This window comes from Phodopus roborovskii, unplaced genomic scaffold, assembly GCF_943737965.1.
Source record: "Phodopus roborovskii unplaced genomic scaffold, PHOROB, whole genome shotgun sequence".
Taxonomy (NCBI): Eukaryota; Metazoa; Chordata; class Mammalia; order Rodentia; family Cricetidae; genus Phodopus; species Phodopus roborovskii.
In genome coordinates this window covers 13963117-14085012 of record NW_026125052.1, presented here as the reverse complement: position 1 = coordinate 14085012, position 121896 = coordinate 13963117, and the positions used below count along the sequence as shown (strand labels likewise).

Sequence of the window (121896 nt, the reverse complement as noted above, 5' to 3'; positions counted from 1 at the left end):
AATTTCGAAAGTCCTGTGGGTACTGGAGAGATGGCTCAGTCGTTAAGAGCACTGGCCATCCTTCCAGAGCACCTGGGTTTGATTCCCAGCATCCACATGAGGATTTGCAACCTTCTGTACTCCAGTTCTAGGGGATCTAATGCCTTATTTTGATCTCTGAAGGTACCAAGAACATATGTGGTGCATGGATATACATGCTGGCAAAAAAAAAAAAACTATACACATTAAATAAGTTTAAAAACCATTTTCTTTTGTTTTCGAACTAGGGTCTCTCTGTGTAGCCCTGGCCATCCTGGAACCTGAGCTATAGATCAGGCTGGGCTCGAATTCACATATCTGCCTGCCTCTGGTTCCTGAGTGCCACCACTGCCTGACATTCAAAAACAAAATTAAAAAGTGTATTACATATGTCTTGATAAAAGTAATTTCAAACAAATGTGTGGAAAATAGAAATTTATTATATTATACTTTGCTACTCTTTTTTTACCTTAATATAATATCAGGTACAAAGCATATTTTAATTTATAGATAATAGAACATATTTCATTTAAAGCATCCACTAACACTTAATTTCCCCTCGTACACTGGAGGTACTGAAGGAAACTCCTTCTTAGAAAAGCCATGTCAACTCTTTTCTGTTGCTGTTTCTAAAACACACATTCCCAGAGATTTGCTCTTACTGATCTTATTTTCTGGAGGCATCTATGATGCTCTCAGATATGAACAAATCTTTGTCCCCACCTTCAGGGGCAAGTAACCATGCTTTCATCACTGGTCTTGAAGTTTATGGACAAGATTTAGCTCCATATACATGGACAGAAACACAGATCTGACAGGTGACATCAACATCGGGACTGAATGTTCCAGGACTGCAGACCACTGCAAGGGAAAATGCAGGCCGTCCATCAGTCAGTGTAGTTCAGAGATAGTTCATATCAACAATACAAAAGCATCTTCAGTATTACACCTTTCTTACAAAGGATGCTCACACCTGTTTAGCCAATTAAGTTGTGAAGATTACATCAAACTTTTTAATGTGATAATCTTAAAAACAGGGAAGTTTTGTGGAAGATTACTTTAACTATGGAAAGGTGTGTTACATTTGTTTATGCTGCAATTGTTTAACAATGTAAAGATGTGTTGCTTTGCCTGCCTAAGGCACCTGGCTGATCTAATGAAAAGCTGAATGACTAATAGCTAGGTAGTAGAGGGATAGGCAGGGCTGGCAGGAAAAGAGAATTTATAGGAGGAGGAATCTAGGCTTAGGAGAGAAGGGGGGAGGAGAGAGGAAGAGAGGGAGAGAGAGAGAGGGAGGGAGAGAGAGAGAAAGAGAGAGAGGAGAGAAAGAGGAGAGATGCCTAGGGCCAGCCAGTACGAAAAGTAAAAAGCCCTGGAGCAAAACATAGATGGAGGGAAAACAGGTTGACATAAGTTATAAGAGCTAGTGGGACAAGCCTAAACTAAGGTTGAGTATTCATAACTAATAGTAAATCTCCATGCCATGACTTGGGGGCTGGCAGTCCAAGAAAGGGAAAGTATTTCCCCCTCTATTAGTAGTCACAAGACCTCCTCAGTGCTTCATTTATAAGCGCCTGTCTGCAGTTTCAACCTCCCGTCCTAGCTCTGTGCTTCCCAGGCAGGACCATTCTGCTGTCCTGCATAGAACAGTATTATGTGTCAGAACGCTATGGAAATGCTTTGTAATATACGAGATATAAGTCCAAATAATATACATTAGGATGATTTGGGCTATCAAGTCTTTGACTTCTCTTTTCTATAAAAGACCAATGAAAAGAATCCTAGATGAGTTACTCATCTTTTCTCTGGAATATACAGACATTTAGGTATTTATATTTTATAATTACCGCAACAGCTAGCACAATTGCTGTGTAGACCTTCATTTTTCCCAAAGCCTGGTCGACAGTTATCTATACGTACTACTTGAAAACTGTGGTCCACAAAATGCATAGCCGGTATAGTTTTATTAAAGTGATGGTTCAAAATGTATGCTTGCCTCCCAAAAAATTCTTCTATCCGATCTCTTGCCTAAGATTTAGACATACCAGAGAAAATTACAATCATTAATTAAAAAACCGAACTCCTCATGAATCACAGGCCATAAAATATAGCAGAAATATTTCTTGCTCATGAATTAGATGAAGTCCTGAAAAATCTATGTTAAAACCTAAAATTAGTCTAGCTTTGACTAATCATTGTTAATTTATACACAAAGTGGATAAGGAAAACAGTTATAAAACTTGCTTTAGGGATGGCTCAGTTGGCCATCCTTGTTTGTAACCCCAGTGTTGAGGAGGTAGAGACAGGATTCCTGGGGCATGCTGGACAGAGAGTCTAGCCTAATCAGGAAGAGACCCTATCTCAAAGGAGACAGGGTTCCTGAGATTGACACCTAAAGTGGTGCCACAGCATACACAGGCATACATGCACACTTTCTATGATCATAAAAACAATAAACAAACAAACAAAAAACCGACATGCCAAAGTGCTGGAGGGATGGCTGAGGAGTTAAAGAGCACTGGCTATTCTTCCAGAGGATCTAAGTTCAATTCCCAGTACCCAAATGACAGCTCACTACTGCTTGTAATTCCAGTTCCAGATGATCTTGTGCCCTTTTCTGGCCTCCTCAGGTATTAGGTATACATATGGCACAAGCCATAGATGCAGGCAAAAACTAATATGCATTAAACACATAAGTAAAAATTTAAAAAGAGCAAAGTAAAATAGAAATCAAGGATTTAATCAGCATTTCAAACAAATCATATGAATCTGGCTTTGGGACAAACTATATAATAACTAAGCCTAAATGAGTACTTACTACATCAAATTATAGGCATGCATGGTCTAGGGAACAAGACAGGAGAGTGAAAACACTTTTTTTTTTTTGTTGCTGCTGTCTTTCCAAGGCAAGGTTTCTCTGTGTAGCCCTGGCTGTCCAGGAACTCAACTCTAGACTTCACTGCCTCAAACTCAGAGATCTACCCACCTCTGCCTCCTGAGTGCTAGGAATAAAGGCATGTGCCACCAAGCCTGAGTGAAGGACATTTTTTCTGACTATTCCTTCAGCCTCTGAAGCCAGCTGTGGGGTGAACAACTACCACATTTCTTATAAATATGACCGGAAGTACAATGGATTTAACCTAAGGGAACTTGATTATGAGGTTTTCCTTCAGGCTGATGCTTAACCATTTAGAAAATGAAGATCAGGAATCCACCTTTCTGGTGTAAAAAATATAATAATGTAAATATATAAATAAGTATATATATTTACATATATATACACAGACACACACACATATATATATATCTTGGGGGGGCTATCCATCTAATATTAAAGAGCTACTGTCTTGGTTAGGGTTTTTAATGCTGTGAAGAGACACTATGATCACACGAACTCTTATAGAGGAAAATATTTAACTGGGATGGCTTGCTTACAGTTTTAGAGATTAAGTCCATTATCATTATAGTGGGACATGGCAGCATACAGGCAGACCTGGTGCTGGAGAAGTAGCTGAGAGTCCTACATATTTCAGACAACAGGAAGTAGACTATGACACTGAGAGTAGCTTGAGCATAGGAGACCTTAAAGCCCACCCCCACAGTGATGCACTTCCTCTAACAAGGCCACACCTCCTAACAGTGCCACTCTCTTTGGGGGCCATTTTCTTTCAACCACCTCAGCTACTATTACCAATAGTAATAATAGTATTTGTATTAGTAAATACATAGTCAGTAAATACATACTGACACAGCAATAATCTCTGTTTAAAAAACCAAAGCAGACTGGTAAGATGGCTCAGTGGGTGAAGGGGCTTGCCATCAAGCCTGATGACCTGAGTTTCATCCTGAGACCCACACATTGAGGGAGAGGACTGATTCCAGCAGTTTATCAAGGGACTTATCTCTCTGTGTTGTAACTATTTCTCCTTAATAAAAACATTTGCGGGGCTGTAGAGATGGCTTAGTGGTAAAGGTGCATGCCAAGAAACCAGATGACCTGATCTGATTCCTGGGACCCACACATATGACAGAAAGTTATCCTCTGACCTTCACATGTGTGCTACAGGTATGTGTGTGTGTGTGTGTGTGTGTGTGTGTGTGTGTGTGTGTGTGTATTTTGTTGTTGTTTTTGTTTTTTTTTTTTTTTTTGAGATAGGGTTTCTTTTTTTTTTTTTAGCCCTGGCCATTCTTGAACTCACTCTGTAGATAAGTCTGGCCTTGAACTCACAGAGATCTGCCTGGCTCTGCACAGGTGCACCACCACAAACATAATTTTAAAAATTTAGAAGGAATAAGCTTATTCTTTAAAAAAACTAGAGACGTATTGTTGTGTTTCATGTGTGTGCATGCACGCACGCACACACGTGGGCAAGTATGCTTGTATGTAGGTATACATTATGTAGACATTATACCATGGCATGTGGAAGTCAGAGGACAACCTGAGATGGATTCTTAAAGAATTGTTTTTCTTTTGAGATAGGTTTTCATGTAGCCCAGGCTGGCATTGAACTGACTGTGTAGTTGAAGATGACCTTAAACTTCTATTAATAAGACAAAGTATGTACCCTTAGCTTTCTAGATCACTCAAGTGCTTTTTCTCAGGATGAGAGCTCACCTGGAGGATGTTATGATTAGTGGCATCTTCACAGTCTGAAGAGTTGATGCACACACTTTTCCAGCCTGGTGCAAAAGGATTCACTGGAGAGGAAAACATGACAGGTACACACCAGCTTCTAAAAAGTGTCAAACACTTCAGTAAAGCCCTACATACATGCTTTGGTTGGTATGCAGGCATATATATATGTTAGGCATACAGTTGGAATAACACATGCACTGTGACATTACTCCATCTGGGGGCTAATGGAAGTAACTACAAGACTTGAACATGGAAACAGATTGGGTTTGGTCATTCCCTTGTAAGTCCTCAAAAACAAACAAACAAACAAACAAAACAAACCAATAAAACATCATTCCTAAAATTGCATAGTTGGAGGTTATGCTAATAAAATGATACTGACTTTAAATGATAAATAATATATTATTTTAAGGCAAACAACTAGTCTGCTGTCTTTTAAACCACAACCAGTCAACAGAGTATATATATTAGTGCTTAGCAAACACTTCAAACTTATTTATGAGATCTCTCATATTTACATGGCACTTAATTTTATAATTTATCATGGTTTTCGATTAAAGTTATAAAGTTAATGTTGTAAAATTGTTTCACCTTGAAAGGCTATGAATAGCTCATACACGAAGTCACGTTCTGGAATTTTAACAGAATGGCACTTATATGATGGTTCTATGACATGGCACAACAAATCAGAGATTAAATTGTCCAAGATTTTCTTCAGCATTCTAAAGAGCACGTCATTATATCTTCCTACACAAGACTTGGTGGTAAAACGCACAGCCATGTGATAAGAATAATCAGGTTCCCGATAGGCTTTGGAAAAAGGTGATAATAAAAACAATTGTGCCTTACATTAATTTCTGCTATTCAAAAATTTCAAAAACATGCAATAATAAATACCATTATTCTTGCAAACCAGTTTAGAAATTTTACTTATCTACTACAATACTCCATAAGTCTTAACAAAATACATATAGCTAATAATTTTAATGGAAAAAGTCAATGTCATTTGATGTCTGTCTACTTAGGAGAAATGGCTTCGGGGGGGGATGGCAACACAAGTAAGTTAATAGTATCAAGAAGACATTGGAGCTGGAGGCATAGCTCAATAGTTAAAAGCTGTGGTGCCTACCATCCACATCAGGTGGCTATAATTCCATCCCCAGGTCACCAAATGCCCTGTTCTGAATTCTGCTGGTACCTGCACTCATAAGCACATACCCACACACATATATATATTAAGTCTTAAAATGTAAGAACGTTTTGGGGAGACTGGAGAGATGGCTCATGTGCTTCTATAATTATTACATTATAATTATATAAACATATTGTTACCAAAGATCATAAAGTTATATTTCTTCTTTATTGTTGTTTCTTCTTGGGTTTCTGCTTTGATAGTCTTATAGGAAAGAGTACATGTGTAAAGTCCAGATAATGATTCCATAAAATCTTTCACTACCAGTTTTCCTGTGTTTGTTATGTTTATTCGGCTATTCCCTAATCAGAAAGAGGAAATTGCTTGGTTACTTAACAGGTAACTTAAACATTATTCAGCAAACCCAGAGCTATAAACACACATGCCAAAGAAAATCAAAGTTAATAAACTATTTCATCCTCAAGAAAGCAATAAAAATTTTTTAAAGACAGGGTCTCACTGTGTAGCACTGGCTGTCCTGGAACTCACAGATATCTACCTGCCCCTGCCTTCTGTGTGCTGGAATTAAAGGACTGTAGCACCATGCCCACTAGCCCAGAAAAAAAATCCTAATTGTCATATTACTCTATGGAAAAGATGTAAGCCAGGTACTCTTTTTTTTTTTAAGATTTATTTATTATGTATACAGTGTTCTGCCTGCAGTCCAGAAGAGGTTTATCAGATTGCATTATGGATGATTGTGAGCCTCCATGTGGTTGCTGGGAATTGAACTCAGGAACTCTGGAAGAGCAGCCAGTGATCTTAACCTCTGAGCCATCTCTCCAGCCAAGCTGGGTATTCTTGTGTAAACTATGTTATTTCGTGGTTCTAGTTTTGACTGATTTATACCAGCAATTCAGTAAGACACAAATTAATAATGCTGATATCTCATTGACTATCTCATTCACTGGCGTTTCATGGGTAAACACTAGTAGTTATGCGAACTTTTGAATAGCTTTGGAATGTAGGGCACAGAAAAAGCTGCCTGAGGGTGGTAGGACAGCCCAGTGGGAGAGTGCTTGAGAGGGAGACTCTGGATACAGTTCCAAGCACTGGGAAAAAATAACAAAAAACTACCTCTTTGGTTAGCTCAGGCTATCTTCAAACTTGTAATCCTCCTGTCTCAACCTCTTGAGTGTTTCACTCACAGGACTGTACCATCCTTTAGCTCTGCTTTAGTTTTTGCATAGGAAGAATTTAAGTCATAGAGACAAGAAAAATTACAATTTGTCAATTTGATTGCAGTTTAAATTTATTGGGGATGGAGAGAGTGCCCAGTGGCACATGTGCTAGCAGAGGGCCTGGATTCTATTTCCAGCACCCAAATGATAGTTCACCACCATTAGTAACTCTAGTTCCATGGGATCCAATACCCTCTTCTGATCTCCGAGGACATCAGACATGCATGCAGTGCACATACATGCATACAGGCAAAAATTAAATAAATATAAAAATAAATTTAATAAATGTTTTCAATTAAATTTGTTTTTTTCAACAATGACAACACTTAAAAGACAATATTTACATCATTAAAGTATATATAAAATAATTTACCTGTTAATGTATTTTCATTTGGCCCAATCCATGAGTAGGTGGGGTCCACTGTTTCTTTACTAGCACGATTAATATCCATACAAATAAGGACAGGGCTATTCTGATGTAACTTTACATATATTTTCACTGTGACAAAATAAATTTTCGTATAACTACATTATACCACAAAACAAAGAGACACACTCCTATTGATTTGTCCCAATGATACCAATTAGTTCTTTCTGAGTTTCAGTACGTAAAAAGTGGTCATAACATGCTGGATGCTAGTTGTTACTTAGAAGGAAGTCATTTTTGCGTCTCATAGTAAGCCTTTAACTGCAACTCGTCAGTCATTTTATATACATATAAACATATACATATATGTATAAACATACATATGTATAAAAAATGTGACAGCCCACTAAAATCTAAGTTCCTTACAATGTACACATTCATAAATAGCTCCAGTGAATCTATAATTTGGTGGGGTAGTTGTGGCGCTGGGAAGGAAAAGGCCTTAAATGTGGAGATGTTCTAAAAAACAACACAGTGAAGTGTGGCTCAAAGTTATCTCAAAATAGTTGTGTCACTAGGAAAGTTAAGCTACAGAGAGTAACACTGGAGCTGGGGCTTGAAGAATGAGGAGAGCGGACCCTTCCAGAGGGACGTCCACCCCGCTAAGCGGCTTCACTCTTTACAAAGCAGAAGTGTTTGGAAGAGAGCACTAGATCTGCGATGGACACTGGGACCTAAGACTAGCATTGCCTTGAGGACAAAATGATGCAAACTTCCCGAACTGCAGAGCAGATGCTGCACCGCTCGCTCCCTTTCCCCTCCAGGGAAGAACCTAAGCAGGTGCACGGCATCCCGAGCTCTGGGGACAGGCCTTGCGTGGGAAGAGGCACTTATTACCTGGGTGTCCCACCGTGCCGTAAACAAAGCCTTTCTTACTGAATAAGGAAGAACGTTGCCATCCAACTGCGGAGGGAAGAAAACCTCTGACTTATTAGTGTTTAGAGGACCCAGGGTTCATCAGGGAGCAAGGCAAGGGGTGGCGAGGGCGGGGGCGGGGGCGGGGGAAGAGGGGGACGGGGAACCTCAGGCGGAGGGGAGGAGCCTGCGGGCCGAGCCCCACCTCCTACGAGAGACCAGAGCACCGCGGAGAGTAGGGCCCACGGGCGCATCACGGCTCAGGCACTAGCAGCGACAGCTGGGCTCCCTCCTACCTCAGGCCAGGCCCAACGCCTCCCCATCGCTCGTCTACAGAGCGAAGCAAACCGCCGAGGGCATTTCCCCTACCGGTCCGTGGCTACCACGGGGGCGGCTGCGCCCGAGAGCGCCTGCGTGCTCCGGCCTGGCACGAGGGGCGGGGCGAGCGCGCGGAGGGCGAGCCCCGCCTCCTGGCGCACGCGCAGTTACAGAGCGCTGCACCCGCCCGGCCTTTCGCACCTCGCGTCGGGTGCCATGTTCCCGCGCGCTAGCTCTAGGGCCTGGTCGCTGCGTGAAGAGAGAGTAAAGGAAACGAGCCCAAAACTTCCGGGGACTTCCTCAGACTAGAGCTAAAGGAACTGACATGAGAACACAGTGGGTCCCTAGGCCCGTGGTGGCGCCGAGCTGCCCAAGGATGCCATGGTTTCGGGGTTTGAAGAAGGGAGATGTTTGTAAAAATTTCCTAAAAGCGAGGGTGCAGCCCAGGATCTCCCTAGTCTAACATAAAGCTAGCATTGTCAGATCTGTCAAAGCGTTACACATTGCCATCTGGCACACAAAACCAAGATCTCAAAGATCCTTCAGTGCACCTGGAGGTGGTGCCAGACCTTCCCACGTGGAGCAAAGTAGAACCTTTATTTTTCAGCTTAGGGTGTGAGATGATGTAGAGGGACACCCCCTTATGCAAATTTATTCGGAAGTAACTTTGCTTTAGAAAATGGGCCCCATCGAAAGGCAAGAGCCTATGATCTTTCCCTCAGCTCATGTGAGATAACTAAATCAATATCAGGGAGGTCCGGAACAGTCTTTCAAACTTTTTCTCCCCAACCCCATGATGGCACCAAACCCAGGACCTTCCCTGAGCTGAGGTGTCAGTCACATCGTGTGTGGTCCCATCTTGACTACTATTTAGGTGACCTGAAAGACCCTGTGTGTTATTTATTTCTTAGCAATAGGACACCATCCTCAGTAGTGGTTTTGAGTAGGTTGGTAGGTAGAGAGCCCAAGGTTCAGATAGGGTGCAGAATGGTTATTTGGGGTGAGATCAAGGGTTTTCAGTTTTATTTCCTTTGAGCCGAGTCAGTATTTGGACTGTTTCAGATGGTCCAGGATCAACCTTTGTCAGGAATTTCATTTTTACTCACTGTTAATTTTATCTGTATAGCACACGCATGAAAAATGTGATTCAATGAGTCAGATCCACCCATCGTCAGTTACTATGTCTAGACTCATGGTTTAGTTTCAACTGTTAAAACTGTGTATGGGTGTTTTGCTTGCATGTCTGTCTGTGCACTACACGCATGCAGTGCTCACCGAGGCCAGAAGAGGACGTTGGATCTGGAACTGGAATTAGAGATGGTTGTGAGCCAGCATCTGGATCCTGGGTCTCAAGCATGGGTCCTCTAGAAGAGCAGACAGTGCTCTTCACTGCTGAGGTACTTCTCAGTTCAGATTTAATCAGAGCATTGTCCAAATGTACAATGCGTTATTAGCTTCCCACTTAATGCAACTGATTCTTACAAACTTTATGTGTTAAATTTCCACTGCTGTGAGAAGAGTCTTAAAAACAGAATAGTGGAGCATGAGAGATAGCTCAGCGGTTAAGAGTTTATCTGCTTTTCCAGAGGGCCCTAGTTCCAGTACCCAGTTGGGCAACCAACATCAGCCTATATAACTCCAGCTCCAGGGGATCCAATGACATCTTCTGGACTCTGTAGACACTTGCATTCACCTATACATACCCCACCCCTCCCATATATACACAATTAAAAAAAAAGACAACCTTTAAAAATAGAGTAATGGTTTGTGTATTGAAAGTACCCATGTACTCTTTTAAAGTAAGCTTTGTACTTTATAAGTTTTATTCATTTGCTTATTTTTGAGACAGAGTCTCTCTGTGTATCCTTGGCTGGCCTCACAGAGATCTGCCCACCTCTGCCTTCTGAGTGCTGGAATTAAAGGTGTGTAGTACCATACTCAGCAAGCCTAGAAAAAAAAAACTTAATTGTTATATTACTCTATGGGAAAGTTACATGAGGTGGGTACACTTGTGAAACCTATGTTGATTTTCTTTGCTCTTTACATTTAGTTTTGACTGATTTATGTCAGTAATTCAGGAAATGAGAGAGACATACTTTTATACAAGACAAATCAATAATGCTGGTATCCCAAGTTACTATTCTAACATGAAAAATTACATATTCCTACTTGGGACAGATGTACACTTGAGAAGTTCTTTTTCCTTTTTTTTTTTTTTTTTCTTTCTTCCTACCTTTTCTTTCTTTCTTTCTTTTTTTTTGAGACAGGGTTTCTCTGTGTAACAACCCTGGCTGTCCAGAAACTTGCTTTGTAGACTAGGCTGGCCTTGAACTCTGAGAGATCCACCTGCCTCTACCTCCCAAGTATGGGGATTAAAGGCCTGAACCTCTAAGCCTGGCATATTACAGTGCTATTAATTAAAATTCATACTTGATCCATATTTTCTTAGTTTTTAACCTTAGTTTATCTAGGCCAGAGTTACATTCAGGTTTCCATATTACATTTAATTGTTGTCTCTTCAGGTTCCTCTGGGTTATTGACAGACTTTGCTTGCTTTTTTTTTTCTTTCCTGTCTTTCTTTCCTTCTCTCTCTCTCTCTTGTTGTTGTTGTTGACTTTGACAGTTATCAACTGCTTTGATGACCCTGACTTAGCCTTAAGTGATAAGTATCTTATAGAAAGCCTCTCTATTGGACTTTGCTTGATGTTTCTTTTTATTATTGTATAGTATTATGGATTTTTGTGAGGACAGCAGCTATAAATGACATTCCCAATATGTCATATCAGTGGTACATACTACATCATCCTTTATCACTTTTGATGTTAAATGTGTTCAACTGGAGGAAGGAGTGTCAGGTTCCCCCCCCCTTCATACTTTACTATTTGGAAGGATGTCACTGTGTGTTCCCTACACTTCATGCTCCACCTACTTGAGGGTGGAGTAGTTACATAAATGATTGTATGCATCTGCTTTTTTTTTTTTATCCCTTTAAGTATCTGTAGTCTGGAATAAGCATATACATCCAGATAACAGCTTACTGTTACATATAAAAAACATTGTAACACAAAATGTTAACAATGTAACACAAAAGTTTCTAACTTTTAAACAACCTATTAGTTATTCATCCTTATCATCCCTGTGAAAGTTTACAGTTCCTCTTCTGCTACTTTTGATGTGCTATTTTTGCTTTTAGAAACTAACAAACAACAAATTTCCCCTTTCAGTACTAAAATTAAACATTAGTGTTTAGAGTATTTCTCTGAACTCCATATCTTCCTGCAGAACTCTAACTCATATGTCTGTGGAGATGCTGCTGTGGAGATGTTTCTGTGATCATAAAGCTGGTGTGAGACACTCATGTTATATATGTTATATATGCATATGCACATAAACATAGTATATATATTATGCAGACTGCCTGAACTAAGACACCAGTTAACACAGGTTCATAAAATATCAGCATGCTTGCCTAACTCCTAAGTGTGATTTTTTTTTCAGAAATAGGTGTTTGATGTACATGTTCTCAACCTTAAATTGTGTGTGTGTGTGTGTGTGTGTGTGTGTGTGTTTGTGTGTGTGAGTGAGTGTTATGCAGCCCTGGCTGTCCTGGAACTCAATCTATAGACCAGGCTAGGTTCAAACTCACAGAGTGCTGAGTGCTGGGATTAAAGGTGTTTGCCATCACACTCTGCTTCAGCCATATTTGTATAATTACAATATAATCTTCTAGCAAGAAGGACAGTGGGAAGTGGGACCATTCCTTCAACACCATTGGGCATCCTTAGAAGTACCCATCTGAGAACTGTCTCTTAAGACTTCAGTGTGATGGTGATGAAACACTTGGCTTTGAAAAACTATTTTGTTGTCATCCCTCCTCCTCCCCCCCACAGTCAAATGTTTTCCTCTATAAAGTGTAGATGATGGGAAAGGATGTCTCTGTGAACCAACACCTTCCCCTGATTTGCTTCATCTACCCCACATAGCTCTACTCTTTACTTGTCTGACACATCATATGTGTATTTTTGTAAAGTGTCCTATTTAGGAGAAAGAAGATTCTTAGGAAATGAACACACATACGTAGAGTTTTCTTTTTTTGAGCAGTGGTAAATCAACCAGTTCTCAGAAAGGACAGCCAAATGAGAGAAGTGTTCCCTCAAGTTAAAAAGTTGGAGTGATGCAAATGCCAAGGTACTTTTGAATTATCTGTATAAATCTGGGCCAAGGATTTTTAAAGTTTATTTTCTGAGAAAATGGCCCATATTGTATTCCCAGCTGGTCTGGACTTCATGGCAATCCTCCTGCCTTAGCCTCTCAAGTGCTGGAATTACAGTGGTGACTTCTCCAACTGGAATGAAAAACCCAAGGATTGGAAAAACCTCCATAAATAACTCAGTGAAGTGAATTCTCATTGACCGTCTTCATGACTCTCATGCCCAAATCTAGATAAAAAGTTTCAGATCGGTCCGCGTCAGGCGAATCTGGAAGTTGGGCTTGCGCACACCCTTCTCCCTGCGACAGCGCCCTCATCCCCGGTGTGTCTGAAGTAGACATCCCGAGACCATCACTGAGGCACTGTTTCCACGCGATCAGGGTTCCTCAGGCTTGACATTCAAAAGTGGGTTGAAGGTGCGGAACCCGTGTTCCGAGGGTGCTTTAAAGCGGCCGCCAGCCAGCGCCGCTGTAACCCCGCGCACCGGCTGCTGGCCGGCTCCCGAACTGCATCTGCGCCGACGCGACCGAGCGATCCCGGGGCCTCCCCGCGCCAGGAATCTCCCGCCAGCCGCGCGGGTCCCCACGGCAGGAGCACGTGGAGCGGGCGCGGAGCCTGAGCGACAGCTGTAGCCCGAGCGGCCCGCGGCGACATGGAAGGTGAGCTCCGCGCGGCTGCGCCGGGGTCTTTGAGTAACCCGAGCGGTGCACGCAGCAGCTCCGCTTCCTTCTGAATCTCGGTTTTGCTTCTATTTATTTCTTTTTGTTAATTTAAATGCGTGTCGGTTCTCAGACATCCCCTCCCCCAGCTTGGGAAAGTGCTAAATTCTCTTCAGTTTTATTTCTTAGGGGTTGTGAGACCATGGGTGTATATGGGTCGCCTGACATTTTCAAAGGAAGAACATTTTTGGGGCGTCCCTGAATTTGGCATCAAGCCTGAGATGTGATAATCTTTTTTGGGGTTCACGGCTGCAGTGTCCATAGGAATTAAGTTCATCTGCATTACTTGTGGCTACTTATCTGTAATGGGGCTTTTCTGTGAATTCTGTCTTAAGAGGCAAAGGGCTCATTTTAAAGTGATTGGCACTTGTATGTAGTTAGTTAGCTTGGCACTCAATCTTCTATATGAACTTTTTTTTTTTTTAAAGCCCCAAAACAAAAATAAGACTCAGATTAAGGATTTCATGTGAATTCATTTCGGAAGTATAGCTTTGCTTCTCGGAAGCCCCGCTGTATGAACTTCCCTAAGATAAGTGCAATTTCACATTTTCAACAAGTGTTTCTAAAACTCTGAAGATGGAAGATGTGGCTCAACTCTGGGTGGGGGGGAGGATAGGCAGCGTTTAGACAATCAGAAGTTGAGCAGTAATTCGTTTTTAAAAAGAGATGCTGACACTTAACTAATCAAAGTGTTGATCTGATAAATACCGTGACTATTTTCTTTATAATGGTTGAAGAATTTCTTTTTAAAATAGGAGCCTTGATCTTCAGCATCTTTATTTAGTTCTAGGGCGTGTGAAGCTATGAAATATGACTGAATAGTTTGGAAGACAGTTTCACACGGTAAAGCTTTTGTTTCACAAGGTGCTGGAGTGCAACACAGCCCTCAGTTCTCAGTTTGTGCATGAGTACGCTGGGTATGCCTCCAGCTCCTTCTCCTCATTCTCTTTCTCCTTCTTCTTCTCCCCCTCCTCCTTCCCCTCATTCTCCTTCCCCTCCTTCTCCTCCTCCTTCCCCTCATTCTCCTTCTTCTCATTCTCCTCCTCCTTCCCCTCATTCTCCTTCTCCTCCTCCCTCTCTTCCTCCTTCCCCTCCTTCTCCTCCTCCTTCCCCTTCTCTTTCTCCTTTTTCTTCACCATCTTCTTCTTGCTTCTACTCATGTAAACTATTTTTTCCCCCTCAATAAAATGGCAAATGGTAATGCAGTCAACAGAAACGTCTAAATCTCCACTGTTGGGTGATGCTTCAAACATTTTCTCTGGTTAAAAAAAAAAATCTATATTGCTTCTGATGTTTTTAATTGTCAAGGTTTAAAAAAATAACTTCATAGTTTTTTGACATTTAAATCATGATCTATGAAGTGTGATTGTTTTACATCCTCATTCCTCATCCAAGAACAGAGAAAAAACTTGGTATTGTGTACACTATGGGAAATTTTATTTTTAAAGCAAGCTCTCATGCCTTAATTATTACAAATAATCTCTTTTCCTGAAGTCACGAGTCAGTTCTCCAACACTATTTTCCTAGTCCTAAACATATCATTCATTAAGAATAGTGTAAACATACAACTGGAATATTTCTGTGCAAATGTTATTTTCTCATTAATTATTCAAAATGAAATACAGACACTGAGCTAAATAATGTATTTTAGGACATGGGTGTCCTACCAGTCTTTATAATAAGACAGATGAAGACTTTCTGAAGAAGAAAGTAATGTAAACTTGAATAATTCAACATTTGTAAGCTAACGTGGGAAAAGAATGCATAGAATATAGGTTAGTGATTTAAAGGAGTTACAAATGTGGATGACTAGATTAAAATTAATAGATAATTGAGATAGATGTCATATAGTATATTTAATACACAACTTAAGCCTTTAAATCAAAATGAGATTAAAGAGGTTAATAGTGTGAGCATGGGCATTCTTTTTTTTTGTTTTGTTTTGTTTTGTTTTTGAGACAGGGTTTCTCTGTGTAGCTCTGTAGACCAGGCTGGCCTTGAATTCACAGAGATCCACTTGCCTCTGCCTCCCTAGTGCTGGGATTAAAGGCGTGAGCCACCACTGTCCAGCTGAGTTTGGCCATTTTAAGGTTAGCTTCTTGAGGATAGAATAGTTGATATAGTATTTTAACCAAAAATAATCTCTACTAATTAGATTAATTTGTTTATTGAGACAATGCAGGGTTAGCCTTGAACTCACTATATAGCCTATGCTGGCCTCCAACTCATGACAATCCTCCTGCTTTAGCCTCCTGAGTGATAAGATTACAGGGCATGCAGCACCACATTGGCTCATGATTTTGAGATTTTAAAATAAAAAACTTTGTTCTATTTTGATATTTGGTGTTACAGAGATTTGACCTGCATTACCCTCTCTCTTACTAATGTAAGAAGTGAAATGCCTTATGAAATACCCTTGTTTCTGCCTAATTTGTTGGTCAAAGTAATATACTACAGTTATTGTGAAATGCAAGACTACACTATCCTTCAGTAGATAAAGTCATTTTCATTAGTTTATCTTTGCATTCATCAATGCATATTTTTGGGAAGTTTTCTCTGTGTGAAGATGCCAGATGAAATAAGTCTTTGAAATAGAAATCTTGAGCTGTATCACCTTTTCATAAAAAAGAAATCTGCCTTGTAAATATGAAGAGTTAGTCTAACAAATCAACAGTTATAACAATTATTTCCTCACAGTCAGTGACTTTGATATTTCTCACCCCAAGGTTAGGTATCACCAATGTTACATGTCTATTAGTGACTAATACAGCAATACCATCTCTTTCATCTGGAGTGGTTTATGAAATAGGTGACTGACAGGGGTGACTTTCAGAAGTAATGGTGGATTTCTCACTTATTATAAAGTTTTCCCTTTAACCATACAGAAAAGCCTTTGTGTGTTTTTTAGATGTATTTATTTTAATTTATGTGTAAGTTTGTTTTGTCTGCATGTGTGTACATGTACCACATGCATGTCTGGTGCCCATGGTGCTCATGGAGGTCAGACGAGGGTACTGGGTGCCCTGGAATTAGAGTTACAGGTGGTTGTACACCACCAACGGGGTGCTTAAAACAGAACCAGGGTCCTCTGAGGGAGCAGCTTGTGTTCTTGACTCCAGGCCCAAGTGTGTGTGTTCTTTACACAGCTTCCTGCTTTATAAACATGGTGCATAACAAAGAACTATCCCAGTGCCTCTGGGCATCCCATAAACTACCAGGCTTTTGTTCTATATCGTGCTCTTATTGGAGATTTTATACTGCATAGAACTAAATGCCCCTGCACTAAATAGACCCCTATTATGCAATCTTCTTACTGCTGGCTTCTGTTGCTTAGTTCAGTCCATGGATTTTGTGGTAGCCATTCCAAAGTCATTCTCAAAAGTCTTTTTCTATGTTCCAGATGGTAGAGGTTAACAGAGACTTAGCTTCTAGGCGATGTTTCCTTGCTCTGTATTATGAGTGTATAGAGGTTAAAATATCGAAGTTGTAAGCAACCACAGCCATCGAAATGTCATGGGCTTCTGGTAGAGCGTAATTTTCAAAATTCTGTTTACACTTTCTATAATCTAACACTCACCTCACACTTCCACGTCTTTCCTAACGCCTCACCCCCACCCTCACCGACAGGTCCCAGTGCTCTATGTAAGCACCATCACCATGAAAACTCCACTCCGCTGCTCACCTCCTTCCCCCTACTCCCATCTGGTTCTCACCCCTCACCAGCACCTTGCTTCGCTCGTGTGAAAATCCTCTCCTTTCTGTAGATACTTCTACGAGGGTGTGTGAAAATTATGGATTGCTTTATCCTTCCTGTGGGCTTTAAGGTTTTTTTTGTTGTTGAAGGAAGGTCTCACTGTGTAACATAAGGTAGCCTCAAATACATAATCCTCCTGCATCAGCCTCTTGAGTTCTGGGACTTCGGGTGGCTACCACACTCAGTGAGAGGCTGTTTTTACTTACTTATTTGTTTAATTTTGTGCACGTGTGTGAAACTGCATGTGCGTGTACGTGGAGGCCAGAGCTGGTGGCCAATGTCTTCCTCTGTGACTCTCCATGTTATTATTATTGTTAGTATTTCATCCTTTGTGTATCCCTGTCTGTCCTGGAATTTACTGTATAGACTAGGCTGGCCTTGAACTCAGAGAGATCTGCCTGCTTCTGCCTCCTGAGACCTGGATTTAAGGTGTGTGCCACCACTGCCTAGCTCTCCATTTATTTTTGAAACAGTGTTTCTCACTGGGCCTGTAGCTCAGTCATTCAGTTGGAGTGGCTGGCGGAACGCCCTGGGGTCCTCTTGTCTGTGCTTCCCACTGCTGGGGCTACTGTCACACACTGCCCCTCCTGGCCTTTTATGTGGGTGCTGTGGTTCCAAACTCAGGTCCTCTTGCCATCTTCCCGTCCCTTTATGCTTTACTTTTGTATGCCCGTTGCCTGGTTTGTAGAAGGCTATCTCTATTGTTGCATTCAATATAGAAAGCAGTACTGAAAATAGTTTTTTATGATGTCTGTTTAGAGTTTTTATTACATTTATTTGTTTGTGGGGGGAGGGGGCACATACATGTCCAGCACACGAGTGGAGGTCAAAGGGCAACTTGTGGGAGTTGGTGTTGTCCTTCCACTATGTGTCAGTGAGTTCTGTGGCAATTACAGCTGTCTGATATTAGGCCCCTGGTCCCCAGAGCTACATAACTTCCTTTGTTACACACAACTTCCTAACTCCATCTTGGTACTGTGGGCGTTATGCTCTAGCAGTCAGACTTTGAGAAGTACATGGACCAATAATTTGCAACAATCATTTGCCCAAATCAGTTATGTACAGTCGAGTCAAGGGAGACAGGAGGGAGAAACTATTCATAGCCAGAGGAAAGCAGTGTTTCTCAAGCTTGCCTCAGTCAAAACCCCCTTTCACCTGAGAATCTTCTGTGTATATAGATAATTCTATAAAATAAGTGCACAAATCAGATGCAAGATCAGCATAAACCAGAAATAAATTCATTTCAAAATAATTGTTTAGTAGTCATATAATTTTATCATTTATTAAGACAATGTTAAAATTTTCATATTAGTTAAATGGATGTGATTATTTTTATAAAAGAATTAACTCTTGGTCAAATATTTAATATGGCAGAACAGAATATTGTCAATGTTTTTTGGACTTGATTGATATGATTATTATTATTATTATTATTATTATTTGTTTTTTTGAGACAGGGTTTCTCTGCATTATTTTGGAATCTGTCCTGGAACTAGCTTTGTAGACCAGGTTGGCCTAGAACTCACAGAGATCGGCCTGCCTCTGCCTCCCGGGTGCTAGGACTAAAGGTGTGGGCCACCAACACCTGGCTGATATTTTTATTTTATAGTCATCAATTTTATAGTCATCAATACTGAGCACTCTACTTCATAGAAACATGTAGAACAAAATGGCCAATGTGTGTTTAGGGCCATTTCAGAATCTATTATCTAATCCCAAGTAAAAATTCACTCAATGGTTTAATTCAGCAACTCAAACAGCAATTTTACAAATTATTTTTATTATATGTGCGTGTGTGTATATGTGTGTGTGAGTGCAATATGTGTGGAGGCCAGAAGAGGGCGTGAGATCCCTGGAGCTGGAGCTACAGGAGGGCATAAATCACCTGATGTTGGTGCTGGGAGCCAAAGAACTGTGCTCTCTGTAGGAGCAGCAAGTACTCTTAATTGCTGAGCCACCCAGCCCTCAAACAGCAAATTAAAAATAAAAAACCTTCTAACCCAATCCAACCCAAAGATATACTAACTTACCACTTACATGCTGAGGGATGATGGTAGGCAAATATTAAAAGTCTTATTTTCCATAATTAAACTACTATATTTCCATAAAAGGAGAAGAAATTGTTTGTATTAAAAAAAAAAAAAAAGCTGGTGGTGGCACACACCCTTAATCCCAGCACTCAGGAGTTAGAGGCAGGTGGATCTCTAGGCGTGTGAGGCCAGCCTGGTCTACAGAGCTAGTTCCAGGACAGCCAGGGCTACACAAAGAAGCCCTGTCTCAAAACAATAACAAACAAACAAACCAAGCTGACTTAATTTGTGGTCATTACACATTCAAAACTGTTTTGCTATTGCCAAGGTCCTAGGGACCCAACACTGAGTTTTGTGACCCACAGTTTGTGGAGGGGCTCTTGCTTTGTGAATCTTCAGGGCAGAGGTGTTTTGGACTGCCCTAACAAACACACCTGCATGCTACTATTTATTTTATTTTATGTGTATGGATGTTTTGCCTGCATGTTTGTCTGTACCACATGTGTGACTGGTATTTGAAGAGGCCGGAAGAGAGCATCGGATGGATGCCCTGGAACTGAACTTGTAGATGGGTGTGAGCCCCCATGCTGGTGCTGGGAATTGAACCCAGGTACTCTGGAAGAACAGCCAGGGCTCTTGACCTCTTTGTCATCACTCTAGCCCTTTTCTTCCCTTGTTTGTTCATTCCTTTCTTTGAGATAGGATCACATGTATACTACACTGGCCTTGAACTGTCTATGTAACTGAAGATAATCTTGAGCGTCTGATCCTACTGCCTCTACCTCCCCAGGGTTACAAGTGGGCAACACCATGCCAGGTTTATTGGGTTCTGGGATGGAGCCCAGGGCTTCATGCATCCTAGGCAGACAACTGTGCCAATTAGACTGTTTGCTATTATTAAAATGAAATTTCTCTGAATAAATGAGAATGTATCTGTGAGTAGATAAGAGGATTAGGATAACACTTTTAGCATTTTCATGCAGTCTAGAAATGAAGTTAGGAAGCTGATAAGCAAGAATGAAATATAAAAATCAATCCTTGAGGCTGGAGAGATGGCACTTTGGTTAAGAATGTTTTTAATTCTTGAGGTGACCAGAGTTAGATTCCCAGCACCCAGGTTGGGTGACTCACAACCATCTGTAGCCCCAGCTCCAGGGAATCCAACATCCACATTTTTTGGCTTCCATTCTATGTGCTCTCAAGTGTATGTGCAGACATACAAACAAAAAGAAAATAAATCTTTCTTTAAAAAAAAAAACAACCCTTGCATTTAAGAATGTAACCAGTTGCTTTGACTCTGTAAATTATAATACATATAAAACATAAGCCATGATTATTTGCATGTGTTATGATTTATAGATGTGAAGATTTAAGTGGAGTAAATCTTACTTCTTGAATTTGAATTAGTGGGGCTAGGCGACCAGAATATACAATCAAGTACACAGCTTCTGAGCACGCCAAGCCAGTAATATGGCGAGGACAGCTCACTGAAGAGAACTTGTGTTTCTCAAAGGACTTCACAAATAGCTGTTGCAAACATCAGTGACCTAATATGATCCTGGTTGCCTCTAAATTGAACAGCTAAAAAAATTAACATGTGGTGGACATGTAAGGACAATTACAGGACAAAGAATAAGTGGTATAAAGGTGATAGAGTTCTTATAGATTTCTCTTTCTTTCTCTGTCTCGTGTGTGTGTGTGTGTGTGTGTGTGTGTGTGTGTGTGTGTGTGTGTGTGTGTGTTTGTCTTGCCTTGAGACAAAGTAATATAATGTGCAGGCTGGCTTCAAACTTTCTATGTGGGTGGTTGGCCTTAAACCCCCGATCCTCTGCTTCTGCTCCCAACCCCTTAGAATTACAGGGTTTGCTGCCATACATGGCCTTAGATTTTATTATTACTTCTTAGACTTCTTTTTTATTATTTTAAGTGTGTGTGTGTGTGTGTGTGTGTGTGATAATGTGCATGCAGGTCCCCTCAGAGGACAGAGGTCTCAGATCCCCTCAGGCTGGAATTATAGATGTGGGTGCTGAGAACCAAAGTCAGGTCCTCTGGAAGAGCAGCAAATGCTCTTAACTTTGAGCCATCTCCCCAGCCTGTAGATTTCATTTTTTGACAAGAGTCTTATTCTGTAATGCAGGCTTGCTTGAACTTGATCTCTCTGCCACAGCTCCCAAGTGCTGGGATTACAGACATGTATTCGAGGACCTGTGGACTACATACCACTTTTAGAACCACTCTCGGTGTCACAGTTCAACAAGAATTTTCCTTAGATGTAAAAATGAGACATAACTTGTATTTAGCAATGGAATGCTTTTGTTTGTTTGTTTTGGGTTTTCATGACAGGGTTTTCTCTGTGTATCCATGACTGTCCTGGAACTTGCTCTGTAGAGCAGGCTAGCCTTGCCTTGAACTCACAGAGATCTACATGCTTCTGCCTCCCTAGTGCTGGGGTTAAAGGAATGTGCCACCACACTGTTAGGCCTACTTTTTCTCTGCCCAAGGTCAACACCTGTGGTGCTCAGCCCCCAGAACTTGAGCTCCATTTTGAAAAGAACTGATTTAGAATGTCATGTGCCTTCCCACCCTCACCCTCATTGGTAACCTTGTATCTAGACTTACTACTGTAAACATATTTTGAGGATTGCTGCCTCAATGACCTACCCACATTAAAAAGTTAATCTTGTACAGACACTTGACAATGTAGCTTGAGTCTTCCCAGTGATAGTTCTGTCTTCTAATATTGCCATTCTAGACAGCTAGACACCCATTTTATTTCCCAACTGCCTGTTTTTCTAATGCTTGTCTTCCAACTCAGCAAGTCCAAAATTGAACTCATCCCCCAGCTTCTCACACCCAGACCAGCTTTCCCAACACTGTTAATAGCACCCCAGTCACGCCAGTGGGGTCCTTGTCCAGGATGCTTTCTGGGAAGAAGCCACTGCTCATTCCAGGATTCTCTTCCTTAGTTCAAAGTCTAACTACTTGTGGACACTCACCCCGTTTTCTGTTTAAGTATAAAGTGTTTTTTGCACAGTTTGAGTACACTCTGGTTTGGCTAGGGTTGTAACTACCATGTTCACTGGTAGAGGATGCCTTATTTGTTCAGCTCACAACCGTTATCAGTGCACCTGTTTCCTTCTGTATGGAAGTGTCCCTTTTCCAAAGCAATCTACAGATTCATTGGTTGCCTTATCATACTGGTTTCTAGAATAAATGTTGGTGCATTTACATTTTGAAATACAGATTGTTTTTTGTCATTAGCTTATTTTACATTATAATTGGGGCTTAACACTTTTTAAAAGAAAATTTATCTGTCAGGATGCAATATTTAACCACACAAATTAAAAAGAAATTATAAAAATATTTCTTCTGAAGGAGAGCTCTAGGTCTTGGTAGGATAGGAGTTTATTAAATCATGAGAGACCATCTAGCCACAGTGTAAATAAGATAATGTATATGAAATCAGCTTAATAATAGACACAAGCCAGGCAGTGGTGGCACACACCTTCAATCCTAGGACTTGGGAGGCAGAGGCAGGCAGATCTCTGAGTTCAAGGCCAGTCTGGTCTGTAGACCAGTACAGCTAAGGCTACACAGAGAAATCCTGTCTCAAAAAGACAAACAAACCAAAAACCCAAAAAGACACAGACTCAGAGCCCAGCTGAGCATTTTGGGTTAGATCTCAGGGACTTGCTAAAAATCTTGGTTGTTGGCTGCCTTTAGTTACTATTCTATTGTAACTAAGGCAACTTATAAAAGAAACCATTTTATAGTTTCTATGATGGCTGAGCAAAGGGACAGCTGTGACATCTTGGTCCACAACCACAAGGCAGAAAGGAAGAGTGCTAACAATGGTCAGAGTCTTTGGAAACCTCAAAGCCCACCTCAGCGACAAGCCTTTCCAACAGGCCACACCTCCCAATCCTCCCCAAACAGTTCCACCAACTGCAGACCAAGTATTCAAACATATGACCCTATGGAGGCCATCCTCCTTCGAACCAGCATGTAGACCAAGAGCGTCCTCATGAATTGTATTGTCGGGAATTGTTGCAAGAGCAGGAACTTGGGCTAGACATACTGAATCCGGACTTTCACCAAGATCCCTGGGAAATCCTTGTGTGCATTGCTCTAGGCTGGGCCGGTGTCAGCAAAACCTATCACTACTCCCCTAGCACGTGTTGTAGCAATGGAGGGTTTATTGCTATACATAGATTTGAGATATCATTTGTTTAAATACTGATTTTATCCTATTTTTGGTTTTTTCGAGACAGGATGTCTCTGTGTTGCTCTGGGTATTCTGGAACTCTATCTATAGTCCAGGGATCCGCCTGCCTCTGCCTCTTGAGTGCTGGGATTAAAGGCATGTACCACCACTACTGGCTGCCCAGCTAGATTTTTTAAATTCTGTATAGAATGCCCTCTCATCTTTCATATATGCAAAGCATGTCTTATACTGCAGAGGGAAGATGGTACTTTGGTTCTAGACAGGCAAGGAAAAGAGATTTTTAAGAAGAGGGACTAACAGCTGGGCAGTGGTGATGCACATCTTTAATCCCAACACTCAAGAGGCAGAGGCAGGCAGATCTCTGTGAGTCTGAGGCCAGCCTGGTCTACAGAGCAATTTCCAGGACAGCCAGGTCTACACAGTGAAATCTGTCTCAAAAAACAAACAAACAAACAGGAGTAACAATGGAATAAATGATAATTATGATAATTGATGTGTAGGAAATAAAATGAATGAGTCATGTGGAAAACAGTGGCAGAGAGCAGGGCAGGTGGGGAAGCAGCCTAGTTAGCCAGGGATTTGGCCATCTCCAGCACATCAATAGCGTTCAAAGCCAGGAGGATGAGCAGGGCCACATGCAGAAAGAGTTCTGAGCGAGTGGGGCTTAGATAAAGCCCCAAGAAAGAGCTCATGTGGCCAGCAGTGGAGGTAAAACGGGAAAGAGAAAGCAGAGTGGAGAAAGGAAGCTTGTGTGGCTTTGCTGGCTGGAAATATAGGGAATGCGAGTACCTGCTATAATGAATCCGTAAGGCAGGGTACATATGTAAAGGGGAGGCTTATTTAACTCATAGTTTCTTGTGTTTCGTGTTCAAGATTGGCAGCACCATTGGTTTAGCCACAGTTGAAGGAGGTAGATGATGTTACATTGTGATAGGCTATATGTAGGAAGAAGAGGGCACACCTCAAACCCTGGGAGCAGAGATGGAAGATGGACAAGTCTTGTTTCTCTTATAACCCTCGCTCAATTCATTGTAGACAATGTTGTGGGAGAAAAAACTCTCTGAAGAGCTGCCAAGGGAGCAGTTTCTGGGGGATAGGTAGGATAAGTCGTTACTCAGATGCCACCCCTCAGTTCCCTGACCACAGTGAGTGTTTTCTTATAAAAACTTTGTTTGTTTGTTTGTTTTTCAAGACGGGATTTCCCTGTGAAACTCTGGCTGACATATCTCTGACTCCATAAGAAAATTCATTTATGACTTACAAAATAGCTTGATAAAGCTTCTGCTTCAAGTACAGACAAAAGTCCCTCAAAGAAGTGGCTCCAGATGGGAGGTAGAGGGGACACACACTTTTAATCCCAGCACTCAGGAAGCAGAGGCAGGTGGACCTCTGTGAGTTCGAGGACAGCCTGGTCTACAAATTGAGTTTCAGGACAGCCAGGGCTGTTACACAGAGAAACCCTGTCTTGAAAACCACCCACCCACCCACCCATCCAACCAACCAACCAGACAAACACAAGAAAGCAAACAAAAAACTGCTAAGGGGTGTGGCTTCAGAGATTACTCAGCAGTTAAGAGCACTTGCTGCTATTGCAGAAGACCCAGGTTCAATTCTCAGCATGACAGCTAACAACCATCTGTAACTCCAGTTCCAGAGATCCAATACCCTCTTCTGACCTCTGAGGGCACTGCATGTGCATGGGGCACAAACATACATGCAAGAAACACTCAGACACCTTAAAAAAAGAGAGAAGGAAAGAAAAGAACTCTCAAGGGGTCCCGGGAAAGTTACCTTCATCCCTTTTCTGGGGCAGTACTCTCAGTGACCCAAGCACCTTCCACCAAACTGCAACGTTTGAATACCAACACCACCATCCTGAGGACCAGACTTTTACACACAGACCCTTGGGAGACTCTCAGGCTGGATCACTCTGTCACACTGTATGTGTGCCTGGTGCTCGCAGAGGCCAGAAGAGGGTGAGAGGGTGCTGGATCCACTGGAATTAGAGTTACGGGTGGTTGTGAGCAGCCACCTGGGTGCTGGGAACTGAATCTGAGTCTTCCGCAAGAGCATCAACTACTGTTTAACACTGAGTCATCTCTCCAGCCCTGAAATTCTATGTTCTGTTCTAAGTGGGGAATTTCTTCTGTAATTGCATTCCTGAGGTTTAAAATTTGGGGCTGTTTTGGTTCAATAGATTTAACATTTTAAAAATTTGCATTTTATGTGTGGGTGCATGAGTGTGGAGGTCTGACAACTTGTCAGAGTTGGTTCTCTTATTACACCAAGTGATCAAACTCAGGTCACCAGGCTTGGCAGTAAGACACCTTTACCTGCACAGCCATCTTGCTGCCCCCTCAATAATTTTTTAAATAAGTATACAATAAAACACACACACACACACATACGCACGCACGCAGGCAAGCACATATACACCCTTTAGGTCAAAGTATGGACCATTTATCTCACCCCAAAATGTTTCCCTGTACCTACTGTTAGTCAGGCTCTCCCTTTATGCTCAGTTAAACATCATCCAGTTCTCTGCCATATAGATTAGGGTTGCTTGTTTTTGAATTCCATTTGGATAGACAGTCTTGTGCAGGATGTGATATCTTTGTTCCTTGCTTCTTTTTCTTGATGTGTTTTTTAGATCCATATGTATTATGTTTATAGTACTTCAACAGCTTTTATTGTTGAATAATAAAAATAAAAACATGCAATATCTTAGTTAGGGTTTTATATATATTGCCGTGAAGAGGTACCATGACCAGGCAACCTTTTTTTTTTTTTTTCCAGACAGTGTTTCTCTGTATTGTTTTGGAGCCTTTCCTGGATCTCACTCTGTAGATCAGGCTGGCCTCGAACTCACAGAAATCTGCCTGTCTATGCCTCCCAAGTGCTGGGACCAAAGGCGTGCTTCTCCAACTCCCAGCTTCCAGGGCAACTCTTATAAAAGAAAGCATTTAACTGGGGCTGGCTTACAGCTCAGAGGTTTAGTCTGTTATCAGCAAGTCACACAGGCAACACACAGGCAGACATGGTGCTGGAGAGGATCTGAGAGTTCTACATCTGGATCCACAGGCAGCAGAAAGAGACTGTAACACTGGGCCTGGCTTGAGCATCTGAAACCTCAAGTCGCCCTTCTTCCCCCCATGACATCTCCAACAAGGCCATAATCTACTACAAAAGGGCTACATTTACTTCAAGATCACATCTCCAATAATTCCACTCCTTTGAACCTATATGGGCAATTTTTATTCAAACTACCACAGATAACAATTTATTCTTTTTCTGTTGATAGATATTTGATTGTTTCTAGTGTTTGATCATGGACATTTATGTATTCATTCATATATATGCAAATATGTCTTGTTTTAGAAATATAAATTCATGCCTCTTAAATATATATGCAGACCTAGCATTTCTGGGTAATAAGGCGGGTGCTTAGCTTTGACACATGCCTCTAAATGTTTGCAAAGATGTTGGAACAATTCACCCTCACACTGCCAGTGCCTCAGGGTCCCACTTGTCCCTCATGTTATTGACACTTGGTATAGTCAGTCATCCTTTAAAACTTTAGACATTCTGGTGTGTGAATTAGTTGTTCCTTGTGGTTTTCGTTTGCATTTTACCTATGTGTTAGGGTTTTGGGTATTTTCCATTTATTGGTCACTCAGATATCTTCTCTCTCAAAATAGATTTGTTTCTGGCTTTACTCTATTTTAAATTATATTTATTTATTCATTCATTTACTTATTATGTGTGGGGAGAGGGAATGCATGCCACAGCATTTGTGTGGAGGTCAGGGGATAACTTTCAGGAGTCAGTCCTCTCCTTCCACTGTGTGTGTCCTTAGACTTGGTGGCAAGTGCCTTTACCCACCGAGCCATCTCACTGGCCCTCTGGATCTGTATTTCAATGAGATGGTGAGCTTTGTTTTTGCTTGTTTGTTTGTTTGTTTGTTTTTGATAAGGTCTTACATATCTTAGACTGACTTCAAATTGCTTGTATAGCTGAAGACAGCCTTGAACGTTTGATCCTTCTTCTTCCACCTCCAAATGCTTGGGTTATAGGCCTGTGCCACTACATCCAATTTAAGAGGTGCTGGAGACAGAACCCATGGCCTTGGTAGATCACTCTACCAAGTGATCTATATCTGTAGACCTAGCCTGTAAGCATTTTTTTAACATTTGGAAATGTGAAATTCATTAGAGGAACATAGCAAATATTTTCTTCTCTTCTGTAACTAACTTAGTCACTTATTTGCTAAGTAGAATTCTTATTTCATTTAGTTTTTATAGTTATATGTTTAATGACAATATATAACAAAACAAAATTAAGGTGTTTAAAAAGCCACATTTTTATCATAACTTATAACATAATTCATATCTAACAACTCTTATTTTTATTAGCTAGAGTCTTTTTTTAGATTTTTTTTAAAATTTATTTTATATAACAAAGTCCAATTAAATGAAAACAAACATTTATACACAATATTTGGGAATCTGGGCATTGTTCTTTCCAAACTACTTCCTGCTGGTAAGGGGCGCTGTCATGGAGAATTCAAAGAAGATTCAGAAATCCTGGCTGTAGTCTGTAAGGCTGCTTTGTCCAGCTGTTTTGAATGTAGGATCATCTCGTACTCTGTTTCAGGCGGTCTGGCGTGATCAAACCACATTAGTCTGGAAGGAATCCACATCTTTTCATTTTCTGTGGAAATTAGCTAGAGTCTTAACATGTAGCCCTGCATGGCCTGGAACTCTCCATGTAGACTAGGCTGTTCTCGAACTTATAGAGATCCACCTGTCTTTGCTTCCGAGGGCTGGGATTACAGGCACCACCATCACATCCAGCCTACATCTCAAGTATTTGTACAGTAAAAGTTTGAACATGCCTGAACCTTAGCGTTCTGGTGGCATCCAATAGGCTAAAGATATACTCGTCATTTCCCGCACAAATATTTAATGTAAAGTAGTAGTGTGAAATGGAGTCTTAAAGACAGGATAACTTTTTGTTAAGTTTTGTTTTGTTTGTTTGTTTATTTTTTTGAGACTAGATCTTACTATGTCTCCTAGGCTGACCCTGAACTGGCAATATTGTTCTTCTGACTCTACCTCCCAAATGCTAAGATTACAGGCATGTGCCACCATGCCCAGCTAGTACACTTTAGAGTATGCTGTTACAATGGAACCAGGCATTTTGCAGTTACAAATCAGAAGTCTCAGTTTGAATACAAAGGGCACAGTCATTTAAGCATGGACATTTTCATTTAAGTGGCATTGACATGAAATGCCCATTTTTCCATTTTTTTCATATATACTCCTTTAGTGGCATGTGACACCCAAGGAAAATAGTAAGAGCTATAGTGAAATAGAAATACATACGTGCTTATGTATTACAACTTTAGGGTGACTAACTTCACAAGAAAAGCTAGACTAGACATTAGGTTTGTTGTCTTAGTGGTAATTGTCAGCAATTCTTCTTGGCCCGTAGTGTATAGTTCCCTCATTAGACACTTAATCTAGGTGAAAATTGAATACTTTATATAAAAGGGCAGGAAAAGCAGCTATACTGGCTGCGTTCGATCTGTTTTTCTTAAACATGAAGACTGGACATTTCTTATCCTTTTACCTTAGTCCTGGGAATCAGAAGAGAAGAATTTCATGATGGGAAGGATTACTCTATCTTTAAGGCATGGCCTTTTCCTTTTCTCCTCTGTGCAATTATGCACAGCTAGTCAACTGAGGTGTTTGAAAATTAACAGGACCTGAAAATCTCTGCTCGCAGTGGATTATAATCCACAGGGGAGACCTTCAAAGGCATGGATTAAGTCCCCAAAACAACAGTGGCGCTCACTGTGTGGACTAGGTTGGCCTGGATCTCAGAGATCCACATGTCCACGGGAGGTAGGGATTAGAGGTGAGCTCCACCACGCCTGGCTACTGTGTCTGAAGCTTGTTGGTACAATGGGGACAGTTGTAAATGCCATTGTACCCATGCCTCAGCAGTGCCATACAATAAAAAGAAACCTCAATGCCAGACTGGGCTCAGTGTTTGATGCCACCTTTCTTGTAGGATCAGGTGCCAACAAAAATGGTTTCATATTGCCGGTGGTGGCACACGCTTGGGAGGCAGAGACAGGCAAATCTTCAAGTTCAAGGCCAGCCTGGTCTACAAAGTGAGTTCTCAGTCAGCCAGAGTTTTATAGAGAAATTCTGTCTTGAAAAACAAACAAACAAACAAACAAACAAAAAAAGGTTTCATAAGAAAACATTCATTGTGGCCAGGGAACTGAGGAGTGGCATCTGAGTAATGACTTATCCTTCATATCACCCAAAACTGAACCAGGATCTGAAATGAGCATTTCAGGAAACCTGTTTAGATGTGTTAAAGAAGAACACTAAAAACAAACAACTACGAAAACCTCAATATTGCTGGAAAGGTCTAAGCAGAGACTGTACTGTTAGAGAATGCTCAAGGACATGTAAGCATCAGGTGACTGTGTTTGCCTGTGTGTGTGTGTGTGTGTGTGTGTGTGTGTGTGTGTGTGTGTGTAGGGGGTGGGGTCAAGGGGTCACAAGGACTGGGACTGATGAGCTACTGAAGACAGACATCCTGTTCTAACCTCTTCATGTTTTTGGCTCTGGGGGTCACTTTTCATCTTAAGGTGACATTCCAGAAATGCTGGTGTTGATAAGGACAGTTGGCAGAGGGCTATACACAGAGCTGCCACAATTACAGTCCTAAGTACTAATTTAATTTCCAAAGACTTATTTAAAAAGCCAAAGTGGACATTTTAAATGAGAGAAAGTGGTATTTTGAAAAGAGACTCTTTGATAGAGTATTGGCTTGCAGTTACAAGGATAAAAGAAACACCTGCATTGAGATGGCCTTCTGGGACCTTTGGGGTTGAGCGCAGCTGGCATTTGCACCAGGGTTTAGCCTGCAGCTATGTCGGGGTGATGATATTGGATCCTCTGGAGTTACAGACAGTTGTGAGTAGTCATGTGGGTGCTGGGAATTGAACTTGGGTCCTTTGGTAGAGCAGCCAGTGCTCTTTACCATTGAGACATCTCTCCAGCCCCTGCAAGTGTTCTTTGTTGAGTGATAATCATTTAATACTATCAGGCATAAAGGTGAGTTTTATAACCATCTGAGTAAACTATGCTCATAAATTTTGTTGCAAATGTGGGTTTTTGGTTTTGGTTATAGTAACTTGGGTAAAGATGCTCAGATGTAAATTTTGATATCTCAGCCAGACTCCTATCATTTCTAGGTTTAAATTTTATTTGTAACCTGTCGCCTTCATTTTGTAACTCATAAAATACAGAAACTAAGGTATCTTAAAAATTCTTCAAGCCGAGAAGTGGTACCACACGCTTTTAATTTCAGCACTTGGGAAGCAGAGGCAGGCGGATCTCTGTGAGTTTGAGACCAGGCTGGTCTACAAGAGCTAATTCCAGGACAGCCTCCAAAGCTACATAGAGAAGGCCTGTCTTGAAAAAAATTTTTTTTTCAAACATGAACAATTTTTGTGTGTCATCTTTGGCAGTGAAAAGGTAATCAAAAGGCACAAAAAAGTTGAAATTGTCACCTTTTGGACTGGGTATATAGCTCAGCAGTGGACTATTGGCCTAGCATGTATGAGACATTAGGTAAAATCCCCAGTATTTCAAAAAAATGAAGTAAAATGGGGGACGTGCTATGCAATTATCATCTCTCAGAATGTGATGGTGGCCTGTCTTCAATACTCAGAAGGAAACCTTGAAATTGCTAATGTAGCCATGAATCGCTAGCAAGAGTAAACTGTTATGGAAAACAACAAAAGGAGCATCCTTCAATGCCACTACCTAGTGTGTTCATCAACTGCCTCAGTAATAGACTAGTGCTCACCTAAGAGAAAATACTGATCAGGGCTAGAGAGATGGCTTAGTGGCTGAGTTCATACGGCTCTGTCAGAGGGCCAGAGCTTGGTTCCCAGCACCCACACAGAATGACTCGCAACCTCCTATAACTGCAACCCACAAAGAATGGCTCACAGCCTCCATATCTCCAAATCCAGGGACTCCAACGCTCTATTCTCAACCCTTGGGCCACCCCTGCTTCCTTACACCTGTGTGCATGGGCACTCTTGAGTGCATGCCAGCTTGCATATTTGCATGCTCGCTCTCACGCATGTGCACACACACACACACACACACACACACACACACACACACACACACCACCACCACCACCACCACCACACCCATACCCTTTTTCTGTCTCTCCACAACACAATCTACTTTCTGAATATAGAGACCCTTTTTGGTTAGCTTTCCATCTAAACATTTTAAAGCACTATTGGCTGCCTACACATTTAAAACACCATAGTAGGTCCCAACAAAGGGAAACTTTTCACGGAGCTCTATTTTCACTAAAATGTAGAGAAATTACAAAACGATTATTAAAACCCATAAAGTTTTCACTGAATTTCGAAATACCCAAAAAGTTTCTGACCTTCAGCTGAAAATTCCTTTGTCACCTACTGTATTTTAATATACTTCATGGTCTTTTGAAACCTTTAAATTTATGGCGGGAATGTGCATCAGTGTATCGTGTCTTTATTTTTTCTATACATATTTGCTTATTTACTACCCGTACATGTATGTGCATAAGTCAGAAGACAACTTGCAGGGGTGAACGTTCACTCCTACTATATGTGTTTCAGGGATTGAACTTAGATAGTGAGGCTTGGTAACAAGTTCTTTTACCTTCTGCGCCATCTCAATATGGGGGAAAACATCTCTGTGGACTGGGTTAGGCTGTTCAATGCCTCTGTGAAGTTACTAATGCTAAGGTAGTTGAAGCTCTCCTCTTTCTCTTCGGAGCTGTACTCGGTTACCCCGATGCTGTTTACAACGCACACGCTGCATCTGAAAAAGTGTTGAAACGAATTTAAACGTCATTGGCAGAGAGTTTAAAAGGTTCTGGGACAGGACTCTCTCTGCCTTTAGACCACCAAACCCAAACGACTTTGTTGTATGTAACTAAAAGATGTTGCCACAAGACGGTTGCTCGGCTGAGCTTTGAACTGGCTTTTCCTTCTTTGTTTCCTTTAAGAATCCTCCCAGTGTGCAGTTGAAACTTTCACAGCTAGCATTTTTTTTTAACAATTAAAGAAAAAACAACATCAAACTCACAGAAAAGTTGCAGTATAGTGCAAAAAAAAACTTTTTTTTTTTTTCCGGAAAATTTGAGCATAAGTTGCTGACTTGATCCCTATCAATTTGAACACTTTAAAGTTTATGCCCTATCTCCAGCATAACCACAATACAGCCATCGAAACCAGGAAATGTGAGCACTGATAAATTACTACCAATTTATCCTCTGTCCCATCAGTGTTCTGATTGTGTCTGTAACACTCTTTCCCACAAGAGGATTCACTCCAGAGCACAGGGTGTTTCTTGTCACGTCTCTTCGATCACAACTCCAGAACAACTAGTTCCTCAAGCTGTCAACACTTTGACACTTCCGAGGAGCACAAGCCAGTTCCTTTGTAAATTCTCTGTCAAGTTAGGTTGATTCCCCTATGGCGTGATTCATGTTCTGTAGTTTGACAGGGCTATCACAAAAGTCAGGCTGTGTCCTGTTCATTATTGGGGGGCGCACATAGGCGATGATAGCATGTGACTTCAGTTATATTCCTGTGGACCAGGCTTTGCCACTGTGTATCTAGCCTCTCACCTTTATAATTCGTAAGTATTGAAAAGGAGAACTTGACGGGCTGGAGAGATGGCTCAGCAGTTAGGAGCACCTGCTGTTCTTCCAGAGGTCCTGAGTTCAGTTCCCAGAACACGGCAGGTGGCTTCTAACCACCTGTAGCTCCAGCTCAGAGGGATCAGACACCATCTTCTGGGCCCCTCGGGCCTCCACACACACAGGGAATCCATTAACACAGACACATACACATGAATAAAACTAAATTGTAAGTACTTTGAAACTATACAAGTAGTCCATTTACCATCAGATTTACTTTAACTTTTTAAAAAGATGTATTTATGTCATTTTACATGTGTGTGTGTTGTGCCTGCATAAATATATGTGCACCACCTGCATGCCTGGTCCTCGGGGGGGGGGGGGGTCAGAAGAAGGCATTGGACCTAACTGAACTGGAGTTAGAGATGGTTGTGAGCTGCTCGTGGGTGCTTGGAATGGAAACTGAGCTGTCTGTATGAACAAGTGCTCTCAGTCATGGAACCATCTCTCCAACCCCTTTGTCAGATTTTCAGCAGGTTATAATCCAACACTGTTTATTTCAATGCTTACTCATCCAGATTTAACACGTGAAAACTCTTTAATGATGACTTCTCTGTCTGAATATATCCTCTTTGTTGCCTTCGGGCACGAACAATGTTCCCAGCTCACCTTGTTTGGTATCAGCCAATTCTCTGAGCAGCCTGGTTTCTTCAAAAGGACAATGCTATTCAGAAGTTTCTGTCTGGAGGCTGGGAACTGTTTGTGCTTCAGGTCTCAGAGGATATTGGCCGAGGGGGCCATACTTACTTAAAGGTACTCACGTGCAGTCAGTTCTATGTGTGTTCTGTATCTCTTCAGATGCAGCAGGAGCCAAGGGTTCATGCCTATGCCTTCAGCTCCAACACAATTGGTTTACACGATCCGTATCAATGCATTCCTTTTGAGGCTAGACCCCAGGGCCTTGCATATGTGAGGCAAGCCCTTTACCACTGAGTTTATCCCAGTCATGGATAATTTCTGTTAAATATTATGAGAGGCCTCTTTAAAGGGGTTTTAAAGGCTCAAGGGAAACAGGTTTTTGTTTGTTTGTTTGCATTTTGATCACCAAATCAAAGGCTACCTTGCTGTATTTAACTAAAAGATGTTCATTCTATATGACAGTTGCTAATGAAGCCTTTGAACTAGCTCTGTGCCCCCCCAAGAATCCTCAGTGTGCAGGTGAACACTTCACAGCTGTCTGAGAATGATTGTGAACTCTTGACCACCACCACCCCCCCACCCCCCTCCCCCCGCCTCTACCACGTGCCAAACTGCCATTTTTTAATCTTTCAAATTCATGTGTTTCTTACGCCTTAAATTTTGTTACTATCATCTAATGGCTGATATATTGAACTTTCTCAATTAGGATAGAATGCAAATAGAGTGATTATAGTTTTCAAACCAAAAACTGGAACATGCTATGGACTATAAAATCAGCACTGCCCTAAAAGTTTTGTGTAAACTATTACCATGAACATAAAAGCAAATTTAAAATTTCCAGTTATAAGGGAGGTAATGAACCATTATACCCAGAGGAAACAAATTACAGATTCTGGACAAAATGTAATTTTAAAAAAACCTACCACTTCTCCAGGCTGTGGTGGCACCTTTAATCTCAGCACTGGGGAGGCAGAGGCAGGGGGATCTCTGTGAGTTTGAGGGCAGCCTGGTCTACAGATCAAGTTCCAGGACAGCCAGGCTACACAGAGAAACCCTGTTGCGAAAACCAAAACCAAAGCAAACCAAAAGAAAAGACATTAGAACAACCTGTTTTATGGTGTTTGTTTTGTTTTGTCTTAAAGTCTGGCTCCATTTTAAACATCAGAATTACTAGAGTTTGAACACAAAATCTACATTATTAGTTAAAGGAAAAACGCAATAACAACAATGAAACAAACAAAACCATAAGCAACCAGAAATAATGTTGAGAACCCTGGGATGGAAAAAGCCAGAAGGGACGTATGAATTCTCTGGTTGATTCTCTCTCTCTCTCTCTGTGTGTGTGTGTGTGGTATGTGTGTGTGTGTATGCGTGTGTGTGTGTGTGTGTGTGTGTGTGTGTGTGTGTGTGTGTGTGTGTGTGTTACAGTCTACCCGATCTGAAGTTTAAATGTGAGAATTGTGTTTCTTTGGGATGACTGGCTCACGCAGGCATCCTTGGAATGATAAAATGTCTGTGGTACCTCTGGTCTCTCTGGCTGCTGTTTATCACAGGTCAGACAGAATGTATGCTTTAACCCAACCACAATTAACACCCCAATTCCAGTAAATTCAGAGAAATGGAAGAGAATTTAGAATTTCTGCAGTGTACCATTCATAGTGTCCAGAACACAATCTAAAAGGGTTGTAGTCCTACAAAGCAGCAAGAAAATGTGGTACTCCCTTCAGGGGAAGGAAGCCAATGATGATTGGCCCCAAATGAGATAGATGTTGGAACTAGAGCAAGAATCTAGTACAGCTGTAAATCTGCTCAAAGGTGTAAAAGAAAACACACACACAGTGAATTAACAAGTGAGAAATGTCAGCAAAGAAACTAGCAAAAAATGAAAATTCTAGAATTAAAAATTTCTATATCTAAAACTCAAGGGACTCTTTGGATGGGTTTGACAGCAAATTAAGATGATGAAAAGTTAGTAAACGGGATGAGGTGGTGTGTGCGTGTCTGAAATCCCAGCGCTAGGAAGGTGGGGGCAGGAGGATGATGAATTCAAGGCTAGCCTAAAGTACACAACAAGTTTCCAGCTAACCTGGGCTACACAATCACAGCCTGCACTATTTCACTGTGAATGTTAGCGGTAAAGACACTAGAATGAGAAAGACCAGTCTCTGGGGAGATGTGGGAACTAGGAAGATGTCTAATACTCTTGGAACTGAAGTCATAGAAGAAAAACAGAATGAGCAGGAAAGGGATAGGGAACTACCAGCTGAGAATGTTCCAAGTTTCTTACGAGCCCTCCCTTTGTAGAGGAGTTTATGTAGGAAAATGCAAATAAAATCACACCTAGTCTTGCCATGATCAACCGCTGAAAGCCAAAGTAAAGAGGGAATGTTCACGAAAATGCTGAAAAAAGAACACACAATAAGTAGAGCAAGAATACACCTCTTATTTCTCATCAGAAACTCGGATCTAGAATTCAGTGCAGTACTTAAGGGGACAGAAGAAAACAACACTGTCAACCTAAGAATCTTTTGGTTTTGTTTTAGGTCCAGGCTGGTCTGGAACTCACTATACAGCCCAAGATTCAAACTCATAGCAATCCTCCTGCTTTGTCCTCCAAAGTACTAAGATAATGGTATGAGCCACTGTGCCTGGCTCAACCTGGAAATATATATTTGAGACAGGGTCTCACTATGTTGGCTTGGATGGCCTGAAACTCATTATATAGGCCATGTTGTTCTTGAACTCAGATCTTTGTACCACTGCCTCCCAAGTGCTAGAATTAAAGGCGGCATCTCCAGAATCAGAATTCTGTGTCTAAGATTTCTTTTAAAAATATTTTAATTGTTTTTTATTTTATGTACATGGATGTTTTGCCTACATGTATGTCTGTGAGCCACTTGTATGCCTGGTAGCTAGGGAGGCCAAGAGAGGTTGTTGAATGTCCTAGAACTGGAGTTACAGATGATTGTGAGCTGCCGTGTGGGTGCTGGGAATTGAACCCAGGTCCTCTGAAAGAGCAGCTTGTGCTCTTAACCACTGAGCCATCTCTCCAACCTCTTAATAAAATATCTTATAAGCTTGAAAGAAAAGACATCCAAATAAGTGAAAGAGAAATTGCCCCCATATAGTTACATAAGTGTTAGCTTAAGTTCTTTAGGCTATAGGCAGTTGACATTAGACAAGAATCAGAATTGATGAAAATAAAAAGAAAAGCACCAAAAATGCAAACTAGCTGGCTAAAGCAAAAGTGAAATTTCCTCTTAACTTCTGTAAAGTAAAACATGACTATCCACAGTAAAAATTAAGAATGTTGTCTCATGAACTCTGTGATGTATTTAGATGTGACACATTACAACTAGAATGTAAAGGTTGCAGAGTAGTGGAAAAAAGGTTTATATGGCTGTAAGCCGCTGTGACCTGGTGTAATCGAAATGGAGCAGACTTGGAAAACTGACAGCAGGTGGTGTAGCCTCAGGGACAGGCAGAAACAGACAGATGAATAACAACAGTACTTGGGGAATGTAAGAGTCTTCTTTCTGCAACTGGACAGCCAGCCAGACATAACTGAATTCATGGAAGATGCAGATGAGACTCAGTTACCTTGATCTTGTTGGCATTCATCAGACAGTACCCACAGCCACTGCTGTGTACGTTTTCCAGCTACATATAGCATGTTCTCCCCCCACCAAAAACAAACACGTCTTAATGGCTTCAACAGCATTGAAAATGGAGGTGGTTGATCCCAGCACTTGGGAGACAGAAGCAGGCAGATTTCTGTGAGTTCAAGGCCATCCTGGTCTACAAGGCAAGGTCCAAGCCAGCCAATTATAGTGAGACCCTGTCCCCTGTCTCAAGATCAAAGCCAAAACCTATCCTGAAATAAATAAATAAGTAAATAAATAAATGGACTGAAATCATATACCTTTCTTTCTTTCTTTCTTTCTTTTTTAACTGTAGTAGGGTAGAATTACAAATCAGTGAAATCCTTGTACCTTTTGTTTTGCATTTCACTTTTTTGCAAAGAAGGAATTGTACTCTGGACTATGCACATGCTGGCTTTTCACTGAGATACATCTCTTGCCCAAAAATCAGTAACATTGAAAAAACAGAGAACTCACTAATTCTGATAAATATCTATAAATTAAATGAGTATAAATAAAATGACCAGTGGACTAAAGGAGTCCCAAGAACATTATAACCAAACTACAGTAAGAATAAAACCTCAAATTCATAGGATGTAGCAAGGGTAGTCCTTAGGGAAGAATGTGTAGTGTAAGTGTTTGCAATGAGCATGCAGGTATGAAAACAATTTACTATGGTTTCACCTTAACAGGTTAAAAAAAGGATGAAACTAAACCCAGAGTAAGCAGAAGGGAGGAGTAAGGAAGAGCCCAGAAGAGTTCAGGGGTGAAAACTGGCAGAGAAAATTAGCCAAGTCGAAAGTTGGCTATTGGAGGTTAGTTTCCCTAATGGAAAGGGAGAGAAGAAAGAGATGGCAAGGAGAGGCCGCAGGGATCTTATCCCAACAAGTTCGACAATTAGAAAAATTAAGCAAAATCCTTGAAAAGTAAAACTTGCCAAAACAAATGGTATACAAATTTGAATTGTCCCATATCTGTTTAGAAGATGAAGTTCAGATCTATAGTGCTACTTTAGATGTTACATTAAAGAGGAAATAAAGGGTCACATGACTCTTTAAAAAATAAGAGGGAATGCTACAAAAATGACAATAAAACCTAATGAAGAAATTAAAGAAAAAGCAATAGGCCTAAACCAACCACAAACATAAATGTACAAATCCTTAATGAACTATTTAGTGGTTGGGCCCTTGAGCCACACCACAGTAGTTATGTCATAATCAGGCAGGGTTTGTCCAAGGAGGCAAGGAATGTAATCTCAGGAATTGATCTTACTGTGAAATTGATGTAATTCATCCAATTGCTGGAACAGATACAGGAAAACCATAAAATTTCAACAGGTGCCTTTAAAATGTAACAAATATCTACCTGCAATCCCAGCACTTGGGAATGAGCCGGACACGGGAGAATCACAAATTCAAGGCTAGCCTGGGCTACATAGTGAGACAGTGAGGGGCAGGCCAGCTTTGGCCTCAGAGTGAGACCCAACCTCAAAAAACAAAAAAACAAAAAAGAGAGGGAGAGAGAAGGAGGAAGAGGAGGAAGAAGAAGAAGAGGAAGAGGAAGAGGAAGAGGAAGAAGAAGAAGAAGAAGAAGAAGAAGAAGAAGAAGAAGAAGAAGAAGAAGAAGAAGAAGAAGAAGAAGAAACCAGGAATAGAAGGAAACTTCTTGGGCTCACTGGAAAACCAATTGTTAAATTAAATAGTGAAATATGAATCCCTCACCCCCATCAAACATAGGAACAGGACATAGACACCCTTTTTTATCCTTTTGTTCAATAGTTCTAGCAATTCTAGCCCATGCAATACAGCAGAGAAGGCATAAAAGTTGGAAAGGGGGCTGGAGAGATGGCTCAGCAGTTAGGAGCATTGGCTGCTCTTCCAGATGACCCAGGTTCAATTCCCAGCACCCACATGGCAGCTTACAACAGCCTGTAACTCCAGTTCCAGGGGACCTGATACCCTCAATACAGACATACATTCAGATGAGACACAAATGCACATAAAATAAAAATAAAATAAATACAAAGATTGGAAAGGAAGACCAAAAATACTTTCAGTTTGCCAGTGGTGATTAATTACATCAAAAATCCTAAGGAAGATGCTGAACCACTAAAGCTAAAGCTAAGTAAGTTACTATAGTAAGATCTCAGTAAACAAGGTCATCACAAAAACTGGATACATATACATACTTTAAGGTTCTTTTACATTTTACAGTATATTTGTGTGAGAGAGCATGCATGTATGTGTGTGTGTCACACCATACATGTGGAAGTCAGGAGGAATATTCTAAAAGCAGAATCTCTCTTTCCACCATGGACTCTAGGAATCAATCTCAGGATTGATAGCATACCTACTGAGCCACCTTGCCAATCCCTAATTATATCACTAAAAACACACACACCAAAAAAAAAAAAAAAAAAAAAAAAAAATGTGGAAAGAGATACTATCATCAGCTTTTCGGGGAAATATAAATTCAAACCAGAATGAAATTCTAATACACATCTCTCAGGGTGGCTCTCATTTACCATTCTGATGACAGGGCTGGAGAAATGGCTCAGAAGTCAGAGCACTTGTTGCTCTTGTGGAGGAGGAACCCGGTGTGGATTGTCAGGACTCACTTCTGTTCTAGGGGAGCTGATGCCCTCTTCTGACCAGTGCTGGCACCAGGCATGATCACAGTACACCCACCCCTCCCCTCCACACACACAGGGAAAACACATAAAATGAATAAACCTGACAAAAAATTTTAAATGGCAACCTGTGGGTTGTCTCAGTTTTAAAACAAAAATCACCATGATAGGCTCAATGTGGTGTTGCAAGCATGTATATAACACTGGGGAAACTGAGGCAGAAGACTGAGGCAGCTTGGACTACATGGCAAGTCCCTGTCTCATAAAGCAAAGCCAACCAAAATTCCAGCAATATTAAATTATGGGCGAGGATGCAGGGCAACAGGAAGAACGCATATTTTGCTGGTGGCACAACCACTTTTGAACAAGTTCTGGCAGTTTCTGTTAAAACTAAACATATACCTACTCCATGACCCAGTAATTCAACACCTGGATATTTACTCAAGAGATATGAATGCATATGGCCACTGAAAGGCTTTTTACAAGGACCGTCATACCTCATGAGAAAAACAAACACATCGAAGCTGAGGGACAGTCTCTAAAATACCTGCCCGTCTCATGAAACCATCAAGGTCACCCAAACAAGGAAAGTCTGAGACACTAACCAACCAAGAAGAGCCTAAGGGGACATGGTGACTAAATTAATACAGGCATTGGGTGGAAACAATGGAAATCTGAAAACTTAATATAATTAACAGATATCTGTATATGAGTTACAATAGATAATCTCACACTAACAATAAGATGTTAATAAAAGAGGCTCAATATGGAGTGTGTGGGAGCCCTCTGTACTTACCTTCATAATTTTCCTGTAAGTTTAAAACTATCTTAAAATTTAAGTTTACTATTTAAAATGTTTAAAGGTCTATTTTAAACTATCTTATGCGTATGCGTGTTTTGTCTGTATGTGTGTGTTTTCACCATACACATGCCTATTGTCCTCAGAGTTCAGAAGAGGGACATCGTATTCCCTCGAACTGGAGTTACAGACAGTTGTGAACTGCCATGTGGGTGCTGGGGTTTGAACCCAGGTCCTCTGCAAGAGCAATGAGTGCTCTTAACTGCTGAGCCATCTCTCCTGCCTCAAGTCTACTCTTTACGGAGAATAATAGCATAGTAGTTTTGTTTAAGGCACACACCTTTATTCCCAGCAGGCAGAAGCAGATGGCTCTCAATGAGTTCAAGCTTAGCCTGGTCTATGTAGTGAGTTCCAAGCCAGTCAGGGCTACCTAGCAAGGCTCAAACAACCAAAAACAAGGAAACTAGAATCAGTTTAAATGTTTCTCAAGAGGAGAGTAGGTGAGTGGTGGGCTCTTATAGTGGGATACTGCCTAATCAAAACAATGAACTACTAAGAAGCACCACTGAATGTGTGGGTCCCAAAATATTATGAGGTTAAAAGAAGCCTTGGACAAAAGAATCTGCATCATATGATTGTAAGGTTTCATTTTCACAAAGCTCTAGAATAAGCTAAACTGGCTACAATGGAAGCAGGGTCTGGAGTGAGTGTGTGAGGGCTGCCTAGGAAGAGGCTCCCAGGGAAACCCTTCCGGGGTGGTGGAGACACTCCATCATTTATTCCTCTCTTCTCACTCTCCTCCCCTCCCCTCTCCTCTTCTCCCTTGTTCCCTTCTTCCTTCCCATCCCTTCCCCATGGCGTCTCATTATGTAGCCCAGACTGGCCTCAAACCCACAGACCTCCTTAACTCCTGGCTCCTGGGTTTTACATACATGAACACCTACATCTGGATATTGATGGGAATTTGCATTACACAGGCATATATGCTTTTGAAAATCATTAAAGGCACATTTAAAATATAAGCAATTTCCTGCATATAAATTTTATCTTAAAATCTTATAAATATAGAATTTTAGTATTGTTTTGTGATATTAAAGGGATGAAATATACTGACGTCTCTAACTTATTTTGGAAATTTATCTGAATTAATGAATGAATAGACCAACTAACTAATGGGGGAGTGGTATGTGATGGAGTAAAAATAGTATCTAGTTGTAACAAATCTTTCTTTGTCCCGCCAGCTCCCAAATAATGACATGGAGACTTCTTATTAATTATGAAAGCTCTGCCTTATCTTAGGCTTGTTTCTAACTAGCTCTTATAACTTAAACTAACCCACTTCTATTAGTCTAGGTGCTGTCACATGTGACATGGCTCGTGGCTTTTCCTTCTCCTCCTGCATGTCCTGCTTCCCCTCCATCTCCTCCGGTGTCTCTCCCACACCTACAATCATCCCCTCTTCCCCTCTCTCTGCCCAGAAGTTCAACCTAACCTCTTCCTGCCTAGCTATTGGCCATCCAGCTCTTTATTAAACCAATCAGAAGGCGTCTTGGCAAAAACACATCTTCACAGTTTACAAAAAATTGTTCCACAACACCTACTATCACAAAACCGCAGAATCCAGTTGGCGATTAATGAGAGCTCATTGTACGTGTGTCTCTGCTTTCTCCTTTCCCTCTCTACTCCCCCACTTTTTAAGCCTTTTATCTTTACCCATGTGTAAGTGTGTGTCTGTGTGTGGTTATATACGTGTGAGTTCTGATACCCTCAGAGGCCAGAAGAGGGTGTTGAATCCCCCGAAGCTGGAGTTCCAAATGGCTGTGAGCCACCTGATGTGGGTGCTGGGAACTGAACTCAGGTCCTCTGCAAGAGCAGTATGTGCCCTTAATCACTGAGCCGTTTCTCTAGCCCCACTGTTAGTTTTGTAGCCCTTTCCAGGCTAGAGCTCATTATGTAGGCCATACTGGGCTTGCACTTAACAGAAGTCTGCTGCATCAGCCTCCTAGGTGCTGAGGTCACAGCTGTGCACCACTCTGCCCTGGTTCATTTTCTACTCAAAAATGTTCTGAATAAAATGCTTGGAGGAAGCTAGCCAGGAGGGCATAGGTTTATAATCTAGCTAGCCAGGATGCTGAGGCAAGAGAATAATATTGAGCTTGGGGCCAGCCTGACCAACAAAGCAAGAGACTATCTCTTGTCTGTTCCAGAGAGGCCATACAGATTGCATAGACGCCAAAGTGGATCACGGGGGGGGGGGGCTTGGTTGACCTTAAAACTGACCTGTTTTGATGAAAGCAAATAAAGAATGGTCTGAAGACCATTGCTTCGTCCTACAGCAGTGATCAGCACGATTATGGAGAATATATGGAAAAGAGTTAAGGATATGCCTGCGTGGTGGTGGCACTTACCTTTAATCCAAGCGCTTGGGGGGGGGGCAGAGATAGGTGAATCTCTGTGAGTTCGAGGGCAACCTGGTCTACAGAGTAAGTCCCAGAGCTACACAGAGAAACCCTGTCTCAAAAAACCAATAATAATAATAATAATAATAATAATAATAATAATAATAATGGATATCTAAAATTCTTTCCGTAATAACCCATTTTTAAATTTTATTTAACTTAACTTTTTGAGTAGGATCTCATCATGTAGCTGTGGCTGGTCTGGAACTCCCTCTCACAGAGATCCACTTGCCTGTGCTTCCTGAGTGCTGGGATTAAAGGTGTGCACCATCTGCCCTGAGTGACCCGCTTTTTCTCACTTCCTTTCTTTCTTTCTTTCTTTCTTTCTTTCTTTCTTTCTTTCTTTTTCTTATTTTACATATCAATCCCAGTCCTCTCCTCCCATCCTTTCATACCTCCCAGAGACTCCCCATCCCATCCGCCATCCACTCCCCCGGGAGGGTGAGGCCTTCAATGAGGGATCATCAAAGTCAGTGAAATCCTTTGGGGTAGGGCCTAGACCCTCCCCCGTGTCTCTAGGCTGGGGAATGGGCTCCTGAAGTCTGTTCCTGCACTAGGGACACATCCTGGTTCCATTGTCAGAGGTAGCACACACTTCCCAGGCCTCCTAACTGAGACCCATGTTCAGGGGGTCTGGGTCGGTCTTATGCTGGTTTCCCAAAGCAGATGTCTAAAGAATGAATGGTCTCAGCATGTCTATGCAGCCTGGATAATTCTCCCCTTCCAGAGCCGTTAGGGGGAGCATGGAGGAAATGTAGCTCAGCCCTGGAAGAGGAATTCTGCCCCTAGGCTTTACAGAGCTGCATCCTCATTCAACTCAGAGCACTCAGATCCGGCTGAACTGTGTCCTGCGTAGCTAATACCTATGTCCCTTTCTTTTTAGATACACAGCCAAATTCGGAGCTGAAAGGCGCCGAGGAGCAACCTCTGCCCACAGGTAATGCCAGGGCTTTGCCGTAGAAGCACACTTTTAACCAAAAGCACCAAAGAAAGAGAGGTGCTCTCATTCTGGGCACAGAATGAAATGGGAAATCGATACCTCTTCCACTAACACCACAAAAATGTGATATGGGGTGGGGACAGCTCAGTGAAATAACTCATGAGGGCCTGAATTTGGACCCCCAACACTATATAAAAGCTAGGTATGGTAGCATGTACATGTAACCCTAACACTGATGGACAGAGACAAGTGGATCCCAGTGAGCTCTAGATTCAATGAGAGAGCCTGTCTCAAAAAGTGGAGACAATAAAGAAAAGATCCTGAAATGGCCTCTGGCCTACACACACACACACACACACACACACTTTAGCACTAGAATCAGATTACATTCCAGCTAATGTTGATCAATGGAGTTTTGTTCAATTGTTTGATTTTTTTTTTTTTTTTTTTTAGCTAAATGATTTTTGGTAAAGATAATAGCTTGAATTTGCATGGTTTAAACTTCACTTTAGATCAGTGGTCAGCAATTGTTTCTGGAAAGGGGCCAGAAATTCATCATATAATCTCTTCCCTGGATCCTTTGTTGTTGTTTTTAATAATCCTTGAAAATGTTGAAACCATCCTTACCCCTGGACCTATACAGAGCAGGTATGATCAGGCCATAGTTTGCTAACTGGGGGAGCTTGATTGAATTCAGGTCAGCATAAACTAAATAGTAAGTTTGGAGCTAGCCTGGGCTACAGAGAGATCCCAGTTTTTTTGTTTGTTTGTTTGGTTGGTTGGTTGGTTTTGCTTTTCAAGACAGGGTTTCTCTGTAGCTTTGGAGTCTGTCCTGGAACTCGCTCTGTAGATCAGAATGGCCTTGAACTCACAGAGATCCACCTGCCTCTGTCTCCTGAGTGTTGGGATTAAAGATGGGCACTACCACTTCCCTGCTGATACCCCCATTTTTTAAAGCATCAAGAAATGAAATGAACAAAGGAACTGGGCTCCATCATGTTTTGCACAGAATCACAGTTACAATACAAACAGGAAGAGAAAACAGGTTTGGCATGCAGACGTTTCTAGGTCTCCTTTTAGGAAAGCATTTCTCTCATAGTGGGTTACATCAATGTGTTCAGGCTGAACACATTAATACTTGTTGGGCACGAACAGCAATAGCATCCTACTGAATATTGTGAGATACACCAATGAACAAAGAATTGCTGTCTAGATGGAGCATGAGTTTGTTATAGCACAGGTGAAAGCAATATTTACAAGAATTGTAGACGGCAGAAGGATACTGAGTATCATTCACAATTCTAAACTTTGAGAGTTTCCACATCCACTCTCTTGGGATGAGGGAAGTGAGTACTGTTTATCAGTACTGGATTGTTGAGCCTGAGCATTGGTGGGGAATACTGGCTATCACAGATGATGACCGTGGTGTGGATCTTGCTGCGTCTCAGTTTCACAAATCTCTTCAAGTAGACATCATCCTTAAAACTCCCTTTGTCTTTTAGAAAGCCCGGAAGCCTTGAGTGACTACAGTTTAAGCAAACCTCATGAAGCAGAAAATGTGGACAGTACAGAAGCCCCTACCAATGAAGAGGAAGATACAGGAGGTAAACCGTGCTGTGAAGTAAAAACTCCACAGTTACAGATATAGTTAAGGTTGAGTGTGAGGAAGACCTTGCCAGCGGAAATGTGCATCTGTGGGTTTAGTGAAAAGTCAGCTCAGATTCCTTCATTTAACAGAGATTTGCATTCAATAGTTTGTTGCAAGATGAAACTAATATTGGGGTAGGGGAGATGACTCAGCAGTTAAATAGTCCTGTTGCTCTTCTAGAAGATTCTAGGTTGGTTCCCCACAACCATGTCAGGTGGCTCTGTCACCAATAACTTCAGGGGACCTTCTGGCCTCCATGGGCACTTGCACATACATATCATACACACACACACACACACACACACACACACACACACACATTACACCAATATGTTGACACTATATTAACCAAGACTAGTTATTTGCCAGGTTTGGTGGAACATGTCTATGATTGTAGCTGAGGCAGGAGGATCATGAATTTAGGGTCATTCTGAGCTACATAGCCAAAAACAAAATATTCAGGCCCTGTCACAACAGAAAATGAAAGATGTTTGTTTTACCACTTTCCATTATAAAAATGGAAAGCACACTTTCATAGTTTGGAGTATTTTCCAACAGCCCATTCTCTAAAAAAAAAAAAAAAAAAAAAAAAAAAAAAAAAAACCATAACTGGGTAGCTAATACTTCAATTCTTTTTGAAATTATTGTTTATTACTATTATTGGGGGCAGAGGTGTATGTGGAGGTCAGAAGACAGCCTGTAGGAATCCTTTCTCCCACCATCAAACTCAGGGTACCAGGCTTAGTCTCAGTCACCTTTATCTTTTGAGCCAGCTTGCTGGCCCCTATTTCTTTTTCCTTCTTCTCTTTTTCTTTGAATGGCCCTGAATGTACTGGAACTCTCTCTGTAGGTCAGGCTGGCCTCCAACTCAGAGATCCACCTGCCTCTGCCTCAAAGTGCTGGGGTTAAAGGCGTGCTCCACCACCACTGGGCTATGTCCTGATTCTTGATGCCCTGGCATTAGGGGTCTTACAGATCCAGGGGGAGACTGCCCTTCTCAGAATTAGGCAATTCTGGGAGAGTGTAATGGTCTTGACTGGGAGGTGTATCTGGAATGCTCCCCCTTGGTATTTCTAAGGCGAGTTACATAGACTGCTTCGAGGCCTTAGAGTGGTTCCTATCCAATGTTCCACGCTGGTAGTTCCTCAAGAATAATCAGTGAATGCTCCATAGTGAGCTGTGGGTCCTGCCCACACCTGTCTGATCACTGTGCAACATCTGGAAAGTAAAGTGCTACAGGGGTTTGCTCGGGGTAGAGTGTGTGTACTTAACACATGCAAGGCCCTGGGTTAGATCCCCAACCCTAGAAAGAAAAATAGAGTCAAAATACTTCCCCTAAATAAGCCCATGATTCATTCTACTAATGGTTCATCAGCAAGCTGATGACACTGACTTATAAAATAAGGCCACTCCATCTGCACTCTACCCCCTGGTTTCATTTCTTGGTCTTGCCCCCCACCCCCCTACACATACCTGGACTCCTTTCTTGAAATACCAAGTATGCATGCATGTTTGCATCTGTGTCGGAAGGCTGTGTGTGCAGAAGGACCTGGGTGAATGGAGACCAAGTCGAATTTTGAGTGTCGTTATTGATTGCTCTCCTCCATATATATTGAGGCAGGTTCTCCCACTGAACTCAGAGCTTGCAAATTTGCTAGTCTGGCTTATCAGTTTTCTGGAGAGATCCCCTGTCTCTGCCTCCTGGTGCAGGGATTACAGATGTGCTCCCACACACCTGCCTGTCATTTACGTGGGTGCTGGGTGTTTGAACTTGGGGCCCTATGCTTGTGTAACAGATGCTTTGGCCTTTGCTCCGACTCCCCAGCCCATGTCCTGATATATCCTAGGTGGTATTTTGTTCCCATGTAATTTTTTTCCCTTTAGGGACATCTTGGAATCTAATATCTAAAGCTCAGGCCAGATGCAATCTGAGCTTGGTCTGGTTTCAAGACCTGGTCCAGTACATTCTTCTGCCTACAATTTAACCATTACAGTAGCAGCCAAAGAGCTATACTCCTTGTCTTCCTAGTTTCATTTCCTTGGGCACCGTGAATCGGCTCCTTGGGAGTTGGGCCCATTGGTAAATTTACCTTTAGAAGCTCATCAGGACACCACTGCTGTGGCTCCCTACCACGATAACAATATGGCCATTTAGGAACTAAAGTTCCATATTCGCTCCTTCTCTTTCATTTTTTTTTCCCAAGCCACACACTTCTAGGAGCTTCTGAAGTATCAGACAAACTGACAACTAAAGATAGCAGTTTAGTTGATGGATGTCTATTCTGCTCACAAGAGTGTGGACCATGGGTAAGGGTTCCATCTTGTCAGGATAACCCTACTTCAGACATCAGCCACAATACAGAGACATGTACAGCCTGGACAGATGTACAGACATCATCTTTCTTACTGTTAATGGTTTATTATAAATTATTTGACTCAGAAGCAGTCAAATGGAAGAGGGCATTAGAGGGAGCAGGTTTTCATGCTTTCTCCAGGCATGACTCCTGCCCAGGGCCTTCCGGTGTGCCCAGCCCGGAAGCTCTCAAGCTCCATGTCCAAGGTTTTATTTGGATCTGCAGCTCTTCATCAACTTTCCCACAGGTCAGTAAGTGAGGCTAAAAGTTCTCACTGGTTTCTCTGCAGTCTGAGGTACCTCTGGTCCCAACCTAAGTCACCTTATTAGCATAAATTCATGAATATTGAAAGGGTTTGTCGTGAACCTCCACATACAGTTATCACTAAGGAAACACGGAGTTTCAGGAGTTGTGTGTCTAGAAGAATGAACAGGAACCAAAGACCAAATACAGCTTTGCACTGAGCTACAGTCTGTAAGGTTTGTGGAAGTAGAAAGCAAGAAGAAAAAACATTTCAAAACAATGCGGGTGGTGGTGGTGCACGCCCTTAATCCCAGCACTCAGGAGACAGAGACAGGTGGATCTACAAGAGCTAGTTCCAGGACAGGCTCCAAAGCTGAGCCTGAGAAACCCTGTCTCAAAAAGCAAAATTAATTATTTAATTAATTAATTTTTAAAAAAGACAAAAACGCAAGAAGAAAAACAAATCTGTAACATTAGGGAATATGCGCTTTTAGGCTTTGGATGTGTGCACTAAATCTTAGCATTATATGCTTGTTTGAAATCTCACATGTTATGATGATAATTATGATGACAAATCTCATCCACTGTCGCTTTATAAACTTCACTCAGATCTCATCCAAAATGTCTTTCTTTAGAGAAAGTGTTGCATTTTATCCTGTTATGACTCTCACCTTTTATTAGTTAATTGTCTTTCCCCTTCCACTCTTTATTGTCTAGCATTTAGGACATCTTTTTCACTACTAGGTACCTCACCCATAGCAGATGTGCAATAAACGTTTGTTGAAAGACTAAATGAAAGTCCTGGGTTAATTCTGCCTGCACATGTGTACGTATTTCTCCGAAGGGGGGGGGGGGAAATGTATTATCTTCTCAGGCTCTTTTTCTGTTGTCTGAATGTTCAAGAACAGAACTTGAGTTTCTCGTCTAATAATTCTGAGATTCAAATCACAGCCTTAGCGCATATTCCTGATCTGCCGAGCTATACATTAATTTGTGCCAGTTTTTAACCACAGAGTCAGAAAACACTGCTATGCAGGATGTGGTCATAAGTGCTGAGGGAAGGCACACGATGTCTCTGATTCGGCAGCTTCTCGATGGTGAAATCCATCGAGTCACATTTAGGAGGAGATGAAACAATGGTAGCCGTGCCCACATTTCTAGGTTAGGTCTCCTGAGCTCTGGTAGTCACCACGTTAAATCTGTGTTTGGGGTAACAGCAACCTCTCTCTATACAGCAACTATCTTGGGACAGCAACCTCTCTCTATACAGCAACTATCTTGGGAATTGATAGTCATGTTAGAATTTCCTCTGGATTCAGAAGAAGCTCCAAGTTAATTCTCCAACAGAATCATGAAAACAGTTAATATCCATGCAACAGTAAGAAATTAATACATGATAACATATGCCTGTAATCCTAGTACTCATAAGGCAGAGGCAGGAGGATCTTTGTGACTTTAAAGCTAGCCTGGGATAATAGAGAGTTCCAGGTTAGCCTGGGCTACATAGAAAGTTCCAGGCCAGCCTGCGATATATAGAGAGACTTTGTCTCAAACATAAAAAACAAATAATCCACCCAAATGCTGCAAACACTCAGTGTTCCCAGTTGATGGCATCAGGAAATGTCATGCAGTTCTGGATAGAGACTCTAAGATGTGATCAGTTAGTCTAAATAACTGGGAATAGGGAAGAAACTGGGTAGCTGTCCCACTTAGAGCTCTCTTAGAAAGAAGTTAATAGAACTGGGTGGTGGTGGCGCACACCTTTAATCCCAGCACTTGGGAGGCAGAGGCAGGCGGATCTCAGTGAATTTGAGGGTAGCCTGGTCTACAAAGTGAGTTCCAGGACAGCCAGAACTGTTACACAGAGAAACCCTGTCTCGAAACCGCCCCCCCCCAAGAAAGAAAGAAAGAAGTTAATAGGATAACATCAGTGTTAAAGATTATTCCATTTGCTCATGATTAACTTTCAAACTGACTAACAGACGATTAATGTCTATACTGTGAGTAATTTGTCTTTGAAAAAAGCAGTTACCAGGGCACACCGCTTTAAAGAAGAAGATAATCAGTACGTTCAAATTATACATGCCAACTTTATAAAACAGAGAGAACATTACCTGGGAATGGTGGCACAGGGCTGTAACACATAATTCAGCAGGTGCAGGCACGAAGATCAAGCTAGCCTAGGCTGAATGACAGTATTTCCCAAATTCATTGCAGCAGCAGCAACAGTAGCCAACACTGCATGGCAAGCCAATGGTGAAGCTGGAGTTAGGGTTACATTTATAAGTTCCAATTAGGGAGATGTAGTTATAATGCCATAACAATTATAGAAAACAAACTTTGGAGAACCCTGTATATTCAAATTTTATAGGAACGTTGTTTTGTTTTGTTTTGATTTGTTTTTCCAGGCAGTGTTTCTCTGTGTACTAGCCATAGCTGTCCTGGAACTTGCTTTATAGACCAGAATGGCCTCAAACTCACAGAGATCCACCTGCCTCAGTCTCCTGAGTGCTGAGATTAAAAGTGTGCACCACTACCATCCAGCATGGGGACGGTTTTAAAAAATGTTCTTTGAAAGTTTGTAGAAGCTAAGACCTCTCTGGAGTGTGTTAAATTCAAACTAATTATAATTGTGTTTAATTGAGAGCTTAAAAATGAAATGTCTTTTAAATCTTTTTAAGTTTTCAGATCTTAGTGTACAATCTCACAGACACTTGTTTCTCACTTCATAAACAATATACATTTTTGTTTGTTTGATTGATTTTCGAGACAGGGTTTCATTGTATAGGCTCTGGCTGTCCTGGAACTCACTCTGTACACCAGGCTGGCCTCAAACTCACAGAGATCCATCTGCTTCTGCCCCCGTGTGCTGGGGTTACAGGCCATTTTTTATTCAAACAATATATTCTCAGGAACTCGGTGCAGAGGTTGGCAAAGTTTTTGCCTGTAAAGGGACAGATAATATCTTAGGCTTTGTGAGACATATAACCTATGTTATGGACTTCTCAACTCTGCTGATACAGTGTAAATCAATCAGAGGAGATATATAAAGGAATAGGCATGGGTGTGCAACCAATAAAACTTTATTTACAAAGACAGATTGTGGGTGGAATTTGATTTGCAATCATAATCTGCAAGAAATTATTCATGAAAAATTTTAAAGAGATATTAGTAAGGATTATAATGTTATCATTTCTAAAATTAGCAAATATGTCCCTAATAATTTTAGCTCAGACCACTGCCATTTACATACTTAAACATAAATAAAATCTCATGTAGATTAAATGATATGTTAACGTTTAGTTGCTGCCTCCTTTATTCCTGAAGACAAAAGTCTATCAGCTAATATACTAGTACAATTTACACCAATTCAAGTTGCTTCTCCTGTAAGACCTTCTTACACTGCCCAGCTCTACCACAATGCTTCTTAAACTTGAGGTTTTTGGAGTATGTTTGATTAGTAATTGTTTACATGCATATATGACAAAGTTTAACCCATTGCATCATAAACTTAAAAAAAAAAAAAAGAGGCCTAGGTGCTGGTGGGATGGCTCAGTGGTTAAGAACACTGGCTGCTCTTTCAGAGGACCAAGGTTCCATTCCCAGCCCCCACATGATGGCTCACAACTTTCTGTAACTCTTGTTCCAGAGATGCATGCCCACTCCTGGCCTCCAAGGGCACCAGACATGCAGTGACACACAGCTGTACATGCAGGCAATAACTTATACACCGACTTAATTTTTAAAAAGAAGAAGCCTAGTTGCCAAACTTATTTTTTTTTTTTTGAGATAATGTTTCACTGTGTACCCCTGGCTGGCCTTAAATTCACAGTGTAGACCAGGCTGGCCTTTAACTCACAAAGATCCACCCACATCTGCCTCCTCAGTGCTGGAATGAAAGGCGTGTGCCACCACTTCAGCAAGTCACATCCCTGTGAATTGGTGTGATTCAACTGGAGTGAAAAGCACAGAGAATGAGAAGATTCGAACTTATTTTTGCAGCACAGTCATTGATATATAAGAGTAATTGTTATTTATCTCTTCTTGCTATCTAGTTGCAACTGTCATCAGACTAATCTTGAGCAGTAGAAACAGCCCTGTCCACCATCCCAAGAAAGTATCTTAACCAGCTCTGTTAACACAAAAGACATTGGGATCCTCCTTTTGGATCTGAAAAGCCATCGAGATGTGGTGATGAGTCAGGGTCATGGTGGATATTCTTAGTTAAGATGAGGTCACACTGGCTAAGTGTGGCTCTGACTCCAACGGCTGGTGAGGTCTCAGTGGGTTAGTGTGGCCCTCCAATGACTAAAAAGGTCACAGCCCTAACTCCAATGGCTGGCAAGGTTATAGTGGGCTAGTGTGGCCCTAACTCCAATAGCTGGAGTCTTTGTAAGAGGAGAGGAAGTCACACAGAGAAGAAAGTCATGTGACAGTAAGTAGAGATTGGAGTTTGTGTTGCCACAAGCATGGAATACAAAGCTTGCTGGAGCCTTTGAAGGGGCCATGCCCCTTCCCACACCTTCAGATCTGGAAGGAGGGGATCGCTGCTGTAGTTTGGTATGAAAGCCCGGGGAGAGGACTGGAAACGGAAGTGTGCAAGTGAGGCGGGGTGGCTGCTGGCGTGACAGGTGTGACAGGTGCTGACACCAGCTTTAAGTTTGCATAGGTAGCTGCTCCAGAACAAATGGCTACTCTATATACAAAGAACTGTATTAGTCAGCTTTCCATTGCTATAACAAAAATACCTGAGAAAAACAACTTAAAATTAGCTGGGTGGTGGCACACGCCTTTAATCCCAGCATTGGAGAGGCAGAGGCAGGAGGATCTCTATGAGTTTGAGGCCAGCCTGGTCTACACAGAGAGTTACTGGACAGCCCCTACTTTGGGTATGTATTATGGCGGCCAGTTGAGTGTTTTCATGGGATCCCTGGGTGTGCACATGAATTGCTCTCTGCTTCTTGTGCCTTCCCTCAGGCTCTTTTCCTTCTGTTTGCTTTGTCCTATTCCAATATTAATTTCTGTTTTCTCTTAGCAGATTATGTTACTATCCCTGGAAAGCCTGTTTGCGTTCTAATGAGCGAGAGGAAGGGAGTGGATCTGGATGAGGAGGGAAAACAGGGAGGAGCTAGGAAGGGTAGAGGGAGGAGAAACTCTGTGTGATCTTAAAAAGCCTGTTTTTAATAAGAGGGAAAAAAAAAGAGAAAAGGAAAAGAAAATTAAAATGAAGAGAGGAAAGATAGCACATGCCTACAATCCTGCTACTTAGGAGGCAGACGTGGGAAGATCAAGAGGTCAAGGCCAGCCTTGACAACAAAAAAAGTTTGAAGCCCTCTGGGCTACATAAGACCCTGTCTCTAAAAAGCAAAAGCGAAGATAAGTGGGAGAGTCAATTTGGGCTTGCAAGTTTTGAGGTCTCAGCCCTGGCTGCTTTGCCTCATCACTTTGGGCCCATGGCAAAATAATCATGGTGGAGCCTGCAGTCGAACAAAGCTGTTCATTTCATGCTAGTCAAGAAGCAAAAAGAGAAAGGGGAAGGGACTGGGAGCCTAACACACCCTTCAAGGACTTCCCGATGACCTACTTCCTCCAACTAGGCCCTGCCCGTAAAGTTTCCACTACATCCCGGCAATGCTGACTTTAGCAACTAAAGCTTTAGCACCCAGTCTTTGGGGGACATTGTGGATCCTAATCATAACGATGGCTGGTAGGGACTGTAAAAATGAGGGGCCCAGTAAGACAAGAAATGCAGGACATTGGTGGCCTAACCCAGACTTCCTAAATTTCCAAAGAAGGAAAAGAATTCTGTGCTGTGGTAAATGTACCTAGAATCCCAGCCTCCTAACAAGTACACTCATGGCAGACGCTTTCCATTCCTCTCTCCTCAGTGGGAAGAGGCGAAGGTGAGAATCTAGTTTCAGATGAGGAGGAACTACACTAGCACCATATTCTTACTACAGGCTCTCCATCCCCTCAACGTCTCATCTCTACAACCCCCCACCCCCGACTTATCACTGGGCATGTTGATATCAAATGTAATCCCATTCTAACCCCAGTTTCCAGAGACCTTTTCTTGTGGGAGTCAGTTCTTTCCTTTCACTACTGGGATCCTGGGAGAACTCAGGTTGTCAGGCTTGGCAGCAAGCTCCCTTACCTACTGAGCCATCTCTCTGTTCCTCAGTGTATTTATTTAGGTCTTGCCTGGTTCTAAGAAAAAAAAAATTCATTTGATACTTGGTTGGCAGGCCTTAAATGGTCTCTATGGTGACAACTTGAGCAGACTAGTTTAAAATAAAGATGGGTACATAGAAAGTTTGCTGTGGGGGGGGGGTGAGGGGAGGATGTAGTTCTGGACAGCCTGTAACTTACAATGTAGCAAGTTAGCCTAGTACTTGTGGCGATCCCCCTGTCTCAAGCTCCTGCGTGCTGAGATAACCGGCCTATGGCACACACATGTGATATCCATGCCATACAATCACCCAGTGCTCATAACAAACATTAACACAAGTGACTTTGATGCTGCCAAAGGGAGAAAAAACAGCCATCTTAGCAGCTCATGGATGCTAATTATTCTGCGGGCCTGTAGATGTGTGGGAGGGGCGGCTGGAGCAGCTGGAGAGACAGAGTCAGCCTCGCCTCTGTATAGCTCAGCGCACGCAAATACCTACTTCGAAAGGAAGTGCCACATTTTATCAAAATATTACATCTCTTGCGCCCAGAGCAAGGCCCCGCTTATGGGATGCAGGAGTTATCTCACAACATCAGTAGTGTGCCATCACAGAGGTTGTGAGTGTTGGGATGGGCTGAGAGTCACAGTTCCCTCTGTCAACTTGTGGCTGAGGCAGTGGTAAGACCAAGATGTCTTTCCTTGAATCTTCTTGACAGAAAAAGAAAAAGAAAAAAAAAATCACTGTGTTTTCTTTCTTTTTTTTTTAGCCAACCCATGAAGCATGGTGAGGTTAAAAGAATGTGTAGGCCTGCATTTAGTGTTTGCAGGAGAATAGACAGTTGAAATGGTTAAAACAGACATCAGCCCACTGTTCCTAGAGGCTCGTTGGAGATTGCTGCCCCTTTTCACAATTGTCTCTAAGGTGTGGTAGTGCTGGCGTCTCTTCCTGGTCTGGCTAATGGGCACACGAAACACCCACGGGCTGCTCCTGCCAAGTGATTTCTGGGCTCAGATGAATTTGGCATTAGCTAGGGCAACGGGGCATGATGGCTCCTGGTGCAGTTGAATACCGCATGAAGATACCCTTCATGGGAATCCCAGTGGTGTACCAGAGCCAGCATGTAGCCACTTGTGAAATTTTCAGGAATTTTGTGAGTTGGCAGGCTTCACTTGGTAGCTTGAAACTGGCCGTGGTGGAGTATTGACAGCACTGAAATGAACAAGATTTTCCCTGTCCTGTGTTAACTACCAAGCATTTATTAGATCACCGCCAGCCTAGGGACTGAACAGACTCCTGCCTGGCGCACAATGCCATTTGTGTGTGTGTGTGGGGGGGGGGGGGAGGGAATGTTAGTTCTAATTATAAAGGAGAATGATGTGAAAGACAAAAAATCTCTCTCTGTATAGGAAGTAGGATGCAGAACTTATAACTTCACATTATTGTGAAGCTAGTGAATATAGATGGTGTGGGCATGTATTGTCACAAAAGGTACAAAGCAAGACAGACATGTTCAGCTTGAACACAGTTGCCATGGCATTAAACTTAAAAATCTCTAAAGACTCCCACAGCAACTGCTCCCTACCCACTCCCATGGGATAAGAGCCAATGACTACCATGTTGTAGCTCCATTATGATTATAGTATTATGACAAAGGCCTACAGCTCTTTATCATGCCCTAAAGAACCATTGTCATCATCATCTTCTTCCTCCTCCTCCTTCTTTCTTCTTCTTTTAAGGCAAGGTCCCAGGCTGGCCTAGAACTCATTATGTTACCCATGCTGGCCTCATACTCACAGTGATCCTCCTGCCTCAGCCTCCCAAGTGCTGGGATTATAGGCACATGCCATGAACCTATTTGTATTTAGAACACCAGAGTTCTAGATAGATAGTAAATGTCCATGTTAGTTACTTTTGTTTCTGCCTTTCCATCCATCCATCCATCCACCCATCTGATGGTGGATGTCCTTCTGTACATATGTTTCTTTTCTTGGTTGATGAATAAAACACTGATTTGCCACTAGCCAGGCAGGAAGGATAGGCAAGGCGATGAAATGAGGAGAATTCTGGGGAGAGAAGGCAGAGAGAGGCCATGGAGGGAAGCCATGCTGCTGAAGGGGTAACATGCAGGATTACGGGTAAGCCACATCTGTAACAAGTTAATAATTAAGAGAGAGCTAGCCAGGAAGAAGCCCTAACCTTCGGTCAACAATTTATAAATTGTTTATTTGGGGCTAATCAGCTGTGGGACCAGGCTGGAAAGAAACTCCAGCAAAACTTGATAATTACTAAATAAGAACTATAGTTATATTATTTAATCATTCTTATGATAATTATTGCCATAATTCACTTTAGAAAAACATGAAGCACACCTACAGACCTTATACCACTATTTATAATCTGCTGCAACAGAAGGGTCACTGTGAATCGAGGTCAGCCTGGGCTACATAGTAAGTTCCAGGACAGCCAAGATTAAATAGCGAGACCTAGCCTCAAAAATAATAAAAAAAATAAAAATACAAAATTCGATCTATATTTTTTTAAACTTGTGGTAGTACCTCATTGCAACCAAAAAATGAAAAAGTATTTTTTACATAATTTTAATGAGAAAACATACAACAGGAAGTTTATAGTATGTGGGCACAGAACAATAGAGAATTACAGCACGTGAGAACAGATTATTAGGATAAGGTTTTATGGGGAAAGTAAACTGGAAACAGGTCATGGGGAAATCCTACAGTTTTTTTTAAAAAAGCTTATTTATATGTTTGTTAATTTATGACAGGAAAAGATCACATGATTAATACTGGCGTCCATTGGATACCTGTTTACATCTATTAATTCATTCACTGTGTGTGGTCAGAAGGTCACATGCCAAAGCTGACTCTTCCCATCATGTGGGTTTCAAGGACTGCACTCTGGCCATCAGCCTTGATGGCAGACACCTTTACCCACTGGGCCATCTTACCAGCCTGAATACTTTTAAGAGGATGTAATAACAGTTACCGGTGTGTTCTGTCTGGGGCTGATGGGCCACGTACACCCCAAGATAGCTAAATTTACTAAATCCTAAATTTACTTAAAACACTGAGGCTTTTTGCAATTGTTTTGTAACCCCATTGTGTGATTCTCAAATGTGAACTTTGTAGGTGATGAAATTTCATCACAATATTAAAAGATTAGACATACCCAAAGCCATCAGTATTTATCACCAAAAAAAAAAAAAAGAGTGGTTTTGTTTAAGAGTAAACTATGGCAGGCAGTGGCAGCACACACATTTAATCCTAGCACTCAGGAGACAGAAGCAGGTGGACCTCTGACTTCAAGGCCAGCCTGGTCTACAGAGTGAGTTGTAGGACAACCAGGAAAACTATGATGAGAAATTATCAATTTCAGTTAGTAGTTTCTTAATGTCTCAATGTATAAGGAGCAAGCATAATATTTCCAATATCCTTCAAGGACCCTTGTGAAAAAGTTTGGATGCCAAACCACGGTTTGTACAAAGCATGGCATAGAGATGCTGTTCATTTGAGCCTGAGCCAAGTTGAAGTTCTAGGGCAGAAATTCACAGCCTTATGTCTCAGGGTTTGAGAAAAAGCTCTTGGTGCCATGTCATTTTCATGTTATAGGTATGCATACATTTTAAGAGGTCCACAGCTCAGAAAGATAAGATCGAACCAAAATATGTAAAATCTTAGGGCTCATTTTTGAAATTTTATTTATTTTATGTGTATGCATATGTCTAAGTGTGTGTATGTGTAGATGCTCTTGGGTGCCAGGACAATCTTGATTTTACCTCCTACTGATCAACTACTCATTTTTTCTTGATTTTGGTGGAAGAATACTTTGGGTGCTTTAGCCATATGAAAATGATGGGTGGAACTTTGGAAAACAATATTTAAAAACATAGTCATGCTCCTCTGATTGGTATGTGACCTTTCCTAGTGTCTAACCAGAGTCCTGGCAAGGGGTTGGCAGAGCACTCCAGCTTAGAGATGGCAAAACGACATTTAAAAGTGATGGACTAACTTCCAGGGCTTTGGGTCTTCAATTGTCTTACACACAGCAGAATGAATAAAGATGTCAGAGGCCTGAAGGAGGACCCTGGTAATCCAGCCCTTGGTGTATAACCTTCAAACACCAATAAACAAGATTAACTGGGTTTAACATGTGACCTTTCTCGTTTTGACTGGTAAGCACAGATGTTTTCTCATTTAGCTGCTTAGTTAGAATCTGTCCTCACTGACTGCGGTTGGAGCTACATTTGAGGTTGCAGGGATGACAGTCTTGAAAACTATACACTTCAGCGATTGATGCTGTCTAAACAGTAACATATGGAGACCCACAATTTAATAATTAAAAATAATGTGTGACCTTACCCATAATAAATTTGTTAATTATGTCAACCAAAGAAGTAAAAAACGGGATCGTGATGGATATTTCGTTATTTTCGTCGGTCTGGTGGCATTAAAGACAGTGACAAGATTTGTTAGAGCCAGCTCTTTCACACCTGCGCCTGCAGAAGCAGAAATCCCAGCCAAGCCTTTGTTACCCTTTGGTATTCCTCGAAGAAGTGCAGAAGAGCCCTGGAGAAAATAGAAAAGGCTTTCATTAGCTTCTCCTAAGTCAGACAGGCTTGTGGCCATACTTCCTACCCACCAAGCTGCGGAGGCAACTGTGTGGGCCTTTTCACCTCTTTGTTGACTTGACTGAATCTCAAAACCATCTCTGGCATTCTATTTTTTGTTTTGTTGTTTGGCCTTTTGTTGTTGTTTCTTTGTTTGTTTTTTGAGACAGGATTTCTTTGTGCAACAGTCCTGGCTGTCCTAGAACTCTCTCCGTAGCTGGCCTCAAACTCCCTGAGATCTGTCTGCCTCTGCAGGGACTAAAGGCGTGCGTGCATCACCACCACCCAGTTTTTTGTTTGTTTGTTTGTTTTTTGTTTTTGTTTTTTGGCTTGCTTCTTTTTATAACTGAGTAGGATTCCATTGCTAATAGAAAACATTTTTGTTCAATTCACAAATTGATGAGCATAATGTTGTTATGAACATTTTAATATAAGTCTTATATGAATATACGTTTTCATTTCAAGTACATATTCAGGAGTGGAATTCCAGGGTTGTTTGGTATGTCTATATTTCATTTTACAAGGAGTTTCCTAGATTGGTTACCAATTGACATGTAAGAAATTACCGAAAGCTGGGCAATTTGAAGACAATACAAATGACTGTCTCGAAATATAGACACAGCATCTCTGGGTCCTCTGCCTCATAGTTTCTCCCAAGATTCCAATGGAGACAACGGCCTGGGCTGTCATCTCCTCTGAAGACTTGACAAGGGAAGAAACAACCAGAACTCACTAGTGGCAGTAGCCAGGAGTTGGTCTTAACACTTGTTAGACCAAAGGCCTCATTTTATTCTGGAGGTTGCCAGGCACTGGCTCCAATGTCTTACCGTTTGAGTTGTCCTACAGCTTACATACCATAGAAGCACATGGCATCAGGAAAGAGGTGGAGCAAGATTAAAGCCACCATCTTTAACCTGATCACAGAAGGGACACCCCCAACCACTTTTGCCAACTTTGCTCCTTGGAAACAAATCATCCAGGTCCAGCCCACAGTTAAGGGGAGAATAGACTACAAAGTATATACTAAGAAGGAGAGACCACTGGGAGCCATTGGGGAGGCTGCTTGTCACAATGCCAAATGGTTTTCCAAATGGCTACACTGTTTTATATCACCACCACACATACATTTTGTTTCCTGGGTGTCCTTGTGTGTCTGTTCACTGCATCTTTTCAGCAGGTGTGAAGAAGCATCTTGTAGTTCTAACCTGCATTTCTCTAATGGCCCGTGATGACTGTCCTCTTTGGCCCATTGTCCATTTGTCTTTAGTGAAATGTCAATGTAAATATCCCGTGTGCTTTTTAAAATCTTAGAACTGAATCTAGAATCTTGTACTCTATCACTTGAGCTGAGTTCTTACCCATTTGTGTGCATTTAACTGGGCTGTTTGCCTTATTTCTAAATTATGAGACACTTCTGTTTATGAATCAGGATTTTAGTATCATATCTAAGAAATCTTTGCCTAAATCAAGGTCATAAACATACCACAAGTTAACAATTACGCTTGGACTGTGCAGTATCTTGATTAATTTCATGACTGTAAAAACCCTGTGAGATGTAGATATTATCTTTGCTCAAATGAGAAAATTCATAGAAGTCAAATTCTCATTAAAGTCTTGAGCTGGTTAATTCAAGGCATTGGATCATATTTCCAGTTGGAAAAAGAGAGTTCAATTATAGCTATCAGTTAGTACCTGGTCTAGTCTTTGAATGTGATTGGTCGACACCGTCTCTGTTCATGACCATTAGGGATTTCCATGTAAGAAGGAAGAGCTGTGGCCTTAGGTTGTTGGCTAGCTTCTGCTCTTGTTCCGTTCCGTCAGTCGGCGGCGTTCCCTCCACGGTGTCTGGTTGAGCTGAGATGTAACTTTGCTTGCAGCCTCCCGGTGTGTGACTGGGCAGCTGTTAAGCAGTTACACTTCCCCCTCTAGGGATGAGCATGTTCCAGTGACAAGACAGCTTATTCCCCAGTGTGCGTTAATCATGCACATTCACCTAGAAGCCAGCAGTCTCTCCTGGTTACTTATGCTCTCATCCCATTATTTGAATGTCAAAAAGGGAAGGAGGAACAGAAGCGAGGGCTGAAAGTTCAAATGATATGCTACAGATGGTCAACTTTATAATTTTTTACATATTTTATTTTAGTTAATAGAAAAAAAAATCTCTGAGATTTTCATCTTTGTCCCCCGCTCCCCATTCTGAGAGTTCTTCATATGCTTTGGATCTGATCGCTGTACCTTTACTTAGAAACAATTTATTGTTTCCACTCTCTGCTAATGTGCTAGCTTTAGGCAAAACTACAATCTGTGCAATTTTTAAAAACACCATCAACCTAATTTTGTACTTCAGGCAAAGAACAGAACGATCGTTCATCCGTCTTCTCTCCTCGCCTCTTTTGCTTCTTTCCGTTGCTTGGTAAGCAGTCACAGAGCCTCATCACGCCCCACACTCAGGGTTGAAGGTGCAAGGAGAGCGATATTGCAGCTATTGGGAGCTGAGTATGGAGGTCACATCTGTAACCCCCGTGCTCAGGAAGCTGAGAGTTCCAGGACAGCCTGAGCTATGAGGATAAACCCTGTCAAGGGCCCGCGGCAGAGGGTAACACAGTTCAATGGGTGGAATGTTTGCCCTGCATGCCAAAACTCTAGGTTTGATCCCCCAGCACTGCATCGACTGAATGTTGAGTCACACTCCTATAATCCCAGCCCTGAGGAAGTGGAAACAGGAGGATTCAAGGTTATCCTGGCTACATAGTAGGTCCAAAGCCGGTCTGGATAAAACGTTTTCCAAAAATGGAGGGAAGGAAAAAAAAAAAAATATATATATATATATATATATATATATATATATATATATATATCCTTAAGCAATACTGTATTGGAAGATTTCAGAATTCAGGATGGGCATGCTTGGACAGGGGGAAGCTAGTCCTCTAGTCTGTTGAGTGTCAATCAAGTATGGAAACCAGGAAGTGATTAACCATGTCTCTGGGCTCAGCAGGGAGATGCTAGCCGCAGGCTTGGCACTCTGCAGCAGTAACAAGTTGAGTCAGAAGAAAATATAAAATAAAAAAGGGAAGAGTTTGAAAAACAGACCTCTTCCCTCCTTGGCCTGGCTGTTACCAGTGAATTGGTTCAGGCTACCTGAGGAATTCATTTATCACTTCCTAGAATAACTCAATTCTGCACATTCTGGGGCAGCCTTGAACCTATTCTTAGTCTATAAAAGAATAAATGTGCATCTGTCCCACCACCACGCACTGCATAAACCCAGAGCTACACATTCTGTGGCCATGGAAGACATTTAGGTTTGCCTGTGACTGATTTGATACTGTGATAAACAGAAGGTTTTTAGCCAATTTAATTATACTTGCATAGCAACTTTTGAATTTTTCTAAGAATTATATTTTAACATACTTTAAACTTTTGAAAATGCTGTGTGTGTGTGTGTTATGTGTGTGTGTGTAGATGTTCGTGTATGTTTGTATGAGGGTTCAACACATATATGTGTCTATGTCAGATGTCTTCCTCTATTGCTCTCCACCTTATTTATTGAGATAGGGTCACTCACTAGGACCTGATGCCAACTAATTCAGCAAGACTGCCTGGACTGCAAGCTCTGAGGACCCTCCTCCCTCTGCTGCCCTGGTACTGGACCATAGGTGCTACCACTGCACATGACTTTTTACATGGATGCCAGAGATCTCAACTTAGCCCTCAGGCCTGTGCACTTTTCCAACAGAGCCCTCTCCATACCCTCTAAGTGAATGCTTTAAAAATAATGATGATGAGCAGGGCAGTGGTGGTGCACGCCTTTAGTCCCAGCACTCGGGAGGCAGAGGCAGGCAGATCTCTGTGAGTTCAAGGCCAGCCTGATCTACAATAGCTAGTTCCAGGACAGCCTCCAAAGCCACAGAGAAACTCTGTCTCAAAAAAACAAAACCAAACCAAACAAACAAAACAAAAGCCAGGCATGATGGCACATAATTTAATCCCAGTACTTCAATCCAGGAGGCAGAGGCAGGTGGATCTTTGTGAGTTTAAGACTAACCTGATCCACATGGTGAGTTTCAGGGCACCCAAAGCTACAGAGTGAGATCCTGTCTAACAGAAGGGTTGGGGAGCATTCCCTGGAACTGGAGTTATGGATGGTTGAGAGCCACCCATGGGAGCTAGGGATTGAACCAGGGTCCTCTACAAGAGCAACAAGTGCTCCAAACCACTGAGCCATCTCTCCAGCCTATGTTTTCATTCATTTTTATGCATAGAAGTGACTGCTCAGAATTACAAATGTCAAATAATAACAATAGGTAAAAGTAATCTTTCTAGATTTGCATATAAATACATGCAGGCAAAACACTCATACAAATGTGTCTGATGCCCTCAGAAGCCAGAAGAGGGAGTTGGGTCCCCTGGAACTGGAGTTACAGAAGGTTGTGAGCCACCACGTGGATGCTGGGAATCGAACCCAGGTCCTCTGAAGGCTGGGCCAGACGAAGACGATCTTTATGTTGGGCAGAAATAAAGGAATGCCTTAGACTTACAATGCTCTGTGGTTCAGAGGGAATCTTTCTTCATGAACTGTGTTCTTCCGAGCTTATGTTATTTCGCTGAAGAATTGCACCTGGTGCCATGCATTTAAGAGAACTAAGCTGAGCCAGGTTGCTGAAACTTCACCTCCTGCTGGGTGCAGGGTATGCCTGATGTTAGAAGTAGCCAATCTCCTCTCTTCTAACAGAAGCCAGGGAAATGTACTGAAGCCACTGGACAAAATCACTGCTAATATTACATGAATGAACGTGTTGCTGGTCAGAAAATAAGGCAAAGATTGATGTCATTGGTAAAATGAAGGACGTCTTCTACAACAGTTGAATTGGGGGTGTGCTAACCCTCTTGCATTTGAAGTGATATGATTTACCTTTATGCACATAGACTCTTCACAGAGAAATCTAAAAGGCCCATGTTTTAATGAGAACCCAAACCAATGAAATACCACCCAAACCTGCTTATTCTTATTTCCACGCTACTGAGACAGTAGAAGCTTATCTCTTTGTAGATTGATTCACTTTTTCCAGTTTGTCTTGATTTTAAGATGGCCACTTTAAAGATTAATAACCATCCATCATTCTGTCCTAAAAGGCAAGAAAGGAGAAATCGTAACAGATCTTGCCAATCGTTGACCAGAAGTTTCATTTGCATTGAGACTTTACAGTTTTAAAATACCCAAACTCTTCCTTGGTCATTAGTTCTCCAAATATCAGAGGGTTTTTCTCTCAAATGCCTTCTACATAAAATTGTGAACTAGACAATGGGAATGACCCATCATTTCTGATACAAAGAGGCCGTTGCAGGAAAGATGTGTAGTCATTAACTTAATAAGAGATCCGTGCTAGTTGTCGGTGTGTGCGGGCTGAGCAAGAGCCGCAGACTGTAGACGGAGACACCTATGGAACCTGCATCTCCCGTTTTGCCCTCTCCTACTTCAAGCGTCTAAATCCTATTAACAGCTGTCAAAACCTGGTAAACTATTTAGGTGCTTTCACAATTTGTTTAATTGGATAGTTAGAAAATGGCATGCGAGCAAATCCCCCCCCCTTTTCTTTTAGCCTGGCTGAACATCTGTAGCATTAGGGCCTCATTATCTCTGAATTGGCATAGCAAATCAGTGGCATCATTAAAATGCCACATTAAGATGACTAAGTGTCTTTGTTATCCAGTTGACTTCTGCGTGTGCGGAGGATTTCATGATTATGACCCTCCATCCTTGTAAAACACTTGAACAACATCACCCTTTTTTGTCTTTCCCGGCTAGCAGCCTCTGAGTTGTTTTGTCCCTTCTGGCCGCATCCCTGGCAAACTTGAGGCTAATTACTTCACCCCTGTCCTTCTTGGAGTTGGATTCTGAGATCTCATGGTCCAGCGTGGAAATTCAGCACCTCCTTTCAACACTCGCATGTTCCTTCTAGCAGCATGCCACTCAAGGAGCCCAAGTTGCCTGTTCTGTGTGTCTTTGATAGGTTCTGCTCTCCAGCCGAGCATTTTATGTGCCTGTAAAAACAAATGGAGGCACAGTTGGCTGAGACTGCTATTGCCCCTGAAGGATTTTGATGCTGGATCCTTTCCAGGACCCATTGTTTTTGCAGTGTCTCAGGTGAAACCAGAAAATGTCTACTCTGGACTACAAGCCTTTCATGTGATAACCATCACCCCAGGAAGTGAAATCATGTGCATCAACCCCAGAGAGCCAAACCTTTGTTCTTTTCAGCCTACAAAATTCTCTCCAGGGGGTGTATGTGTTAGTGTGGGCCATCTTCCTCAGCCGCCTCCAGAACACAGACAGAGATGGGAACAATGGTCCCCCAGAGCAGCTCCTTCAGAAAGTTTAGTTTAATCTAATTTCCTATGGGTTCCATTCAATTTAGACATCTTTCCCTCCCTCTGGGAATGTATAGCAATTACTTTTATCAGCAATTTGTGGTTTGCTGTGTTCTTTCCTCCACAAGTTCAATTATACAAAATTTACTTAGGAAGCCTTTAATTTTTTTTGTTATGGAATAGATCATACATACAAAAAGGCAGATTATAATTAAATTTACAGTTTAAAGAGTAATAATCAAATGAGCATCTAGAGACCCACCTCCTGACTTAAGAAACAAAATCTTGCTGGGGACGGGTGCTGTTTGAAGAGTCAGTTCAAATCGTGTGTCTAAGAAGCCTGATCTAATTATAATAAGGTTAGAATTTACAAAACCAAGTGGGAGATCGTTCACATTGCAAACAGTTCATTTGCTTCACAAAAGACTTAAGACTTCGGCTGGAAATGTAACTCAGTCGGTAAAGTGCCTCCTGCCTAGCCTGTACAAAGCCCTGGGTTCTATCCCCAGCACCCCCATGGTTGGCTCTCTAGCACCCATATGTATGCCAGGGATAGCAGCACATGCCTTTAAACCTAGCTCAGACGATGGAGGCCCTTCTCCCAAATTAGTAGATCGAGGCGATACTTCCAAAAGTAAAAGATTTTATTTTATTCTTAGTGGGAAATAGGAGGTGAGCTGGAGGACAGAGGACAATTCTCAGGAGTCAGTTCTGTCCCTACACTGAGGGTTCCAGGAATCAAACTCAGGTCATCAAGCCTGCATACAAATGTCTACCCACTGAGTCATCTCACTGGTTGCACAGTTTGTCACAAAATCATGCAATCCCTGGTCTTTGGGGGTCTCTTTGTTTTGTCATTGTTTTTCTTGTTTGTTTTGTTATGGTTTTGATTCAGGGTGTCACTACATAATCCCAGTTGGCCCCGATCTTACCATCCCCCTGCCTCCACCTTTAGAACACAGGCATTCTGACCTGTAACACCATGCCTGGCTAGTTGGGTTGTTGTTATTATTTGGTTTTGGGTGTTTTTTAAAGGGCATTTTGGAACTGGGGAGATGATTCAGTAGTTAAGAGAATGGGCTGCTCCTCCAGAGGATCTAGTTTGATTCCCAGCACCCACATGATAGCTCACAATTAACTGTAACTCCACTTCCAGGAGATCTAATACCCTCTACTGGCCTCTACAGGCACCAGGTATGTAAGTCATGCACAGACACACATACAGACAAAACAGCCATATACATGAAGTTAAGTAATTTGTCTTTATTTTGTTGTTCTTGTTTTTGAGACAGGGTCTCTTTATAGTCCTGTTTGTCCTAGAACTCACTCTGTAGACCAGCCTGGCCTCAGACTTATAGAGATCCTCCTGCATCTGCCTCCTGAGTGCTGGAATTAAAGGCATGTGCCTGAAAAGAAAGTTCTAGGACAGCTAGAGCTGTTACACAGAGAAACCTTGTCTTAAAAAACCAATAGATAGATAGATAGATAGATAGATAGACAGACAGACAGACAGACAGACAGACAGACAGACAGACGGGAATGTATTTTTCTGTTTGGTTTTGCAGTTGTTGCTGCTGTCTTTGATATGGGGTCTCATATTGCCCACAATATTCTCAGGCCCATGAGCTCTTGTGGCCCTTCCTCTTCAGCCCCCTGAGAAGCTGGGACAACAGGCATGTACTGTAGAGCCCAACACCTCAGCTCTTTTTTTTTTTTTTTTTTTAATATGTGTGTATGTGCAGAGATGTTCATGTGAGTCCTGGTGCCCACGTCTGCTCTTAGTAGAAAGTGGCTTAGTGACATCATAGAGAGGACTGAGTTACACAGACACACACAGAGATTGCAGAGAGAGAGACAGACCTCTCATCTTAGTGGCTGCAGGGAATAAGAAAGAACTTATAAATAGCCTAGAGGAAGAAAGAACAAACTAACAAGCTAATTTTCCAGCTGATGGGATTCGGGAAGACATAGTGGGGAAACATTGTGTTAATTTGGCTTTAGAAGATGTGTAGGATTTGCCTTGTGGCAAGGGTAGGGAAAGACCATCTAGTCGATGGAAATAATATGAACAAAGCAAGGACTCTTAGATTTCATTGGGTGAAGATGTCTGAGTAGTAAAAGCCAACATCCTAAGGATAAGCTTGGTCCAGATACCAACAGCCATTTTAGGGTTGTTCCTGCATTTGGACTTTATTTTGTTATCAGTGGAGAATATTCGCGGGTTTTGAACTGGAAGGGTGAACAGCATGGAGCCGACAGACCACAGGAGAGCAGGGCCCTTGAGGAATGGGTATGGGAAACGGAGAGTGAGGGTTATGTGAGAACTCAACTGGTGAGTCCTTGGACATGGGGCCCAAACAAGAAAAAGAAATGATGGTCATGAGAACTGTAGCTTGAGTAACTGGAAAGAAATACTTTGATTTTAGAAGATCTGGAAAGAGGATTGAGGAGGAGGTATATGTGGGAGCTGTCATCTGGGGACTCACCATAGAAGGTGTTGTTTGGAGCCTTTACAAATGGATGAAACGCCAAAGAGAAGTATCCGGAGGGGAGGAAACAGAGGGTGAGCAACAGTGACTAAGAGGTAAATTGGGGAAAGGACCAATCAATCAGAAAAGAGATAGTTTCATTGGAGAATTAGGAGCACAGAAGGACAGGGAACGGTGTCCGGTGTCCAGGAGTTCTGGAGAGCGACAAACAGGGACACACTGTACTGATGGATGAGTAGACTGGCGCAGAGGACAGAGTCAATTAGGTGTGGAGGCAGAACCCAGGTTACAGGGAATTTTGAGGCATTAGAAGCAGTGACTGTTAATCTGACTAGAAAGCCATTAGGAGAGAGGATGCACTGAGGTTCTCCGTGACGCAGGGCCCACATAGACCGCAAAGAGCACTGGGAAAGGAGCTTGCCCTAGAGAATCTGAAGCCCAAAGTACTGACACAATGCAGTGTCCATGCCAGTGTCCAGAGTTGAAGAACTGAAGAAGAGAGCGCACCGCTTAGGAATGAATCCTTTCGGAGTCAGAGATTGTGTGCTGTTAGTAGAAGTCCTTCCTTTCTTTGTTTCCAACAAATCTTCCTCCCAAAGGATGGAATAAATCTCTTCATTAGAGGAGTCTGGTTACTTTCCGGCTTTGGGTTCAGCGGCCCATGTTTGGAGGCTGGGGCTGAGCCCAGTAATCTCTCAGGAATCTTATTTGCGTCTTTGTCTCTCGTGTGTTTGAGTTTGCACCTCTGATTGCCTTTCCATGATAACCCATAAGGTTGCTGAACCCCAGTCACCACGCAGCAAGGTTACCCAGATCGTTTATCTAGAACTGGTGAGTAGACAACCATACCTGGATCTTTTTCGGTGTAGCAGTTGAATACACTTCTCCAATGCTCCACCCACTTAAAGTTTTCTTTACCTCCCCCATCTTCAATACTGCCTTCCTTGCCCTACAGCTGAGGACTCAAAAGCCAAGCTCTGATAGTGAGCTGGGCTGGGGTTCCAGGTCAGGCATCCACAGCCAAAATCATGACAAAAGAAGCAGCTGTCCTTGGTCCCGTTTGCAGAAAGACCCACACTCGGGAGTGTGTAGTGGCCTGAATGTAGTGAAGTTCATACTTTCTCTCTCCCTCTCTCTCTCTCTTTCTTCCTTTCTCTTTTTTGTTTATTTTTTCAAGGCAGGGTTTCTCTGTGTAGCTTTAGCTCTCATGGAACTTGCTCTGTAGAGCAGGCTGGCCTCAAACTCAAGAGATCCATCTGCCTCTGCCTCTCAAATACTGGGATTAAAGGCGTGCGCCACACTTCCCGGCACGGTCACGTTTTCTAACCCAAATGAAACGGAATCTTTTCTGCTGGCCCTTTCAATCTGCTGGGTTTGGTTCTCAGTAGGAGAAGTTTTCCGTTGAGGTTCTTTTAAACGCCTACATGCAAACTGAAGTGCACTCAAGCTTTGGTGGGATGTCACTCACAGCTGGGACAGCAGAGGCAGAGAGAGGACACCAGCTCCGGGTCACTCTTCTCTTAAAAAGTGAAAAACCACAAAACCAAAAACAACATTCAAGGAAACAAATTCCATATGAAAACAGGAAAGATCCATCCAGGAAAAGAGAGAGAGAGAGAGAAGAGAAGTCACCTCTTCCCCTACAGGACACAGAAATCATTTCCTAGCTAACCAAGATGCTTAGTGTGGCAAACGTGGCCTGTGTTATTCTGCAGCCGTGCATTGCTGTAGTCAGGAGGTTGCGAACCATGACCTGTGGTGATTAGTGGAACAGTGGCGGCCGTGGCCTTGCCGGTGGTGGTTGGGCCTTGTCTCGCTCTGTTAAGCAAACACAGTTAATCTAGATGAAAGGTAACCTTGACAGAGGTGAAAATTGAAACCGGGTAGAAGGCAGCCCGCAGCTGCCCTTGTACCTTCCCCTGTGGCCGTGGAATCAACACTTCTGATGTGTTTTGGAAGGGATGTCGTTTTTAAAAATATCTTTTTTTTTTTTTTTTCAGATTGTTTGGGGTTTTTACATCCACCCCCAGGGAAAGAAGGGTGTGGAATAGAGTTGTTAAACAGCCACCTAGACTTTTTTCATATGAGTGTATGGGGTCAAATCCAACTCACTGATAATTTAAATTTAGCTCCTTTGTTTGTTTGTTTTTAAATTTTTATTTTGTGTGTATGAATGTTTGGACTGAAGGTATGTTTGTGACCACCTGTGTTCCTGGGGAAGTTAAAAGGGGTCACCAGATCCTCTGGAACTGGTGTTATAGGTAGTTGCGGGCCACCAGGTAGGTGCTGGGGACCAAACCCAGGTCCCCTGCCAGAGCTGTCAGTGCTCCCAGCTGCCCAGCCATCTCTCCATCACTAGCACAGTGTTCTCGCTACACCTGTGCCAGGAACCGACTGTGTAAAATTGGGAAAATGGCTAAAGGCATCTCTGCTTCTACATTTCCTGTTGAAGAAAAAAGAAGGTTGGATTGACTGATGTCTAAATTCTCTTTTGCTCTAAATCCCATTGATACGTTTCTTCGTGGAGAAGTAAAACTTCCAAAGACTAAAGCCTTGGTCTCTGAGAGAATAGGTACTTATACAGCACACTTTATATCAGAAATCTCTTACAACTGCTGGTCTCAGAAGGCAAATGTTTTTAGGGTTTTTTTTTCCCCTTGGGGTGGGGGTCAGGCTGGTCCCTGTGTAAACTGTGTGAACTAAACTGAGGTGACTCACAGATTGCTGCCTGCTTCAGCATCCCGAGGGATGGCAATAAAGTAGATGTGGTCTACTACCACGTCCAGCATGCCTTCTATGTGTCTTATGTTATTCTTCCTAAAAGAATTGTAGAGGGCTTAAGCAAATGAAATGGCAGGTATGAAGGCAGGCACTTGTAATTCTGGCACTGAGGAGACAAAAAGATCCCTGGTGCTTACTGGCTGGCTAGCCAGCCTAGCCTGATCACTGACCCTCAGGCACTTAGTCATCCAACTCACTTGGGCCAGTCCCTCCTCTCAAGTCCAGCCCTACAATTAATTGATGTAGGGTCTTGAGTTTGGTCTTACTTAGATTAGGTCTAGCTGTCTCTTCCCTTAACTGGGTTGAGCCCAGCTCACCCAGGTCCATAGAGCGGTTCCTGGAGTTGGATTTAAAACCTTATTTCTTCTTTGTCTCTTTCAACACTGTTCACCAACATCAACACTTCTGCTGCTTCCAATGCCGGCTGTGCTTCCGAGAGAGAGAGATGAGAGTTTTCCCCACAGTTCACAAGGAAGGAAAGACAAAGCATGGATGGCTTCAACTCAAATAAAAAAAAAAAAAATGGTTTCACTATTCCACTCTCAATCTTAGTGGTCTGCACGGAGACCAGTAGCAACAAAATGGTATTTTCATCTTGAAACCAAAGAGTGTGTCCCATTGCCTTTCTTCTCTTTCTTCTCTTCCTTCCTTCCTTCCTTCCTTTCTTTTTCTTTTTCTTTCTTTCTTTTTTTTTTTTTATTCTGTTTTTTGAGACAGGGTTTCTCTGTATTGTTTTGGATCCTGTCCTGGAACTTGCTCTATAGACCAGGCTGGCCTCAAACTCACAGAGATCCATCTGCCTCTGCCTCGTGAGTGCTGGGACTAAAGGTGTGCACCACCAACGTCCAGCATCCCATTGCCTTTCTAAACGCAGCCACCAAAAAAGACCTGAGACTCTTCCTCCTCTCCAAGGACTAGGGACTGGTTGTTCAAAATGTTTGTTTCCTAGTCTCTTTGGAAAGTAACAGCTAAAACTTCTGACTCTAATCTTCTAGATGACCTAAGACATTACCATCTCTCTCTCTCTCTCTCTCTCTCTCTCTCTCTCTCTATCTCTGTGTGTGTGTGTGTGTGTGTGTATGTGTGTGTGTGTGTGTAACTGTGTTTCTAAATTCAAATAATGAGTGATCACCCTCCTGGCATTCTCTTGCTTTGTATGTATACAGTGTTCCATGAGTTTTCTCTGTAGTCAATCATCAGTTGTGGGCCTCTTTTCTGAGCTGTTTCATGGCTTCAAATACAGTCATTGTTCATTTATTGCACTTATGTCCCCTGCAGAAGACTCGATGAAAGTGAAGGATGAATACAGCGAAAGAGATGAGAGCATTCTGAAGCCGGAGCCCATAGGAAATGCAGACGAGAGTGAAATTCCTTACAGCTATGCAAGAGAATATAATGAATATGAAAGCATTAAGCTGGAGAGACACGTTCCGTACGACAGCGGCAGGCCGACCGGTGGGAAGATGAACTGTGATGTGTGCGGGTTATCCTGTATCAGCTTCAATGTCTTGATGGTTCACAAGCGAAGCCACACTGGTAAATAGTCTCCTCTCTCAAAACTGTCTGTGTGGAGTCGTGTGAGGGATGAAGCGGCGGGATTTGGGTCTTTCTTTGGATTCCTCCATTGCTTTCTGCTGTAATTTTAATGTCTCCCTCCCTCTTTGCATTGCCATTTTACCCCGTGACTCTTGTTTCTGCCTCCCTATGCATTTGGCAAACACATTGCAAATACTATGAATAAAAAAAAGAAATCGGGAGGCAGAGGCAGGCAGATCTGTGAGTTCAAGGCCAGCCTGGTCTACATATGAGTTCCAGGGCAGCCAGAGCTGTATAGTGAGAACTGGGGGGTGGGGGGGGGACTGGCCAATGAAAACAGCTATCAAGTTTAGCCAAAAAAAATATATTTTTTTTCAACTGTAAGCACGAGTTGGAGAATTGACATGGCGCATTCCTGAAAGTAGGTCCCCTAACAGATTTGGTGGATAAAAGGGTGCAGGCTTTATTGTTGGTTTTAAATATATCTTCCTACGATAAACAAGGAGTCCACAGGAAGGCCTACGAACAAGCCATAGACTTGACTTCATCTGATCAGGGACTCTGAAGTGAGGGACTGGTACCTTGACACCTTACATCTTGCATCTGAGTGTGCCTCAATGGCTCAGTCCTGTCACTCAGGAGAGTGAAACAGACCATTCTGAGTTCCATGCCATGCTTGGCTACAGAGGAAAACCCTGTCAAGAAGAAAAAAAAGAGTAAAACCACCAAACAAAACAAAAGACCTTAATCCCAGCACCAGCACTCAGGAGGCAGAGGCAGGGGGATCTCTGTGAGTCTGAGGTCAACCTGGTCTACACAGTGAGTTCCAGGCCGGGCTATGTAGTGAGGCCCTCATCTCAGAAGTACAAGAAGGCTTTCATCTCTGAGTCCTTCCTCAAATGCAACTGCATTCAGATGCCAAGAAAGAGAGAAACCTCCAGACAGCTCCTGAGGCTGCTCATAGCCCTTGGCAGTGACTCAGAGCAAGATAACTAGAATTATTGAGTGGGAGTGTTCATTCTTCAAGGAAGAAGATCCCACAAGTCTCTTCACCTCAGAATGTAGCTCCCAAGTGATCTCTCACTGGGGGTGGAACCGCCCAGGAGGTGGGCTTTTGCCGTAGACATCTAGTCTTTGCTCATGCTTTCCCACTCACTTTGTGATCAGAGCTCTCCTTCTTCATCCTCTCTGAAGGTGAACGCCCGTTCCAGTGTAATCAGTGCGGGGCATCTTTTACTCAGAAAGGTAACCTCCTCCGCCACATTAAGCTGCACACAGGGGAAAAACCTTTCAAGTGCCACCTCTGCAACTACGCATGTCAAAGGAGAGATGCGCTCACGGGACACCTGAGGACGCATTCTGGTAAGTGAGGGACACAAGCATTGCACATCTAGTGACTGTGAAAACAAGAAAGAGTTAAATGTGGTGGCTTCAATCTGTCACGCGCCCTCTGAAGGTTTTCATCAACAGAGACCTCTAGGGCTAACCGCACTTCCATTAAGACATTAATTGCTCTCCGTCTGCCTCAGTGGAAACCGTCTCCAGCATCCTTGTGTCTGGAGAACAACAGACAAATTACAATGCCTTCATAGTTTTTATGAGAAAAATTGTGGCCGTCAGTATTTTTATGGTAAACCTTATAAAAAGTCTATTTCTTTAATAAGCACACGTCCATTTTCCAGTCTTCCATTCAGAAAAACTACAAAAGCAAACTATGTGCAGCTTGTAAATTATTAAAAAGTGTAAAGCAGGGGTCTGAAGAGGCGGCTCAGTGGTTGAGAGCACAGATTGCTCTTCTAGGGTATCAGGGTTTCACGCTTGGCAACCACAGAATCTAACTTCAACTCTATCTCCAGGGGGTCCCATACTTCTGGTTACCACAAGCTCTTATACTCACATATACATACCCACGCATCAGATGTCACATAATTTAAAATAATAATAAAATGTAAATCAGGCATAAGTTATTATTTCAGGTTCCTTTTGGTTGTTCTGGGATACATTTCTTATTCTTTTTGATTGTTTGCTTGGTTTTGTGATTGTTTCGTGTTTTGAGACAGGGGTCCTACTTTTTAGTCCTGGTTAAACTGGATTAACTATGTATACCAGGCTAGCCTCAAAGTTGTAGCCATCTTCCTGCCTTTATCTTCTGTGTGCTATACTCGTGGGCATGCACCGCCTTACCCAGCTTCTGGATAAATTTCCTAACCCCAACTTTCCCCTTCCTCAACCCACTTTTTTTTTTAAGCTCAAAGAGCAACAACAAGAATTCTTAAAAAGCCACATGCTGCCTCCAACTTTTCAATCCTTATTTTGAACAAGCAAGGTGACACTTTTTTTTTTTTTTTAACATTTAGAATTTCCCTTTTAGAAAGATAAGGCGGTCTTAATTTCAAAATTAAGACCTCGTGTTCTTGATGTTATCTGGCAATTTTTTTAATTTAAAAAGAGAGAAAGAGAGTTTGTTTTTATGGCAGTCCACATTACTGCTTTGACTAAACCCCAATCTCAAAACTGCTCACAGTTCAGAGTAAGATTAAACAAGCTGACCTCAGCGAAACCCATGACAGATCACATGTGGAAAGGAGGGTTTTTCTTCCTTCTCCTTCTCTTTAACTCATTTGTCAATGTAACATATTAAGGATGGGTTTGATGGAAAGAAAGAAGATTTCTCTCCTGTTGCTCTTTTTCAAGCTCAGTACAGATAAGTCCCTTGAGACATGTTCCAGAGTACCCAAGTTATAAGGAAACATAACATTTTTAGCCATTGCAAAGCAGTGTTTTATTTTGGTTTGGGATTTTGTAAGGCTCTTTTGAGGATGCGTTTATTCCCAAAGCAAGAGGAATTGGAAGATAAAACATCTCATGATGGAACCAGATGACTGACACAAAGCACCACAGAAAGAAAAAGGGGAAAAACATATTTCAGTCTAAAATGCTGACAACTTTTTAGGTTGAGTTTTATCAACAGATATGTGCAAACTTATGAGGAAACTTTGGGTTTGTTTTAGAAAATTAGTTGAAGTCATTTTTGCAATTTGTTCCTTTTGTTTGTTTGCTTGCTTACTTGTTTTTCCAGACAAGGTCTCGCTATGTGCCTTGGATGTCCTGGAACTAACTATGTAGACCCAGGCTGGTCTCAAACTCATAGAAACTCACCTGCCTCTGACTCCAGGGTGCTGTTATTAAATGCATATGCAACTATACCTAACTGCTGGAATTTATTCTTAATTCTATTGTTAAAAATGTTCTTTGTTGGGGCTGGAGAACTGACTCAGCAGTTTCTTAACTTGAGAGCACAGGCTGCTCTTCCAGAGAACCTGGATTCAGTTCCCAGTGTCCACATGGCAGCTCACAACTGTCTGTAACTCCAGTTGCAGAGGATCTGATACCTTCACACCAATGCACATAAAATAAAATTAAATAAATTTTTTTTAAAAAAAAATCTTTGTTAATCAGCCCTGTCTTTGGCCATACTTGTTAAAAGCCATTTGTCAGGAATGGCTCACACAATCCAAACATCTTGCCCAATTCTAATGACCACAGACTACCTTATTTCAAATTTACAGTTAGATGGACATCACAAAATAGGAAGAATGCCTTCTCATTCAATCAATTTTATGTGAATGAGAGTTTTCTCTGCATACATGTACCCAAGGAGGTCAGAGAAGTTCATCAGATCCCCTGGAACTAGAGTTAGTATGGATGGTGGTAAGCTGCCACATGGGTGCTGGGAACCAAACTCAGATCCTCTGAAAGAGCAGAGTGCTCTAACCATAGGGCAAGCTCTCCAGCCCAGTAGGTAAGTGATCTCCACTGCTGAACCATTGTTCCAGGTCCCAAATAATTTGCTTTGTTTTGGTTTTGAGATAGGGTACCTCTATGTACACCAGGCTGGCCTCACTCACAACTCCTGTCTGTGCTGGGATTAAAGGTGTGTGCCACCACACCTGGCCCTGATATCACACTACCCTCCTTGAATAAAGTACCCTGGTCTCTCTCTCTCTCTCTCTCTCCCCTTTATTTTTAACTCCAGACCCCATGGGACTGGAGTTAGAGGCAGTGTGAACGACCCCATCTGGGTGCTGGGAACCAAAGCTCAGTCCTCATGAAAAACAGCCAGTACTCTTAACTGCTGAGCCATCTCTCCAGCCCTGGGACCTGCTTTTGTTAATGGAAAAGAAACAAGGTTTAGCCAGGAGCCAAGCACTAAGTCAAACAGCAATTGCACGCTGCAGACCCTTCCCTCTGTGCTAGGAGTCCATCCTTTTCAATATTCTGGTGTAATAGTCCCATCCCAGACTGTAGCCCTGTTGCAGCTTACCAGACTTGACATTGACAGAGACTTGGAGGTGTGGGTCTGGCTGGGCCAGCAGGCTCATTCCTAGAGACTAGTCTCCTCAGTCAGGGTCTTGGTGTGTGGAGTCCCTGAGTGCTCTGTGTTTTCCTTCTAGTGGAGAAACCCTACAAGTGTGAATTCTGCGGAAGGAGCTACAAGCAGAGAAGTTCCCTGGAAGAGCACAAAGAGCGATGCCGCACGTTTCTTCAGAATTCCGACCTGGGGGATGCCAGTAAGTTCCACAGGGCTTGCCCCCCCACAACTTGTCAGTGAGCATTTACCTTCCTAGGAGGTGGAGACAGATTATAGACAGAATGAATAAGCAAAGAGAGATACTGTTGTGGAGAAAAGTAGAGCAGGAAGTGAGGGCTAAGGGTGAACCAGAGACGGTGTCAACCAGGTAATGCCCTGAAGGTCTTGAAGGCAGGGCAGCCAGCCCCACAGATCCCTAGGGGTCGGTATGTGCACAGGTCTTGATGCTCCCATAAGAAGAAATGTAAATATAGCCCTGTGTGCCTGGAACAGAGTGAGCAATGGGACATGAAGCCAGAGGGGAAGGGGAAACCACATCTTATCAGGCTTGTAGGCCATTGTAAAGACCTTTGAGTGAAACTGAAAATCTTTGAGCACAGAGAGGTGACATCATCGGACTTCTCATTTGAAAGTCATCACCCTGCTTTGTTCCTGAGAGTAGACTGTTTTGAGGACAAGGCCAGACAGATCTTGGGAAATCCAGTTGGGAATCTGTGGCAAGAATTCAAGCCAAAGGGAACTGTATCTTGGCAGTGAGGGGAGTTACGGCATATGATTCTGTAAACTCGTTTCAAAGGTAGAGCCAACGGGTTTCCTAACTGTGATGGAATGGCAATATCGGAGGGCGGTGCAGACTGGGTGGAGTGGGTAGGAAGAATCAGTTAAAACATGGAAGGATTTTCTTTGCACAGGGCCCAGAAGGATGTCCTTGTCCACACACGTGACTTACTGTGGTGTTTGTACTTGGCCATGACGGATTTCCTATTTCCCCCAGGGATTTGAATGGTGTGCCTTCTGGCCACAGAATGAAATACTATGTGTGTCCTCCTCCATATCCAGTGTGGTTTTGTTTATTCTAGTCTTTAATCGAGTCAGCCTAAAGCTTGGTTCTTTGGCTGGTTATTGGTTGCGAGAGCCAAGCGCTTATTTAGAATGGGAAGCAGTGCTTGTGGGCATTGGTGGTTGACAGCTGTAACTGCTGAGTACAGAGTGTGACAGAGCAATGTGAGCATCATGGGAAGCAGAGTGGAAATCCTGAGTGTTCCTATGGGGTGGAAGCGAGCTTGGGCTTCCAATTAAGCCTGTTTCCTGGTTGGTTCAGGGGCTGACCAACTGAAGCCTCTGGGTCTTTGCTTGCTTTTGCCTTTCTTCCGGATGGTATCTTGAGTTTTATCAAGGACTCTCATTCCTCCTCATTTCTAAGGAGTGCTGCTTGTTACCTTAAGAAAAACAATGAAAGCTTGGTGTTTGCCACCTTAAGTGGCATGATTAGTAGTGAGTTAGTGTTTGCCCATAAAAGAAACAGCTAATTCTACCTTCTCACTTTAGAGGTGGGAAAACAAAGACATGTCAAAATCCAGTGGCTCCCTTAAAAATCCCCAGAGCTTTAGTGTGCTTGTTTGGTTTGGTTTGTGTGTGCAAGCAGGCACACGAGTGCATATGTGCACACATGCATATGTTTGGCAGTGTTTCTTCCTTTTAAAGTATAAGTTAAGATCAATCTGTAGCAGTCTATAGTAGTCAGGCATGGTGGCACTTCCTTCAGACTCAGCATTGGGAGGCAGAGGCAGGCGGATCGCTAAGTTTGAGGCCAGCCTGGTCTACAGAGAGAGTTCCAGGACAGCCAAAACTATGTAGAGAGACTTGTTCTCCAAAAAACAACAACAAAGAATAGATTAATAAATAAATAAAGCTGTACAGACATCTTCATTATCTAATTCCAGGACATTTCACCACTCCCAAGAGAGACCTCCTGCCTACTAACAGTCATTTCCCCCACCCCCTCCCATGACGGGCAACAACTCACCTACTTTTGGTCTCTATTGATTTCCCTATTAGATGATATTTCACATAAGTGCAGTCACATCGTGTGAAGCCTTTTTAGTCTTACTTCTAATAAACATAATGATTTTGGTTACACCTATGCCGAAACATGTATTAGTGCTTCATTCTGTTTTGTAGCTGAGTCCATTGTATGAATTTACCATATTGTGCTTTTCTAGTCATAGTTAATAGAGGGGGATTTATTTTTCTTTTGGGAAATAATAAGCTATATTTTTAGTGATCATATATTATCTGGACAGCAAAATAAATATAGCAACATATACTGAATAGACGTGTGTGTGTGTGTGTGTGTGTGTGTGTGTGTGTGTGTGTGTCTTGATTTCCCTAGAAATGGAAGAGGGAATTGGCAAGTTCTATCCCATATACAATGTTGAGATGATTATTTTTTAAGTAACTTTTACTTCATATCTCCATGCCATTTTAGCAATTTAATTTAAAAAGTTACCAAAAGAAGTATTTAGGCTATTCAGAAGTACTTCGGCTATTCAGGGTGATGGGGCAGGAGGTGCGGAGCTGCTGACTGAGCTAATTTGCATCCATAGGGCTGTTTGCTGGATGCGTGCAACATATTTTAAGTATCAGCAAAAAGTCAAGAGTTAACTAAGTCAAGTCAGCAAGTTCTGACTGATTGGTTTGTCTTTTCTTTTTCTTCCTTCCTTCCTTCCTTCCTTTCTTTCTTTCTTTCTTTTTTTTTTTTTTTTTTTTTTCTTTCTTTCTTTCTTTTTTTCCTGTGTGCACCACCATGCCTGGCTTTGATTTAAAAAAAAAAAAAAAAAAAAAAACAAGTATGCCATAGCAATGGTTTTAGGTTACAAAATGGGTAAAGTCACAGCTTAATGGAGTATAAATACCTCATACCTATACTATATGTCTAGGTCTCTTAGGTTTTAAATAGTGCCTATACATTTTTCCAATATCCAAATGTAAAGACTTTTTGATCTAACACAAGCCCATCCTACCCTGACACCATTCCTCCTATGGTTTTCATTTCTATTTCCTTCCTGTAACTAGGAGTCCAGTATAGATACAGTGTTCTATTCCAACCCTGACCAATGCAGTAATCCCCCCCGAAAAAAAAAATCTTGTACTTCTGATCTCTGCCTCCACTTCTCTCTGTCCTGGGATTACAAGAATGTGTCACCATGCCCAGTTTGATGTGGCACTGGGAACAGAACCCAGAACTTTATGCAGAGTAGGCATTCAGGCAGTTAAACTTACCCCCAGCCCCAGGGTGGTAATCCTAAACCTTTATTTCTTCTGTTACTTCTAAAATACTATTTTAGGGTTTCCTTGCATGGCACACTCATGCAGCAAGATCATGTTTAAATCAAAGTGCAGCTGAGTATAGCAACAGGAGACAGGCAGGAGGAGTCTGAGTTAGAGGGTAGGATAGCAAGACCTTATCTCAAAAATAAGAAAAGTAAGTAAGTTAAGTTGTAGTGTAATGTGAGAGCCAAGCCAGGGACAGAGCTGTCTATCCTGGAAAGCAGGCCTCCCTGGAAGGGGACCGATGAAAAGGCCTGGGAGTAAAGACCAGCCTCCCAAAAAATGCCACTGCAAAGTGACAGGACTTCTGTCTTGCTGGTCCTTTCTTTTATTCAGACATTGCTGGTTGGATTCTGTATGTGCCATGACCTGTTTGCAAAGACGAGTAAAAGCTAAACCCCTACTCCCCGAAGAATGCACAGTGCTTTGAGTCACTAGTCTAATAATGGAGACACATGAGTCAGTGTAAGTTTAGCCCAAGTCTTTACAGCAGGTGCCATGAGTGACATCGTCACAGTATTCCTGCTGCCTGGTGGAGTACAGATGGCCAGAAGGAACAACAGACCATCACAGACTTCATCTCCTTGATCTTTATAATGTTCATGTGGCCTCGTTTCATACCAATTATACTTGTAGCCAAACTTTTTGTGAATAGTCATAAGTTCTAGAAATAATGTTTGCATTGCTGAGGCTCAGACCCAGGGTCTTGCCCATTCTAGACAAGCACACTATTGCTGATAATAACATTTATGAAGTGAGTGACTAAAACCCAGCACTTGGAAGGCAAAAACAGGAGGATCTCTGTAAATTCAAAGCCAACTTGGTCTACAATGTAACTGCTACATAGACAGTTCCAGAACTGCTTAGAGAGACCTTGCCAAAAAGAAAAAGCCTTAAGTGAATAACTGATCATATTTATTTGTGAGTCTAGGAGTTTTTTTTTTTTCTTCTTCTTCTTCTTCTTATTCTTTTTCTTTGCTTCAGTTGAGCTAATAAAAGCACAAGGGCTTCAGGAGGAAATTAGATTTTTACCAATGTAGCACACTTTCTTCTCAAAGTTAAAAAAAAACAAAAACAAAAAACAAGTATGTATTCCTAACAGTCTTCATTTTACGTGCTCCACAGGGCAACAGTCTCATGTAACTCTTTTGTTTGAACCTGCCTTGTCTTTGATAGCAATCTGTTGTTAGACAATCTTGTTGCACAATGACTCCGCTTTGTTCCTGTCTCCATTAGCTGCTGACCACACCATAGAAGAGGCCGGATGCAATGGCTGCTTTAAGCTCCATTTAACACTTCGAGCCCTAATGAAGGATTTTGTAAAAACAAAAGCAAAACACAATCATACAGTCAAAGCTACAATTACTTTGAGATTTAAAAGTGCATCATGGAGGCACTTAACAGTTAAGAATTGTGCAGGGATTAAAGGCAATAGATTATTTTTTATAAGTGTGGCTTTCAATGACGTTTTATTTTTTTCAGTATGTCTCTAAAATCTGTTGCTAATGAAAATTGACACAACCTACTACATAGTAGACAAATAACATACAGGGAAATTGATCCAGGACTGCAGCCCTGCCTGTGCCCACTCAGGCATCAAATGTGCCAATGTCCAGCATCCCAGATCTCCCACCCCCACCCTGGCAACATTAAACTGCCAAGTACCACCTAGGAACGGATTTCCTATTGCATCATTTAAGCTCATTATCTTCTTCCTTTGCCATCTTGCCAAACTCGTTTGCTTCCACTCACTTTTCTGAGACTCCATATATTGAGAAAACAAGTCTAGACTGAGTGAAGAGACAGTCCTAAAGGTGGAGGGAAGACCCAAAGACAGAAGGCCTTCCTTCTCTTTTGTCTTTTCAGTATGCTCTCTGAACAGTCTCCAAACCTGGCTAACTGACAGCTGATTTGGTGTTTAAAAGGTGACCATTCAGTGGTTTTGTTCATCAGCTGTCTGACAATTCAGAGGTAAAAAGACACAAAGTCTAGGAAAGAAAATAAAAGTGTTCCCTATTTTGTTGCCAATCAGCCTTTGTCCACTCAGCAGTTGGAAGGCAGTTAAGGCTGTGAAGGTGAACTCAGTCCCTGGGGTGTGTTCCCATGGTTGGGAGAGTCTGGATCTGAGAGTCAGCTTTCTGAATAACAGATCTGAGAAGGGGGCAGTGAATGAGAGGCCTCTTGATTTCTTGCAGGAGGCATTTCCCCCTAAACAGAGCTATGGAAGTGTGAAGGCCTTCACTTGTGCCTCAGATCATCTTCCCACCCATGAACACTCCAGAATGTTGTTTTCTTAAATGTCAGCCATTTGGTCACTGATTGACATGGTGAGAGTTATCTGGAAATGACTGTCAAGACCAGCATGGTGGGTAACCAGGAATGAAAAAGTGATGTTATCTCAGAAGGTTGCCATTTAGTGACATGCCCTAATTACAGTTATTTAGGTCAATGTGTCCATGCATCAGCATCCTCCCACAAAACTGTTGCTGCTGATGGTGACTTTGGTAAAACATAAGCAGTGACTCCTAAGCAATAAGTGGGAAACTGAGGCGTCATGCTTAGGACAGGTCCTAGGTCATGAATTGACCATGAGGGGAGGGACTAAAAAGGACAAACACAGTGGTAAAGTTGGCTCCAAAGTAAAAATTTCTCAAATGATTTTTATCTTCATTTCAGCCCAAGTCATTTCAATAACAGATACAGGAGCGGTGGCTCTAACCCTCTCCAACACTCCTAGAGTACACATATAGCTACCTTTTCCCTACTTCTAAGAAACAGGAAGAACAAAACAAACAAACAAACAAACAAAACAAAAACCAACAATCCCTTGTATTAGAAACTGTCTTCAAGTCCCAGGCTGTCTTTCATCTCTCTGTTCAAGGGGCTTTGGGGTAGTGCCACATCTGGTAGTGGTTTATGTGCAAGGAAATAATATGTGTGATCATTTCCTGTTTGGTCATTTTAACCTGTCCCTTGACTGGACAGAATTCACTCAGTATCAGTCTCCTGTCACCAAGGACTTTTACTGAGTCTGAAAGATGCCTAGAGCACTGGTCCTGAACATAGTGTTCTTATTTACATAAATCGTTGTTGACAGCTGAACCACAAGTAAGGATGCATTACTTTAGAACCAAGATTTTCCCTTTTTTTTTTTTTTTTTTTTTTTTTTTTTTTTGTTTATTTGTTTTTTGAGACAGGGTTTCTTTGTGAAACAGTCCTGGCTGTCCTGAAATTCACTCTGTAGACCAGTCTGGTCTCGAACTCACAGAGACCTTTCAGCCTCTGCCTCCCAAGTGCTGGGATTAAAAGCATGTGCCACCACCACCCAGCTTCAGGAATTATTCTTTGACGAGAGCCAAAGTCAAACAATATTGGCATTGTCACAATGCTTGTTTTTTCACTTTGGGAGACCGCTTTCCCTTATGACTGATTGTTAAAAACACACAACACTTTACACTGTTTAACACCTGAAATAGATAAAGTGGAAAACAATTCATGCTTGGAATGATCGTTTTCTTATCTGGCATTGACTCTCTGTGGCCAGTCTGGCTGTCTTGCCCTAGAGACCTTTCTGGGCTACTTTTCTGCAAAGGTAGCCAGTGTCCTTTTCTCTGGACATATGTCTGCAAGACCATGGAATGTGTGACAATTCTGTATATTGGAATCTCTTCATGTGGCAAATACTTCAGACTCTTCAACTACAGGACAGGTGCAGACAGTTCTCAAATCTATGTATGCAACAGGCCCTTAAACTAATTACATTTTCTTCTTCCTTAGACACATTAGAAGTGTATGGCTTTTTGGTTTAGACTTTCTGAAGTGCTCAGACAGAACAGAAACATGTTCATAATATCACAATATGTTTGCTAGGGTAGGGGGTGTGTGCACCATGTGTCTGGGGTCAATGTAGCCAGCAATCTGTTTGTATACAGGGTTCTTACTGTTTATTTATTGCTTATGTGTGGTATATGAATGTGTCCATGTTTGTGTGTGTACAGGTGTGCCTGGAGGCCAGAAATGGACTTTGAATGTCTTCTTCAATCACTGTCCACTTTAATTCTTGAAACAGAGTCTCTCATTGAACCTGGGGCTTGTGATTCAGCTAGATTGCCTGGTCAGCGAGCCTCTCGGATGCTGCTGTCCCTGCTTCCCCCTTCCCCAGTGTTGGGATTACAGGCTTGGGCTCTTTAGGTGGGTCCTGGGGATCCAAATTCAGGTACCCATGCTTTTATATAGAAAGTAGAAAGCATGTCACTTGCTGAGACATCTCTCTGGTCCAACTTTTACATTTTAAAAGATATATAGAACAGAAAGCACTAAGACAGAGAGGGACTGTGTGTCCCACAAATTTAAAAACAGTTACTACCAACATGAGTGTAGCAGTTCAAATGTGTAATCCCAGAACTTGAGAGGTTGAAACAAGACGATTCTGCATTTGAAGCCAGCCTTGGAGTTATGAAACAGAAAGACCCTGCCTCAAAAATAACAATGATTGCAAATGATCATACACAGTGTTTACTCTTGTCTTTCACCACAATTATTTACTTGACCCCAGTATTGTGAAGTTTTGGGTCTTATATTTATGGTGGCTGTACCAAAGTAAATATGTCTGTTCCACTTTATTATTTCAGTGCACTGATGCTATTTTTATATTCTTCTAGCGCACTGAAATTCTGGCTGCTCTCCCTCCCCAGTTTCACATGGTAGCCTAGAATGGCCTGCAACTCCCTGTGTAGGTCAGGCTAGTCTCAAACTCATAGCCATCCTCTTGCCTCAGTCTCCCAAGTATTGGGAGTACAGGCATAAGCCACCTTGTCCTGTTGTAGCTGCCTTTTAAAATCATCTAGGGAGCTTTGGAAGCACTGTTGTCCTGGCCCCCCTGCAGAGTGAAAGAGAATCTACCTATAGGTATTTCTTACGTGTGCTGGTGCTTGGTGGCGGTTAGGTTATACTAATTTGCAGCCAGCTCTGAGAACTCCAGTCTACGCCACTCAGATGCCTATCAGTGAATTGATAACCAATCCACATTCTCACTCAGTTCCCATCTTCATTTTTCATTAGAAATATAATAGAAATGCAGTATACAAATTGCTCTTTAATTTTAAGACAACAGCATGGTTCAGGGACACTTTGATGGAAACAACTTTGAGATGTGGAGAATATATGAAGCAACACACAGAACCCAGAGAAACGGAATTTGAAAGATAAGAACTGAGAGAAACGTAGTGAGTGAAGAAAAAAATGACTCAGTATTTCAATACCCAAATCACACTGAGTAGATTTCTTGCTATCTTGGTGAATGTATCTATTTTCAAAAGTGCTATTAACATAAACAGAGCAGCAAATCTGGGGCACCGTGCCTTTGCACCGTGCCTTTTTTTTTTCCAAGTTGTTAAGAAGAATTATATCAGTGTGCAGGTGTCACATGCAGTTACTCAGAATCAGAACGAAGGCTGCTGAGGTTAAAGGCCTCCATCTATCTATCTTTTTTGCAACCAACCACGTCCAAGCTGTTTCTTCAACACTTCCTCTTGCTAATGAAGGTACTAGCTGGGGATGGGTCGGGCTTTCCCATCTCAGCATAAGACTGCAAGATTTGAATGTGCCCCAGAATCGGTCTCACTGACCACAGCAGGTACCCAGGGCAGGAAACCGAGCAGGAGCAGGTAATGACAACTCTCTGTGTGCCTCAGCCCCTGGATGCTTCTCCAGCTGATTTCCCTTTCCCATTCTCTCCATTTACCAATGTGCTCTTCTCCCTCTTCTTCCAAACCAGCAAGTGTGGAGGCAAGACACATGAAAGCGGAGATGGGAAGTGAAAGAGCGCTCGTTCTGGACAGATTAGCAAGCAATGTGGCAAAACGGAAAAGTTCAATGCCTCAGAAATTCATTGGTAAGGATGCACGGCCATTGCTGCTGCTAGCAGATAACTTGACTGAGATAACATGTAGATGTTTATTGCACATGCCTTTCCTACTGCAGTGTGTTAACACAAGGGTTTCATTGTGTTCTTATTCTTTGTGGTCGGTTGTCTTTGATGGCTCCAATATATAAAATTAAAAATATTAGCTGAGGAGCCTTAGCTACAAAACAGGGGAGCATTTGGTACTGTTTCTTAAATAGAGTTGGTGTTAAAGATGCTGTTCCTTCCTCTTCGCTCTGAACAGCATCTGTTGCATAGATTTATGCAACTTGCACCAGTAAAATGTCCAAGATAGCATCTTGGTAAAATTTTGCAATGATATGTTACAAGTTGGTTCTGTTAGCATGCTCTAACTAACTTTTCTTTAAATGTTTTAAAACATATTGCTATATTTTCTTGAATTCGATTGAAAGCTCACTTTAACAGAAAGTGGTTGGAGGAAAAAAAAAAGTGGATTTAAGTAACTAAATTTGACTTGTTCACTTGTCTTGCTGAAGTCAGTTTTTATGGCGTTGATTTTCACATTGTCAAAATCCACTGCAGAATGAGATGACTAAGAGACAATTGTGTTCATTAAAGTGTTGGGGACTTACAAACGGTGGGGCTATTTCGTGATTCACCCAGATGTTTACACCCTTGTGACCATAGTATCTGAAATAGATTTATAGTTGTAAAGCAGCTATAAAGGGTGTGTCAGTTTTATTATAAATTGAAAGTTAGTGGCATTGAGCAAAAATAGTAATCACGTGAATAAAAATCGTCCTCAGCACCAATAATATTTTAAAATCTGTCAATGTCTTTTTGTAAAGCTGCTTGCTGCTTCTGAGGTCTTTAGTCTTCTTGTATTTATTTTTTGCAGTAGCTTTTATACACACCAAGTACTTGTCTACTTTTAACTCTAAGATTACTCTGGTATATATAATAGTTTATAAGTAGACATTCATTTGAATTACATATTGAAAGAACCCATAGATTGTATGTTATTGTTATTAGATGGACATCTTTTGTGTTCTTTTAGTCACTTCAAGAATAAAATGCAGCATGTGTCTTTAATCCCAGCACTCACAAGGCAGAGACAGGTAGATCGTGATGTGTTTGAGACCACCCTGGTCTTCAGTGAGTTCCAGGCCAGCCAGGACTACACAGAGAGACTCTGTCTCCAAAGGAAAAGGGTGTGATGATAGACTAATGAATTATGATCCAAAGGTATGATGGATTTTTCCTACATCCCCAGCTCTTGGGAAATAGAGGCCAAAGAGTCAGGAGTTTAAGATCTGTCAGTCAGTGAGCCCTCCAATAAATCATGTCAGACTGAAGTTGGTGTGTTTCGGTTTAGGGAGCGTTCCCTCTCCTAATTGTTTTACCTCCTCTTACGGAGACATGCCAAGGAGGCATGTGATGACCCCCACAGAAAGACTAAGCACAGCAGGTCAGTCAGGACGCCAGGGTGTTACCTGTGCATCTTTACTTGTATGAGTAGACCCTGGTGAACGCACAAGACTGCCTGGGTCACCTTTCTCTATAAACAAATCTTAACTGGAGGCCTGCTTTGCCTCTAGAAATGGCTGAAGCTAATGTGGGAGGAGCTTGGGAAGAGAGGGGCGAGGAGATCCAAGTCATGAGTCTTAGTTTCAGTCCAGGTTTAGTCAGTGCTCTTGGATTGAAGAGAACTAGAATTTGAGAGAGGGTAGGTACCTAGACCTCATTGGATTAAGCCAATGGCTGAGACAAAGCCCTACTTACTGTGGTGGGTTTTTGTTTGTCTGTTTCCATGTTTCCTATGTCCAGATCCACTTGGCTCTGCTGTTATCTTGCAGCATCATCGGTGGTTTCTGACTGTAGGATTTCAGGTCACCTCTGGACGCTCTACAGATGTGGACCTCTTTCCTGAACCATGCATCTTCTGGGCTTTAGGATCAGGAACTTAGCAGATAGCTCTCTTTGTTTCTTAGTAAAGCTTGGTCTTTGACCAATTCGTATTCGAGTATGTACCTGGTTACTCTTCCTCTCTGCTCTCCCTATCCCCACCCTCACCCCTGCCCGCTGCCCCTCCCCCAATTATAGATCTCTTTCCCATACTCACTCATTTAGTTTTATTTAGTGTCTCATGGAGTTAATCTAGGGCTGACTGTGTGATCCTAAACTTGGAACTAACTGTAGAGCCCAGTGGGCTCACCAGGATGTATCAGTTGGGTAGGGTGGCTCTTGGACTTGGTTTTAGCTGAAGTAGCAGCTTCAGGGCTCAGAATAATTGAGGGCTTCTTTTTTTCCCCATTTTTTTTTATTTTTATTTTTTATATGTGGAAATATAGCACAATGAAGAAAACACTTGTGTTTCTCAGCCATTTAGATACATCCCAGAATGCTTTCTGGGCCTCTGTTTACTCATCTGTGAATGAGAAAACTAGATAGATGATGGAATGACCAGAAGGTCCCTCCCATCTATGGGAGAAGGGTTAGAAATGTCAGGCAGAACCAGCTTCTGTGGAACTCTGGCAGCCTCTTCTCAAGACTCCAAAGATAGAGTATTTGTGCCATACACCAGTGCTGAGTTTTGAGATGGGTTTTTGTTCGTTTGGAGGATGGCTCCCAGGGCCCTCAACAATTTGAGGTAAAAGCGCTAGCAGTGGGTGGCATTCCCAGTCCTGAAAGGTTTGTGTTGCTTGGGTTGGGTTCTTTTTTTTCCCCCTTGAGGAAAAAAATTATTAAAGCTCAGATTCTAAATAAACTAATTCCATGTCCTCACATCCATATAGTAACCTGGGGCAGTGCTATGCAGCCTGTTCACTGCTCTTGTGTCTGTTCATTTATCATACAAGCAGTAATGGAAGAGGCAGACGTGGGTGTAGGGTATCCCTTATGTCTGTAACCCTAATCCTTGAGAGGTGGGGGAAAAGGGAATTGCAGCTCAAGATTATCCACTCCATGTCAAGCCTACATGAGATCCCGCCTCAGAAAGCAAAGAAACGATGCTTCTCGGCCTTTTGGTTTAATATCTGATATGTCATCTATCTGAGGACAATATATTAAATGGATTTTTGGAGCTAGGAATTGGGATGAGAGCTTGCTCCACCCACTCCACCCATTGACCTCCTATTCAGAACCTCCAGGAACGATGCAGGGAAGAAAAATAAAAGAGAGTTTTCTTGTCAGACATGTGGTACTCTTGTTCTGGGGCATGCTCCTGACTTAGCATTAACTCCCATCCTAAGCCTTTGCTTAGGAGATTTTTCCTTTTTAGGACTCTCTGGAGTCAGACAGATCTCTGTGAGCTCCAGACCAAATTGTTTTGCACAAAAAGTTCTGGGCCAGGTAGAGCCAGATAGTGGGACCCTGTCTCAGAGAGGGAGGTGGGGCTACATGGCATGAGGGTCCATTCATGGTTCACCACCTTACCCCGGGAACCCCCATAAAAGCTTTTGTAATACCATCAGGAGACTGGAAGATCTAGTTGGCCAGCCTCTCTAGCCAAACTGGAAGCTGTAGGGTCAGTGAATGACTGCCTCAAAAATAAGACGTAAAACGATTCAGGAAGACACCCAAGGTAGACTCTGACCTCTACTTACACATAGGTACACACGCACGTGTGCACACACACACACAACGCACACACACACACACACAAAACGCACACACACACACACACACACACCAGGGTATGCACATACACACACACAACCCAAAAGGAAAGAAAGAAAGAAAAACCATTTAAAAGGGAAACTCCTTGGATCGATTACCTGAGCCAACCGTTGTGCTAGAAAGCTCTGGAGTCACGGGAAGGAAAACAGACAAACCATGTGGATACAAATCATATGGATACAGCATCAGGAGCCCAGGCTGGTGTCCCCTCCCTCTCTTTTTCTGTCCCCTCCCTTTCGTCTCCAAGGCACCATTTTCTGAAAGGCTCCTGCTGCCAGGGAAATGGCACTGTGTGGGCTGTGACGAATGAGTCACTCCCTTTAATCCTTGCTAAGAGTGAACACACAGCTCTCACACCAGCCCTGGCTGCCCTGGCCTCTTGAACCATAAGGGCAAAGGTCAAATAGAACCCTCGGGTTAGCTGACCCCTTCTTGGGCAGGGGCAGTGTGTCTCATCTATATCAAGATGGTTTCTTTCCAAATGATGAGACAGACTTGTTTCAGGTTCATCCTAACCTGAATCTTGTCCTGGTACAAATAATGTTTGGCCATACTTTGGTCAGACTAGCCTCAAATAGTTGGCCCAAAAGAGAGTGCAGATTTCTCTCCCACAAAGAGGAAAACCATAACTTGTTTCTGAGTTTTCCTTCTTCCTGGTTTTCATTTTTTTTTCCCCCCTTGGGAGTGGGACTCACCACATCTCCTTTTGAATAAAAAAAAAAAAAAAAAAAAAAAAAAAAAAAAAGTGTTACTTTATTAACGAAAGTTCCCGTGTTAAAAAGAACATTTAAAAAAAAAAAAAAGATTTGTGTCACTAGTGGTAAACATGTGAGTGAGGTTTTGACACTTCTGCAAGCACTATCAGCTTTCTCTGTGAACTGAAGGAATGAAAGCTCACCTACTTTGGTTAACGGAGCAGCAGGAAGCAGTTTTAACACCTGTTAAAGAGTAACAAGCATCTTTTCTCGCACCCTTCCCAAAGTCTTGGTGTCCCTGGTTCAGCATGCATTATGGTGTCAGCACATTGTAAAGAAGTTGGGGACCTCCAGAGAAGCCCTTTGACCCGGGAAGGAAAGGAAACCAAGCACTGGGCGGGGGGTGGGGGGGTGGGGGGGACGCAGCTAATAGAGCAGGGCAAGACTCAGGTCTGCGAGGTGCTGCAGTCTGGGTAGCCCTCCTTCCCCAGGCAGTCACTAGAGCAGCTCATGGCACTTATGCTGTGGGAGCTTTGGGCAGCCAGAAGTCTGGTCCCTGAGAGCTGGTGGCAGGGAAGCCCGGAAGGTGGTTGTTCTGTGTCCATAATATGTGTCCTTGAGAAAAGAAGTACCTTGGCCTATGACTCCTTGAGGACAGATGATATCCAAACAGCATATGACATATCAGCATGTCACATAGGACAGCCACCTCTGCAGCAACACAATGTAGTCTCCAGCCTCCTCCCTGTCACCCCCAGAGTGTTTATTCTCTGCCTCCATTCCGGATGCTGCCCGTCTCCCATCTCCTGAAGGGAACGTTAGTAAATGTTAGTGATTCCAGGTTCCCTTAGGTTGAGATTTGAATCTCCACAAATGCTGGGTAACCCACTTTCCCTGCTTATCCACCTGCCCTGCCCTTCCCTTCCTCCTTCTCTCCCTTTCTCCATCCCTCCCTCCTTCCCTTCCTTCCTTCTGTGCTTGCAGTAAAGTGAGTGAAAACACTTGTGAGACACAAAGGAGGCAACAAGAAACACACTTCAGTGACCTGAGAAACTTTAAGCCTCAAACCCGTGTATTTCCATTACCCAGCACTGACTGTAATGTTGGCTTTGCACTGTTTTTCTGGAGCTCAAATAATTGTTGCCATCCTCGTTAGACAATAAACCCCTTTAAGTTGCTCCGGGTGGAGTGAAATCCAAGGGACCTGCCTGTCCTACCGAGGCAGTGCAGACCCCTCAGCCTCCATGAGCCGTGTGCCTTCTTCCCACTTCCCTGGACTTTCCCACTTCTGTGCAGCCCTTTCCAGGTTCTGGGGTCTGGATGCCCTCCCTCCCACATCCCTGTCCCTGGTTCCCTGTGCCCACCTGTGCAGTATTCTACCTCTTCCTGTGGCTGCCTCCACCGCCACCTCTGGATCCAAGGACACCTGATAGATGATAGACATTTGATAACCGACGCATATGTGCCCATGCCATCTGCAGCACATCTTTGAAGTGTCCCACAGTTTTCTCTCCCCCTGGCCCCTCTTTTCTGTGGTATACTTGGTTCCTCCATGCAGCCAGGGTGGAGGCTGCTGCCTCATAGTGAAGTGATGCAAATGTGGCATCTTGTTTGTAGGGTTGCAATGATGTCTGTTTCCCAAAGCCTAAGTACCAACAGAAGGCCATCACTTATGAGTGCTGCGTGTGCCAGGCATCATGGATGCTTCCCACATGTGTATGCTGATGGCTGTGAGAAAAAAAAAAAATAAAGTGCCACGGTTGTTGCCACTAAATGCCCTCTGCCACAGCTTTGGGAACTATCCCAGCAGAGTATGTCACTGCCTGTGAAGGGTTGAGCCACCATGGGCAAGGACGCCTCTAGCATGTGCTGAGATGTGAGTCTTGGATTACACTGGTTCTCCGTTCACCATGGACGCCCTTGGGAAAGTGAAGCCGCTGTTTGAGCTGTCACTTCCTCATCTGTGAGAGATGACAGCCCACCTTAAAAGCTACCAACCTCGAGGACTGATAAAGTGGGGCACTGATCTAAGTCTCTAACACAACATCCAGTACTGCAGAGCCTCAATAAAGGTAGTTTTGTCATTAGCATCTTATATGTAAGAACCAGAAGTGAATGCACTCTGCAGTGGGTCTTGACCCTAGACCCTGAGACAGTTCTAAGTCTGCATGCCCAGTCTATGATTCCAGGCTTCCAAGTTGACAGTCAAAACCAATGACCGTGTCCTCCAGCCCCACCCTCCCCCGCCATTGCATCAACGCAGGCGGGCAGACGTTCTTTGAGAATCACTGACATATAGGCGGAGCACCTTTAAGAGGGCTCCTGAGGAAGGAATGACCCAACCAGGCAGGCTGGAATTCTTCATTTAGTACTCATTGTTGCCATTTGTGTTTTCATCAGAAGAAAACCTCTGTTCCGTCTGACTGGCATCATGAATCATTCAAAGGTGTGGTTCGAGTTGACTAGATCTGGACCCGAGGCTCTGAGCCGCCTTGGAAGCAGTCATACTCTTGTGGTTTGACAACCTTTTTTATGAGTGTGTTACTAAAGAAACGTGAGCTATTGGCTTTTCAATTACTGTAGCCTACCCCTTCGGAGTTTCATACACATTGAGTCATCCGATCTGCAGGTGACTGATAACCATCTGCTGCGATCAGGTTACGGTAACTGGGAGATGAGGGGATCTGATCAGGGTGAGCCCGTGTGCATGAAGATCTGAGGCGCTCTGCTCTCCACCTTGAACAATGGTCTGTGCTAACCACACAACTCAGGCACCTGTTTCCATTCTTCCAGGGGCTTGTCCTCCCCCCCCCCCCGCCTTGCTTCTTTCCACTTGTGGCATCCTAGCTGCTTGCTGAGAGGTGCTGTGGGAAGCAAGGATTATGAATTCACCCGGCTTGGGTAAGAAAAGCCCAAAGCACACACACTCCTGGGAGAAAGGATGGAACAAAAGGAGATGGCAATGTGCCTGCCCAGCCCTGGAAACTTCCCAGAGCCTGTCCTGTCATATGAAAAGACACTGGACACCTCCCGTACTTAGGCAGTTCTGCAGGGCCAGACAGACTGAGAAACCGGATTTTGCCGATTCTGCTTCATTTCCAGGGGAATGAGCCTGTCTGTGTGAACTCAGGGTTGTCTGTTTTGTGTCATTGCTGCAGTCAGCAGTCATCAAGGGAGCTGGAAATGGTTACTTTGGCAAACTCCCATTTCTGTCGTTTCCTAGTGAGTTGCCAAGTTAGGGCATTTTTCTTCTCCTTGGTTTCTTTTTTTCTCTCAGATATAAGTTTAGAAAGTCCTATGCCCAGAAGATAACGGGGAAGCAAGGTAAATGCATCCGAGGGGCTGGATCTCCCCGATGGCCTCTCTGCCTCCAGCCTTGTTCTGGCACATTTTACACGCGGCTGTTACAGTCACCACAGCCTCCTTTCCTTAACGGCATTTGGCACTTGCTGTGTGGTATTCAGAGTGTCTGTCACTTGGCCCTACTGTGTGTTTTCAAGGGTTGTCTGTTTGATCATGATATTCAGATTGAACCTGGGGCCTCACACATGCTAGACAAGCACTCTATCATTGAGCTATATCCCCAGACCTGTCTTGACAAAAGATTCACAAGTCTCCCAGGCTGGTCTTGAACTCCCTCTGTAGCCCAGACAGCCTCGGGAGTAGCTGGGGTCATAGGCCTAGCTCTTTCTTTTTGCTTTTTCCTTCAGACCTTTCTTTCCCACAATATGGGATACAACTTACCTAGAAGTGAAGAGAGTAAGTACTAGGGCCAGTAAGATGGCTCAGCAGATGAGGGTACTTGATGTCAAGCTTGGCAACCCGAGTTCTAAGCTGAGGTCCCACATGGTAGACACCTACAAGTTGTCCTTTGACCTCAACAAACATGCCTGGGCACACATATGCCCCCTCCACACACACACGAAGCAAATAACTAAAGTGAGGAAGGAAGGAAGGAGGAAAGGAAGGAAGGAGAGAGGGAAGAAAAGAAGGAAGGGAGGGAGGGAGGGAGGGGGCGCCCGGGAGGGAGGGAGGGAATGCTGGCGTGTGTGTGTGTGTGTGTGTGTGTGTGTGTGTGTGTGTGTGTGTGTGTGTGCTGGCACTGTCCTCGGTGCTTTCCAGTGGCCCTGTGAGGACTGGCTGTTCATTTCACACAAGGGCACACTGCTAGTAGCCGATGGAACCAGGATTAAGCCAGTCCAAACTATGACGAAAGCATGTCTCACCACCGAAGCTACCCCGGTGTGTGGGCATTACAGTGTGAGGCTGTGTGGCGTTTGAGAAACCCTTTCTTTCTACAGCTCTGTCTTGCTGCCCATGTTCTTTCAGCCTTCATCTTCTCCCTCAGACAGAACAATCCAGATCCTGCCAGTTCATCAAGACCCTCCTCAAGAGTTAGATTTTTCCAAGAATTCATTTCTTGCCCAGAGTTCTTCTGAAATTTTTACGTCCCCTTAATGTTGAAATATACAGTCGATACCAAAAGGTCTCCCTTTGCTTATATGAGATCTTATAATACTCCCCTTTTAAATCTGTTTTTATATCCCAACTTTCCCCTCCTTCCTCTCCCCCACTTCCATGCACTATCCTCGGTTTCTCTTCAGAAAAGGGCAGGCCTCCCGTGGATATCATCCAGTCACAGCCTATCGAGATGCAATGAGACTAGGCACCTCCTCTCTTACTAAGGCTGGGTGAGGTAGAGGACCTGGTAGAAGGAAAGAGTCCGGAAAACTGGCAACAATGCATCCCCAACCCTCTTTTTTTTTTTAAACAGAATATGAGGTCCTCCCTGATTCAAACCTCAAATGGGGCATTTAGAATAAAATCACACGCCTTCGTAGATAAAGTCCTTCCAGAAAATCCACACCATAGTTTAGCTCCAGTTTTGGGTGTCTGTTTGTTTGTTTGTTTTATGCTGTTGTTTTGTTTTGTTTTTGCCTAAACATCTTGTTTCTGTCCTGCTAGAATGGAGGCAGTGTGTCCCCTGATCTCTGTGTTTTCTTAGGGTGCTATTTCTTTGCTTTCTGGACCCTTCTCTGTGAGCCCTGACAAACTTGCAACCCAGGAATGCCCAGGGAATGTTACAGAAGGACACAGCACAGCAAACGTTAACATGGGGACTAAGGAACCCCATGCAGTACCATCCCATCTCCCACACTCTGCCGTCCCTTCCCGTGCCACGTGCCATGTGCCACAGTGCCACAGTGTGTGGAAGCCACCACCGCTGATGGCGCCCTACCTGCTCCAGGGCCAGAGGGCCTCCTTCTCTTTCCTGCTGTTTTCAGAGTTTCTCAGCCGTTTGACAGGAGAGTGGAGAGGGTGACCACAAGAAAATTTCTTCCACTAGGTGTGCAATGAGAACTAAGGATCCAGATGTAACAAGGATACATCTGTCAATCAAAGATCAATGCCAAGTGGCAGGCGTGGTGGATTCACCCCCAGCTTCTCATCTTAGCACTTAGGAGGCTGAGGAGGGGATAATGAGTTAAAGGGCACTCTGGGCTACACAGAGAGAGACCCTGTCTTAAAACAATTACAAACAAGCCTCCATCCACTCCCCAAAAGCAATACTTTAAGAAATGGGTAGAGGTTGTTTAAGTGTCTTTCCTAGGACTGGGGTGTCAGTCGATCGATGGAGGGTGTGCCTAGAATGTACAAAGCCCCAGAGTTGCATCCCCAGGACCAGGCTTGGTGGTGTCTGCCTGTTCTCTCAGCATTTGAAAAGTGGAGGCATCAAGAGGGTTCAAGGTCATCTTCAGCTGTATTTTGAGTTCAAGGCTAGTCTGGGATACACAAAACCCTGCCTATCTTAAAAAAAAAAAAAAAAAAAATGTAGGGGGAGGGGATAAAATAAGTTAGGAGAGAGCCAAGCTGCAAGTTGCTGAGGCTAATCACTGAAACCCCTACTCTTTGCAGTACCTAATATTACAGGCTGAATAAGTTTGGTTTTTTGAGACAGGGTTTCTCTGTGTAACAGCTCTGGCTGTCCTGGAACTCTGTAGGCCAGGCTGGCCTCGAACTCACAGAGATCCACCTGCCTCTGCCTTCCAAGTGCTGGGACTACAGGCATGTGCCACCACGCATAACAGTTTGGAAGGTGGCAACGTTTTAGAAGTGCTGCCATGAGCGTGAGGAGGCCCTGGGTCCCTGCTCAGTGGCAGCCCACCCATTCCTGCTTGTCTTTGCTTCCTGTGCCCCTCCCCCTTTCTCCAGCAGCCACTCCTCACAGCGTGGCTTCACCTAGTGGCATCTTTCTGCCCCGTCTTAATTTTGACAATTCGCTTATGCGGCCGGTGGACGGCACCTCCGGAGACGATCTCCCTGTGCAGTGGAGCACCCCCCACCAAGGCTGTGCCCTTCCTCACTTCTGGAGGGCTCTGGAAAACAACTGTCCCCGCTCTCTGTAACCCTTGCCTCTTACTCGTCCCAGGTGAGAAGCGCCACTGCTTTGATATCAGCTACAATCCCAGCTACATGTACGAGAAGGAGAGTGAGATGATGCAGACCCGAATGATGGACCAAGCCATCAATAATGCCATCAGCTATCTTGGGGCTGAAGCTCTTCGCCCCTTAGTCCAAACTCCCCCTGCTCCCACCTCTGAGATGGTCCCAGTCATCAGCAGCATGTACCCTACAGCACTCACCCGGGCCGATGTGCCCAATGGGGCCCCACAGGAGCTGGAGAAGAAAAGAATCCTCTTGCCAGAGAAGAGCTTGCCTTCTGAACGAGGTCTGTCCCCCAATAATAGTGCCCACGACTCTACAGACACCGACAGCAACCACGAGGACCGCCAGAATCATGTCTACCAGCAGAGCCACATGGTCCTTCCCCAGGCCCGCAATGGGATGCCCCTTCTGAAGGAGATTCCCCGCTCCTTTGAACTCCTGAAGCCCCCTCCCATCTGCCTGAGAGACTCCATCAAAGTGATCAGCAAAGAAGGGGAGGTGATGGATGTGTTTCGGTGTGACCACTGTCATGTCCTCTTCCTAGATTATGTGATGTTTACCATCCACATGGGGTGCCATGGCTTCCGTGACCCTTTCGAGTGTAACATGTGTGGATACCGAAGCCACGATCGCTACGAGTTCTCCTCTCACATCGCCAGAGGAGAACACAGAGCCATGTTGAAGTGAGCGTCAGTCTCTGAGCTCACACTCTGATGATATAGCCTTACCCAGTAGACTGAACTCAAACCCACAGTCCTGCCCAGTTATGTTAGCACTCAGTCATATTCTCACAAGCAGTCAGGGAAACGCTGTCTTCATCCAGAAACTGTTCGCAGAGCCACCATGTTACTTTGTGAAACCTTCCTTTCCCATCAGTTGAATTTGATGGGGTTTAAAAGCCAAAAAAGTATTTGGTTCATTATCTTTTGTAGCAATAGACAGCCATCCGCTGGAGCTTGTTGCCAACTGGAACAGTCCTCGGTGGGCTGCAGGAGACATTCGCTGGGACATAGCAGCCATATGTGGAAAAGTCTTTTGATCCTATGCCCAGATCCACACAGTGGAAGAGCTGACCAGCTGCCCTTGCCCTTGGGCACTAGCACAAGCCAGAAGGGTTAGAACCTAATCTCCTCCCTCCCTTCCCAGCCTAACAGTAAGAAAGAGACAGCCATCAAGTTAAGTACCTCCTGCCAGTAATGGAAGAGCCTATTCTCAGAGCTTCAGTTCACGTCCTATCACACAAGCAAAACTGAACAGAAGCCATCTGATGACCCTTCTGCTTCACCTGCCCATCACCAGGGAAAACCTGAGGCCAGCTGTCTGGAAGGAAATTCTACACCAGAGGAACTAATGCTTTTAAAAACTGAGTGTCACTGACACCCAAGAGTCATCCACTGAGGGGTGGTGGTATCCTCTGACAGATTGGCAGAGCAGGCCAGGGGCATAGCTTAGTGGTACAGTGTTTGCCAAGTTCAACCCCCAGCACTGGGGCACAAATGGGAAAGAGAGAAAAGGGGGGAAAAGAAAGATTGGCAGAGTGTGTAGGAACACATGGGTTGGTAGTCCTTGTCACCTTAGTGGAGTGCTGGTTGAAAACCCAAAGAACATTTGAAAGTGATTTCACACGTGCACATGCACAGAGGACCCAGAATGTACCGCTCAGCATCCCTCACCCCACAGGAGTGAGATCAGGGATGGGAACCATAGATGTTCTGACCAGGGTGCTGCAAGGTCAGCTTAGACACGTGTGGCTTTATTTAAAAAACAAAAAAACAAACAGGCTCTCCTGCTGCCTAGATGGGCCTCAAGCTCACTGCCAGCTGCTCCGATCCTTCTGCCTCAGTCTATCAAGTGCTGGGGTTAGACATGATCACCACCAGCGTTTGGGGATTTTGCTCTCTTAAATTGGAACTGCCACACTCCATGAGAGTCTTGGAAGTCTCGCTCATTCTGTAGATGGACCAGCCAGCTTTGTCACCACACACAAAGACACCAAGACATCAAGGCGACCTGGGATAGAGGTCACAAAACGAGTGTGCTAAGCTTGTATCTGCTACTAATTAGTGTGTGATGTGCTTTTGTACAAATCATTTAACTCTAAAGGCTAAATTTCCTCAACCATAAAATAAGAGTTGGATTTAGACCTTCTTGATGGTCCCTCACAGTTTTGATACACGATTATTCAGTAACCACAGGTTATTTTTAAACCTCCTGACGTGTGGGCATCAGGCAGAAGGGACCGCACATGGAAATGGACTTCATATGTCTTTGGTGTGGAAATGTAAGTGCATTAAGTTTTTCCTTCAGCCACTGAGTCATGAACATGAGGAGAGCCTGAGGAGGGACAGAGAACAGGAAGGTGATCTGGTCTTGCCAAAATGTGCACACAAACTGGCATCTACAGCTGCTTGCAAAGGATCTTTTTTTCTTTCCTTTTTAAGAACTTGTGTTAGGGAAAATAAGTTCTGCTTACAGGGACAGCTCCATGGAGCCTATTTACAAATTAAGAGCTAGCTTTATGAACATCTCCGCCACAGCCAAGGATCCCGAATTCCTGGTAGATTAGCATTTCCTTCTAAAGGGCTTATGGATTGGGCTCTCACTCAACTCATTTACTTATGCAATGCCAGTAATTAAAATGTTCCACCTCAGACACTCAAATGGCTTAGCCTGCTTTGTAGCATGGTGTTTGTCTCAGGGAAATAGGGAAGAGGGTGGGCATGAAATTCCATGGCAACAGCTCTGTGTGCTTGAGGCTTCAGCCAAAGGGCCGGGCGTCTTCAGCACACCACTGCATCTCAGCAGAGTTGGATCTGAGCTTTGCCACATTGTCTGTGCCCATTGTGAAAGAGGATCTGCCTATTCTATGCTTGAGATAGCTCACATCCTGTTGACTTGGTGGGGGTAGGGGGCACAACGGGAGGGAGGGAGTTGGAAAGCAAGGACTAGAAGGAAAAGATGCAGAAATGGGCATTTCCACCAGAGAGCTGTTAAGTCAGCTACACATACACACACACACAGACACACACACACAGACACACACACACACACAAACACACACACACAAACACACACTTTGTCAAGATGGTGAACTACCATTCTACCAGCCCAGAAACCTCCACAGATCAGACCCTGTCCTGTGGGCGTGGACTTGCTGAATGACTTCTATCTCCTGAGGCCACTTTCTGAGTGACTTGCACACTTCATGGAGTCAGGCTGAGCCTCAGCAGGGGTCCTACAGGAGCTTGAAGACCTTGAGTGTAGATATTGAGCCTGGTGGGGTGCCGTGGTTAATGCACTGGTTAGCACCACCAGTGCATGTGATCCTTCTGCTACTCAAGGGCCCCCTTGATGGAGGTGGGGGCTGAAGTGAGAAGGGGTAGGGATTTGCATCCTCTATGGGACTGTAAAGTCCTGGGGTAGCTTCAGCTTTCTCACAAAGCTCCCCTCCCCCCTCCATGAACCCTGTGAGTCTTTCCTTCCTTTCCCACCAGCCCTCTTAGAAGCAGGCTCCAACCACACACCCAAGGGGGCTGCAAACTGGGGACCAGCTAAACCCACAAGAAGTTCCATTGCAGCCAAGGTGACAGAGTTGGGGTAAGGGTGGAAAGAGTAGAAATGGAGACACTCTTAGCTAAGATTTGAAGTGCTGCACAGAACTCAGTGTAAGCATCCTTCCAATCACCCCCTCCCATCATTACCACAGAAGAGGGAAAATGCACTGATCTCCATATGCCTTAAATCAGTTCCCCAAAGAACCAGTGCCCAGGCGGGCACCGACAAGCCAGCTAGCCTTGTTCTCAGCCTTTCCTGACTTTGCTTCTGGGTTCATCCACGACAAAATGTCTCCCCTTTTATGTGCTTAAGACTTCGGTTGTCTCTCTCACACACACACCCCCCTGAAGAAAATGGCCCCAGGTGTCTTTTGCAAAGAGGACTATTTTAAAACACGAAATCTTACTAATAGAAATGTTACATAACTAACAAATGTCATATTGGCATAGAAGTTTTCCAAGTTGATCCACATCACTGTTCTCCTTGGCTTCTTTGTCCCCCTTACTAAATGTGAAGGGTAGTGTGCTGCAAGGGGACAAACCTTACTCCCAGGCTAGGGTATAGCTCAGTGCAAGAATGCTTCTTGCCTACTGCTAGCATGAATGGGGCCCTGGTTTCTAAGTCAGCTGGAAGAGAAAAAGAGAATGAGAGAGAAATCATACTTTTGAAACATACCAGGACAGGCAGGAAGACCATAAAGTTGGTCCATAGTCCTCACTCTAAGGTGTGCCCCACCCCACTGAAAGATATGCTGGTCTCTAGTAAAGTTTGGGAAAATGTGACAGTTCTGACTTATAAAAGCTTGTGCATCTTCAAGGAGCAGGAGCCTTGAATTAAGACTTCTGCACTCAGGAAGGAAAAAGAGGGGTGAGTTTTGTTTTTGTTTTTTGTTTTAACCTAAAAATCAGCACCAAGAACCTCAGCAGATGAACAATATACACTGTCATGTCTCAAAGGATAAAGACCCTATTTTAGACAGACAGGAAATCTCAATAGACAGTGTTTTGGGCAACATGATGGGGAATCTACATTCTTTATCTGAAACCAAAGGCTGAATCCAGGCGGTCCTAGGACTGTTTCCTAAGATGGCAGGACTGACTGGCCTTGGGAATGATCAGTGAATTCAGGGATGGGAACCCCTGGCTCTAAGGACAATGGACTTGGAAGGGCCTAGAAGATGGGTGTGGGCTTTGGCTTAGGGTGAGCTCAGAATGTAAGACTGCCTCTGTCTTACCCAAGCTGTAACCTCCATAACCCAAGCCATCGATCCATACGCTAAACAGGTGTTTGCACTTTTTGAAGAAGTTGGATGCGCTGTTTCCTCTAAACATTCCAGCTGTGGACTGTCTTACTAATTGATATCATGCCAGCTATTATCCAAAATTGGAACATTAATGTTTTGATTAAAAATGTAAGGTCATAATGATATCTACCTTCCAGGGTGCTGTGAGGTTTGCTGTAGTCTTGTCTACAAAGTAAAGTTGCTTTGGGGGAGGGGTATCATGCTGTCTAGTTATAAATTTTCTGCTGTAAATTCTGTGTCTGGTTATTAGGGCCAGTTCCACTATGGAGGGAGGCCACTAATGCCTAACCGTTTATCATTGTGTTGCACAAGGCTAGAGAATATGCTGGCCTTGGAGCCCATGTGAGTGATCCATATAGAACACTCAATGGCCTTTCACCAGGACAGTAGCATAGTTTTGTTCCCTCCCTGGCTGTGAGAACACAGCCATTAGCCTTCCTAGTCTTAGAGTTTTCCCATAGGGTCCTCACCCTCCATCACTCCAGTGAGCCATCCCCGGAAGCCCAGACTGGACCTCCTGACCTTGTCTCAAACATAGCTTTGTTTCTCTGCCTCCCTCAAAAGACACACACATTTTAACCTGTTAGGGAGACGGGACAGCCTTTAAACATGACTGATGTGGCTGCCAAGGACTCATCGATATGAGGATGTTTCCAGGCTAGCAGGCAAGGTTCTTCCTGGTGGGCCTGCCTCTGTGGATTTACGGAAACCAAATTACTGTGGGTTGCAAAGAATTAGCAGGTCATTTTAGAAGCAGACATGTCTTCACCCAGACTGTGGTTTTCTATGTTCAGGTTCTCAGTCTGTGAGCACCGGGGAAGGATCGTTTTGGCTACTGGAAAAAACCATAGCTTATTTTTAATTTCTGGTTGTCAAAGCCACCACACGTGTGGTCTGTGGATGACCCTCGTCTGCAGAGCAATGAGGGAGGGACAAAAGGTGGTTTGGGGCTCAGGGAACCCTCACCCAGAAGTTGCCACAAGGCCTATGCTATTGGCCTTTCCCCCTTGCCTGTGTTTCTCAGACGCATCCCCTGCTCTGGAGTTTGACCTGAATCCCACCATTGGGAGCACTGCACTGTTAGAAACTCCCCACCTCATAAAGTTTGTCCAAAGTTCACTTTGAGTGAAGCTGTACTAACCTTGCCAGAACAGAAAGAATGCATCTTCTTCTATATGAAACAGCTTGCTGATATTGTCAAGTTTTCTTTACTGTGTTTGATTTTGACACTGATAAATAAAAAAATAAAATAAAATAAAATCCTGGTGTGTTTAAAATTAGTCCCGTTGCATGCTTATCATTTGTCACCGTGGTTGTCAGAAAACAGAGGGATTTCATTCTGCCTTGGGGACTATTTCCATCATTTTGTCTTTTTTTTTTTTTTTTTTCCTTAAAGCCAAAGTATCAAAGTTAGTGGAATTTTCACAGAAGTCCACTGGAGTCAGTAAAGTTCCCAGACACATTGCTGAGCCTGTCTACCATGCCCTGCTGGTCCCTGAGGCCTCAGCAGAGTTCTGGATGCAAATGTCCTGTCTTAAAACTCACTGGGGATTCCAGCAGACAAAGATCTGGACACAGCAGGATCAGCAACCTCAGAAGAGTCAGCCCTTTTATTCCAGGCTTCACCATCCTCCTCTCCAGCAGAGGGAGGGTCAGGAGATCGGCAGGTAAGCAAGCCTTGGCTGTTTGCAGCCGTGGATCTCTGAAGCGGGGAGAACCTTGCGTTGTAATTTATTAAACTCAGACAAGTTACATACAGTCTGTAGATACTTGCGGACTTAAACTAAGGTGAAGTGGGGTATGGGGAACTCCCAAACAAGTGACACAGCCTTGTCTTGTTTACCTGATATTTACACCAAGACAACTGGAGGAGAATGAGAAGTCTGGTCTTCTGCCAGTTTCATGTAAACTCACTCAAAAGCCTGGATCACGTATGGACAAGGATAACTATGAGTGCACCCCAACACGTAAGCCATAAACTTAAACACTGAGATTTTGTTTAATTAGCGTGTGCAATTCTTGGATGTGAACTTTGTAGGTGATAACATCTTGTCACAATGTCAAAAGGTTGGAAGCACATATCCCCCTCACCCTGTCTTGAGGCTTCTGCAGCCCTTGAGCGGGCTGGTGGTGGGGTGCCCTACTCCCACAACTCTATTGCAGCATCTTCCTCCCTTTTGCTTTGAGGACTTCCAGCAAATCCTCCCACAGCAGGAGATGGGAATGGTGGGCCAGCCCGCCCATGTATTTTAGCATAAATCACTCAAAAGCAGCCTTCCCTTAGTTAACCAGCCGCGTGTTTGTGGCGTCCCAAGCCCACTCCCTCCCAAGGAAAAGGAGCTGGGGGAAGAAGAGGAAGACAGGGGGTCTTGAACACTTTGGGAGGGAGGCAGCATTTTTTCCCCAGCCTAAGGACACTTTACATCCCTAGCTCTAGTGACCAGTGTTGCTTTAGAGGGATGGTGGCCCAGAAAGAGAGGTCACCTCACACCTGCAGCCAACCCCCCCCCCCATCACTCCACACCCCAGGCCACCTGCAAGGCTGGAGGATACAAACCTCCACCTGCAGGCAACTGCCTCTCCTGAGGATACAGAGGCAAAGGACCAAGTACCCTTCCCTGAAATTCATCCTTAAAAAACCCCTTAGGGGCATTAGACACCAGAGCTCCAGACTACCAGGAATGGCCTGAGGGGGATAGTGAAGTGAGATGTCCCACCCAGGCCATAAATTCTGCCCCTGGAGCATTCCCAGGCAGACGGTTGTTTGCATAAAAGCCAAAAGCCACTGCACCTGGGCTGGGGAGGCCCTCTAGGGAGGTACTCCTTGGCTTGGGGGGGAAGGAGGAAGGAAGGTGTCATGGAAAGTCCCTGAAGGACACGGGTGTTGAGTTTGCTGCGGTTTTGTTTTTAACTCTGTCCTGACCTGTGAAGTATGCAGCCGTCTCCCTGCCCCCAATAACAGAGCACCCCCCCATATATATAATAAGCACATACACAAGGAAAAAAGGTCGCGGTGGAAAGAATGGAGGTTAGAGAGCTTGTGAGTGACATAACCGGCCCCCACCCTCTACCCAGGAGTGAGGGGGCAGGAAGCCCCAGAATTACTTTTTTCCCCATCAACTGCCCCTCCCCTCTGCCCCATGGCCCAAAAGAGCAGCCTAGTCAAATAAACCACAGCCCTGGGGAAGGCAGATGGATGGGGGGTGGCAGGTGCTACCTCCCCGCCCCCAAGTTTGTCCCATCACCAACTCAAGCCCCATCCCACCCCCACTGGAATTACATTCTCAGCCTTTCTTGCTGAGCTCCTCTGTGTGTTGGGGAAAAGCTGAGCAAGGCTCAGGACAACTTGGTGCCAGTACTCATTCTGGTGACAAGTCTCAGCTTCACAACTGGGGACCTCCAGACCTCCCCTTTCTGGACCTTAATTTTCCCTAGAGTCCATGAATCGTTCAGGTTTCTGTGGGTTGGGACTGGACTTCAGCCCCGTTGCACTAGTAGACACCAGGCCTATCCTCTAACAACAAAAGCAAACCCAGGGATAGGAACTCCGGTTCCCAGGCCCTTCTCTTCACCTTAGGGCCCCTAGCGGGTGGGTGCAGGAGGTGAGAGGTGTGTCCTGGGATTCTCCCAAGACGTCATTTTCTCAACTGTTTGTAAGATTGTGGGCCAAAGAAGCAAGGGCAGAGAGGTACCAGGCTCCTGCATCTTCACCTGTACAAACTATGGGAGGCTCTGAATGTGGCTGCTGGAGTGCTCTATAACCTTCTCAGGGTGGACAGAGACTCCCGAGTCAGGGAACCTGGGAGAGACAACGCAGTGACCCGGGGTGGGGGTGGGAGGGACGGGGGCGGGAAGGGACGAGGTGGGAGAGCCAGCCCAGGGGGGTGAGGGAAGGGCCAGCTACATTTCTGAGAAACGACCCGGCGTCCCAGCCGCCAGCAGCTTAACCCAGGGCCTGCGGCTTCACAGCTCTCCCCTCCTGCCGCCCACGCCGCTCTGCGCCTCTCGGGGGTCTCGCATCCCCGACGGGGCGGTGGCCGCTGCGGACACGCAACAGATCTGGGGACAGCGGAGTGGAGCCTAGGGGCGGTGGGGAGCGCAGGAAGTCGTGGGTTGCGTGACACCCCAGGGGTCCCAAGCGCCAGACCCCGCCAGCCCGCAGGTACCGCCCTTGCCGCCCCCACCCAGGTCCTCCTCTCCCGGCCCCAGCGGAGCGGGATCCAGAAGTGAAACCACGGGGGTCACAGCCCAGCGCCACGCCGCGCCACGCCCTTCCGGGCACAGCCAGGAGGTAGGAGCACCCCGCGCCCCCGAGCGCAGCTAGGAAACGGGGGAGGGGCAGGGGAAGTGCTCGCGAGCCAACCGGGGAACCTCGGGAGGCGTCGGCCACAGTTCCCGGAATGGCCGCTGGGTGGCACTGCGGCAGCGCGGCTGGATTCGCAGAGGGACCCGCGGAGCCTCAGCACCAGATCGCGGCCGGAACCAGCTGGCATGGAGCTTCACAGGAACGAATTCGAGACTGTGACGTCACGCCAGACCCTAAGGAGAGTCCCGGGACCGACCGGGCGTATTTGGGTCCTCGCCCTGCAACGTTCAAAGAGCGTCAGGCTGTCGGCATTGTTGTCGTGGTGCAGGCTGAGTTGACGTCAGGAGTGTAGCTGTGGGCACCGGATCGACTTGCACACACCTGTGTGGGTGGGACCCTGCGTGCATGCGCTTTCCAGCCCCAACCTGGTGTCACCAGTCTGGGGCCTCGTCTTACTCACTAAGCCCACTCGAAGTCCCTACACCTCCCCTCGCCCCAGAAAAATCCCCCACCGAGTTCATCCCATAGATGTGTGGGCTTGGATGGCTGGCTCTACAGCTTGGGAGGAGGGAAGCCAAGCCTGGAACCTGTATACGGTCTGATGACAGTAAGAGAGCTAGGTAGGCCACAGCTGGTGAGGGCTGAGTATGATGGAATCCTATGGAAAAGGTAGGCAGATATCCAGAAAGTTAAGGGAGTTCTACTGTGTGCCGGAGGATGCGGTTCGGGCCTTAGAAACTGGCAGGTTAAAGGATGTATACGTCTTCCATTATCACATGTGCGTGGTGTACATGCAACACATCCGACTCCCACAGAGCTTTCCCTCAGCTCCAGTCACAAGGCCCGTTTCCACCACGGATACCCTAATGGGATATACGTATGGTAACCCTAAAGGAGGCTCAGGAGCCAAGCAAGTAAGAAGCCTGCAAGCTCAGAGGCCAGTCCTGACTAGTAAGATTGGTATTTATTCTCTCTCTCTCTCTTTCTCTCTCTCTGTCTCTGTCTCTCTCTCATATACCCATCTCTTTCATAAATGTCATATATACATCATAATATGAGAAGTTGGTTTAATTATATTCAGTTATAATTTATTATAGGTTTATTTGTTTATTAGTGTGCATGTGTGTGGGCTTTGTGCTCAAGCTATGGTGTGTGTGTGTGTGTGTGTGTGTGTGTGTGTGTGTGTGTGTGTGTGTGTGAAGGTCAGAGGACAATTTGCCACAGTTGATTCTTTCTGCCTCGTGGGTCCTGGTGATTGGTCAGAATGTCAGGCTTGGCAACAGGAGCCTTTACCCACTGGGCCTCTTTCAAAGCCTTCAAAACAATTTTTTTTTTAACATTTATTTATTTAGAGGGAAGGTCACTTGCCATGGTACATGTGTAGCACTGGAGGTCAGAGAACAACCTGCAGGAGTGGGCTCTTCCCTCCCACTAAGCCCTTCAATTCCTCCTCCAGGGCTGAAAAGGATGGCATCCACCACCTGCAGCCTGGGCTGGTTGTTTATAACTTTCTCTGTGACCCCAGATCACATGCTCTGAGACATAGTTTCTTATGTGTAAAATAAATGAAAGCATATCACTCTCAGAGATTCTGATTGGCTGGTTGACACTGGGTGTAATCCTCTGCCCAGTACCTCAGGTGCTGAGGAGACACTGGGTTTGTTTGGGGGTAGCCTAACTCCTCAGACTTGCTTAAAAGGTGACTCATCTTGGCCCCTTTCCTGGGACCTTGGCACCAATACCTCAGGAGTGGCACTGGGCATCCAAAAGCAATACACTCCCAGTTCCAAGCTTGATGATCAGCTAATAGGATGGCCAGTTCTGGGGGCCATGGCAGGTGTCCAGCTGTGGAGGGCACTGATCCTTGCCTCAAGTCCTGCAGAACAGCAGTGAGATCTGCAGCTCTTGTATCTGGGCCAGAGTGAGCTCTGTGGGGGAAGTCCCAGCAGGCAACAGGCTGGAGTGTGGAAGGGGTCTCTTTGTCTCTCTTTGTCAGGCCTGGCTCCAAGCTCCCTAGCCTGGCATCAGGCAAGTGTGGGTTGTCCTTGTCCCAGTTGGCCACCAATGCTGCTGAACTTGGCCCAAGTGCTCCTTGAAGTGGCTGGACCTTTGAGGTCACCTCAGGCCAAGCTGACTGCAGAGATGGGACCTGAAGAGTCTCTTTAGAAAGGTCTATTCTGAAGTTGAGGATTTCCACCTCAAAGCCAGCTAAAGGGGAGCAGAATGTGCCCAGACCTGGCACCCAGAGCCAATTACACATCCTAGCTGCCCTACAGTCTGCCCTCCCGGTCCGTGGGAGAGCTGGGATTTGAACAAGGAAAGTGATGCAGCTGGCAAAGCAACTGTTCCTTTACCTAGTGGTCAATCGGTCTTAGAGGGTTAGAAAGGTTCTCTGTTTTTAAAAAGTTCTGAGATGTTTCAAACATATGCAAAAGTAGTGGAGGCATCAACAAATATGGATCTTTTGAAAAATGAAGCCAAGCTCCACACGGTGACACATGCTTTTAATCTCAGCGCTGCAGTTTGGGGACTGTGGCGGTTTGAATGTAATTTGGGTCCCTGTAATCTCTCAGGGAATGACACTATTAGGAGGTGTGTCTTTGTTGGTATGGGCACAGCCTTGTTTGGGGAAATGTGTCACTGTGGGGGTGGGCTTTGAGGTTTCCTATGCTCAGGGTACCACCCAAAGTCTCAGTTGACTTCCTGTTGCCTGCATGATGTAGGACTCTCAGCTGCTCCTCTAGCACCGTGTCTGCTTGCACTGTGTCTGCCTGCATGTCATCATGCTCCTCTCCACGATGATAATGGACTGAACCTCTGAAACTGTAGGCCACCATCTCAATTAAATGTTTTCCTTCAAAAGAGTTGCTGTGGTCATCTTGTCTCTTCACAGCAATAGGAACCCTAAGTCAAGAATGGGGGACAGGTGTAAGGATTCAGGCATTACGCTGGCCTGCCCCTGTCACCTGGCAGAATGCACTCAGGCAGTACTCTGGTCAGCCCAGGGTTCCATGAGTACCAGTCTGCAGGCAGGTGTAAAGGGCCCCTTTAAAAGTCAGACCCCTGCCCACTTGCTCTCTCTTTTGCTTTCTTTTTTGCTCTCTTTTGCCTTCCAGCTCTGCATGCTCTCTCTTTCTCTCTCTCTTTCACACACCCACACACCTCTTCTGTTCCCAGTATCTCTATGTCTCTTCCCTTCCCCCTCACTCCCCTTTCTAAATAAACTCATTTAAGCTCTATCTGCCTGGCTTGTTATTCCCTGGGCCTCGGTCACCCTCACCTGCTACAGAACCTGCTATGCTCTCCCACGTGGCCCCTTACCTTGGGACCCCATTCACTTGGGACCCCCACCCTCCCCTTCTCCCGCCTTTATTCCTACAACTGTTAACAAAAGAGCAACAACAGGGGGCTACCAGAGGCAGGTAGGTCTCTGTGAGTTCCAGGCTAGCCAGCTGGGTCTACATAGCAAATTCCGGGCATAGCCAGAAACACACAGTGAGACCCTATCTCAAGAACCCCAAGACATGGTGTCTCACTTGAAATACTTCAAATGAGTCTCCCTGCCACTTGTCCCCAAACTCCCTGCTGGGTTGTTGGTATTTGTTGAGATAGTCTTACCATGTAGCCCAGGCTTGCCACGAACTTGCCAGAACAGTGCTGTGATTACACTTTTTGAAGGGTGGGGAAGGAAGAACTACTATGCCACTACCATACCTTACATTTTTTTTTCTAAAACTTAAGCATATTCCCTAGTATCACAAAAGTTAAAATGTCCCCCACTTGGTCATGAACATATTTTTACAGTGAGTTTGGATCTGAATCATTTGGTTGTCACATCTAAATTTCTTAGAATCTAGACATTCCCCAACTTTGCTTTTCTTGTCATTTCTGTTGTTAAAGTAGAAACTGAGCCACCCCTTCTGTAGTTTCCAAGCCCAGATTTTGCTAACTGTCCCCATGCGTCAATTCATGTGTTCCTCTGGCTTTCATATTTCTGGTAAACTAGTTATTAAATCCACAGAATCAGAGTCAAGTTTGACTTCTTTTGGCAAAATGATGTCTGCTTGGGGTTCACAATCTAGAAGATGTGTCTCTGCAACTCCAGTGGTTGTCTTGGATACATTTATTGTATGCTGAGTGTGTTGTTGGATACACTTATAAAGTTTCTATTGGGTTAGATGATGGCATGAAACTCTTGGGGAAGATGCAGCCTGGCTGATCAGTGGGCAAGTTTGCACTTTGCAAACATCATTCTGGAAGCTGAAGGCTGGGCTAGAAAGGGTAGAGGGGCTCAGAACTGTGTATTTATTCCCTTTCTGGCTTCTGGGTGAGGGAGACTATAAGGACAGAGAGCAGACCTGGGCCTGGAAAGAGGCAGAAGAGGTTGGAGGAAGACACGGGGGCTTGTGGGAAGTGAGACCATTATCTCTGCCGTATTCTGTTTGTCAGGGCTCATTGTCCACCTAGTCCAAGACTTGCTGTTAACTCATCTTGTTTTTGTTTGTGGGGAGAAGGGAGGTGGGGAGATAGGGTCTCATGTAGCCCAGGCTGGCCCAGAAATGTTCTTCCTACCTCTACTCCTTAGTGCTGAGATTCCAGGCATGTACCACCATATCTGGCTCATCTCCAGTTCCTAGGCTGTTAGATCTAAGTGTTGTTAGAAAAGCCCAGTCCCTTGGGGCTGAAGAGATGGCTCGTTTGTTAAAGGCATATACCACTCTTGCAGACCTGAGTCTGGTTCCCAGCATCCACAGCAGACAGCTCCTGGCTGCCTGTAGCTAGTTTCAAGGAATCCAATGCCTGCCTCCCTCTGGCTTCCTTGAGCAATTGCATTCACACATGTACATACTCATCTATCCACAGATATAATACATAATTTAAAATAAGTCTTAAAAAAGAAAAGAATGAGGTTGGCGGTGGCGGCGCACGCCTTTAATCCAGCACTGGGGAGGCAGAGGCAGGCCGATCTCTGTGAGTTCGAGGCCAGCCTGGTCTACAAGAGCTAGTTCCAGGACAGGCTCCAAAGCTACAGAGAAACCCTCTCTCTAAAAACCAAAAAAAGAAAAAAGAAAGAAAAGCACAGTCCCTTGTTGCTCATTGTCCGCTCATCCATTCAACCAGCACCGATTGACGGTGCCGAGTCCTTGCTAGGATCCGGAAGCTCCCAGCCAATGGCAACCAACACCAACTTGGTGCTCAGGGCATATTCTGGTTGACCAACACCTTCACCTCTTCCGGTCCCCTTGTCTCTTCTTGCCAGACAGAACTCATGGGTGTATCAAAAAATAATCTTTATTGTCACTAGTATAAAATAGAGCAGATCAACTGGCCTCGGAGTCTGTACAGAGTGTGGGGCCAGAGGCCACCTGGGCTGCCCCTACTTCTCTCAGAGTGCCCCAAGCTGGAACAGTGCCTCGGGAGCTCCTGAGGAAAGGGCCACAGATGCCTCCCGTGGGGACAAGAGTCAGGGAGGGCAGGGTTGAGGGATGTTTTGTTGCCTGAGGGAGGTGAAGAAACAGGAGAAAAGTGGAATGGGGTGTGGGGGGAGCTCTTCATCTGTTCAGCATCCCATCCGCCTGTATGTACCAGGTCCACTGAAGGGCAGCCCCGTGGGCTGTAATGGCTCCCGTGGCCTCAGAGGGCCACACGGGCACAGGAGTGGCGTAGCACACACGGCAGGATGCCTCGGTTCAGCTGGTGGAATTCCACCAGCTGCAGCAGGTCTGTGAAACGGGTCTGGCCATCGTCCATGCTGAAGTAGAGACAGCCCTCATCTTCGCTCTGTGGTGTGGCCAGAGGGCAGGTCAGGGAGCAGTCCCAGGTGGAGGAACAGCCCATGGGGCCAGCAACTGGCCACCGTTTCTTGTAAGTGGAGGGGCATGGTAGGACTTCAAGTCATGTTTCCCCTGGCTACAAGGACCCAAATTATGAATGGGGGGAGGGGGGTACTCACCGGCAGGATGAGGTAATGCTTGACTTTCTGCAGGTGGCACAAGGACAGCACAAAGCCCTGTGGATTGCGCTGGCTCTCCCGGACCAGGAACACACTTTGGGGAGACAAAACCGCATGGCCAGGCATTCCTGGTTGCCCTAGGGTCTCTCTGGTCCCCAGATCGGTTACCCCACCCAGCCCAGCCTCTTACCCATCCACCAGACCCTGCTGTCCAATTAGCCGCTGGCTCTCCTCCCGGGAAATGCGTCCGTGGAACCAGGGCTGGGTGCGGTGGATGGCTGGGGTCAGGAGACAAGAGATGCTGGTCATTCAGGGAAGATACGCCTGACCCAAGCCAAGACTGCTCAGAGTAGCACCACGGCCCAACCTAGGAATTCTAGACCATCACCCACCTGCGCTGAGACTCGAGCCGGAGCATGGGGTGGGCAGGCTGAGACGGTGGTTTGTCTTCTTCTGCAGTGGTGGGGCATGGGAGTCAGAGTGCTGTTGGAACCCACCCTCTCCCCAACCCCTCTTCCTCCCTCCCTCCCCCCGCTCCATGAAAACCCACTGGGAGCCAGTGCAGCAAACACAGATGCTTACCCGCCAGGCCTGGGCCTCCTCCACTGCAGCACTCAGAGCTTCCCGGGGGTTCTCAATGACACGCCCAGCATGGCCAGAGAAGTCCATGGCCACGAGGGTATTATCTGAAACGCTCTTCTGGGGAGAGGACAGGCGGAGGAGAGAAGGGGTCAGAATAGCTGCCCTGAGCCTATATCCCCACCTCTCCTATTACCCTTGAGCATACTCACCAAGGGCGAAGACCTCAAATAGGATAGGCGTAGGTGACGAGATTGAGTCTGCTGATAGTTCTTATATAACTGTGCCCCATACTGGAGGCAGGGGAAGAAAATAAATAAATAATAAATAAGGCTTGAGGTCCACAGAGCCTAGGAGATGACACCCCTCAGGCCAGGACTTCTCCACAGTAGGGCTGAACCTGCCCTCCCTAGCTGGTATTCTCAGAAGCCTGGCTGTGGTGACCTCTTACTGGAAAGACTTCCTGAAGGGAGAGCTATGTCACCTCCCTCAGGCAAGGCCAGCCTCCCTACCACTCCAAGGGTCTTACCTTGAAGAGACGGAAGGCAGCCAGCCAGCAGGTCCGGCTCTGCTCATCTTCACTGCAGAAAATGTGCAGTCCCTTGTGGCCATTGCGGAGCTTGTTGGGCTGAGAGAGAAGAAGTGGGCTGTCCCCTGTCTGATCCTGTGCCCAGTTGCCATGGGGCAGAGAAGGGCCCAAGGACTATCCAGATGTGCAGGTACAGGGAGAATAGACAGGGTTTCCCAAGATGGGGTTCAAACGCCACAGGTAGGATACTCTCGGCCTCCCCCAGACCAGGCCACATTGGAATCCTCACCTTGACACAGAAGCCGAAGTCTGTGGGCATCCCATAGAGCTTGCGGCCCTGGGTTACCACATAGGCATTAGACTCATTCACATCTGCCACATACTGAAGGTGCCTCGGGTCCTGGCATGATGAGAAAGTAGGACTTGGTACAGGTAGGTCCTATTAGTGTCCCACCAGGTAAAGAAATTTTAGGACCAGGGAGAGGCAGGCAAATACCCATGTTCACATAGCAGATAGAAGCTGAGGGTGAGGAGAGGGCTCAGTTGGTAAAAATGCTTGCTGTGCAAGCAGGAGGACCCAAGTTCAATCCCCAGCACCCACCTAAAGAGCTGGGTGTAATGCTATACACTTTTAATTCCAGTGCGGGGACAGGAAGGTCCCTGGGGCTCTCCTGACAATCAGCCTGACCTAATCTGCAAGTCCTAGGACCTAGTAGGGACCCTGTCTTCAAAACCAAGGTAGACAGCTCCTAAAGACCTGAGACTGATGGCTGACATTCTCACACACACACACACACACGCACACACAGGTGCCTGAGTTTTCTACTGTAATTCTTAGGCTAGGTGAGCCAAACAGGGGTTGGGATTGATGGATTCCAGCGTGGCCTGAAGACAGCCAGCCCAAGGGAAAGAACAGCTGAGGGTCCCCTGGCCCAAGAGTGGAGGGGTCTAGGAGCACCAGAGAGGAAGAAGTACACGACAGGCTAGGGCTGACCTCAAGACCTCACCTTGGAGGTACCCTTAGTGGAGTAATAGAGTCCGGACCGGCGCAGAAAGCAGAAGAATCGTTTCCAAAGCTTTCGGCCTGAGCCCCGGCCAGAGCCCCGAAGCTGCAGGAATCCCTGGATCTCGGGGAAGCTGCCGGCATTCAGGAAGTTCTGGTGACACAGATGTGAACAGAGGGTGAAAGGTTTGCCTCCTCTCAGGCCTCCGGAGGAGGTGCTGTACCAGCACAGACTGCCTGTCACTTCACCAGCAGGGTCACCATGGTGGAGGCAGACACCAACAAACACGGATCAGATCACACATGGCAGCAGGGGTAGGAACACTAGATGACTGGGGGGGGGGGGGGGGGAGATGTGGATCTGTGGGGAATCAGGACCTCACCTGGATGAGGTCTTCATGGGATGTGCCTGTTTGTGCATCCAGACAGCTGGAGACCATCTTTTCTGGGAACAGCGTATGCTAGGGAAGGAAGGAGTCAGGGATCAATGCTCAGAGTCCAGGCGGGGGTTCCAGAGGGTGCGTGTGTGTGTGCGTGCGTGCGTGCATACATGTGTGTGTGTGTGTGTGTGTGTATTCTCACTCACCGAGGGGCTCTTGAACAGTTCGTACTTGGCGAAGTTTTTGCGGAAGACAAAGCGACTATCTCCACCAACAGGCCAGGCCTCCTGCACTTCCACCACAAACTCGTGGTCCTCCACACCCCGCTCTGAGATCAAGGGTAAAAAGACAGGGGTTGGTAAAGATTGACCAAACCTCACAGCTGAGCCACCTATCTTGCCCAAGACATTGCCCCACAGCCCCTTGTACCCCAACTCACCCAGTGCTAAATAGGGGTGGCACTCCACCAGGCCCCAGCTCTCATCACTCAGGGCATGGGCTCGCTGCACCAGCATTTCACACACATGTCGAGCTGTGGCACCCGCTGCCACCTCCACAGACCGGCAGGCCCCATCCTCACTGTATACCTTCACCACCTGAACCCCAGGAACTGCAGGTTACTTGGGGCAGCCAGAGGCAGGGGATTCTACTCTCTGACTTATTTTCAGGAACCAAGAAGTCCCATTTGCACCAAAGAGGCACCACCATATCCTCCCAGGGCTGGGGCAGCTCTGTCCTGTTCCCACCGTTCCTTTTCCCAACACAACTCACATGGAGGCGGCTGGAATCTCGAGGAAGCAACCCCCTCGCACTGGAGGAACCTCCAAGAATGGGTTTCTGTGAAGGTGGGCTGCAGAGCTCAGGGAAGGGGTTGGGGATGGAGGGTAGAGAGGTCACCTGAAGCTCCTCTTCTCGAAGTTTCCTACGTCAGAGTTGAGGGATGGGAGCCCTATGTGTTAGTCAGTGCTGGCTCTCCTCCCTGTCCCCAGACCTTGCCACCAATGCAGGCCCACTGCCCAATCCTACCTACTGCTTGGAATGGGCAGAGGCTGCGACCGCTTCATATCCCCTGGTGGAGGGTTACCAGGGGGTGGAGGAGTCTCAGGAGGGGTCCCAGGGGCTGGGCAGACATCTTCTGGGGAGCTGCTGAGGTGAGGTGGGCTCAGATCCAGGTCCATGGCACCTGTGAGGACAATGTTGACGCCATGTACTGTGACAGATCCCTCCAAACTGCAGCTTCCTTGGAGCCCCCAGAGAGGATATAAGACACGCCCACTTTATAGAAAGGGACACTGGGATCCTGAGAAAGCAGCATACTAGTATCTGCTGTGACATTCAGGCTGGTGCTTGGGACTCCAATGCCAGGGCTCTCCCTGCAGCAAACGCAGCTTGGGTGAAAGACCAGGTAGGCTCCATGCCACATGTCCCTAACTGCAGCCACAGGGTCAGGGCAAAGGTTGCTCATGCCACTGGGCTCTGCCCCAGATTTTTCCAGAACTTTCTTGTTCTAGCACCTTGTTGCCAGATGCAGTTTGCCAGGCCTGTTGTGGTAACACCTGGCTGAGAAATGAGTGATACAGAGAGGCACCATGTGCTCAGGTTGTGGTGGCAACAGAAGGCCTAGCCTGGGGGCCTCTTACCCCAGCAACCACATACACTATGGGCCTTTCCAGACCCCTCATCTTGCCCAACTTTCCCCCAAAGCCTCAATGCTAAAGCCACCTCCTGTGAATGAGAAGTCCATCTTGGACTTGGCACACTCAGCCTTGTGCTGGGAACTCTACCTCCATTCCTGTGCACCTGTCTTAGGCCATCTCTGGTCTGAAAGCACCTGGCACACATCAGAATCTCACCTATGCCTTAGCGCCCACGGGTGCAGAGAAGTTAGGACAAGTAAGGACAGGCGAGACCAGGCGTGGGGTGGGGGGGGGGTTTCCAGCCCTTCTCTGCAGGAACCAGCAGACCCTAAGCTGCTGAACCTGGCAGGACCCAGACAAAATGCCAATCCCAGCACCCTGCTTGTTCTCCAGACCCTGCATCAGGACTATGAGGCTGCCCAGGACACCTGGGAAGGCTCCTGGCACCAGGATAGGACAAAGTCTTGACCCTCCTGTGAGGGCATGAAGGGATCTGGGGGACAGGTGAGTCAGGGTGAGGCGGGACAGCTATGCCCCAGGCTCTCCATTCAACTTTGACTCATCTATAGGGCTTCCTGGCTGAGGAGGAACACAAACAACCTGCCTCTGCCCTCGGTCCCCGACTCCCCAACCTACAGGTAGCCTGGGAGCGAGGGGTGCGGGCTGGGGAAAGAGGAAGATGTGGGGAGGAGCAGCCTGAGGCTCCTCTGACATCACCCTCCCCACCCTTGGCCAGTGTCCAGCCCAGGTGGGACTAATCATCTGCCCACCTTAGTCCCAAACCATCACCCTGCTATAACCCAGGGAGGTGGGAGGCAATGCCTGGCCTGGAACCAAGAGACTATCAGGATTGGAGCCTACCTCCTGGTGATGTGCAAGCAGCACCCAGCCCTGCCCAGCCTGGGTCTGGAACCTACAACTCTCTTTGCTGTTAACTACCCTCAGGGTGTATGATGATGCATCTGGCCTTGGGGACTCCTGTGTATTGCTCTGTGAAAGAGGGTCTCTGAACATACTCTGGGATGTCCTGACCTGAGCTGTACCATCAGGCAGGAGTAGAGTTAAAACACCCAAGAGGACAGGTGGACAGATTGATAGCTCAACCCCAGGAGAGCCAAGCAGAGCGAGCAAGACACACCTGACCTCATGCCCAAGTCACCAAGCAAGGGACATCAACACGGACACCCACTCCCACCCACCTGATCTTTCATTTCAGGGAGGGGGGTTGTTCTCTGCCTGGTGCCCCTCCCTCAAATGAGAAAACAGGTGTTTGAAGGTGGGATGTAGATTCAAGTCAGATTACAGGCTGATGTCAGAGGCCCAGGTGCCAGCTGCACTAGGATTAGTTTCCAGATCCCTCCACCCCACCATTCAGCTGGAGAAGACTAGGAGCAGTCAGGTCCCTAAAAGATAAGCTGAGGCAGAGGAGCTTGCTATGGGCAGCCCCTGCCCAAGACATCTGAAACATTCAAACTAGGGCCTAACCAAAGCTTTGGGTGGAAAAACTAGGCCCCCAACCAGGCCACTCCAACTCTGGCTATCCAGTCCCAGCAGCTCCAGCCCCACCCTCGCTCCTGCCCTCCCTGCCGCCGTGTTTACTTCCTGAGTCTTGCCCCACCTAGCAAACCCCAAGGCGAGTGGCAAGGCCTAAATGTTTGCGGCCAACAGCAAACAAGGCCACCAACACTCTTCCCAGGGTTAGGGGAGGGGTTGGTGAGCCAGTGGTCTGGGCTGTCTGAGGTCTGGTTCTGATCCAGTACATCAATCCAACCCCCATCAGGACTTGGGAAGGGAAGAGGGGCTTAACCTTTAAGGTTGCCTGGACCAGATGGGGAGGCAAGAAACCCTTAGTTGACCCGAAGTTGATGCTCCGCCCACTCCGCTCAAGAAAAAAAACATCCAATGGCTTACAGGGGGCGGGACAACTCTTGCAATGTTTAATTTGGGAAGAATGCTAGATTTCCCTGTAGAGTTAATCATTATTTTGTTTTGGGGGAGGTGTACAACACACACACACACGAGGGAGAGCAGAGTCCAAGCTGGCACAGACTCACAACCCAGAAGGCATTGCATTCTTGGGGGTCAAGGCTGAAGATATTACCATCTGGCCCTCAGGTGCACTCTGTCCCACCCTGCTATGAAGACCCAGATCCCGACCTACGTCTTTCCCCAAGACCGGAGGCCCACATGACCCTCCTCACAGCAACCTCCAGTTTTCTTTGTCCACTTGAATGTCCAGCCAGGAGGCATGCTCGCCCGGCCGGGCTCCCACATCCGAGGTGGAACAACAACATGGAGAGACAGTGTTCCAATCATTGTGGAACTTTACTCCCCTCCAAATGGAGGGGAGGTACCCCTGACTGTAGTAAACGGAGCTCAACGAAGTAGTGAAGGGTCACCTCCCGACCCCCGCCACCCCAACTAGCTGGTCTTGAGTAGAAAGAACTAGTTTTAGCCGGAAAGTCCAGATTTCCGGAGGTGACTGAAAGACCCTACCTCCCATTCACGAATTCAATGGGAGAGGAGGAGGCAGCGCGAGGGGCACAAAATGGCAATCACGGGAGGTCTCCGGGAGCAACGTGAGGAAGGGGAAGGATTCGAGATGCCGAGCAACAAACAAACCAAACAATGCAACGAAGACGCCAGAGAGCATCGGGAGGATGAATCTTTCCTCAGGCACCCACACCGAACCTGCATCCCACCTCCAAGATGAAGTTCCCGCTTCATTCCTTACCCAGACTTCGTACGTCGGCACACCTGCCTGAGGCCACCGGTTTAGGAAGACTCCAGGCCTTAACTACCACCCCTCCCCCCGCATGTGGCCTGACCTCACCGAGTGAGGACGTACTGGCGGGGGGGGAGGGGGGGGAGGGCACGGGGGCCACATGATGGCTGGCAGCCTCCAGGCCATCTACCTGGGCAGCAGGCCAGATCCGCCCGAGGCGGGCACAACCTGAAGCCCTGCTGAAGCTGGAGGTAGAAGCAGATTGTCTGAGACAGGTCTCGGTCGCCTTACCTGGAGGAACTCCAGCAGAAGGAGCGGGACACTGGGCCAGGTTCTAGCTAGGGATCCCAAACACCTGGATTTGACTTCAAATCAACTCTATATGCTCTACAGGTGGTAGGAGGGCATCACGCCTTTGGATGTTGAGGCGGGAGAATGTGGAGAGGACCCTGCGTATCCACAGTCCAGGCTGAGAGAAACTAAAATTATCTTGGGCAGGTGAGGGCGGGGCCAGAGAGGCGCCCTGGAGAAGGAAGCGCTGGAGGAGGGGTGGAGACTTCTCACAAAGCACCGCCTGGGATTGCTCTGGCCCTTCCTACTGGGCAGCAGGTGCCTGGGAGAGAGCAGGAAAGAGTCAAAAAGAACAGGCTGCACAGAGAAAAATCTAGTCTGGAGGCTGTTTGTTAGATAAGGAATGGTCCCGCCCACTCCTACTTATCCCTGCCCAATGGGGGTCAGTTCATTGGTCAAGCTAAGGGGCGGGCTTCAGCTCACCCCCCATCCCCCACCCACGGCCAGGACAAAGGACTTTCTGCTTAAGAGGGATCCCTGAAGAGATGCTCTGCCCTTTGACCTCCAGCCACAGTCTAGCCACCCAGGCTGTTGCCCTGGCCCCTCTGAGGTACCCCAAGGTACCCTTCCGAGCCAAGTCCAGTGTCTCACCTTCACGGTTTTAAATCTGAGAGTAGCTAGGTGGCCTGGTGGGAGGGGCCACGGTGATCTGGCGACCGTTTTGGCCTTGTTACAGCAGTAACTTCAACTTTCTGGCTCAGCCCTCAGCAAATATGGGGGATCAGGAAAAGAGGGGTTGAGGGACCCGGATCAAAGGCAGCGGCGGGGTGGGGGGGCATCTCCCAGCTTCCTAGGGCTGACAGTTAAGAAAAACAAACAAGCCACGGATTGGTAAAGGGTCTGCCATGAGGAAGCACAGCCTCGACCTTTCGCTTAAAAATCTATTGTGAAAAGCCAGCACACTAGAGGTAGAGGCAGGTGGATCTCTGTTGAGTTCTATGCCAACCTGATCTACAAGAAAGTTTCAGGACAAGAAACATTGTCTCAAAAAACAAACAAAAATAACAAGCAAGAAAGAAAAGACAAGAAAAAAAGACTACTAGGAATGGGGCAAAGCAAAGAGGTGGAGAAGGGGGAACAGGTTACTTGGACCAGGGAGCAGTTTGAACAAAAAAAAAAAAAAAAAAAAAAAAAAGCACAAAAGACAATTTACTCATATCCAACCTTGAAAGCACCTAGCCGATCCCGGCTTGGGGACAGAGCAAAGCAACAAAAACAGACCCGCCCTTAGCCTGCTGCAACCCAGTCAGGGAGACTGACCTTTAAGAGTCACACAAATACGAAGTGACAAGTATGCCAGGTGAGTGACTCACAGGAGGCAGGGAAGGCCTTTCTGTGGCCGTGAAAAGGAGGCAGAGGAGGAGCTGCCGCCGGTGAATGGGAACCAGAGGGGTTAACCATCCATGGTGGACACACAAACACAGAAGAGCTGCTAGGCGGGAGCACAGAATGCAGAGCTAAGGGAGTAGGAGTGGACAGCAAAAGCGGCCATGCAGGTGAGCCTGAGCAGGTTGTGCAGGTTGGGAGGGGTGAAGAAAAGCCTCGCAGTTCTTAAAAGGCGGGAACACAGCCCTCAAGTCTCTTAGCTGCTATGGAAAACAGGTCCTTGGGCCCCTCCTCAGCCGCAGAGTCTGCATCTCTGAGACGGAGCCCCAGGAATGTGTGGAATTGACCAGCCCTCAGGTGGCTGTTTTGCAGACCAGGTTTGAGAGCCATCCATCCTGTTTGTCCAGACTGGCAGGAGTGGTGGGCAGAAGCCAGACCCTACAGGTTGTAGCCTGGCCAAAGGAGAGGCACAGAGCAGTGGGGCTCAGGAAGTTGAGGGCTGGGCTGGAGGGAAGCCAGACTTGGAGGGCTGAGTGATGTAGGGTTCCATCTCTTTCTTTAATAAAGACTTTTGTTTTTGTTTTTATTTATGTGTACTTTATTTATGCCTGTGTGTGTGTTACATGTGTGTGTGTTCCTGCAGATCTCCTACAGGTGGCGTTATAGACAGTGTGTTACCATCTCTTTGTGTGTGTGTGTGGGTTCCCCTCTTTCTCTGTCTCTCTCTGTTACCATCTCTTTCTCTGTGTTCCCCCCACTCTCTGTTCTCTTCTCTCTCTGTTCCCTCTCTCTCTCTCTCTCTCTCTCTCTCTGTGTGTGTGTGTGTGTGTGTGTGTGTGTGTGTGTGTGTATAGAGGTCAATGAGAATTGGTTCTCTCCTTCCAGCAGGTGGGTTCCAGGGATCAAAACCTAGGTCACCACGCTTAGCAGCAAGTGCCTTTAACTGCTGAGCCATCTTGCTCATAGAAAATGAACTTTAAATATGTATAAGTTAATTTGAATTTAGGATAAAAGTCATCACAAGCTGAATGTGTAATCCCAGAACTCAGGAGAATTAAGAGTTCAAAGCCAGACTGAGTATTTCCAACTAAACAAAACTGAAATAAAAGCCCCTTGGCTTATGATGCTGTTGCATCTGAATAAAGCCTAGTTTTTA

General features: G+C 44.5%; 3 protein-coding genes across 10 annotated transcripts; 1 reads left to right on the top strand and 2 right to left on the bottom strand.

Moving 5' to 3' along the window:
* Positions 1-476: 476 nt before the first annotated feature.
* On the bottom strand, positions 477-8761 carry Zpbp2 (zona pellucida binding protein 2). 5 transcript variants are annotated; one of them, XM_051175861.1, is made up of 8 exons: positions 8679-8761; positions 8292-8357; positions 7401-7526; positions 5987-6148; positions 5246-5464; positions 4634-4716; positions 1866-2046; positions 772-879 (listed from the first exon to the last, which is right to left on the bottom strand). In XM_051175861.1, exons 3-8 carry the CDS (start codon positions 7477-7479, stop codon positions 785-787), a joined length of 819 nt encoding a protein of 272 aa, XP_051031818.1. In that variant the 5' UTR covers positions 7480-7526; positions 8292-8357; positions 8679-8761; the 3' UTR covers positions 772-784. The 5 variants fall into 5 exon arrangements, with proteins under 5 accessions (XP_051031827.1, XP_051031818.1, XP_051031801.1 ...); XM_051175844.1 differs by having other exon boundaries at positions 8515-8739; XM_051175852.1 differs by having other exon boundaries at positions 8606-8739.
* Positions 8762-13193: 4432 nt separating this feature from the next.
* Positions 13194-100032, top strand: Ikzf3 (IKAROS family zinc finger 3). The gene is made up of 8 exons (XM_051175831.1): positions 13194-13496; positions 44414-44467; positions 45973-46074; positions 72430-72687; positions 73882-74049; positions 77142-77258; positions 86166-86282; positions 97077-100032. The coding sequence occupies exons 1-8, from the start codon at positions 13490-13492 to the stop codon at positions 97778-97780; spliced, it is 1527 nt and encodes a 508-aa protein (XP_051031788.1). The 5' UTR covers positions 13194-13489; the 3' UTR covers positions 97781-100032.
* Positions 100033-111533: 11501 nt separating this feature from the next.
* Grb7 (growth factor receptor bound protein 7) lies at positions 111534-120843 on the bottom strand. Of its 4 annotated transcripts, none has more exons than XM_051175809.1 (15): positions 120675-120843; positions 115728-115884; positions 115473-115623; positions 115141-115297; positions 114908-115029; positions 114705-114782; positions 114326-114475; positions 113608-113718; positions 113319-113417; positions 113002-113082; positions 112793-112909; positions 112603-112663; positions 112401-112488; positions 112211-112304; positions 111534-112038 (listed from the first exon to the last, which is right to left on the bottom strand). In XM_051175809.1, exons 2-15 carry the CDS (start codon positions 115877-115879, stop codon positions 111892-111894), a joined length of 1608 nt encoding a protein of 535 aa, XP_051031766.1. In that variant the 5' UTR covers positions 115880-115884; positions 120675-120843; the 3' UTR covers positions 111534-111891. The 4 variants fall into 4 exon arrangements, with proteins under 4 accessions (XP_051031766.1, XP_051031757.1, XP_051031774.1 ...); XM_051175800.1 differs by lacking the exon at positions 120675-120843 and adding an exon at positions 120006-120130; XM_051175817.1 differs by lacking the exon at positions 120675-120843 and adding an exon at positions 119355-119377 and having other exon boundaries at positions 112793-112906.
* Positions 120844-121896: the final 1053 nt, after the last annotated feature.

Bases quoted from the DNA above. Each gene is read 5' to 3' on its own strand.
- Ikzf3 (XM_051175831.1), top strand. The intron at 44,468-45,972 runs GTAATGCCAGGG...TTTGTCTTTTAG, and splicing joins GGAGCAACCTCTGCCCACAG to AAAGCCCGGAAGCCTTGAGT. The intron at 72,688-73,881 runs GTAAATAGTCTC...TCCTCTCTGAAG, and splicing joins TCACAAGCGAAGCCACACTG to GTGAACGCCCGTTCCAGTGT.
- Zpbp2 (XM_051175844.1), bottom strand. From the start codon at position 8,563: ATGCGCCCGTGGGCCCTACTCTCCGCGGTGCTCTGGTCTCTCGTAGGA. The intron at 8,358-8,514 runs GTGGGGCTCGGC...TTCCCTCCGCAG, and splicing joins GCTCTGGTCTCTCGTAGGAG to TTGGATGGCAACGTTCTTCC. The intron at 5,465-5,986 runs GTAACAATATGT...CTTTTTCCAAAG, and splicing joins ATATAACTTTATGATCTTTG to CCTATCGGGAACCTGATTAT.
- Grb7 (XM_051175809.1), bottom strand. From the start codon at position 115,879: ATGGACCTGGATCTGAGCCCACCTCACCTCAGCAGCTCCCCAGAAGAT. The intron at 115,030-115,140 runs GTGAGTTGGGGT...CCTTGATCTCAG, and splicing joins CCACCCCTATTTAGCACTGG to AGCGGGGTGTGGAGGACCAC. The intron at 113,418-113,607 runs GTGAGGATTCCA...CTTCTCTCTCAG, and splicing joins ACTTCGGCTTCTGTGTCAAG to CCCAACAAGCTCCGCAATGG.